Source organism: Anthonomus grandis, chromosome 1, assembly GCF_022605725.1.
Source record: "Anthonomus grandis grandis chromosome 1, icAntGran1.3, whole genome shotgun sequence".
Classification (NCBI taxonomy): Eukaryota; Metazoa; Arthropoda; class Insecta; order Coleoptera; family Curculionidae; genus Anthonomus; species Anthonomus grandis.
Genome location: NC_065546.1, coordinates 51,885,325 through 52,003,697, shown reverse-complemented (window position 1 = coordinate 52,003,697; position 118,373 = coordinate 51,885,325). Strand labels below are relative to the sequence as shown.

The following is a 118,373-nucleotide window of genomic DNA, read 5'->3' as shown; positions in this document are numbered from 1 at the left end:
CAATAAATTTATGAAGAACGTATTAAAATTTTTAAAAGAAAATTTTTGACTGTTTTATAAGGTGGAAAATTAACGAATAAATTTCCTCAAGTTTTCAGAAATTTTGAACTATCCGTGATTTCATGTAAATGTGAATTTAGCGAATAAATCCACAAGAAACTTTTGAGACAAATTTTAAAATTTTGTAAAGAAAGTGTTTGACTGTTTTAAAATATGGAAATTTAACGAATAAATTTCCTTAAGTTTTCAGAAATTTTGAACTAACCGTGATTTCATGTGAATGTGAATTTAGCGAATAAATCCACAAGAAACTTTTGAGAAAAATTTTAAAATTTTGTAAAGAAAGTGTTTGACTGTTTTAAAAGATGGAAATTTAACGAATAAATTTCCTCAAGTTTTCAGAAATTTTGAATTTACCGTGATTTCATGTGAATGTGAATTTAGCGAATAAATCCACAAAAAACTTTTGAGAAAAATTTTAAAATTTTGTAAAGAAAGTGTTTGACTGTTTTAAAATATGGAAATTTAACGAATAACTTTCCTTAAGTTTTCAGAAATTTTGAACTAACCGCGATTTCATGTGAGTGCTTTTCAAGAAAGTGTTTGACTGTTTTAAAATATGGAAATTTAACGAATAAATTTCCTTAAGTTTTTAGAAATTTTGAACTAACCGTGATTTCATGTGAATGTGAATTTAGCGAATAAATCCACAAGAAACTTTTGAGAAAAATTTTAAAATTTTGTAAAGAAAGTGTTTGACTGTTTTAAAAGATGGAAATTTAACGAATAAATTTCCTCAAGTTTTCAGAAATTTTGAATTTACCGGGATTTCATGTGAAAGTGAATTTAGCGAATAAATCCACAAAAAACTTTTCAGAAAAATTTTAAAATTTTGTTAAGAAAGTGTTTGACTGTTTTAACAAAAGGAAATTTAACGAATAAATTTCTTCAAGTTTTCAGAAATTTTGAACTAACCGTGATTTCATGTGAATGTGAATTTAGCGAATAAATCCACAAGAAACTTTTGAGAAAAATTTTAAAATTTTGTAAAGAAAGTGTTTGACTGTTTTAAAAGATGGAAATTTAACGAATAAATTTCCTCAAGTTTTTAGAAATTTTGAACTAACTGTGATTTCATGTGAATGTGAATTTAGCGAATAAATCCACAAGAAACTTTTGAGAAAAATTTTAAAAATTTTTGAAGAAAGTGTTTGACTGTTTTAAAATATGGAAATTTAACGAATAAATTTCCTTAAGTTTTCAGAAATTTTGAACTAACCGTAATTTCATGTGAATGTGAATTTAGCGAATAAATCCACAAAAAACTTTTGAGAAAAATTTTAAAATTTTGTAAAGAAAGTGTTTGACTGTTTTAAAAGATGGAAATTTAACGAATAAATTTCCTTAAGTTTTCAGAAATTTTGAACTAACCGTGATTTCATGTGAATGTGAATTTAGCGAATAAATCCACAAGAAACTTTTGAGAAAAATTTTAAAATTTTGTAAAGAAAGTGTTTGACTGTTTTAAAAGATGGAAATTTAACGAATAAATTTCCTCAAGTTTTCAGAAATTTTGAACTAACCGTGATTTCATGTGAGTGTTTTTCAAGAAAGTGTTTGACTGTTTTAAAATGTGGAAATTTAACGAATAAATTTCCTCAAGTTTTCAGAAATTTTGAACTAACCGTGATTTCATGTGAATGTGAATTTAGCGAATAAATCCACAAGAAACTTTTGAGAAAAATTTTAAAATTTTGTAAAGAAAGTGTTTGACTGTTTTAAAAGATGGAAATTTATCGAATAAATTTCCTCAAGTTTTTAGAAATTTTGAACTAACTGTGATTTCATGTGAATGTGAATTTAGCGAATAAATCCACAAGAAACTTTTGAGAAAAATTTTAAAAATTTTTGAAGAAAGTGTTTGACTGTTTTAAAATATGGAAATTTAACGAATAAATTTCCTTAAGTTTTCAGAAATTTTGAACTAACCGTAATTTCATGTGAATGTGAATTTAGCGAATAAATCCACAAGAAACTTTTGAGAAAAATTTTAAAATTTTGTAAAGAAAGTGTTTGACTGTTTTAAAAGATGGAAATTTAACGAATAAATTTCCTCAAGTTTTTAGAAATTTTGAACTAACTGTGATTTCATGTGAATGTGAATTTAGCGAATAAATCCACAAGAAACTTTTGAGAAAAATTTTAAAAATTTTTGAAGAAAGTGTTTGACTGTTTTAAAATATGGAAATTTAACGAATAAATTTCCTTAAGTTTTCAGAAATTTTGAACTAACCGTAATTTCATGTGAATGTGAATTTAGCGAATAAATCCACAAAAAACTTTTGAGAAAAATTTTAAAATTTTGTAAAGAAAGTGTTTGACTGTTTTAAAAGATGGAAATTTAACGAATAAATTTCCTTAAGTTTTCAGAAATTTTGAACTAACCGTGATTTCATGTGAATGTGAATTTAGCGAATAAATCCACAAGAAACTTTTGAGAAAAATTTTAAAATTTTGTAAAGAAAGTGTTTGACTGTTTTAAAAGATGGAAATTTAACGAATAAATTTCCTCAAGTTTTCAGAAATTTTGAACTAACCGTGATTTCATGTGAGTGTTTTTCAAGAAAGTGTTTGACTGTTTTAAAATGTGGAAATTTAACGAATAAATTTCCTCAAGTTTTCAGAAATTTTGAACTTACCGTGATTTCATGTGAATGTGAATTTAGCGAATAAATCCACAAGAAACTTTTGAGAACAACTTTAAAATTTTGTAAAAAAAGTGTTTGGCTGTTTTAAAAGATGAAAATTTAACGAATAAATTTCCTCAAGTTTTCAGAAATTTTGAATTTACCGTGATTTCATGTGAATATGAATTTAGCGAATAAATCCACAAAAAACTTTTGAGAAAAATTTTAAAATTTTGTAAAGAAAGTGTTTGACTGTTTTAAAAGATGGAAATTTAACGAATAAATTTCCTTAAGTTTTCAGAAATTTTGAACTAACCGTGATTTCATGTGAATGTGAATTTAGCGAATAAATCCACAAGAAACTTTTGAGAAAAATTTTAAAATTTTGTAAAGAAAGTGTTTGACTGTTTTAAAAGATGGAAATTTAACGAATAAATTTCCTCAAGTTTTCAGAAATTTTGAACTAACCGTGATTTCATGTGAGTGTTTTTCAAGAAAGTGTTTGACTGTTTTAAAATGTGGAAATTTAACGAATAAATTTCCTCAAGTTTTCAGAAATTTTGAACTTACCGTGATTTCATGTGAATGTGAATTTAGCGAATAAATCCACAAGAAACTTTTGAGAACAACTTTAAAATTTTGTAAAAAAAGTGTTTGGCTGTTTTAAAAGATGAAAATTTAACGAATAAATTTCCTCAAGTTTTCAGAAATTTTAAATTTACCGTGATTTCATGTGAATATGAATTTAGCGAATAAATCCACAAAAAACTTTTGAGAAAAATGTTGCAAAGAAAGTGTTTGATTGTTTTAAAAGATGAAAATTTAACGAATAAATTTCCTTAAGTTTCAAAAAATTTTGAACAAATATAAGAATTAATTAAAATCCCTGTTTGTCTTATAACCCCTAAATGGTTTCATGTAAAGGTGAATTTAGCGAATAAATTTCCTTAAGTTTTCAGAAAAACTTACAAATTAAGGCGAATCTAATATCCAATCGTAAATAAACATGCATCAACAGCAACAAGAATTATTCAAAATTTCTGAAGTCGTATTTTTTTTATTGAAAATGCTATATTTAAAATAAAATAGTAATTCAAATTTAAAACATTTAAAAAAAGCAAATATATCCACAATAAATTTAATGCTAAAATATTAACTAATAATTACATTCTTATTTTCATGTAAATTTAGCGAATAAATTTACTCAGGAATTGCTACTAATACAAAATGCATTTTTCAAAATTGTGCTTCGATGTTAAATATTTATAATACATATTAAATTGCATGCAACTATAAAAAAAAATCAGTACTTACCTTTACTCCGATAACAGTACAGGAACCACAATAACAAAACACCACATTAAAAAAAATATTACATTAAAAACACACACTCATAAACTACTGACACTGTACCAGCCCAGGAACCGCAAAGGAAAAATCTTCTTCCGACTTACTTCTACCACTGCACGCTCAAGACTGAGGTACCTTCCAAGTGACGCGAAATTTTCTTTCCCCATCTCCCCTTCCACTCGTCCGATGTCACCCGAACTTGTCCGAACCCCTCTTAAAGACTCCACGCTGTCAGTAAAGGATGCGTGCGTCTTTACTTTCACTTTTCGTGTGCATTATAAGCTAGTTTACTTCTTAGTCCGGTGAAATTACAAATTGAATTCGAAATGATTCGGATACACAATTACCGAGATTTCCAACTAAAATGTTCTGAGCAAAAATCTAAATTGTTAACTTATTTGTTTTAATTTAAGTTAAATATTTACTATAACTAAAATTAGGTGAGTAACTTTTGAAAGAGTGCCTTTATATAGGAACGTTAAAATACCTTTTTTGTAGTGCATTAAATTCCCCTTAAGAATCTATATTATCTTTTTTTATATATTTGTTTGTTTGTTAGTTACAAAATTTTTTAATAAAAAAGGAAGATCTAAAATATAGGTCACTGTTTAAAGCTTGATTATTTGGAAACGGCTCCTTTGCAGAAAATGTTCAAAAAAGGATTTTTTTGTAGGGAATTTAATTTCTTAAATGTATGGGCAGATAAATGTTAGCTCGATAGTTTAGCAGTTTTGACGCAAAAATGAAAGTACGAATAAAAAAAAAAAAATATAAGATGATAGATCTCAAACCATCACGATTTTTTTTTGTCACCTTGCACATAATTTTCGATTTTTCAAAAAAAATTAATCGATTTCTTTGTTCTATTTTAGTGTTTAACCATACAGTTTTTCATTGTAAGAATCTGCTAAATTTTTGCTTACGTTCTAATAAAAGTTGTAGATTATGAAATGTATATTATTGGGTTGGCGCTAAATAGTGGGTTAGGTAGTCGTTTGAGCTCTATTTAGGGACTGGGATAATAGTTAGGAAAAGAGGAATTATCGGCACAAACCGTGTTTGTGCCTGCGTATACACAATTAGAGGTGTGCTTGTATATGCGTGTGTACATACAAAAAAAAACGATCAAAACACGATTTTTTTAAAAATCGTACTCGTACAGCAGCCACTCTTAATAAATAATAAAATGATATTTTTATGACGTGACGTGAATTTTGAACAAATATAAGAATTAATTAAAATCCCTGTTTGTCTTATAACCCCTAAATGGTTTCATGTAAAGGTGAATTTAGCGAATAAATTTCCTTAAGTTTTCAGAAAAACTTACAAATTAAGGCGAATCTAATATCCAATCGTAAATAAACATGCATCAACAGCAACAAGAATTATTCAAAATTTCTGAAGTCGTATTTTTTTTATTGAAAATGCTATATTTAAAATAAAATAGTAATTCAAATTTAAAACATTTAAAAAAAGCAAATATATCCACAATAAATTTAATGCTAAAATATTAACTAATAATTACATTCTTATTTTCATGTAAATTTAGCGAATAAATTTACTCAGGAATTGCTACTAATACAAAATGCATTTTTCAAAATTGTGCTTCGATGTTAAATATTTATAATACATATTAAATTGCATGCAACTATAAAAAAAAATCAGTACTTACCTTTACTCCGATAACAGTACAGGAACCACAATAACAAAACACCACATTAAAAAAAATATTACATTAAAAACACACACTCATAAACTACTGACACTGTACCAGCCCAGGAACCGCAAAGGAAAAATCTTCTTCCGACTTACTTCTACCACTGCACGCTCAAGACTGAGGTACCTTCCAAGTGACGCGAAATTTTCTTTCCCCATCTCCCCTTCCACTCGTCCGATGTCACCCGAACTTGTCCGAACCCCTCTTAAAGACTCCACGCTGTCAGTAAAGGATGCGTGCGTCTTTACTTTCACTTTTCGTGTGCATTATAAGCTAGTTTACTTCTTAGTCCGGTGAAATTACAAATTGAATTCGAAATGATTCGGATACACAATTACCGAGATTTCCAACTAAAATGTTCTGAGCAAAAATCTAAATTGTTAACTTATTTGTTTTAATTTAAGTTAAATATTTACTATAACTAAAATTAGGTGAGTAACTTTTGAAAGAGTGCCTTTATATAGGAACGTTAAAATACCTTTTTTGTAGTGCATTAAATTCCCCTTAAGAATCTATATTATCTTTTTTTATATATTTGTTTGTTTGTTAGTTACAAAATTTTTTAATAAAAAAGGAAGATCTAAAATATAGGTCACTGTTTAAAGCTTGATTATTTGGAAACGGCTCCTTTGCAGAAAATGTTCAAAAAAGGATTTTTTTGTAGGGAATTTAATTTCTTAAATGTATGGGCAGATAAATGTTAGCTCGATAGTTTAGCAGTTTTGACGCAAAAATGAAAGTACGAATAAAAAAAAAAAAATATAAGATGATAGATCTCAAACCATCACGATTTTTTTTTGTCACCTTGCACATAATTTTCGATTTTTCAAAAAAAATTAATCGATTTCTTTGTTCTATTTTAGTGTTTAACCATACAGTTTTTCATTGTAAGAATCTGCTAAATTTTTGCTTACGTTCTAATAAAAGTTGTAGATTATGAAATGTATATTATTGGGTTGGCGCTAAATAGTGGGTTAGGTAGTCGTTTGAGCTCTATTTAGGGACTGGGATAATAGTTAGGAAAAGAGGAATTATCGGCACAAACCGTGTTTGTGCCTGCGTATACACAATTAGAGGTGTGCTTGTATATGCGTGTGTACATACAAAAAAAAACGATCAAAACACGATTTTTTTAAAAATCGTACTCGTACAGCAGCCACTCTTAATAAATAATAAAATGATATTTTTATGACGTGACATTTGACTATATATTTGTGTTCTGTGTTTGACAGTCTTTGTTTATTTATGAATTAATCCGTATTTACATATTTGATATTTCTAATTCGCCTGTAGAAATTTGTGTTTATGACCTAAAGAAATGATGTAAATTCTTCTAAGTTATAGAATTTGGTTAATTAAGGCTTTAAATTTGAATTAATAGCGTATATAATGATTAGTCGCTAATAGAGTGCAGTTAAGCGCGCTGAAATTGTGCATTATACGTAAGTAGAAAATCCTTTATAATTTTTAAAATTTTGCATTTTTTTACTTCATCCTCACTTTTTTATCAATAAAACGTTCAAACTCAACATTCTATGTAAAAATTTTCAAAAAAAAATCATTTTTTAGACGTCCCTTTAACTTTACCGAACCCGGAATACCCATAGTATTAGTAAGTATAGGTAAATCTATTAGCTTTATTTATATATACGAATTCATTGAAGATTTTTTTTGCCTTTTGAAACAAGTCCCTGCTGTGTTCCCGGATGTAAATCTAATTACAAAAGTAGTTAAGAGCAGGGGAGGCAAGTATTTCTGTTTTTGGCTTCCCCAAAGATGAACAACTTAAAATTATATGGCTATATAAAAGCCATGCCTAGAGATAATTGGGCTCCTACTCAATATTCTGTGGTTTATCCAAAAATCTCATCCATTATTCTCTAAGAGACCAACATACAAAATTGACGAAAAACAAATAAAAACACAAAGTCACGGTCTCACAACATGTAATTAAACGGGCTAAACGTGTTTCGCTCTAGTTAGAGTATCATCAGGCCTAAAATAAAAATACTACTTAAACAAAACTAAAAACTTACATAAAACAATAAAAAACCTTTAGAAGCCATCCACACACTTCACAGTACATAAATAAACAATAATTTTAAGGTTATAAACTGTACAAAGCAGAAAATAAAAAATAAAAAGTGGAACGCAACAACATAGACTCAACGAGAATCGAACCCGGTACAACAAGGTTATAAGTGTAAAACCTATCGGCTATACGGACCTAATGCTAAAACAACTTAACACGTTATCCAATGTAAATTGAAGAAAGTGACTACAAGGAAAATGTTAAACGATACTTTATTAAATTGTTAAAAAAGCTAAATTAAATTGTTAAAAATTAATTAGGTTCAAAAGTAGACACGTCATTCACACACACGAGAACAGGACTCTTTTTAGCTTTTGTAATTTCCATTTTCTCCAGAAGGTCAAGCTTCTCACCTTTAGGGCATTCATGCATAGAAGCATTTCAGCTCCCACCCCCGGAGAAAAATTATGAGTAGAGGCCAGCAAATGATTCGCAAACGCTGATTTGGTATCACTGACATTGGTATTTTTGAATTTTTCAAAAAGCGCTACGCTAGATTTTTCTTCCAGACTGGCCAATGTATACTGCATTGCAATCGTCACATTTTAAAGAGTAAACTCCCGATTTAGAAAGGATGCCTGCCTTGTCCAATCTAGTGACTAATTGGTTCTTTAACTTATTGACTGTCTTAAACGCGATTTTTACATTTAAGGATTTAAAGAATCTTACTAAATTTACGGAGATAGAACCCAAAAAGGTCAAGGATCTAAAGGAACTTATTGAGTAGTTATTATGAATAATATTGTAGGTCAATTTATATTTATTTAAAAATTTGTAATAAATTTTGTCTATTAAATGAAGGGGAAATCCGTTGTTGAGAGCAATATGTTTTATAATATTCAATTCTTTAGCGAAAGCTTCTTTTGACAAGGGGATATTAAACAATCTTTAGAAAAATTAATTAAAGGAGGCAAATTTATATGAGTAGAGAGAATTTGAAGAGTACTGAATTACATTATCGGTAGTAGTGGGCTTACGATATATTTCAAAAATAAGTTTATTGTTGCATTTCTTAACTAGAAGGTCAAGAAAAGACAAACAACCATCTTTTTCTTCTTCGATTGTGAATGAAATGTTAGGGTGTAAGGAAGTTACGAAGCTAAGAAAATTTGGTAGGTCTTCCTCCCTGCCATTCCAGATTATAAAAATGTCATCCACATACCTCTTATATATCGTGAGGCAATCTCTAAACCTACCCTCAACTATTTCTCTTTCTAGATGACTCATAAAAATCTCGCTTAGCAGAGGGAAAGACAAGAACCCATAGCCAAACCTGAGACCTGCCTGAAAATTTTATTGTCAAACTGGAAAAAATTAATTTTTTGACATTTTCGTCAATTCTGTGGTTTATGCCAAGCATTTTGACCTGAATGATATTATCCGTGACGATGATTATCTTTTACCTGATGGCACACTCACTAAGATTAGAGTTAAGCAAGATTAGTTTGCTCAGTAGTGCCTCAAATTTTTCCAAATTTACCTGCATATTTAACAAAAACAGTACCTCTTCCTAGAAAAAGTCCAGACGAAAGGAATAGTAAATAACAAAAACATAATGAACTTGCCAATGAAGCCTATGACTATGAGCAACTTGATTTCCTAAAAACTTATTCCCAAAAAATTCTAATATCTGACCTGTGGAATGTAAAAGTTGTTGGGGATAAAAAACTATATTTCTATACTTTAAACTTGAATGATGCCTGTATAAATATTATTAATCAAATATCAATAGATAGCGACCTACAAGTTAAAGTCTTTTTAAAAAAACAATGGGTTGTCCCAAAATGACCTAAAATGGATTTTACCTTTCGAATTGAAATTAAGGAGGTGGTCTCAATTCGAAAATCTATTAACTAAGTATAAGTCTTCTGATTATTGTGAGCTTAATAAACCATACTTTTCATCTCTAGAGAACTTTCATGACTTCATTAACCAAAGTTCAGATTTCTTAAAACAGGCGTTATATTTATTGGAAAGTTCTGATTCACACAACTTAGAGGATTAAAAGATAGTGATATTTGTAATCGAATAATACTTCTAATAGACGAAATAACTTTACTTACTTTAAAGCGAAAACGTTATTGTCCATCAACTATAGTGATGTCTTTTATGTTATATATTATATCCCCTTGCGCATATGAATTGCTTAGAGATTATTTTAATCTAGCCACCAAGAGGTACCTACAGTATCTTTCTTCTAGCTTTGATGTGTCACCAAATTCTGACTTAAATTTTACTAACGATAATGATAACACCACTAATTATTTAAACATTTTATCCACTTCTTTAGGATTTACTGAAAAAGCTGTTAATTTATATAAAAACTAAAAGACTAGACTATAGGGAAAAAAGTCTAATAATGCATTTATTTCATTATTAACGGCGCCTATACATATTTGAAACAATAAATCAATCATAGAAATAAAATATTCCCATTTGTAAATAAATCAAAATTGAACGTCCATCTCAGCAGAGCTGCTCTTTCAAAGCGTAAACGGATCCACCAAAAAGGATCCGAATCTCCATATATGTATAAATACCGGTAATTTAAATAGGTAATAAAATAGGTAATTTATACATATATGCGAATCTCCCACGAGGTGCGAGGTTGCCAACCGCTATTTCGCGGCTTGTGTAAAGTCGGCTTAAGTCGCCAAGACCCATATATTATCGTCGTTTATATATTGTAACAATTTTCTTTTTTTTTTAAATTGGTTAAGCCGGCGCCAGACGATGTGTCGAATACCTTCCAACGTTGGACGCACAGCGATTTATCGCATCGTGTAGCCGTGCGCTGGTGACAAACATGTGTCCAACGTTGGTCACACGCAACGTTCGGGCCGAAGTCGGTAAATTTGTCCCGTTTCAAAGGCTGCTTCCAACATTCGGCACACGACTTGCCATACGGCCACACGAGATGTTTAGTTATCTACTGATTTTCGCACCAGGTCAGTGTTGTGCAGTTTTCAAGAAGTATTATTATTTGTTTAATTGTTTTATTTGAGCGAAAAAAATAAAAAGGTAACTAGTGTAGGTTTATAATAATTGCAGTGCTTTTTGCTTTTAAAATAAACAATTAGAGTTTATATACATAATACATATAGATTTTTAGTATGTATAACTATATATATTTAAATAATATGAAAAATAAAAAAAGTAGGTAAGAAAAACAATTGAGGGGTCTAGAATTAAATCCGGCAATCTCCACTTTGTAAAATTTTGCAGGGTAGAGAATTTTTTAATACAATGTGATTTATGGTTTTTTTTTAAATCATTTAAAATTCAGGGGTGTGTTCGAAAAAAAAACGCTCGGACACGTCAATTGAGATTGTAAGTTGCGCATTTTTTCCAATAAAAAAAAATTATACAGAGTATGTATTAATATGTTATTTTGTTTTTATTTTAGAACGAATATTAGTTTTATTATTTTGTAATCTTTTTTTATTATTAAATAAAATCAGTACTTAAATAATATTTACTTTTATTTCATCCTTAAATGCTTCATTGATGGCCTTACACACTTCAGGTACAATAAGGCTAATCACCTGGTGTGATATTTTGAATAAATAACCAAGACTCGTATAGCTGTCTCCACTGGCCAAAAATCGAAGAGTTATCGCTAAACGTTCTTGTATAGGAATAGCTTTTCGCATATTTGTATCTTTTTTTATAATTTTTGGTCCTATTTTATTTAATATTATTTCAAAGTCTTCGGCTGACATTCGACAAAAGTTTTTTTTCAATTTCGTGTTTGTGACCCAATATCTTCAATATTGCGGAGGGTTGTTGGGTGGGGTCAAAAATAAAACAGAAACCTGTTTACCTAAATGTCGACGTTTCGACTTATATTAAGTCATCCTCAGGACACTGAAATGGATTCAAGTAATTACAGAGATAAAACAAAGTAATTTCAAGTACATAAAAAACACTATTAAAATAGATGTTCTTTAAGTTACAAAAATTAAAACAACAAAAACCACGACACAGTTAAAATTACATTCAGGTACAATCCGTTAAAAAAATTTTTTATAAAAAAAAACAGTATAAAATTATTTTTTTTTTATATACATTACACCTCTTACCTAAGTCTAGGTTTATTAAGTTATAATTAAAACACATTTATAATAGGAGCGTAGAATTATTTTTAACATGGGTTAAATTATAGGTGTTATTGTGGGCAAACTAGAATCAACAATAAGCCAAGAAACAAATGTTTTTATTCTTCCGAGCGTTTATTTATTTAATTTTTATGATTCAATGTTAGGTTGATAAGTTAAGGATTAGTAGATAAGGAAGATGTATGTATCTATACGTTCAAAACCAGAAACTTCATTTGTTAATACACTGTGTGACCTAAATTTGGGACATACACTCTTTGACAAAAATAAATTTTATGTTTTAGTTTTTATCTTTTTGGTAGTAAATTAATTAAATTATAATAACTTGCATTTAGATCATCGGTGTCTTGTTTTTTTATTAATGCTTTCTTTATACTTTTTTATATTAACCATTTCTAGTAAAATTCTTTTTTTATAATTTGATTCTCTGCCAATGATCCGAGTGCTGTTAAAATCAAATTGGTTTTGTTGATTGAAGGAGTGTTCTGCTAGAGCAGTCTTCCCAGATGCTGCATAGTTCGTTGGTTTTACGCTTCTTTCGTGTTCGCTAATTCTGGTTTTTAAGTACCTGCCCGTTTGACCCACATATAGACCTTGACAATCAGAACAGGGTATTTTATAAACCACGCCACTTTGTAACTCATTTGGTGTTTTATCTTTGAGTTTTGAGAAGTATTTGTTGATGGTATTTTCATTTTTGAACGCTATTCTGACTTCATCATCAGAAACAACTCTGGGTAATTGTCTATCAAATTGTAACAAAATGGGTAACTGTCTATCACCTATATGTTCTGATCTGATTATGTCAGAATTACAGAAATATTGTATGGGGAAAATAAAATTTAGGTTACCATTTTTTAAAGGATTCGTTGACGACATTGCCACGTGTATTCCAAAAACTGAAATAGAAAACATAAAAAGTACATTTAACAGTTTCCACCCTAAATTACAGTTCACTATAGAGTGTGAAACAAATAACAAACTTCCATTTCTAGACATTCTATTAATCAGAACAGAAGATAATACAATCATCACTGATTGGTATCACAAATTCACTTTCTCTGAGAGATTTCTTAACTACCAATCAAATCACTCATTTAAACAAAAATTAAACATAATTAGCAACCTAAAATCCCGCGCAATAGCCTTATCTCACTCCAGTTTTCATAAAAAAAAATGTTAACAAAATTAAAGATATTTTACTAAAAAACAATTTTCCTCATAAACTATTAAACAAAATCCTAAACAACAACCCTACACCTATTAAAGTCAAAGAAAACCAAAACCATAAATTTGCAAAAATTCCTTATGTCAAAGGTTTGTCTGAAAGGCTATCAGGAGTTGTTTCTGATGATGAAGTCAGAATAGCGTTCAAAAATGAAAATACCATCAACAAATACTTCTCAAAACTGAAAGATAAAACACCAAATGAGTTACAAAGTGGCGTGGTTTATAAAATACCCTGTTCTGATTGTCAAGGTCTATATGTGGGTCAAACGGGCAGGTACTTAAAAACCAGAATTAGCGAACACGAAAGAAGCGTAAAACCAACGAACTACGCAGCATCTGGGAAGACTGCTCTAGCAGAACACTGCTTCAATCAACAACACCAATTTGATTTTAACAGCACTCGGATCATTGGCAGAGAATCAAATTATAAAAAAAGAATTTTACTAGAAATGGTTAATATAAAAAAGTATAAAGAAAGCATTAATAAAAAACAAGACACCGATGATCTAAATGCAAGTTACTATAATTTAATTAATTTACTACCAAAAAGATAAAACTAAAACATAAAATTTATTTTTGTCAAAGAGTGTATGTCCCAAATTTAGATCACACAGTGTATTAACAAATTAAGTTTCTGGTTTTGAACGTATAGATACATACATCTTCCTTATCTACTAATCCTTAACTTATCAACATAACATTGAATCATAAAAATTAAATAAATAAACGCTCGGAAGAATAAAAACATTTGTTTCTTGGCTTATTGTTGATTCTAGTTTGCCCACAATAACACCTATAATTTAACCCATGTTAAAAATAATTCTACGCTCCTATTATAAATGTGTTTTAATTATAACTTAAGAAACCTAGACTTAGGTAAGAGGTGTAATGTATATAAAAAAAAAACTAATTTTATACTGTTTTATTTTTATAAAAAATTTTTTTAACGTATTGTACCTGAATGTAATTTTAACTGTGTCGTGGTTTTTGTTTTTTGTTGTTTTAATTTTTGTAACTTAAAGAACATCTATTTTAATAGTGTTTTTTATGTACGTGAAATTACTTTGTTTTATCTCTGTAATTACTTGAATCCATTTCAGTGTCCTGAGGATGACTTAATATAAGTCAAAACGTCGACATTTAGGTAAACAGGTTTCTGTTTTATTTTTGACCCCACCCAACAACCCTCCGCAATATTCGACAAGAGTTTTCAAATTTTCCAGAAGATTCTCTTTTTAAATCCGCAAGCATGTTTAAGCCATTATATCTACAATATATTACAATTCAATATCTGGTGCAAAATGTAACTTATTATTATTCACAATATTATTACCTTTCTCTGCTTCTATTTAAAGATAACATCCACCACCTCCTAGTACGCCTTTTTTGTTTTTTCTGTTGCAATAATTTTGCACTACATAAAACTACTGTGGAAGCAGCAACGACTGCTGTTGTTACGTCTTCGTTATCCATTTTAAAAATTTTAATGAAAAGAAGTGAAATGAAACAGCACTGCACTGACGGCGATACACAAATCTTTGATACAATGTTGGTTCCAATCTTGAAAAGGACGTTACCTATCGTGTAGCAGATACATTTGCCAAATGCTTTAAGTGCAAAAAATTGTATCGAACGTTGGATCCAACGTTGGGTCCAATGGTTGGACGCATCGTGTGGCGCCGGCTTTAGTCGAAGGAGTTGTTTGTTTCGAGAAAAGTTTTAAAAAATATTATAAAATATCTAAAAATCGTTGGGTCTCAAATTGATCAATCATTAAATTTATTTAGGTATCCACAAAATTTAAAATAGTTGTAGACCCAACCTAAAATCGGCAGTTCACTTTGGACCCTTAAACGCTGGCAACCTCGGTATTACCTGGTTGTTTTATTGTTTCCTGCGCAACTACAAAATCGACGCGGCGTCATCTCGACAATCGATTCCATCTTTCTTTCAATTTGCGCCGTTGTTCGGTTTTATTCTGTCGTTTCCATTCGTCGGCCATTTTGTGTTCCCTTCCAGCGTCGGCATCATAAGCGTCTGGTGAGAAATCGCATTTAAAGCGTATTTTCTGTAGTTTTCTCCAGGTTTTCATAAAAAAAACAACCGGTAAGTACTTATTTACATCTGTAATAGTAAAATATGAATCGGACTGTACGTTAATAGGGAAAAAATGAGCCAAGATAGAGAACGCTCTCGTGAACGTATCGGGCGTCGCGACCGACCGAACAGGATGTCGGAAGCAAGCAGAGACCGGAGCACCGACAGGGGCGGCAGAGACCATGGAGGATCCAAGACCTCCTCGAACAGAGTGTATGTATCAAATATACCCTACGAATTTCGTTGGCAAGATATGAAAGATCTATTCCGTGAGCAAGTTGGGGACGTTGCTTTCGTTGAAATGTATGTCGACGAGAATGATAAACCCAAGGGTTGTGGTATCGTCGAGTTCACTGATAACTCTTCGGTTAGAAAATGTCTTGATGTCATGCAAAGGTATGAGGTGAAAAAGCGTAAGTTGGTCATCAAGGAGGATAGCGGTAACATGAGAGATAAGCATGGAAATGTCATTGGACGAGGAGGTGGTGGTGATAGGAAGTCTCGTAGAGATGATGGACCTAGGTACAGGGATGACAGAGATCGTCGGAATGGCAGTTCTATTAACTTGTCGGGTTTAGGAGGCGATGACGGCAAGTGGGGTCAAACCTACGGTTTGAGTCCACAATTTCTTGAGTCTCTTGGTATTGATCCGCCTCTATCTAACAAGGTTTTTGTCGCTAATGTAAGTACTGCTTTATTTCTTTGTTCTTTTATGGGGTGTTGTAGTGTTGGATACAGTTTTCAATTTCTCCTGATTTTGCTCAAGGTGTTTTCATAGATTGAGACAGAATTTTTTTCATTGTTTTGTGTTATTTAGGTACTTGTAATATTCAAAGAATGAGCATTTTCTAGTAATTTCTTAGGTTTTACTTTACAGTTCATCACCTCAGAGGTAAAGTATATTAAGGCCATAATCAGGCAGTATCTTCAATTCACAACTTTATGTGGTATCAGGTGAAATAATCAGAAACCTGTTTACGGAATGGTCTTTTTATGTATTTCAGAACAACAGTTAAAAAATGAAATATTTTATAGCTGTTTTACATGGCAAACACTTATTCTGAAAATTACTCTGAAATTTGCTTTTTTTTTTATATAGTCAAGTTGTTAAGGAACATTTTTAAGTAAAAATATAAAATTGTTCAAAAGATATTTTTGAATTTGGGTAAGAATGAGATGAAAATGCATAACATAGCTATCTGACAAATATCTAAACTAAGTGCTAAGAAGTTGTAAAATTATGTAAATAAAAAGTTGTAGTCTTGCACCTATATATTGATGCTACACAAGAAAACTGGCACAACTCAAAAATTGATAATTCTGCAGGAGAGCTTTGTTAAAAGTAAAATTTAGCATGTAGGTAAAAGTTCAATAAAGGAGCCAAAGTGTTAGGAATTATCTCTGCTAGTTTTCAAAATATTTTAGGTTTTCAATTATGAGTATTTTAGAGGTTTTTGATAAACTTTTGTATTATGTCACTTTTCTAGAAAATATAACTTTTTCTTCTGTGAACATTTTCTCTAACATAACAGTAAGAAGACACCATTTTTATATTACAGTTAATATTAAAGCAAATATTTAATACTAAACTCTATAAGTTCAGTCTCAAGAAAATCTTATTGGTAATACAAAGATGAGTATCTTAGCCTAGAAAATGGTTAACACTACAAACACTTTAACCTTCTTTTTTGTATTACTTATTAGATTATAAGACTAATAATTATTCTTGAAAATGCCAATATACTTAAATACTACAAGTTACTGTAAAAAGTGAAGTAATAATTTGGCACAATATTTTTTTTAAATAAACTTTTATTTTTTATTTCTTGACTCTTTAAGTACAGCCAAGTGGTAATTAAAAGCCACATGCAATAAATTATTTTGAAATGTCACTTTTCAAACATAAACAAATTTCATACATTCCTCGTACCTCTTTTCAGGAAAGGCAAGGCACAACTGTTATCTACTAACCGACATAAGAGAACTCTGATGGTTATTTTAAAAGTTTTATAAATGCCGCTTTTACTGATAAAAGGATAAATTTTTTCGGTGACAGATCTGTATACAGTAGACACTCAATACCATGAACTCAAAAAAACAAAGGCTGTTCACATTATTGATTTATTCACGTTAACGAAGGTTACACTTTATGTGTACTAAACATTTGTAATTACCAAAAGTAACAGAAACAAAACGTAATTAACATAACATAAAGTTCATATTCTTACTTAAAAATATTATTTACTGTAAAGAAAAAAAGATACAACAAATTTCAAACTTTAAGAAATTAGTTTATCTTAAAGAAGAGTGAAATTTTTGTTTGTTTTTTAGGTTGTTTTACTTTTAACATCGCAGCTTTCTCTCTTAATTTTTTTAAGACTACAAGGTTATTTATGTCAATTTCATTTTCCTTTGCTGCCCACAGAATCGCTATATTAAAGGCATTAATTGCCCTATCTAATGAAATTTTATTTGAGGGTTCCTGCTCAACCTCATTTAATACTTCTGCTTCATCCGATTGACATTCTTCAATGTCGTCCTCTGCAAAATTATTGTCTCTGACACTGATTCCACTCTACAAAGTCAAAATCTTCAAAAGTTCCCTAAAAAAAAATTGTACAAAATTTACCTGAGGTGTCAATGTATGTAAAAGACCAAGAGATTCAGATATGGGTTTCTGAGCAGTGCTGTCCCATTGGTGTTTTAGGAGAGAAAGAGGTACATTTTCATCATCACTGTCACAATCATGTGTAGAGGGCACCACATTTCAAATTTTTTTACAACATTTTACATTAGAAACACAGTAACATTTTTTGATAACTTGAGAATCAAGGTGTTTCCAAGCAGACATTAAATTGATTACTGCATCTTTTATTGTCAGGTTTTTTAGGGCAATGACATTCGTATTGTTGGCCACTATGGATGATAGAAGACCTTTTCTGTAGTAAAATTTTGTTAGCCTAATAACATTTTGATCCATAGGCTGTATGAGTGGGGTGACATTAGGTGGCAGGTACATGGTTATAATTTGTCCATCTTCACTTTTTAATTCTTCTTGAGTTGGATGCAATGGTGCATTATACAGAAAAAGTAGAGCTTTCAATGGCAGACCTTTATTTTTTAAGAACCTCTTAACCTTCAAAAAAATTAATATGGTTGTACTAATCATAAAACAAAACTATAGATAAGGAAAACTTACCTGTGGTACAAACAAATAATGAAACCATTTTTTAAAAATTGCGGCAGTCATCCAAGCTGATTTAGAATGTTCACCAATGGTTTAATTTTATGGAGCCCAGTAGCATTAGTGCAAGCCAAAAATGTTATTCTTTGTTTCTCCAATTTTCTATCAGGAGCTGTTTTTTTCTGTTGACGAGACAAATGTTTTTTCTGGTAATAATTTCCAGTAAAGTCCTGTCTCATCAGCATTGTAAACTTGATCCAATGAGATTCCAAGCTCTGCTATTTTATTTTTTAGAGCCATTTTAAATGGGTCTACAAGCTCTGGTTGAGATGACAGTTTTTCCCCAGAAATTTTTAAAAAACGAATTCCAAATCTTTTTTGAATCTTTGTAACCATCCCTCACTAGCGGTAAATGATTTAGCCCTTTCATTGAGCTGGGAATAAATGGATTTTGCTTTTTCTTTAATCATGTCCCCACTTACCATTAAATGTTTATTCCGTTAGTCAAGAAACCACTTGTACAGTCTTTTTTCCATTCTTGGAAACTGGGAACCCTTTAGGGTTTGTCTTTTACCTGGTCCAACATACGTGTTTCTAACAGCACTAGAAATCAGTTCCTTTATCTTTTTTATTTTGCAAATTGTAGATTTTGCTACACCATACTTTTTTGCTAAATATGTTACACCTTGCCATTATTTAAGTCTTGAATTACAAGAGATTTTTCATAGAGGGTTAAACACTTTGGTTTTTTAAGCGAAATTTTGTTTAATTTATAAACGATCTAACACCAACACAATTTAAGTCACACTAATAAAAATCACTAAACTTCAAAACCACACTAACAGACAACAAATGATAACAACCTGCCTTGCTTAACACACAATAGATTCACGGCGCCTATCGATTCGAAGAACGCCAAAAACAGCATATCGAGGAAGCACCGGCTGCTTTCGCCTACGAATTATCGATCCAATTACATTTGTTTCCATTAACGGGGGATCGTTTGTTCACGGTATACAGTGGTCAATGCATAAAATAGTGCTGTTTCCGTTATGCGGGGTTTCCGCTATCCGATTTTCACACTATCGAGTGTCTACTGTATTACTGAAAAAAGATAAATTTTGAGTTGTACCAGTTTTCTTGTGTACTGTCTATATATTTTTATTAATCAAAATTACTTGGTGTTAAACAGCCAACATGTTTTAAAATAGTTTATCATCAGCAGAAAGGAAGTTATATTGATAATGTTATAATGGGTGATAAGAGGTTTTATAAATTACAATAAATTTGTATTTATTGAATAAATAAGTCTTAATGAAAGTTATAGTTAAAACTTATAATTATAGGGAGCTGGAATTAATCATCGTATAAAAGCTAATAGCAAAATAAATCAGTTAATTTGCAAAATTTAAAGGTAAAAGAAAACAGGAGAGGGATTCAAATCTTTTTAAACAAAAAATGTACTGTAACAAGTTAAAGTATTTTTCTTTATAATGGACTGGCTAAGAGATAAAGAGTTTAACTGCCAGTTTAAACTAGATTATTCATAAAGGCAACATAACTCACATGATTTTTAAAAGTTTAAAAAATATTTACCTTGGTACCAGAATACCTAATTTTTTTCATTGCAATATAAGAGAGAGTTTCTTTTCAACTTTTAATTAAAGTGTTCTGTTTTTGAACCAACTATAACTTTATAAAGGCAAATCTTGGTGAGATAATAATAACTCTTCTCTATGAAGCAGGTAACTTCTTTTAAGAACCCTGATGATAAACATGAAATATGTTTGGTGCTTATTTCATGTAATTTTAATTAAAGGTATTAGTAGAGGGAGGCTTTACAATTTTTATTTCTCTCATAACCTAAATTCATAAATACCATTATGAAAAACTAAATATAGTTTAACATGAATGTAATTGAACAATAATTGCCTTATGATGGTATGTCTCATAAAATGCTATTGATTTTGGATCATGTAAATTACTACGTTATTTCTTGTAATAAAGCTTTTAGTAAATAATTGTAAATTTTCTGAATATTTCTTTGCTGTTTAAAAAAAGCTTCAATGTATCATGCAGATTGTTACTAGACCATTTTAGTATTTAAACAGGTTTCCAAATATAAAAGGTGATGAAGGAGGCTGTATTGAGCATAAGAACTGCTATTTATTTGAAGTTTTGTCATATTGGAAAGATGTACTTAAAAAATATCTTGCTTTGAGTACCTGCATTTTTATCCATATTTGGTTACACATCTAGTTTTTTGAATGAATATCTTTGTACATTTTTTACATTCAGAGCGGCCTAGATCTTTTTAAAAAGGGTTGTCAATGTTCACTTTGAAGTGACTTTAAAGGAAAAAAATGTTCTTAAATGTGTTTTTTCATTGCAAATATGAAATTCAAAACAGAATGAATATATAATGTAAAATTCTCTCTGCAATTTTTAATATGAAGCTATAATTTTACTGGCAGCTGAAAAAGATGATAAAGTCTACATCAGTTTGGTTATGGGTTTATTGTCATGTGGACTGATAAGGATGGAAGGAGCTTTTGAAATTGTAATTGGTTAAATAGTTGTATTTGCTGAACAGCTAATTTTAATTCGATGAATTTGGGATTGTTTGATATTTTAATATGTTTAACTGCATTTCTAGTAAGTTTGAAAGCTTTGGAAGATTTTATGGGTCCTATTTCTTTATTTGCTCTTTCTCAGTAATAGCCTTATAGAAAATAAGCTATAAGAAAAGACTATATATGACCATACATTTTTCCAGCTCCAGGGAATGTAAAAAAAATACAGAGAATGTGTCATTTAAAATACTTAAAAGTGTTTCTAAGTCTGGATAATGCAGCAACACCAAATTGCGCTTTCCTTATTTTTAAAAGATTATATTTATTAATAATCCATTCACCAGAATCACCAACTTTGTGACCAGAACATTCATTGGTTTATACTGCAAGTTTATTGAACTGATAAGAAATAAGTTAGAAGAGAAATTTTGAAGAACTGTTACTGTTTACTCCCTAAATCAGTTTGTGGACTCATAGTAAATTGTTTACCTCGCAGTGCCAACATATTTTTTACTTTTATATATTTGGGTTAATTTTTTAAGATCTAGTCAGATGACTTATGCCTGAATTACAATACTAAAGACTATTAAGATAAAATCTTGGTATACAGCAGAATTACTCATGTTTGAGTCCTGGGTACTCATTGATTTATTGGAAACAAGTACTGGAAGAAAAATAGAGTGGATCTTAATTGTTAAATGATACTTTTAAAATATTCAGTCAGGCATGGGTTTTTAGGTTTTGATTTATGTTGTTGATTTTTATACATGGTTACCTGCAATTTGGATGAGTAGGGTAAACATTTAGGTGTTATAGACCAGTTTTTGATGGTGTTTAGAGATACATTTTGTTGCAGGTGAGTTTTTTCTTTGAATATCACTGGAAATTTTAATATCAGGGTATTTTATAAATTCAGGAAAAATGTCTTTGATATTCATAAAAATTGTTAATGCACAATTTTAAATAATGATTTAGTCACAATTGTTGTCATTGGGTACCAAAGTTAAACATCACATGGTCATAAATGTAGAGATACTACATTTGCATTGCTTCCACATGAGAATGTTTAAACTAAAATGAAGTACTTGTTAAAGAAATGTATTTTTTTGATCCTAGTAGTGAATTGAAAATCTTGTCTACTTGTATATTAGTCTTTTTCTCTGTGAAGAAGTTATGTCGGTTGATAAACATGATTTGATTTAGCTTATGTTATGTAAAAAAAATGGTATTCTCTGATTGCAGCAACAACTGTGAGTAAGTACTGTATCACATGGTAAAAAATTTACCATGTCAAATATATGTAATTGAAAGTTAACTTTATTGTCATTCATTTTGGCCTTCTATGGTTTTGGTCACTTAATACAGTTTAGTTCTGAGGTGCTGAGTTGATTTTATTAGTATATATATTTTCTTGAATACCTTTTGTTTATTGCTGTGGACAATGCGCATTTATCTTACCTTATATGATATATGAATGAAGGTTTACCATAATCTAATGATTAATATTGCTTAGTACCTGCAGAGGAGGATTTGTTTTCATTAAAGGATGTAATTTTTACAGTTTGAGAGGCAAAAATACATCTAAGTGAAAGTCACCACAAAAATCTTAATCAGTCTTATAAAAATGTAAAATTCATTGCATATTTGCTCAATCCTTATTTATTTAGGAGACAGTCAAGCCAAAAACGAGAGATGGTCTTTAAGGAGCTTGAAATGCATATTTAAGAAAAATATATTTTTTTAAATTATAAATTGTAAATAATGAGATGAAATCTAGATTTTATTGACTGATATGCAGGTGTTTAAATTTGAGCTAAAACAGTTCCATTCACAAATGTACTGCAGTTTTCAGCTAAGAATTTCAAATGCGTTGAACTATGTTATTTAATAGTTTTTGATTATATACTTATAGTTAAGGAAGTGGAGCAATAAATTAAGAGCAATAAACTAAAGATACAAACTCAAATTAATAAGCTTCTAGATGTTAAGGAATATCTATATAATATGATGTTTGATTAAGGCAATGTACCATATCTCAGCTATAAATAGTCTGGAAGCTTTGAATTGAAAAAATTGGTCGGAAGAATTCAATTGTCTTAGTAGTATGACTTTAATTGTACATCTTTTTTTATTTGATTCATCACCTATAAAATGTTAAAAAGTGTGCTTGAAAAATTAACTGCGATTAAAGTTTGATTAAATAATATAAATATGAAATCAAATCTTTGATATTATTTATTGCAAATTCTACTTTTTAATTACAATAACATAGAAATTATATCTTGAATAAAATGCTTTGAATAATGTCATCTAGTAAGAAGCACTGAAATCATTGTGGCCTAGGAATAATTTCTTTTTACTTACCATAAATTTTTTGCTTAACTGAGATTAAAGAGTAAACTAGAACTATATAATATTAAAAGGACTAATGAAATATCCCAAAAGGTTTAAGTGAGGCAATATGAAAAAGTGCCAAATATTATTTTTTATCAAAATCATCTAAAAATCTTAGAATATTTAATTTTATATAAATGAATCAGTATTTTTAATGAAATACCTCTATAATAAACCATATACATAGTAAATATACTATAGTTTTATTGGTATAATATAACCTTCATATTATTTTATTAAAAATATGGGTTTCATCTGTTAACAAGCTTTTTGACCATGCTATTTTATTCATATATTGTGTAATTTTCTATTCATATTAGGACACTTATTTTTTTTTTTAAGGAATGTCCTCTAAATAAATACATGTAATTTATCTTGGTACAAATTATGTTTAATATACAGGGTCTTACTTCAATGTGGGGCAAAATTTCAAGGGATGATTCTTTAAGTAATTTAACATAAGAACCTTATATAAATATTCGTCTGGTAATAACTTCCAAGATACAGTGTGTCAATTTTTTCATGTTTATTGTAAAAAGCTTTAAAATAATTTGTTTTATTATTAACATTCTATTCTAATCTTATAAATTAACAAATTGTTAATTTATAAGAACTAGTTGAACATTAAAATGTTTGGATTTTAATATTTTTTTCTTGACTCTTGGACAAAAAAAGGAACAAAGTCTCAAAAATGTTCCAGTTGTTTCATTTTAATTAACCATTATTCTGTTATGATTTTAGTTTAGTTATATAATTGGTTAGTTAGTTGAACCAATGTGATTGAAATTTTATTTTTAAGATATTTTTCTTTATTAATGATTTACTCTGCATCATTAAAATTAATGCTAGCTATAAAAAGTGGATTCATTATTTGAATTTTAGATGTTCTTGTTTTAGTTGTTTTCCATAAAAAGAAAATATATCTCCTGGAATACCACCTGACTTAGTAAATTCAATTTAGTTCCAAAGAAGTTTCTTTCTATTGCAAGTAACATTGTCAATTTAAAAAAAGTCTAAACAATTATTTAGATTTTGGAGATAAATTATTATTTAGAAATAACTGGACACCCTTTATCTTGGAAACAAAGCATTACCTTACCTGTATACACTTTTTGTATTAAAAACATTCACTTGAACTCTGGCCACATACTATCTGTATATTTAGAGATATTACTAAATGGACAAGTGGAAATACGTTTATTTGGTTTTTTATCTTTAAGATTTTATCTATAAGATTGGTTTTTTATCTATAAGATTTTTAGATTATTATATATATAGATATCTTAAGTAATAACTTGCTTATTTATTGCTCCATAAGCTAAACTCACAGGCTGAGATATAGAAGAACTGATGAAACAATGTACACTAATTTTTAGCTTGACTACACAGTTGACAAGCAGAAGTTGAAAGACGTTTTCAGGCTAGCTGGAAGAGTCATAGATGTGGAACTTTCAGTGGATAAAGATGGAAGAAGTAGAGGATTTGCTGTTGTCGAATTTGACCATCCTGTAGAAGCAGTTCAGGCCATTTCTATGTTCCACAATCAGGTAGTTTAGTCAATTGTTGGTATTTAGAAATGGTGAATCTTCAAACCATGTTTGTTTGTTGTAGTTCCTGTTTGATAGACAGATGACAGTAAGGCTGGACAGAGTCAGTGATAATTCCAGATTGCCAGAAGGATTAAAATCTGTTGGAATGGGATTGGGACAAAATGGAGAACCGTTGAAGAATGTGGCACACAATCTACCCAATCAAGGTTCTCAAACTACAGGTTCAGGAATCTTGGGGGCAGTGCCCGGAGCGAATGCTTTGCAAGTTGCGAGTGCATTGTCGGGGCTTGGAAATGTTTCGGCTCTCGGCAATTTGAACCCAGCAGTTCTAGGAGCAGCTGGTTTGGGTGCTGGACTTACCAACAACCTTCTTCAGAATGGTTTGGGCAATGCTGGAGATTTACAAGCTTTGATGGGTCAGAACACTAACCTTTTGGCTCAAAGTCAGCAATTGTCTGCTATTCAGGGAGCAGGTAAGACAAGGAACCATACTCCATTTCGCTATTAGATTGTAAGTTTCATTTTTCAAGTTTTTAACATGTTTTTGTAATCAATGCTGTGTAGAAGTGTTATTTAAAGACATTACTTAATCAACAATAATTGTGTAAATTATGTTTTGTGTATGTGGCAATGGTCTCAAATAAAGCCCATTTATAGAGCTTGGTTTTGTTTATATTTTAGCAGACTAAGTCCAAACAAAAAAAAATATAAAAATTGGTATTAACCTTCTTGCTTTTAAATACATAATTAAAATAATATCAAATGCCAACAGTTTAATTTAGGAGGAAATGCTAAGAAAACAAGGTATTAATGCAATTGCCTTATTGGAAGTTTTTTTTTTAATGGTGGGTGTAATGATTCTTTTATGGGAAAAATTAGGGTAACTTTAAATGTAAACTTAAAAAAACTTTTTTACTTACTTTTTATATTAATTTATATACAGGGTGGCCTATCGAAAAGAATCGAGCAAAATTAGTTGCTTTAAATGTGAAATAAAAAAATATATCATCCGACCCATGCAGATTTTCATAAGGCATTCAGCCTTATTTTTTCAAATGGCAAATTTTTATTACATATGATTTGTTAAAGTCAAAGGAGATTTATTGTAAAGAAACAAAATAAGTCCTATTTATGAAACAAATTCGGCCGAAAACTTTTTACAGTAGTAGGTAAAGTTCTAAAATTACTTAAATATATAATTTGTGTATGTTGTAAGTAAAGAAAATGTTACAGACAAAAAATACAATAAACCAGTAAAAGCAACCAAAAGTATACAATTTAAAATTTATACAAAGTATTGCCTGCAAGAGATACTTCTATTAATGTTGGGAATGAACCCAATAGCATTCTTTTTAAATAGTTAAAATATGATATTGAGCACCATTTTTAGCAAGCACCCCTACTCGAAGTCCTATAAGGCTAAAACTTAAAAATTTTCTTGCATGGCGACGCATAGCCGAAATTTAAAGCAGAGTCATTTAAAAAAATTGCTTTCCTATCAAATGGTGTATCACAGGCCTTCCCATTTGAAATGCGTGTGAATACCCTTCTCTATTTATGAAATTTATCCGTAAAAAAAAATTATACTGGTTCGATGATTTTTTAAAATTTTTGCTGTAATCAGTTGTTATGGAAGAACGCACCCTACGAATAACATTTTTTGTATGTTAATGATATGTGCAATAATTTTTTTTTCTTTTTTTTTTTTGTAAATCTCCACATTCAAGTGTTACCGTTATCTTGCTGGATTATTTTTGATGGACCATCCTGTATTTAGATTAGTGTGCCCAATCAGTACTTCTGTCTTCAATAAACACTCTATTTTAAAAAAAAAATAGAGTGTTAGTGGCATTTTTTTTAAACTGATTACTTTTTTCTTCTAAAATCAAGACTCCGTCATATTTCCCAATGTTCTTTTTTTATTATAATTATTACCTAAATAAGTGTCAATTAAGTTCATTAAACAAGAGATTTTAAGAGACATTATTTAGTCTAAAGATTTTATTTCCAAACAAAATTTGTGGTGCAATTTCTGTTGCCCTGTCTTTATCATATTAGTGGTAATTATATAAATGTCTTATATTTAAATTTGGTAGGAAATTGAATAATTACAGCTAGCTTAATAATAATAATAAATCTCTTTATTTTAAAATTGCTGTAAATGAATAAAACAAATTGCGTTAACACAACGGTTAAATAAGCATTCGGCACTAATGTTTGAACAAATTAACGGCAATTGCTATTTTCTGTAAAATACACATAATACAATAACTGAGGATTCAACACAAAGAAAATTATAAATGGAATTTCTTATTTAACAAGAAACCACTAAATAGTCATCTAAATTATACTGCTTTCTTTGAATAATTATATTTTCAATTTCTTAATACCTGTTTTACGAGACCACCTAAAATTTTGTTTCTTGAGAAATTTTTAATTTAATTTTTTTCTAAAGTTTATAGAGTTTAATAGCAAATTATTCTAATAATTAATCTTACGTGGCGTTTTACAATTGCCGACTCAATTTAAATGTAATATTGAAATACAAAATAGCCTTTTTAACATCAAATGATTTTTAATTGTTAGGTTTTTGGTCTTATACATTACTATATTACAAACTAAGGAGCTCTCAGAATTATTTTGAGAAAAGTTTACATACAGTACCGAGCAAACGTAAAGAAACTTAATTTTTTTTATTTTTAAATTTATTTTATTAAAGTTGACTAAAATTTTTTATATTTCCTATAATACTACACCAAACTAGATAATAAAAATAAAACATAAACAATATAATTCTACTTATTATAAAGCCACATGTAAATTAATAAAAAAAAAAACAGGGAGCAAAAATAGAGAAACACATATTTAAAGAAAATATATAATAACAACAAATTAATATTTTGTTGCATATCCCTTATTTTTAATAACTGCAAGGCATCTCCTTTTCATAGATCCAATCAGATTCCCTAAGGTCTCCTTGGGTACAGAATGCAGCTTCAACTGCTTCAAACAACTCGTCTCCATTTTTAAATTTTTCGGGATATTTCTTACGATTTTTTTTGTCTACTAAATCCCATAGATTCTCTATGGGATTAAGATCAGGACTCTGAGCTGGCCACTTAACAACAGTTATTTTTTTGTCCTCAAAAAATTGTTTTATAGTTTTAGCTGTATGCTTCGGATCATTGTCGTGTTGAAATCTCCATTTCAATAACATGTTTTCCTCTGCGTAGGGCAACAGATTATCAGTTAATATTTCTAAATATTTAAACCGATCCATAATCCCATCAATTTTGACAATGGGGCCCATTTCCATACCAGAGAAACAACCCCACATATCCCCCTCCATGCATAATAGTGCCCAAAGTATACTTTGGATCAACTCTTTTATTTTTAGGACGCCTGACCCATAAAATACCATCAGAAGAAAATAAATGAAACTTACTTTCATCCGAAAATAATACTGTATTCCATCTTGCTTCTGACCAGTTTAAATGGTCATGTGCAAATTGAAGTCGGGCGGTTCGATTCTTCTTCGAAATGAAGGGTTTCTTGGATGGTTTTCTTGCCGGCAAACCACTGTCCCTTAAACGTCTTCGAACTGTATGGACACTAATATTTACATCGTCTAGTTGAGATTTTATATCCACTGCTGTGTTAAATGGATTTTTAAGAGCTAAGGATTTAATCTTCTCGTCAACTCTAGGCGTCGTTTTTCTAGGCCTACCAGTTTTAGGTGGACTTATTAATGAGTTCCTAATGCGGTGTAACTTTATGGTTTTGGAAACGACTGAGCGGTTTAATCCTAACTGCTTAGCAATGATTGCTTGCTTAACACCCGATTGATATTTTGATATTATCAACTGTTTTATACATAACGCCAAAGTAATACCTCGAGGCATATTTACAGGTTATTCTTTATTAATTAACAAAATATTATTGTGTATTGCTTTCAATAAGCAAACATAAACTAAGAACTTTAAAAATATTTCTCTACTTTTGCTCCTCATAAAATAAAGATAAGCAAATAGATTGTTTTTGTTGCAAGAATTTATAAATACCAAATATGTTTTTGCATTCCTTTGAACCTAAAGAAATAATGTGAGTATTTGTTTATTGGCAATAGTCGATTACTCTGGCTTTATATTTTTTAAATAAAATGTTTCTCCACTTTTGCTCGGACTGTATATATTTAATTATACAAACATTTATAAGCAAGTCACAGTACTTCTTCATGTAATTTTTAATAAATATTTTGAAAAATACCAGGCAGTCCTCTAGGAAATGCTTTTGTGGATTATAAAACTAAAAATAGGAATATATTCGCAATTTGGCAACATGGCTGATTCATTTGTTTCAATAAAAATATTTTGACAGTTTTGGCGCTTCTAGTTATACTGAAATATAAGTAGATTTCGACTTGAGTAACTTGAATAAACCTGCCTGTAACAGATGTCATCTATATTAGTAGGAAAGCGATATCAAATGACATTTTTGATAATTAATAAAAAAAATAGTATAATTTTTTATGATTAAAAGGTGGCTATAATAATATAATATATAATATTTTGACAAGCAATTTAATCTATTTAATTATATACCACTTCATCATATCAACTTGCTTTTATTAATGGAATGTTATGCAGCAGCCACTAATTATATGAAATCAAACCCAAATTTAATACATAAAATATTTAATATCTCCAAAACCATTTGACTTAAGTGTAGGACATTGTAGATAAAATGTGTCCCAACTTTTTAGTAAAAATTGTAAAAGTAGTAATAAATATGTGGGTATTATGAGAGAAGTGGTAATTCAGTCAGCAAGAATTTGAATAATTTTGAAATTCTGTAATGTTTTGTGGTTCAGGGTCTATATAAGGCATATTTTTAGTTTCTTGAATTTCTCGAACAAATCTAAGTAAAAGAGAATCTATGTTTTCTAAATAACTGCAATAGTTTACCAGATTATGTTTATTAACTTATACTTTATTTTTCACTAATTGTCACTTTGCTTCAATGGCGAATATCTCACAAAGTATAAGAAGATAATATGTTTTATAAAAAATGGTTTGTAATTAAACGGAAAATATTAATATTAAACGGTTTGTATTAGTTTGCATAGAAAATTTTTCAGGAAAACGGCCTTAAATATCGATTTTCAATGTATTGGTTATAGTGGAGTAAGATTTTGTATACAGTTATCAAATATTTTTAACAAAAAAAAAATTTGATTTATTTTACCATCCAAAATATGATTTTTTTAATTGATTAGTGGAAAATCATAAAATTAAAATTTCTCTTTCTTTTTTTACTTATATTTGTTTGAGGAATTCAAGAACCGAAAAACACACTCAGTTAATGTTATACGTTATTCAATTGTTTGGTATATCTCACCTCTTCTGTACATCACTAAATTTTAAAATTATTCAACATTTTTTAACTGAATTATCACTTAATTAATAATACTGGTAAACAATTCTGTTTATACAGAATATACAAATTGTATACTCAATGACTGTGTCACGTTGCATAATTTTCAATAACTTTCTATTTAGAATTTTACTATAACAAGTCTGCAGTTCATAAAGAGCCATCCTGTACATCTATTTTTACCATATTATGTAATTAGAATTCTCTGTAATTAAAAGGAATAAAAGAAATTTTTAAATCCTTTTCTCCAGATAAAAAGTACTACATTCTTATTGATCTTAGAATTAAAAAAAATAAAGAATTACAAAAAAAAGTACAATATCAGATTTTAAGATAAAATTTTTGTGCATGTTCTGGCTAGATTAATGCTATTTTAATGCGTTTTGAAAACTCCAAAATTGCACGATAGCAGCCTATTAAAATGTACCCTAGCACATTTTGCCAATGACTATTGGTTGTGGATTTATTTACTTACGATTATGGTGCGCTGTTAAACAACCAAAATATTCAATTTATGACGGATGCAAAAACGAGTTCGTTTGCTCGGTTCCAACATCGCTAGACCTTACTTTTTTGGTATTTGTGGAAACATATCTGGCAAAATTTTTGTGTGATGGCTGCAAAAACGAGTTTGTGGTGTGGCTATGTGAGAATTTATATTTTATATGTGTCTGTTGAATGAAAATCTCAAAACAGAACTTTATTTTTGTTGAGTTTCAGTTTACATTAAACCAAGTGTTAGATTATATTAAAGGCGATTTTATCAAAGTTTTAGACATACTCCTGCCAAAGAAACTAAGACATGTGCAAATAATTAATTTCATATACTTCTAGGAAGGCATTCAATTTGTTGTGGATGTATCACTTCAATATTTCGTATGTTATTAAACTTGTTAATATGGTTTGTCAATCTCACCTCTCTGGTTCCCTAAGTAGTAGAGTTACAAAATTTGACGTTTAAGTGGTGATTTGTATTTATCGTATTCTTTATTTAGCCGTAATCACAAAATTATTAATTTCATGTTTTTCCAATGGATGATTTGAATATTTAAGTCCCCTTAGGAAGTCTCGTTAACATTCAGTGTTTCCTGATTTCCAGAAGATGTTTACTTTTTTGAGTTTAATCCTGCATTTGTTGATTGGTTTGTATTTTTTTTAAATTGGAATCTCTTCGTGAAATATAAAATAATTCTGGGGAATAATTTGGTTTTTCTGGTTATATTCATTGTGAGTTGATGGTTTGCATTTCTTTTAAGTTGGGATCTCTTCGTGAAATATAAAACAATTCTTGGGGCTAATTTTATTCTTCTGGTTATACTCATTGTGATTTTGACTTCTATTGAACCTGTTTTACTAAATCATTTATAGGAAGGATAAATGAATGTGTTTTTTTTTTTACAATACCGCTGGCAATATTGGAATCATATACTTTGAGTTCAAACGAGGAAGCATCACACAGCAAATGCCAAAGCATTTGTTGCACCTGGTTAGTTACACTATAGTATGTAACATGCATTTTAATATTATTGCAAAACCCAGCAGAAATTTATTTTTTTATTTTATCGTTTAGGAAACTCGAACATTGGGAATCCTTCCAGTGGATTACAATCAAACTTGTCTAATATGGGACAAAATTCGTCCAATCAAAGTGGTCAATCAAGTTTTGGTGGAAGAGTTTCTGATTCGTACAACCCTAACCAGCCGATAACATATCCGACAAACTACGGAGGCTCCTCAAGGTAAGTTAATTTTTTATTATAATTATATATTAAATATTTGGAATTAGTTTAATAGAATATTTAGTACAATCTATATTGTTACGACGCTTTCATAATAAGTTACGTATATTAATGGCTATTGCGCTCCCATTTAAATAAATAGAAAACATATTTAGAAAATGCATCCTATTGAAAATAAAATAGACTTGTTTACAACCAAGTATACTAAATACAATAATTTACTTCAAGTATAATAGTTTTTTATATACATATATTTTTCAGTTTTATTTATTGATTCCTGAGGTTGTTTTTACTTTTCAATATATCGATGGTTTAAAGTACAAATATTGTATGTCCGCTTTTTGTCCATTTCGGGGTAAAGGTATAGTTTGAACCCAGTAGGGCGGATCTATAATCTGTACAAATATTGTATGTCCAGAATGACGAGTAAGGTGGGGATCAACACTTCACTCATATTGTAAAACCACAGACTAATAAGTTCTGTCTAAGCACAAAAATAGTAAGTCCGGACATACAATATTTGTGTTTTTTTAGAACAATTAACAAGAGCTCAAATATTGTATATCCGGACATAACATAAATGTGCGCTGTAGTATTATTGACAACATTATTGCAACTTTTAGCATAAGTTTCCAAATTATTGACCTTGCTTTGAAAAAACGTGGTCCAGGTGGAGCTTATATTGGTACTGATGGACGAAAAGGAAAAATTCCTGCCAATATTACATCCGAAAAAGCAACAAATCATGTTAAAAAACATATAGACAGCTTTCCTCGTATGGAAAGTCACTACAGTCGGCGCGATACGAAAAAATTGTATTTGGCAGCTCATTTGAATTTATCTGTTATGTATCGTTTGTATGTTGAAATTTATTGTACAAGTGAATCAATCCCTCCTGTTTCTATTAATGTTTACCGAAAAATATTTAATAGTTATGATCCACAACTGTCGTTCCATGTCCCTAAAAAGGACCAATGTTCCACATGGAATGTGTATTATAGCACTACAGACAAAACCAATTTGGAAGAAAGCTGGCAACTTCACAAAAAGAAGGAGAAAGAAGCAATGGAGATGAAAGATGCAGATAAAAAAAGATCATTAGAAGACTCAATCTACCGAGCAATTTCTTTTGATTTAGAAGCTATTTTGTTAGTCCCCTTTTCCGCTGATTCTCAAATCTATTACAAGCGTAAGCTCTCTGTTTTTAATTTCACCATATTTGATTCTTTTGATCACAGTGGTCACTGTTTCCTTTGGGATGAAACTCATGGCTCTAAAGGAGCTTCAGAAATTGGTACGTCCCTACTAAAGTATTTGTACAACTTACCTCAGACTGTGTCACATGTTTCTAGTTTTTCTGATATTTCCGGAGGGCAAAATCGGAATCAATTTGTTACTGCAGCGATGTTGTTTGCTGTCAATAAAGTTGAACACTTACAAATTGTAGATCTAAAGTTCATGGAATCCGGCCATTCCTATCTAGAGGCAGATTCAATACACGCCACTTATGAACGAGCACGTAAACATCGAAAAATTTTCACAACCGAAGAATGGGGGTTGTTAATAGAAATGGTAAGAAAAAAACCATGTCCGTATAAGGTCTATAAAGTTGCTTTTCCAGATTTTTATGACTTACAGGAACTGGCGTCACTTGTAATGCAAAATACCAAAGTAAATACTTCTAAGGAACAAATAAAATGGCTTCACATTAAATGGCTAAGATTTGATAAATCTAAACCATTCATCATTCAATATAAATATTCACTGGCTGATAATGAATTCTTAGAATTTGATGTTTTGCAAGGAAGAAAAAAGAAAACTGTATCATGGGAAACTCTGGACTGCACAAAAATATAAACAAAGATTGCCAATTTCAGAAAAAAAAGACTTACTTTATTTGCTTGGTAAGCAAATTATTCCCATGGCATACAAAAGTTACTTTGAAAGTTTACCAAGTTCAAAGAAAGCCAAAGATCTTGTTCCATATAAAACAAATCCTAACGTCGACGATGAAGAGGATTAAAATGCCGATAATACGATAAGCTTTGTTCTACCTTTAATTTGTCACCGAATATGTTTTTCTCAATAAAATCTTGAAATTGTAATAATAAATAAATTGTTTTTTTATTAAGCCTATTTGTAGTATGTCCACTCGAGGAAATTTAATATATTGTATGTCCAGCATATTTCGAATTATAACTATTTTTATTAAAAATGATGATAGCAATTTGTAATATCATAATATATTGGTATTACAAATACCTGAACTCACTTAAAATACCAAATATTTTGTTATTTTATCACGAAATTTACTTGAATGCGAAAGAAAATCTATTTTTCGTATTTCTGCAAAATTTATAAATTTGGCCATACAATATTTGCGCTTTAAACCATCGATATTATCTAATTTTATTGTTTTAAATATTAAAAGAAGAAGAATCCAAACTTAAACGATTCAATGTACTGTAGCAAATAAATTACAATTGTAATGGTTTTGGTTTTTAGTATTTTTAAGAATCTGAAACATTAAAAGTTTTAATATTAGAATATTAATCTGAACTTTCATCACCACAGTGTGTGATCGTGTTTTTTTTTAAATATTTGTTTTATTTTGGTTACAAACATTAGAACTGTATCCTGCTAAAATGATCAGTTACACAAAAATATATTTCTGTTTTATATTAGGGATATTCTCACGGCAATATGTTACATTAAATTGTCTATAATTGGGAGAATCTATGTGATCTTGTCTTTTGCAACTATCTCATTATTGGACCTCAACTCTCTCGCATTTTCGACAATTAAATTAAATTTTAACTAAACGGATTCAAAACATTATTTATGTAATCACATATACAGTTTTTGCATAATTAAAAACTTAATAATAAAGCAAATACAGAAATAGGGCTTTTTCAAATTAAAATTTCATGTATTAAGTTTTTATAGTACAAAAGTTTATATATTATCAACTTAAACTTTAACCAAGTATCAATAAACTGTTTTGCACTATTTAGATATTTAGGAAAAATAGATAAACAGATAAAAGCTAGAGATATAAGCACTCTAAATAGATAATAGGTAAATGTAGTATTTAGATAAACATTTAAAATCAAAAATAGTAATTTTTGCCACTTTAATTTTAAATGAATTTGTTCCTTTCATCTTGAATGCACTGTATATCTTTTTATTATTATTATTATTTTTAGCTGATATATTTATCAGCTTCAGTTTATAACCATAAAATTGAGGTATAATTGGTTAACAAAGTAAATAATTTATTAAAAGAAAGAAAAGTAGGAGGCTATAGTAGTAATAAGGGAGCATTGAGGGACTTTCTCTGTCTATCTGACAGATCATTTTTCATTTTATTTCCGATTTGTTAAGTAGACTTTATCTAGTTTATAGCAATATCGCTGAAACTCTAATGTGTAAGTTTCTGCAGCAGTATTCCTCCAATCGAACAATCATGCTTTTATTATGCTCGGGCATTGTTTTGAAAAATTTTAAGGTTTTCTCTCTTTGAATTAAATTTCGTGAAATGTGTCATGTGGCAGTTCCGGTTACTTGTATTACGGTACTCATAGGGCTACAATTACAGTGACAGGTCAATCATGACTGAATATTGCTCTAATAATTGCAATTAATTTTCTTTTTTTTTTTGTTTATCAATATTCATATTGCATTGTTCCAGATAGTGGTAATTTAATCATCTAACCGTATCAACTTGCTCCAATAGTTCTCCAGTTAATAATTTATTTATTTTTTTTGTATTATTAGATTCACAATTGATATGATACAATTCGTTCATACCATCTATTACCTAGCAATGTTCTAGCCTAGATACTCAAAACCTGCAAACAGATCAGGTTTGAATTTATAAAAATTTCTCTTAAGGCTAAGAACAAATAAAGATTAAATGTCATGTCTTATTTTTATATAGATAAGGATTATTATAATTTCACACTAGTTTATAATTAATTGTTATGTATTCCTTTATATCTTCTGGCAAAGAAAGATCGAAGATCAGGTTTATAGAAAGAACTGTAAACTTTATAGGTTTCTATACTTTTTTAAGTTTTCAGATGATATTGAAGTACTTCTATGTGTATTAATAAATTCATGAAAAAGCCTATTGCTTGATCTGTTCAACCAATGAATTGATTTAATGTTGTGAGAGATCTATCCTGTTGAAATTAAACAGCAATACATTGTGTATTATGAAGCTATATAGGAAATATATTATGTTGAGATAAAATAAGATACCAGACATACTTTTTAAAGATTTTACTGTCCCATGATCTCTGTTTATCTTATCCAATAAAAAATAAAAGTTATATTTCTTAATATCAAACTGCTGTTTAAGCATGTTTAAAATGTTTCTTCATTTTGAGATCCGGTAATATTGGCAATGATTAACTTATTTACTAATATTTTCTCTAAATTTAATTAAATCAACCATTTTCTAACCCAAGAATTATCAAGTATCGGTTTTTTATATCAATCAAATTAAGTGAGAAATTAGCAAAATTGAGGAGAAAAAGATAATGACAGTTGTCGGTGCTGCTGTAAGTCACTACCTTAGTTGATGTGCTTTTAAAAATAATTATCTGAACTTCTGTTTTTTTGTATAAAAAATATTTCATTTTAATTTTATGGCTTTTTCAGCCAATTTTAGTGTTTTTTTTTAATGAAATAAATGATGAGATTTAGCTACATTATTTTCGGTTGATACAGTATGTTCCCTTATTAATTTCAGGGGAACCAGCTCTTATGGCATCATTAAACCGCCTGCACCAGCATCAGACAACAAACAGTATTCTAGAAAAATCTTGCTTGCTAATGTAAGTACATCAAATTTTATATGATCTAGTTTTATTCAATCTGCTTCATTTATTCATTGGCATACTTAAAGATCACACCTGATTTTTCAAGTACGTCTATCCGAATTAATGAAGTTATATAATTATAAAAATAAATATTCACAAAGTTACATGAGGAAGCAAATTATACAAATATAGTTTAAAGTAAAGCAAAATCATAAGAATACAAGGATAGAGATTATGTAAGACTTGTTTCAAAAGAACCTAATTGGGAACTAAAATCTTTATAAGCGTCAAGTAATTAATCACAGGTGTAGGAGTTGCTTCTTCCCTTTTAGCTAAAACACTGTTGAGTTTTGGTTTTCTCTAATGATGTTTTACATTTTTTATAATGCCTCGACCTATAAGGTACAGGAAAAGCTATCATAACCGAACACTGATGGTTATGCAACTTTTGTCTGTAGTAATATCTTTCCATTTTACATAGCAAGTTTTTATGAAACTCTGAAACCACTTGGAGTTTTCGATTTGCCAATAACAATTTTATTTTTCCGCCCCTCGTGTTATTTTTAGTTATAATTAATATAATCTCTTTGTCATCATAACATTTTGGTTCTTTAAATGCGAAGATTTTATTCAGTATACATTTAAAGAAAAACCCAGCTTCATCTGAACTAAATTGGTAATTTTGGTCGTACTGGAGATCGAGAAAATAGAAGATTTTACGTGCTTTAGTAACACTTAAAAATTGTTTCGTTGCTTTTCCTCAAAGTTTATTCTTGTTTCTGAAAATCAAAAAATCAAAGATCTCAAAATGTTCCACAGTATTCTTTTTTTGCAGGTTTCTATCTCAGCAATTAGATTTAATTTCTCGCACAACGTTCAACACTTTAAACTTCGCACTTCTTAAATGTGTTGCCTTATTAAAATACCCAAGGTCTAAAAATAAGTCCTTTACACTTATATGTCAATTCAGGACATACTCAACTTCTTGCTTACCGTTTTCGACTTTTTATCGCACTTTCACCGCGTTTGTCCAAGAAATTCTACCACAACTTTAAAGAGAGTAGGTTTGTCGGAATGTTGTGTTAGAAAATGTATGTTATACATTTTCTATATTTATATATGTTGAAAATGCCTTTAAACGTAAAATTTTAAATAAAATTTAAAATAACTCAACTTTTAAAAAACAGATACCAGCATAGCATATGTCTTCAATATGCGTAGAAAGTATAAAGTAGTGTCCCTTAAATAAAAAGGAGCAAAAGAAGTTTTATTTCCTAATTTATTTACCGTAGTAATATAATAACCGCCTTTTGTTACCGCTGATCTTGAATAGTAAAATTTAATTTTTTTGGATCCATCATCAGTTTCTACAAAATTAAGTGTGCTTACCAAAGTAATTTAATAATGCCTTAGCAAAAAGTTTATTTTTTCTCTCGATAATAATAAACCGGGTTCGTCCTAGACATTGTACTAGTAAAAAAAGCATTTAATATCAAAGGCATTTAATATTATAGTAGAGAAGGCAAAATAAATCCATACATTTATTGTAAATGTCCTTAAAAGGTCACCTTTTTATTGGTAAGGTCCCCGAAAAATTAGTTGAAAGAAAATTGGTGAAAACAGAACTGTAGAAAAAATTTCTAATGTAATTAAAAAAGACCAGAAGTAATTAATTCGATTCCGATAAAGTATATGAAGACGCCAATGCAGAATTCAGTCCACACAACACTGGGTACTTCTAAATAAAAGAAAACATCAAAGCAATTTACGCCAAAGAAGCCTAGTGTATCTATCAGCAAGGCGGTAATTTAAATACTGTAGCTCTTGTTGAAAGTAAGTAACGGTTTGAGCGAAAAACTGTTATAAAATTGGAATAGCCTTCCGAAATCTCTGGATATTAACCTTGGAAGAAACTAAAACGAAGGCTTGCTGACAAAAAATAGCAAAAAAGTAAATGTTGCGGCAAGAAGAGTGCTTAAATCGATTTGTTTCCACGGGAGATATCTAATTGACGTCCTACTCGGATGATTTCAGTCAGTAAAAAAGAATAAAATTGATTTTCCAAATAATTGCGTTATTTTATAGGCGTAGTTGATTATGATATTAAACATTTTGGTTTTATTTATGATATTCGTTAAAATGACTTATTTTTTTGGCAACTGACGATGGATTGTTAAAAATAAGTATGAGTGAGTATTTTAAGAAGATAAGGCGATTGCAATATTCTACAATTAATGCTTATTTACTTAATATTAGCTGATCATTTCAAAAAATATATTTGGATTATTTTTTATACGAATTAAATTAGAAAGATATTTGTTTTTACTGTATTTTTTTGGGTGCCGTGTGCCTTTGAATTAACAAAAACGTGGCAGTTTTATAGAAAGGCGGTACCACCGTATTGCTACCACTATAAATTCTTGTAAATAACTACCAAATTTTAAACATTTTCTCGCCAAATTCAATGAATAGTTCAGACTATCTATCAAATTGAAATTGACTTATTTTAATATTTAAAAGCAAATTGGGTATATCGCAAAAATATCGTCTTTTACATTTTTCAGAAATTAATTTTCATTATTTCTTTCTAGCTCCCGCCTTCAGCACCTTTCAAACTCCTACAGGAGAAACTAAACGAATTCGGTGAGGTATCATACTGGGAGGAGAAGGGGGTAGGAAGCTACCTTGTTGTCTATGCCAGTGAGTGGCAAGCAGAAAGAGCTATTAAAAATCTGGACAAAGCCAGAATAGATGGCAGATATATTGAAGCTAGATATTATTTTTAACTAGTTTGTCTACATATTTATGTTTAAGATTGTATTCCACTTCCTGTTTTTAACACGTCAATTCGTGACGATCATTGTATTCGGAAACATTGAATGTATTTAAAATTATCCTCACATTTTTTAATGTGTTTATTTTTATGTTTTGTTTTTTAATTTAAGAATTAGACGTCCTTATTTGCAACAGGTAGGTTAGAGATAGTTCTTTGTACTGGAGGTCACATTTCCGTAATATCTAATAAATAAAACACTCGATATGTAAATTACTGGTTTTATTTTAATAATATAACAAATATTATATCTTCTGAATACTTTATATATTTCTATCTATCTTGCCTGAACGGGTATGTCTTGGATGGATTTTCTCTACTAGATCGTTCCGGCACGAAGACGAGCGTGATCAAATCTTGCGATGATTTACCAGTATACAAGACGCATTGTTATGCTTGCAGTATTCTTTCGACAACGACAATTCGATGGATTTTGTTAGGTGTTGATCAATTAGGCTTCCCATCGTTGTTAGCAGAAAACTGGTAAAGCTGATTGGCCGATAAGATTGGGGGTCCACGGAGGTAACCTATGTTAATGAAGGTGTGAATTTAACTCGTCGATGCATGAAGATTTGAAGCAGGGAATGATTTCAAGGGTGTGGCTAATAAGCGCTGCTCCTCTTTAATTTCTGGTTTTTATATTTTCAAAGGCCGTGCTGCGATTGGAATCAAAGTTTATGACAAAACGGAGGGGTGTAGTACGCTCCATATAATAATTGTATGTTCGGAACTGGTCGTGCAACTAATTGGTGGATCTATCTAGTGGAATATATATCCGACCGAAAAATGTTACTATTCACTGGATGAATAGTACCTCGACACATTCTAATTTTCCCTAAGTGTAAGTTTACAGTATTTGAATTTTATTTGATTTGTTTGTATGGTTTGAATTCTTTGCTGTCTTATACTTGAGGGGATAATTATGGAATTTAATGTACTTTTTATGTATTTTTTTTCTGCTGTTCTTATATATTGTTTTCTGATGTTTGTTTTGGAACTCGAGTGTGTATGGGGTGTAGTGGTTAAGTTTAGTGGTAGTAATTTAAGGTAGCTTTGTTTAGAACAATTTTTCTTTGTTAATAACAATAAAGCATGTTTTTTTTTATCCATCCTTCGCGTTTTTTTTTTGAAAACTAATATTGATTTTATGACTAGACAGTAAATCGCACAGAAAACAAAATAGATAATTTAATTCTATAATTTTCTTTTGGGGAGCGGTGCTATAACTAACAAGTAAATTAAATGGCGGTAAGATTACAAAAAAAATTCAATTTCAAAATATTAATCGACTAAATTTCCATATGTAAGGCCACTGGAAAAATGTAGTTTACTGTTTTGTTTAATGTGCCGATTAATACTGAAGATCAACTGCGGCAACGCATTATTATTTCAATGAAATTCGTACAGCACCAGGTATATCCCATAGGGGATCCAGATGGTGGAAGAAAAGAGCAGATGTCTACATTGAAATAAATGGTAGTCAATTTGAACTTTTACTATCATTGAATTAAAGAATCCATTATTTTAATAATTGGTTTATTTTTTTTTTTTTAAACAATAGGATGTTTTAGAAATAATGAAATTTTTATTTTTCATTTATTGCAACTACTACAGTTACTTTTGAAACGCCACAACTTTTATAAGTTTATGTTGATTAACCAGTTAGCAACCAATCTCTTTGCCTTTAATTTTCTCGAAAACCATCGTTCTGGGCGATGTGTAACAAGAGTTCCTTTTTGTAGGAAAAAGTATGCAGTTTTCAAAAAGTGAATCCACGTTACATTGTATTTTTTTTACACTATTTCAATGACATCCTGGATTAGGCCATCCCCAGAGCAATAAAAAGCTATTGTCCATCAAAAGACGTACAAACATTCAAAAAATATATAAACTATAGTCGTTCTGATTCTTAAACAGAACTAGCAACAACTTATGTAATTACAAGATTTAAAAAAAAATTAAATAAATATAGAAAATACTTTTTTCTACTTCCCAGGGTGTATAAAGTTTCACTTTTTACGCACTAGTACGTAAAAAGTAATTTGACATTTAATTTATAATTTGTCAACAAATGTTTTGACGTTTTTTACCGTAAAGTCGTTTAAGTGCATAAAGAAATTTGATATTTTTGATTTTTTTTAATGTTTTCTTCGGTAACAGAAAAAAATTTGTATGTTACACGTGTGTAAAATCCCCTTTTTTATTCATGGGACTTGTCGCATTCATCTACGGCTCAAGTAAAGATCTATAAAGTTGACTTTTTACGCATTAGTCCCTAAAAAAAGTCTTTTGCGTAGTAAGCGTAATTTAAAATTAATCATAAAAATACAGAATTAATTTTTAAGGTTTGAAGATAATTTATTATTAACATTTAAAAAGAGAAATACATTCCTGGACAGGTTCTATTAACGCCTTAAACTTTATTTATGAAAGGCACTACATAAATTTTCCAGAGATTAATTTTAAAAATAAAACGTATACCATTCGAAAAAACTAGTTTTAGTTCTTTGATGCTGTTTCTCAATTTTTAAAGTGTCTTTTGTTGGCATTAATTCTTACTCTATTTTATTACTTACCTTTTCATTTTAATTTTATTTTGTTTTATGAAAATAAGAAATAACTGTATATATATTTATAATGTGTAAATGATAATAACACTGAAAAATATGCTAATTTAAGAAACTGTCGGGTTCGAGGATTAACATTCGCATTGAATTTCGACTGTATTAGATTTAAATAATTAAACTGATAACTGCTCCCTTTGGTGGCATCAATGGAAACGCAGGTAATATGATTTTTATAATAGTGCAGAAAATAGTATCATTAATTTTAATATTATAGTATTCCTTCTGTAGTTTTTACTTCATTGTAAAAAAAATTAAATCCCCTTAGTAGAAAAGTTACAATTATGTCCAGAATTTTCCCGTAATTCGCATTAATCGGTGGTAATTCCTTTTTGTCCGGTGATTTCTGAGATATAACAGCCCATCTTCATGAAAGACTCTGTATAGGTGGGACTAACTCAACCAAACAGAGAAATGTTACGAAGCTAAACCTTAATTTCAAATTTTTACAAATGATCTTAAAAGGGAAAAATGAAATAAAAATATCCAGTACAACTCAGTGTTAATAATTTACTAAAATTAATTCTATCTAAATAGGACTAACATTATTTAAGTGTAATTTTTACTAAATGAGATACAACACTCATGCTATAATAGAAAGAATTAACTCCCTATTGTAACACAAACATATTTTTGTACGTATTTTAAATAGTTTAATTTTTCATAGACAAATTTTATTAACATATTCTAAGAGGATAAATAATTATGTTATAAATTTTTTCTTAAAAATTATTTTATCACATTTTCGTTCGTTAAAATGCTGGTGGCAAATTATAACGTGGATTTCCATCGCCATCGTGGAGTTTTTCCACAATAAAAAAAAATAAACCATGCGCAAAAAAAGACATAAAACTAAGCTAAAAACTAATAGGAAAAAAAGCTAAAAAATATTGGTTTATGTATTTTGATATTGATGCACCATTGATTGAAGGACATATACAGCTGAATGACATATATTGCGATTAAACTATAAAAAAAATATTTGTATGTGCTCAAATATACAGGGTGTCTAAAATACCTGTGTGACGTCTATCAGATGTAGTACAATTGAGAGTGAGTCGATTTAAGTTTATAATAAGTGATATACTAGATTGTAAATTAAATTACTTAAAAAGTTCGAAATTTGAGCTTAATCTGAGTGTTAGCAAGACAAAATTTATAATTATAACCATATTGTCGAACGTGTAATTTCATTCAAATGTTTCGGCTGCCAGCTCAGTGAAAATTGGGATAATATGCAAGAGTATGCAGGCTACGTGTTTAGTATTTTCTATAAAGGTATAGAGGCATGGACACTAACTGAAGCTATGTGTAAAAAGTTGGAAGCTTTCGAAATGTGGTGCTATCGCAGAATGCTCAGGAATACGTAATACAGACGTTCTACTTAGTATTGAGAAAGACCTTGAAATTTTATTCGATATTAAAAAACGTAAACTTCAGTATTCCACACATTCAGGCCACATTTTGAGAAACGAAGAATACGAGCTTTTAACTTATAATAGAAGACAAACGAGGCCCAGGTCGTAGGCGTACTTCATGGCTCAAAAATCTCAGACAATGACTTAAATTTAGTGCATAAGGTGCAAATAGCGCCAGCGATAGCCAACGTTTGAAGAGAACATGGTACTTGAAGAAGAAATGTGATTGTGGTTTTTTAATACCCTGTGGTCTAGTTATTATCAACTATTAATTTAAGACAACATCTTATTTTCAATTGTAGTGTGTCTAATAGATAAAGACAGAATCTTTTAAAGACACCCTGTAGATATAGTTTTTAACAAGTGATTTTAATATTTCTGACTCGCTTTATCATTCAATCATCAGCGTCTACTATACATAAAATCTTAAGATCACATTCGGGATTAGTTTGAATTACTGCTCTAAACATACAATAATATTTTGCTTAGATTAGAAACGACGATATAACAATCATATTAGATATTTCAGTTCTAGGAAATGACAATCAACAAATAAATGAAATTCTTACAAATAAATTGTTATTTTTTTATGAAATTTTGAATTATTTTGAACACAATACCAGCAATATTGTATACTGCGTACGGCGAAAATCTATAAGTCCTCGCTTAACTATATTAAATTTTTTTAAGTTCTTAAAAAAATTAGGAACGGCTTTAGCAGTCCAGGGTCTTAACATCGCATCATGTTAAGCAATTAACGATTTTGAAAACTACAAAAAAATTGTATATAAACAGCAAGTATTCGAAAAGGTCTCACTATACTATAAGAAGAAAACATATCAAGAGAAAGTAATTTTTTGAAGCAAAACATACAGAAAGAAATTTGATTAAAAGAAACAACTTCAGAACATAACATTTGATTTTCAGGCGTACAAATACGGTGCATGATTTGATGCCTTTGATTAAACAGTAATGAAAATTCACAAAGTGGTTTATTTGGCAAAAACCAACAGGAGTTGAACGCTCTTAGTTCTTCTAGAATATACTAAAAAAAACTACTGCCCTGATAATTTAAAGCTGGATTTCCAAAATTAAAAATTAATTTTTCAAAATTCTTTAAAACAGAGTTGAGTGGATTTTCGCCGTACGCTCACGATATGTTCTCTAAAACATCAGTAGTAAGTTATCCATACTATTCGATAAAACAGATATATATATCATGTGTCTCGACGATCACAGCTAGTGAATGAATATAAAGGGGGGAATATAAAGTGTTATATAAATCCGTAAACTATAAATATGCTTCATGTCAAAATATTATACTTTCTTTATGCCACTTTTTCTTTTAAGGTTTCTTTTCAAAATACGGTGTTGAAATTATCTTTCAAAAATATACTTCCTCTTCCAGGTACATAATTTTTGTACAGAATTGCACGTGGCTCTTTTTTTTATGATAAACTGCTATAGGACTACTACTTGAAAAACATGGGTGCCCGAAAAGGTACTAGATTCCTATTTTCTTACTTTGGACCAGTATTAAATATATTTCAAATCCCAAGTAGAGGTCTCAAAAGATAACGGAATAAAAGTTTGTTAAAATGTTAACTTTTGGTACCAGGTATATCGAAAGGAAAGCGACCAAATGAACGTGACATAAAGTAAGTGTCATACTGACCTAGTTTAATAACAATTAGCTGGAAAGGATGAAAGTTTGCTGCTTCTCAAGGACAGAGAAATAAATTAGTAATTTTCCGCTTCTTTCCACATAAATTTGCTGCTAATTGAGTTACTTTAAATGTGCCTATTATAAAAAATAGTATATATAGTTCGCGTCGAAAGATGTAATGCCTGACTTGTATAAATTTTACACTAGTCGGAACCTCACCGGCATTCAACTCTTGATATATAATAACATACTTTAAATATGCGTTAGAATTGTAAAATATTTTTAGAAAGTAAATCCCAATAAAAACATCCTCCAACACAATCGATGTCTATTACCGAGACACATAATATACATACATACATATGGGTGTCCTAAACACAGCGTTACTTTGAGGTCTGTTAATTTATAAAAAAGTTACTATGTTGGGAAATTCTCTGTAATTGTAGAAAAATTGTCAAAATTAGTTCCGTTGAACATTTAAAACTGTTAATTGTAGTGAGACGATTTAAATTGAAGTGCTTGGTATTTTTCCACTCTAATAACAAGGCATCTTTCATTTTAATTTTCGACGTTTTAAGTTTTTTTATACACTTACCTGTTTTTTTCATATTGTGAATATATTTAAAATGTTTACATTTTTACCATATTTCCAAATACTCCTTTTTCTGATGGAGTGTAGATATTACTGTGGAAGACAACTGAAATATTTTGATAGATTTGGAAAGTCTGATTTCAACAACAAACATTATTGTTTCAGATAGAACCCCTCTATTTTTATCCCAAAAAGGTCACGATTGCATAACATATAAACATATTATCAAAGCACTATGATAAAACATGATTTATTGTTGTGAAAGTTTGTCACTTAAAATATTGGTATAAAGTTTCGATCAAAATATGCTGTGTTTCTTCCTGCTAGAAAATCTGATTTTTTATTATAATAATTGTAAAAAAAAGTTAATTTTCCAATGTTATTATCTTTAAAACTAGCGCAGTTGGGGAGAGGGGGGTAAAATGATCCCTGCGGGTTGAAATGATCCCGCAATTTAAAAGTTCCCATTTTATGCAAAATAAGCGTAATATTGGCAACAATGTTCTAGGCGAAGAGGTTATATAAATAGACCACAATCGGAATTGCGATTCAGTTCGAATCTAACAAATGCTACGTGAGCTTGTATTTTTTACGTTTATAATATAAGGTAAGGTATTTGTTTTGTTTTATTTATTTTTTTAACAATGTGACTGATCCATCTTCTTCTTACGTTGTTTTGTTGAGGAAGGGATGCTGAGTTGATTTGTGGTTTTTGTTTTCAATTAATATATGTCAATTAATTTTCATTTAACAAATGGTACTGCATGTCACTTTGGGGTAAAACGATCCTCTAGGCGTGGGGCAAAACGATCCCGTTTTAAAAAGGGGATCATTTTACCCCCTAGTTCTTACCAAATTGTTGTAAATCCTAATTTTTATTTACAAACTCATTTTACGTCGTATTGTTACAGGATGCCACGAACATATAAGCGAATAACCAATAGGCAAAATTGGGATGCTGAGCACATGAAAAATGCCATAGCAGAAGTTAAGCAAGAAATGCCTGTGAAAACCGCTGCCCGAATCTTTAACGTACCAAGAATGTCGCTTAAACGGCGTGTAATGGACAAAAATAAGGTAGCAAAGCTAGAGATAAAGTCACTTAGGAGCTGCCACCCTGTATTTTCGCCGGAACAAGAGCAAGAGTTAGTAACTCATATCCTAGATTTTGAAAGCAGGATGTATGGACTTACAACTCGTGATTTGCGACAACTAGCTTATCAACTTGCTAAAAAGAACAAAATTCCCCACAAGTTTTCTCATGTAGAAAAAGCTGCTGGTAAAGATTGGTTAAGCGGTTTTAGAAGATGACATCCAGAGATTTCCTTGAGGTGTCCTGAAGCGACGTCAGCTGCTAGGGCAAGAGCCTTTAATAAACCAGTTGTGACAAAGTTCTTCAATTTGTTGAAAGAGATTTACTCTAAAAATAATTATGCGCCTCACCGAATTTTTAACGTAGACGAGACTTCGATTTCTACTGTTCCTGGGCGAAACTCAAGAATATTGGCACGAAAAGGTTCCAAACAAGTGGCAAGAATTTCGACAACAGCGGTGGTTTGTGTATCAGCTGCTGGAAATTTCCCACCGATGCTTATTTTTAGTAGAAAGCGAATGAAGGCCGAACTAACAGATGGAGCTCCTCCGGGTACCATTTTTGCGTGTAATGAAAGTGGTTGGATGCGTACCGAAGTTTTTAAGCAGTGGTTTACTCACTTCGTATCTTTCTTCAAGCCGAGTAAGGATGCGCCAGTGTTACTTATATTAGATGGACATTTATCGCACACAAGAAATCTCGATGTTATTTTAAGTGCCAGAGAAAACTTTGTAACCATCTTATGTTTACCTCCACACTGTACTCACAAGCTGCAGCCGTTGGACGTTGCTGTTATGGGTCCCCTTAGTGTTTATTTAGACCAAGCATTGGAAAAATGGTTAAACCATCCTGTTGATTAAATCATGGTTAAATCATCCTGGTAGAACCGTGACGGTGTTTCAAATAAGTCAAATATTTTGCGAAGGCTACTTAAAGGCTTGCATACCATCAAATGGGATAAACGGGTTTCGTAAAACTGGCATATTTATATTTGACTTAGAGGTTTTTTCAGATGTTGACTTTTTGGCCGCTGAAGTAACCGATCAAATACCTAGTGAGACTGATGAAAATGTGGCACCAGGTTCCAATCCATGTAACCCATTGACAGATATATCCAATATAGCTTCTGATAATGATGCTAGTGATTCAAACGATCCGTACTTATCCTGAGCCTGGGCCCAGCTCAAAACGAGATGAACAAATAAATTCATCTTTTACAGTGACACCACAAGAATGTCGACCATTTCCAAAAATTCAAGGCAAGAGAAACACAAGAAAGAGAAAGTCTTGTGGATGTGCAGTCTTGACCAGCACGCCATACAAAACTGCGCTTGAAGAAAGTATCAAGAAAAAGGAAGTAAAAGAAGACACAAAACAAAAAAGAGAAATGACAAGAAGACACCAAAGCAGAAGACGCCGAAAAATGGAAATAAAATAAAAGAAAGCCTTTCCAACTCTTCGGATTCGGAAGACGAGACAAATCCAACTTGTCTTTACTGCTGTGAAGAACATTTTACATCAGTTGATGGTTGGATTCAATGCAAAAAGTGTTTAGAATGGGCTCACGAATTGTGTGCGGGTGTTGAAGAAGATGAGGATGAATTTATTTGCGAACATTGCTCCGATGTTCCTTTAGCACTAGCAAAAGTTCAGAGAAAGCTTAGGTTTTAAATACAGTTTATCTCGGTATTATACTGTCAGAGTATTTCTTTTTAAGTTTTTTGTAGAAAGGATCGTTTTACCCCCAATGTCGTAAAATGATCCCTTTGCGACTTTTATGATTTTGTTAAATTTTTAAAAAGTAAATTTTTTTTTTTTTGTTAAAAGTGTGGTTTTATTAAGAGAAATTACTCTTTTATAGGCCTATTCTGTCAAACTGAAGTTTAAAGAAAATGTTTTCCCATTTTAAAGTATTTTTTTCTTAGGGGGATCATTTTACCCCCCTCTCCCCTAATTCAAAAAACGTAGACTTTTCTCTTGTTCGAAAAATTAAAAAAAAAATAAAATAACATTTAAAAAGGGTTGCTATCGCTTTCGGACAACGCGGAAACCGTAGTAAAATGCTTGATATGTCAAAATAAAGCCACCTCTCAACCATCATCGAATTTTAAAATTATCCTATTTTTTCATGAGTTGGCTAGTAATACCGTTGACACTCAATCTACTCCGTCCCAAGGTGCAAGGAACAGTTGAATCAACGTTGACGAAAAGTCGATTGACAAAGTAGACGTTTCTGCACCAAAAATCAACGGTGAATAGACATTATAAAAGCAATTAATTTCTGGAAGATAAATGTTGTGTGCAGACTTGCATTTTTAAAAAACATTAATTATTTTTTAGGTAGCAAATATATTATAATAAAGAATGATTAAATTCGAGTGGAGTGACTAAATTACTTGCATAATTTTCTATACTCAAACTGAGACTTACTATAGTGCAAGAGCAACTTTGCTTCAATTCATTCTTCAGACAACCTTACTATAGTTAACAAGAACAGAATGGCGATTGTTAACTATAGTAACTATATAAGAAAAAATTGAAACAGTCTGTATACGTAGATCATCTAAAATCAACGTTGAATTAGAGGTCGAGATCAACGTAAAATACGACGTTGATTTAACAAACAAAAACAACGTTCCCTCAAGTATGACATTGTGCCGTCTCGTCAACGTTGATTCAAGTGTTGCGACAACGTAAGTCAACGTCGATTCGAAGTTTCGGATATTCAACGTAGGTTCAACTACACGTTGCTTCCTGGGGTATAAGAGGAATTTTAATTAAAATTTTTTATTAAAATTTAATTTGACTTAAACCCTTTGCTTTAAGTATAGGATATATAGGCTAGTCTATTTAAATGAACGAAGTTGACATCAACTTCGAATTCGTCTATATTGTCAAATTTTTAATATTTCGTACTATAATAGTTAATTATATAGTAGTTTTAATAGTTATTATTTAGTAATTAATAGTTAATTATAATAGTTTTCTTGATTTAGGGGACTAAAGAACAACTTGTGTATATTTTTCCTAGTTGATGTATTTTTCTTAAGCTCTGATTTTCAAAATTTATCAAATTCAGACACAATACGAATGTGTTAATTATTAGCAAATTGAGTTTTTAAAGTTAACGGCAGTTAAAATATTCTGCGAAATTAATTTTGACATTTCTCACATATATGGTTGCATTCTCTTTCATCTTAAAGACTAATATGAATTTCGCAACACGGTAAAAGAATCTTAAATGATTATCAAAAACTGTAATTTTTTTCTAATATAGTGAGTTTGTAGCTTTTACTATTTTAAAGATAGCAATAGTAGCATGCATGTATTTAGGACATCCTGTATAGACTTTTGCTAAATATCAAATTTCATTTTCATAATTTCTAGAAGCGCATAATGAACAGAATGTAATTTATGAACCAATTGAACCAAAAGGTAAATCATTTTACAGCTCTGTTTTTAAAAATGTATAGCTCTGACGGAGCTATTTTGACTTATTCTCCAAATATGCCTCTCAAAATCAACTACTAAAAAAATTATAGCTAATAAAAGTCATTCCCTACCTGCATCTATATACAGTAAAATTAAGAGAAATTGACAAATGAACACAAAATGAAAATTATTTTTCGCTGATAAATCACAAAATATAGTATTTAGAGCCAGAATAGGTTTGCACCCGCGATTTTTACTTTGTGAGGTGCTTCAAACTATGGTCCCGGCATACCAACCACGGTTTGTGAGAAATCATTAAAATAACGTATAAAATATAAAGAAAATCGTAGAGCTCTGCTGAAGCAACAGTAATTAAAATCGCTTTTCTAAAAAGGAATTTAAAAGCCTCTTTTTTAACCATTTTAGTCCATAGTATAACTGGAGGGAATATCATAAATTTTAAAATTATCCAGCGAACATTCAGTGCAACTCGATAAAAGATTCCAGAGCTTTCGGCACGACCCTTTTATAAGGAATTTTAAATTGTTTTATAACATTCGCAGCGGCACACTTTAAACTAGAATACTTCATCACGTCTACGATTTGATGAGCTTGCTGACATTTCAATAAACTGGAAAAGGTTTCGCCGTTGTTGTTTACTTGGTCTAAGTGAGCGCCGCCCTCTAGTAAAAATCTGGCGACACGGTATGGGCATGGATTGGCCATGGCTGCTAGGTGGAGGGGAGTGTTGCCTTCTTCGTCTTTTACTGTCGGATCTGCTCCGGCTGCCAGAAGGGCTTTAATAAGGTGACAGGATGGAAATGCACAAACTGGATATCTGAAAGTATGCATAATTTATGTTATTTTTTTGGGATTCTAATAAGCCTCAATTAGAATCTGTGCCAAAGTTTACCAATTTGATTTTAATTTTTTAGTTTAATTACTTTAAACGCTGCGTAAGTACTGGAATATTGATAAAAATTTAAGTATAGAGCTTAAAAAAGATAGATTCTGAAAACTCAAATTAACTTAACAAAGAAAGAAAATATGGTGGCGTATACTAAAGTTATGTATCTCTTCGCAAAGGGCAAAACACACTACTTGATATATAGTCCTATGGTTGGAACCTTTAACACTCAAATTACGAGAAAGTTTTACCACTAACCAGAACTCTTTATTTTAGCATCTTCTGGAGCAGATTAAAACTAAACTAAAACTACTTACAAGTGGCAGGCATTATATACTAAAGATGTAACAAGTATGTAATGAAGCATGGCCGAACAAATCTTAAATACTAACTAAACTATACAAATGACTATAAGGGATTGGATCTTTGTCCCTATTAAGAATGTTTTTTTGATTTTTGAATATTGCTAAACTTTCGTATGCATCTAATTTTCTCTTGTTATTAACTAGTAATTTTAAGTTAAGACCAGAATTTAAAACATTTTCTCAAAAATAGGTCTCTTTTAAACAACCCATTTCACATGAGCACACTACATATTTTTTAAATCTGGCATTAATTGATCTTCTTTGTTGTCCTATGTACTTTTTATCACAATCGTCACAATTGATCTCATAGATCCTGGATTTTTCATTGGTCTTCATTTTATCTTTTGGGTTTCCTAAAAGATTTCGTAACTTGGCCGAACTTTGATAGACCATTCTAAGACCTAAGTTTTTGAAAACCCTATGAAAGTTTGCTTATTTTCAAATTTTTAAAACTTGGTAGAGTTTTTAAGATTAACTTTATAGGTTTAAATAAATAATAGTTTATAGGTGTTCTAATGAGTTAATCAATTACACAAGTGCTTAAAAATTTTCCATAATTTTGCATGAAAGCGTATTTTTCTAATAACAACATGAGTTCATTTTCATATTTTGGCTAAATAGCTCGACTCCGAAGGAGGAGGGCTATTTTACAATTACTTAAAAGTTCAATCAAATGTTCCGAAGTATAGGAATGCTAGGGAATAAAGAAGATACATCAAAAGAAACAAGAATTTCATTTTCACTTAGAATTAAATTATTGACTTTTGAAATAACCTGTTGGCTGTTTTTGACTGAAAAAGATTCGAAATGTAATTTTAATGTCTCAAATGGCTTTACTAAAAACTTTGATATGTTGTAAGTTGGAGATCCTAGTGGAGACAGTTGGTATCATTTTATTGCCAGGTTTATGGACTTTTGGTAAAGAATATAATTTTGTAATTGTAGGGTTGGAAAGCTGTAACTTGAATTTTTTCTGAAGAGGAAACAAGGTTTTTGCACTTATTTAATGCTATCTTAGCCTGTGAGATCATTTTTGATAAAGGGTTTTTTGTCAACATCCTTAGCGAAACACGTGTCGAGAGTAAAATAAAGAGTTTCGGTTAGTGGTAAATTTGTCTCATAGTTTACTTAATATATGTTTGAATGAATCTGACAATTCTTTTTCACGAAACTTAAGAGTGACTTACTACTGAACTAATATCTATTTTATACAGGGTATCAGATTTTTAAAATGAGGTATCATTCGACCCCCCTTTCCATTTAAGATTTTAGAAGTTATATCTTGCCAGAGGGCTGCTGCAGTTTGATTGTAAACTAAACTAAAAAATGTCCTCAAAAATAAATCTGACGTGTTTTTGGAAATTTTGACATTTTATACAAAGGCAGAAATATAGAGGGTGGTACCTTTTCAAATTGACACCCTGTATATTACATCTATCAGTAAATTATTCGAAATACAAAAATTTAATTTAACAATATACTAGATAAATTTTTGTTCGATTAATTCCGGCGGAAATTAAATTAATCAGGACCAGCTGCGAACAATTTGTATTGTATGAATATTATAGCCCTATATATTTAGCCTGTTAGGCAAAAGTCGGCTCGGGCGAATTGGAGTTTAGATTAAAAAATAAGTATTAGAACAATACATATTAAGCGCTCACTCCAAATTTGTTCATCAATATCATAATTATTCCTTGTAGAAAATCTAATGAGAAAACTATAAATATTTTTAGCAATTTAACAATATAATGTTGTTAAAATTATGTTTCTCTTACTATTAACAATAGTATCTTGTGGGTTTCACTATCCTGCGCTACTTTTTCTTCAAGCTTTTAATTCCGCAAACAAAAATGAGATACCTTCATTTGATTTTGAGGCACAGGGTACCTTTCACAAAAGAGGCAAAACATATTTTTTAATTGAGGCCAAGAAAAAAAAATTAAGAAATTTGAGAATTTTGGAAATAGTGGTATTTTTGGATAGTGGTATCATGGATAATGTTTTATTTGAAAGCGACCACTCGCTTAAAATTCTGATAATTAGTACAATTTTAATATAAAATTTGTTGACTTAGCACATAAGTATTTCCTTTAATTATCACAATTATTGCATTTAAATTGGAACATTTTAAAAATGTCGAAATTATGCGGGTTCTCTAACTACGCATAAGGTGCTTTAAGTACAACTTAAAAAATAGCCTTTAAGTACAGTAAGGTAAAAAAAGTTCGTAACATTTGACAAGATTAGGGTATATTTGAGGTTACATTGTTGGATGTTCTTATGGATGAAAATATGTTATGAAGTGAACTATGTGTTGTGAGTGTTCTAGTTTCTTCTTCAAATTCAATAACTGAGCGTATGATGTAGTATTTTCTAAATTTAGCTTTATTTAAATCATGATGTTAAATAAAGTTTTTTCGTAGACTTCTTATGTTTTAAACATTCTTTTAATTTTGTTTGGAATTTAATTTTGTTCAAGCTAAATACTAGGACATGTGTGGTAGATTTATTACTGCCAAAATACTAGGAATATTGTCTGTAACATTTATAAGGTACCAATAAACAAATCACGATAATAACGTTTTAATAGAGAATACCAAATATTTAGGATTAAGAACTTTCAAAATGAAAATGTATAAGCTATAGACTGAATTCTTCTGATGAATATTCTAATTTTCTACAGATGAACTAAAACACTGTATGTCGAAGGCCATTTTATTATTTAATTTGTTTTGTAAAAATTGCGTAGTATTTTAGGTACTTGTTTTAAATTTTATCTCTATTTTGTGTTCCAATTTTAATTTGACATTTTTATTAATATTTTATCTCTATACTATACTTATCTACTATACTTATCCATATTTCTGAAGAACAATAAAAATATTATTATTATTATAAATTGTACTGAAATTTCTTATATGCCTACCTCTTACACATAAAAGATAGCCGAACATTAAAATTACCCAAATTTGAGTCATCCCTTGGCTAGGAATATCGTTGTTACCTAATAAATGATGAAAGTTTAAGCTTCAAAGGAGACTAATTTGTCTTTAATCATTCTAAAATAAGAGCTTCTTAAGTTTTTCCAATGCTGAAGCTTTCCAAGTTTGAATAAAGTATCCAGAAAGATACGCGGATGATAAAATATTTGACCGTCAGATGCTTGAAAATAATCTGCCTACCTTATTAGAATTAATTTTATATTTGATTATATTGAAACGTTTCATTAGAGATTTAAAATTTAAATCATTAAATTATTATGAGAATGAGAAAACTTAAACATATATAAAGAAGGACCTCTTTTTTTCATTTTTAACAGCAACGTAAATAAGTAAAATATTGGCTTAAAAATATGCGATCAGATAAAAGGTAAAGTTAAGAGCTGTATTTAAAATAAATACATATTATAAACCTTGGCACTTACCTTACAACAAGCACATCTCTACAGCACGCCAAATGAAGAACAGATCGGCCCAAGCGCGTTTGAATTCCTATTTTATTCAAATTATATATAGATTGGTGTATTTCATGCTTCAGTTCCTCACTACTAAACCATCTCGTCAATAAAGATGCCAGATGAAGTGTGATAATTGTAACCTTTACGAAAATTAATAACTTAAAATTCGAGTGTAATAATATTAGTAATTTTTATTGACCTACCCTCGTTAAATATGTCATATCTTTATCTTGACTGGGTAACCTATTTAAAGTCTGATTTCCTAAATCTACTTCTTTAATAGCCTTTTTAAACACTCTTAAAATCTCGTTAGCGTCTACAGGCGGTACGAGTCGACCCCTGTTCGTGTTTTTTCCCTCCTCCCCCATCATAAATGAGAACAATTCCGTGAAGCTGAATAAACTGCTTTGAGTCATAGGATTTAGGCATTCTAACATACTCTGTTGCATGTCCAATGCGTAGTTCCATAGCTCGATACATCTAAAAATTATTTGTGAGTGTAATTAATAATAATTAATATTTATATACAAATGATAATATTGGGATTATGCAGGAGAGTAAATCGGTTTTAGTAGTTTTTTTATATTTCTTAAAAAATCATAGAATGTTAAATTATACAAGATGCCTCAAACAGCGAATGCCACAATTGTTACCTCGGTATCTATATACGATGCCTAGCAAAAGAAAACAAGGTTTCTATTTTTTAACAAAATTTCTACTTTATTATATTTAAAAAAAATCCTTGGATACTATACCTATAATAAAGTAGATAATAAAAATAAAACATAAAGATGCTCACAAAAAAGATGTCAAAGTCAAAATCTACTTTATTTACTAAGTTTACAAACTTGTGCTAAAAGCTTCCTAATCCTAGAATTTACAATACAGAATACAGAATCCATTTTGATTATACATAGGAGCAAATTTTATATCATCAAAAAAAAAATAAAAAAAGGAAGAAAAGAAACGGCAAGAACTAACATAAAACAAGAATAAAAAAAATCTGATCAACAGATTTTCTCGATGATATTCCGCTGGACATAAGGCAACATATGTATTTCATGCAAGACGGAGCGCCAGCACACTTCTCTAGAGCTGTCAGAGAGTACGTGGACAACCGTTTTCCTAATCGCTGGATAGGTCGTGGGAGCCAGAGGTCATGGCCGGCGCGAAGTCCCGATTTTAACCCGCTGGATTTTTGTGTATGGGGCTATATGAAGTCGCTCGTTTACAAAGAAATAGTGAATTCCAGAGAAGAACTATGGCAGAGAATTTTATATGCTGCACAAAAGCTACGAAACGAACAATTATTTTTTTAAATTAGGAGATCTTTCAGCAAAAGAACTGTTAAATGTATTGAAGTGAATGGTAGACATTTTGAACAGTTTTTGTCAAAAGCAGATCTATTTTTTTACTAAATCTCGTCACAGTTTCAAAATGGAAAAGTTATTAGTCGCATAGTTATGTTTGTTTTCGTTAATGTTATTTTCTTTCAATAGATTTTCTAGTGTCATAGTTATTTTAAATAAAGTTAATTAAATGATAATCCAATTTTTGTCTGCATTATTCTCAATGACTTATACTAAAACATTATTTATGATGTAAAAAATGATTGGTAAAGAGTAACAAGACATTATTGCTTACTTGAGCTGCTGTACTAAATAATTTGAAGGTAGATATCTCGAAAACGGCGACTCTGAGCGACCCGAAAGTAGTATACCTTTTTTACGTAAAAAATATGAAAAAAGTATTATTTTCAATAAAAACTTAAATACAGTTAAGCACAAAAAAGTTATGACCTTATGAAAGAGAAAAAGATGTCGCAGGCAGCGCCTCCTACATTGTACACTCAATTTCTTAAAAAAATGAATTTCTCGACCTAAAAAACCCCTAACTACAAATTTTTGTGAAAAAAAGTTAACTTTTGTTAAAATTATTGGGGAAAAACAAAAAAAAAGTTTTAAGTTTAACACCCTGTATCTCAGTTAATATCAACTTTTGGATATAGGTAAATATAGTTAAATCGTAATATTTTTACATCAGGAGTCTGTGGTTTTTCCATGTACCATTAATTAGCGGACACCCTGTATAAATCCAATTAAATTCCGTAAGGTCGTCTTCACTATAGAGTGCCAAGCCACTTCTACTGCTTTGAATCTGGCTTACATTTTTAATTTGTCCGATATTTACTACGATTTTTTTGTCTACGATTCTCTATGGGTTTAACGTCAGCACTCTGGGCTGTCCCCTTAAGAACAGTAATTTCTTTGGTGCTCAATTTTTTGTTAAAGGATTTTAGCAGTATGCTTTGGATCATGGTCATGGTGAAACTCCCGATCCATATTCCAGTCAATTTTGACAATAGAGGTCATTTCAATACCAAAGAAGCAACCCCAAACTTGTATATTTCCACCTTCATAGTCAACAGTGTCAAAAGTATACTTTAGATCAAGTCGTAATTCACTTTTATCGGAAAATAATACTGTATTACAAATCGGATGGTTCGATTTTTCTTCGAAATGAAGAGTTTCTTGGATGGTGCATCCCTATGGTCTGAGTACTAAGCAGGTCATCTAGTTTATAAGGTCTGATGAAGCTTTATTAGCGAAACATATAACCTTCGTGATATATATTAGGGATGTTTTGAGACCGAGACTTATAGTTTTTATTTTTTTCTCTACTTACGTAACTTATTTAAAACTTGTCTAGTGTTCTCATTGCGAGATATAAAATGCAAGTAGTCTGGATTCTTACACAGAGGCGTAACAGTGGATTTACTTGACAATTTACTTGAAGTGGCAGTGGCTTTCAAGTAAATTTGATTTACTTGCAACAATCTAAATCTAGCTTCTCTAAATAAAATATCCGAGGAATACAATTTTGGTTTGTTTAATATTTAAGTTTGTATAACATGACCTTCAGAACATATTTTTGGGAAATCATAAGAGGTTTCAGGATGGTCTTACTTGTTTAATAATTAATTCAACCGAACCATAACCAAACATGCGGCAAAATGAGAACCAGCAGAGCTGGATTGGTCGAGGTGAATCTTATGTATGTTCTGTTCGATCCCCGGACTTAAACTCCCTGGATTATTTCCTATAAAGACACCTAACGTCATTAGTTTATACTACTCCAGAGGGAGATGTAGAAGATTTGGGAAATCAAATAAGGACAAAATATCCTTAGAATAGTCCAAGGAATAATCTCTTAAATTTTTGCCGCATGTTTAGTAAAACCCTGTGTACTACGGACTTTACAAATGTTTCTCTACTTTTACTCCTCGCAAATACTTGTTTTTGTGGCAAGAACTTTAAAATCTTAAAGGTGTTTTTAAATTCCTCTTAATTTAAATAAAGAATGTGAAGATTTATTTATGGCCAATAGTCAATAGCATTGAAATAAAGCTAATTTCAATGATCATTATAAATCCGTTGTTTTATTACAGGGTAATTTGTAGAAATATTATAATATATAATATATTTTTAATCTTTAGGACTAGAATATTACATTGAAAAACATAGTTTAAATTGGAACATTTTATATATTTTTTTCATTTTTTAACTATTGACTTGGTATCTTATTAACAGCTGAACAGTTATTCCTATAGCATATTTTAAATCAATTATTATTTCCATTTAAATGATGGACCAAATTCAAACGTTTCTCAACAGTTTGACAATGGAATATCCATCATAAGAAATTTTATCTTAGAGGATTTAGTTGAAATAGAATTATTATTACTTTAATGCGCTGTTTTAGTGACCCAGTTCAATTGTGTTAAGACTTTTTTTCTTTTAATGCCAACATTTCGGCCTATATTGGCCCTTTATAGGGTCGAGCAGAAAATTAAGGCTCTTCATTAGACTATAAAAAGTGAAAACCACTTCTTTCTATCTATTGTAGAGCCCTGAAAATGAATTAAACATAATTCAAAACGTTGGCAAGAAACAAATAGTTTTTTTTTTAACAATTGACCAATACGTCCACAAAATACATTTTCTAATACACAATCTTTGGTCAAATATTAAATCAAACAAATTTAATACCTGTTAAATTTGCCCGCGTCCGCATACACTGCTCCCCTATATCTAATATAGTAACTCGTGTCTGGATGTGCGGGTCCTAAAATTCTTTCGCGCATTACTAGTGCCTGCATGCGCATCTCGTCCGGGTCAGCCATAAGATCATCCAGTCCTTGTAAATCTGATATTTCCGTTACGTAATCGTACGCTGCGACTTTTTTCGTTTTCGGCTTTGGCATGGGAATACCATCTCCGAAATACCTGTAAATAAAAAAAGTCCCGTTAAGTGTACTTTAAGATATACTAAACGTAATTTTTATTCAAAATTGAAGACCTATGAAAGGATAGAGTGTTAAGTACTAAAGGCCTTTGTTCTTATTAACTATACAGAATGATCCTCCGGGAATTGCATCAATTGATTATAGGAAAACCATGAACATGCTGAAGACTATACCAGTTGACTTGCAGCGATGCTATCAACAGTATGAAAAACGTCTCCATCGGTATGTATATATTATATATATTATATTATAGCTGCCCAAAGGAACTACTTTGAAAGGTATATTAAGAATAACATTAATGCTTGAAAAAAATAAAAACTCTGATCAAAAAATCTCTGTCACACATAGCAACATCTGAATTTTTCCATTTTTGAACCATAAGTTCTTCAACCAAAGAACTCAAATTAACCAACGCAAAACGGTAAAACGCATGCCTACGACCGATAATTCTAAAAGTTAACTAAATAAAATTCCCTTCCCTAACAATCTCTCTTATCACCTAAGGTACCGTTGGCCGAGCCTTCAGTGGAAAATAGAATAATGGTGGAACTCCCTAGACAAGGCGCTAGAAAACGCAAAAAAACAATAAAAGATACGTAAAATGGACAATAATAGTGCTCCAATTAGGTTGCAGTCCACGGACCGATCAAATTCGCTGCATGGCTGAGTGTCAGGTCGCGGATAATCAATAAATCGCGTAAAGTTATTGATATAAAAGTTTATACGGATTCAAAGGCTGTGCAAGTACCTAAGACAAAAGAACTACAAAATAGATTACTGGTGTTAGGAATTTTGTTACTATCTCAGATAAATAGATAGATGCCAGTTAAATGTTGGTGAAACATCGTAATATTACCGTCGATATCGACAGTGTATATCGAAAATATTACATTATAACAGTAATCCAGTTTTTTTGCTTTTATGCTATAAATAAACTATAAAGTTTTCCCAAATGAATACGAGTAGAAATAAGTAATTACAGAAAATTTTACAAAAATAATACAAAGCAACATCACTTCCTTTTAACAAAAGAGCCATGAATCAAATAGTTCAATCAATATCAAATCAATTTTAATATATTACTTGTACTAATTAAATTTTAACATATTAGGGCCAAGTGGTGTAAAAATGAGACACTTTTTAAATCTTTCATATTTTTCAGGTCTTAGACTACTTTGCAAGAATCGAAAAAAAAATTATAGGATGTAAGTGATAATCAGAAAACTATTGCAAAAATAAAAACATAGCAAGTTTACCTATATTATGAGAAAAAAAATTAAAGCTCTGTCTCATATTTATCCTTGGAAAAGTGCAAATATGAGACAGCCCAGGTGAAATATGAAACAGTAGTAAAATTCACCTGTGTCGGACCTGCCCTCTAAACCAAAAATAAGACACTCAGGGAAGAATTCAGACACGATTTTTTAAAATTTACAAAATAAACGAATCCGAAAATTCTTATTTATAGAAAAAACGTACAAAAATGTTTATTAAGTAGTAACCATTGATTCTTAAACTAAATATTGAGTCAAAACTTGAGCAAAGGATTCCAAACTAAAAAATATTCTTACATAAAAAAATAAGGGAAAAAAGTAAATAACCTAATAACATAGAGGAACAGGTTTACTATTAATGAAAATTAAACGAACTAAATATTTGTTGAAATCTATTGGAAAAAGATACATATCTGCCGTTCTAGAAGTTCCTGCAAGCGGATCTGGGGGTGGTAGTTTTAAAACAATATCTTCCTTTACATTATTGATTTCCCAAACTGGATTAACAAATTTATTTCTCTTCGTAAATAGTAAACACAAAATTAATTTTTGGGTAGCAATTTTTTTACAAAAGCCATGTAGTGCATGTTCTTATTTTTAGTTTTAAATTTAACCAAAACGAAATCGCCGGTAGTTACAATTTCTTCCGTCACTGATTTAGATTCAATAAGGTGTGATAATGGCACATCTTCTGTCTCACTTTCATATTCACTTTGAACTACATCCTCGTTAGTCCCATTTCTAACCAAAGTGTCATATTCTCGATATCGTTTTCGGCCTCGTATTGAACCTCCTCGTCTTGCTCAGATTCTGAACTACTTAAAGGTTGTTTTTTAATTTTCTTTGCTTTTTTATTCTTCTTAACTATATTTCTTTTCTTTATGTCCTTTTCTTTATCCATATTTTCAATTAGCTTTGCGTAGTCGCCACTAGTTAGTATTTAACTGCTGCTGAGTATTTTACGACGTTTCTATGCCATAAAGGGTGTCTTGTTAATTTTACTTAACAAAATGGATTCGAAAGAAGAATTTTTGCTCTCTGGTTTCCCAGATGTCGTAGACACTACATTGTCAGCTGACACCAAACTTTTGCTGCAACTATTTCTAGATTCTGAGCCTACTTGTTTATTAACAATATTTTCTTGGGTTTCATTAATTTCTAGCTGATCGCTCTGTATATCAAGAGTATATGATTGTATATAAATAACAAAAATATATGTCTCATATTTACACCTGCAGTGTCTGATTTTTACCTCAGTGCGTGTCTCAAATTGAACCCTCCAGAACCTACAGACCATAGTTTTCTACCTACCTCAAATAAAGCAACGGATTTTGTAATTTTAATTTTGAGCATAGGGTTACTGAAAAATAATAAATTGTAGTCAGGAGGTCCTTACAACTGCTGCTATCAGTTTATATAAAAAAATTGGTTAGTATTTTTAAAATTAGTATTTTTTATTTGTGTGTCTCATTTTTGCACCACTTGACCCTACTTGAAAATTTTAATACTTTAACTGTTTTAATTTTTATTAAAGTTACCTCTCTTGCATTGCCCGTTTCCACAGTTCCAACGCTCCAATCATATCCCTTTTCTTATCCACACAAGTTGTTCCTAATAATTCTAAAGCATCTATTCTTTCTCTTCTAGGAACAATGTGTGTCAGTTTAATTAAATATTCTACTATATGATTATGGCCTGTTACTGCAGCCGCTAATAAGGGAGTCATTCCTAAAAATACAAAAAAATTAGTCACACCGCAACTTATCTCTCCACGATTAAAAACCAAGAAAACCTTACCATAAGAATCTACATCCATTGTCGCGCCATGCTCAATAAGTAACTTTAAGATTTCTAAACTACCACTCTCCGCGCAGTCGTGTAATGCCGTATTTCCTTTGACACTTTTTCTATTAATACTGGCTTTAAGACTTAACAAGTACCTTACTATTTTAATGTTACCCTTATAGCAAGCAATCATCAAACAAGTATGTCCGTGTTTATTCGCTATCTGAAAAATAAATATTATAATAATTTAATTATTCATGCGGTTAACGTATGAATAATCAAATTAGCTTTTGCATGTTCCTTCAAATTACCTCAATATCTGCTCCATGCTGTACGAGATATTTGACTATTTCTAAATGGCCATCAAAACATGCCGCCCTCAAGGGAGTGGAGTTCGTCCTCGTGGTGGTATTCACTTTGGCCCCATGGCTTACCAACAGCTTCACTATGTCCACATGACCCGCAGCAGCTGCGCACCATAAAGGCGGAGCACCTTCTATCGTTTCGCCGTCAAAGTTAACTGAAAAAAAAATTGTTGTCGTAAAGGATAATTCGTTTAAAATATAAATTATTTATTTTAAGACAAATTTTAACAAAACTTTATCCAAAGACCCAAAGGGGTAGGAAAAAGCATTCTTGCTTAAAGAACCTTGGAGACTAGCCCAAGGATCCGTCGGATCTTCGCCTGGATTGTTCCTAACCTTCATTGTTCAATATGGCAGAAGAAAGACTCAATGCTAGAGACTTTTTTTTCAAATCAAGATTTGTCAGTTATAAGCATAACCTGTAAAATGTAGAATTTCAAATAGATCATGATTCAAGGAATTCTATAAATATTCCTCTACATCTAGTGGTGTTGACGTGATTTTTACTAAGGCACTATACAGATAAAACTTTGAGTGCGTTTTTAGTAGTCATTAAAAAATGGTGTTTAGGTGATCCTAAAGTTTTTAAAGACTAGTTCAATTCGAACCTTTCTTATTTTGACCTTACAGGTTTTCAGGATTGCGAAGGTTCTGGCTATTCTGATTAAGAGAGTGAGTTACATTTTCAAGACCACATTTAACTTTGGGAGAGAAAAGAATCCAGATTGTTTGCCATTGAAGCAACTAAAGATGAGTTGGGCAAGCAAATGACACCTTAGATGTTTTTTTTTTTTTTGGGATATGGCCAACCAAGGTTCTTTGAATGTACTTTTCATTATTAACCAAACGATTAGATTAGAGAGAGAATTTTGCTGACATCATTATTTAGTCTTAGAACTGCTAATTTTTTCTTAAGACTTTCCGCCACTGAAAAGAGATCTTTTTAGAACATCTTTAAGAAATTCTGCTTAATATATTCTGTAATATTTATATGGGTGTCCTTTTATCAAAAATTTTAATTTAGATTTGTCCTGAATCTATGCACTTATGATAATTGAATTTGTGCTGTGATATAATATGAATCTGTTACTTATTGACAATTTTTCTAATGTTCTTGTAAAAAACTGTTTGAAGAATTACCAACTACATAATCATTTAAATATTTTTTTATAATACTTAATTATTTTATTCAGCTTGTATTATCTATTTTAGTTATAAATACTGTACCTAGTGTCTTATTGTAATGTATAAATAATAAGAAATATGTCTAAACGGATTTTTAGGCATATCAAGCCTTTTTAGTTTTAAGTTCTAAGCCTTTCTTGCAAAAAAACATTTTTCCAGCTTTGCTTCTCCGCATCTCAAAGAACTGATATGACTTAATTAAAGGATAATATTTATACCAAAACGAAAAAACGCAAAGTCTTGGTGTCAAATAATAATATTATAAAGAATAACATGGTGGTATATAAAGGATTGAATAAACCGTTAAGTCTACTTAGTTAAATTATTATAGTATATAGTGGATCCACCTGCTAAGAGTTTTTGGGCTAATAATGGAATTCTCTGTATTTGTATGAAATATATGCTTCGTAGCACCATATATAGAGAAAAAAGATAGTTGCATTTTAGAGAAATTTTTATAAGGTTTTTGTTATTGTGTTTTTTATTGCTCAATTTATTGGTTGTGAAACCAATGGATTTTTGGGTGATATTTAATGATTTGCTGAACAATTTGGTTCATAATTTTCAGGAAGACTATAGGTATAGGCTTAATAAGGAAATAAAGATTTATTTAATTATAAGCTTGTATTAACTGGGCAAATATCTACATTAAGTTGTCTAGGTGCTAATTATAAAGGTCTTTGTAATTTACGATTAATCTTAAACTATTCATAAAAATGTATTGTTAATTTCAATATTTCATAATAATTGATTGATTGACTAATTAGGTTAGTCACCTTGGAACACAAAAACATAATGATCTCTGAAAAATCGCAATGCGTGTATCAAAACCATGCATGTTGTTCGAATATGTCTAGTGAATTTTGTTTAATTTTATTATATGTTATTGCACATTCACCCATTTTAAATCATTTAGCTCGTATCTTTTATAATCTGTATCTACTGGAAGCATTAAGACATAGTCCAGGGAACATTGAAGTAATTACAGTGTGACAAAATAAGAGAGTAACAATTCAGAGGTGGTAGTTTAGAAGAAGAGATTAATTAAAACAAATTATTTTATTATGAATAGCCTACTAAAATATCATTTGTTTATGCGAGTTCTCTGAAGCGACTCTTTGCTATTGATTGGTCAGCTTTGTTTTCTATATAAATTTTGATGAATACTTTCTGATTGTCCAGTTACATAATATCATAATCTGCGCCATCAATCTTTATAATCTCATAAGTAAATACATGGCTATGTTAAAGAAATTCAAGGTGATACATTTGGCACGTCAATAAAGCGCTTTTTTTTTATCTCTCGACACAATTTTTTTTAAACCTAACTCTACCTAAATAATTAATTTAAAGTCATGAGACAAAAAATTCAAGGCGGAACAATTAGTAAGAACCAAAAAAGCTTCAGGTAAAGAGTGCTCAGAAGAATACAGAGTTGCAGAGGGCAACAAAAGCCATACACTCAGTTAATGTATTGTAATCAAGCTGTGATTCAATCATTACTATAGAAAAGTATAAAGTAAAGATGAAGCTTTCTTTTGAATACTTGAACAATAATCCAACTAAGAAACTTGATTAAGAAAAAATATTTAAAAATGAAGATGCCGAATAGAGACAAAGAACGCCGACTTAGTTTCAAGTTTACCTAAATAAGAAATTCAAAAAAAAATATGGTTATTCCAGGAGTTTTTAGACTTTACTTCGGCTCATAGTCATTTGGATTAATAAATAACGTTTGCTGGCCTAAAGATAGACAGACCAGAGAAAAACTGAGTTATTTTAATATTTAGTAAGAAAATAATAAAAACGATAATAGGAATCAAACCATGATCAAATTGGGCGAAAAAGGAATATTAGAAGAGGACAAGAATTATGCAAGAAAGTAACAGAAATAACTACTTGAACCAACTAATTAAATGTTCAATATCTTTGAAGGATTTATTTAAAATATGGCACAAAAGAACTAAAAATCCAAATTTCTTCTTGGCACTCGCGTAGTAATCACGTATAGTAAAACTACTGAGGTCAAATAATAATATACATAAAATATATATAAATAATCTATCTCGCTTATCTCAAATGATTTACATAAAAATGCACTCGAGCAAAAACTTATTTATTTCTGAATTCGCCCCCTTGTTAATCAACCTTGATATTTTAATTACTGAGCTCATAATCTCCTCATTTTTAAAAACTCAAGCAAAATGAGGATTAAGAAAAAGAATATCACAAACATAAGTTTCGAGTTACATTAACGTAGGTCAACAATATAAAGCAAAGCTAGAGTTTGAATAAAGTGAACTATAATATTGCAACTTTTATCGCTATTCGTTTGATTAAAATAAATTATAAAATATATTATTATGAACTATATATTTACGGTTGCAAGATGAGCCGTGGAATGAGATTATGTCAATATAACCAAAACAAATAGAAGCCAAGCAAACAGATAACATAAGTTCGGAACCAGTAGGAGATGACAAAGCATAAATTTCCTGGTAGAGACGATTGGTCTCTTGCAGAATATACACATTTAAAACTTCTTCTTTAGAACTACTTTTTCTTTTTTTTTATTAAAACCATTATTTTTTCAGCTGGCAAATATTGTGTTTCTGTTAAGGTCTTCTTAAGCTTCCCCGATTGCTCTAGGTATATAAGTTTCTTATATAAGATCTTATTTGCTTTTTATTGTTCCAATTCACAAGACTGAAATTCTTGACAATATTTACTCTTTTATCTACACTGTCAAGATTTATTGAAAAACTTATTAAAACCTAATTTTCTGGAAAATCCAAGCACCAATAGGGTCCATATTTGCAATTTTTTATGACCTATATTATCAGATAAACGGTTATGGCCACAGTGTTTTTTGACTTGACAAAGGCGTTTAGTTATTACATACATGTGGGAAAAGTTCCTGCTTTAGAACATTTGTCACTATTATTTTAGCACCCAGCGACTGGTTATTGGTTCCTAATGTTTCGAATACTGGTCAGTAACCTGGGGAGTATCACAAATCTGTTTTAGGACTCTGTTCTATTATACTTTAACGACCTAACAATTAAACCCGATGGCTGATCTTGAGACTATAAATAATTTCTTCGAGAAAATCTTTAAATCCCTATAAGACAAAATTGGACCCATTAGTTCGTGTCCATATTCCAACAATATTAAATTATATAGTTCGGCGAGGCATTTTATAAATGGATAGTAATATAACATGGATTGTATAATTAGTTTTATATGTAGATACGATGGATTGTATTCTATAAAAAATATTGGTACATCCTAAATATATACAACATATAAACATGTGGGCTACTTCGCTGAGATCAAGAGAAATAGATCATCGTTGACGAGCGCTATGCCCGTATATAATTATTAATTATTAAGGTTCGAAACATTACCAATATTCTGTACATACATTAAGTCATACACTGATCGCTAATTAACTTTTTTTAGCACTTACCCGAACCAGGTTGTTCAATGTCAGCTTGACATTTCTCGATGAGATATTCTGCGACGTCATAATGTCCATTCCTGCAGGCAATGACTAGTGGAGTCGCACCGGAGGTTTTCGCCGCCACCAACATCGACACTTCGTCTTTACCCTTGTTGCAGTGTAAATATATCTAAAAAGAAAAACAACATAGTTAAATAACAATCTGGTTATTATTTTCCTTGTTGACTTTTTGGAATAATTGTAATATAAATTTATTAATGGGCGGAAATTTGTTATTATTAATGCTATACATAAACACATCTGCAGTGTGCCTGCTTAAGTTTGCATCATGTAAGAAATCTTTGTAATATTAAACTTAAAAATATAAATTCATGAAACACTCGATGTAAGTCTAGACTATAAAGGTTTAACCAACATAACCAGATTTTCTCCTTTATTCTAAATTCAGACGTAGTTAACCAACTGCATGGCTTTAGACCATTTTTTATCTACATTCCAGGTCATAATAAGATGTAGATAAAATAAATACCAAATTACTCCGAAATTTTTGAAAAATATGGACAATTATTTAAAATCCTTGGAAAAATAAAAAGTGATGTCAAATTCCTAGAATAAAATTAAACTTTATTCTCATTTACTCGAAATTCATAAAATACATAAAAGAGAATAAGACAAGACAAAATGTTTTAAATTCCTGAAATATACAAAAAAATTCCCTGACATTTCTGAATAAACTTACTAAAACCTAAGATATATGAACATTTTTTCAGATTTTTTATATTCAGATAACTTAAAAAAAAAAAACAAAAAATTAAATAAAATAAAAAATATTAAATACAGAACATGACTGTCTAACATTTCAATCAAAAAAAACTACAATTGTAACTACAATGTAAGTCTTAGCTCTCTTTATTCTACATGAGAGATGATTAAAAATTTTGAGAGATGTAATTTCTGGACCATCCTGTACTTGCGACAATCGGATAAAAGGGTTGTATAATTTATCTGCATTTTGAATTTTATAAAAATTAAGATCTCCAGATCTCATGCGGTTGGAAAGATTTTTATGTACTTTACATGCGCACTCCAAGATATAGATGTTAATTATAGTTAAGATTTTTTCTTTTTTAAAAGTACCACGGCAATTTTCTCTGAAGGAAAGTCTAAACATGGTAAGTACAATGCGCTTTTGACTTATTAGCACTCTCCCAATACTGGAGGAATTACTTCAAGCTAACAACGCATATAGGATAGAGTGGAATGCACTGAGGCATAATAAAAGCTTTAACAAGTCTCGAAGCTGCAAGATGGCATAATTGCTGTGTGACAATCGATTGCACACAGATTCCACCTGAGGATCCCTTGATAGATGTCTATCAATTACAAATTACAAGAACTTGGCGGAGTGTTCTTGGATGAGGCTACTTGATGACTCCTCTCTAAGGAGTAAGCTCCTGAATAGCTGGAATCAGAGTAAAAACAATGAAATTGGTTTTCAAACTATTCAAACAAAGAACATTTTTCTGGCACCACACTTGGTGCCTTTTGAGTGGATAGCCTGGTAGTCAGTACCCTAGACAACTTCTGATGTATCGTCGGCAAAAAGTGTTATATAACATTCATTAACCAGGAGAGGCAAGTCATTAATAAAAAGTAAAAACAAAATGGGCCCAAGAACAGTACCCTGTGGATGAACACTATCTAGATATGGTCACCTGACCACTAACCTTTAATATTAATTAACAGCCTCGGTTCTACCTTATTTAGTAGTAAAGCATGATTAATGGTATCAAATGCTTTAGTTAAATCAAAAAAGATACCAACAGATTTTAACTTTAATTAAAAATTATTCAATATATTACTATAAAGAGATATTATAGCGTCTGATGTAGAGAGTCCAGACCTGAATCCAAACTGATGACATGACAGTATACCAAAAGAATCTAAACATGCAATAAGTCTTCTTTTAAAGGATTTTTCGAGGATCGTTGAGAATACAGACAGGAGAGCAATAGGCCTATAGTTACTCACTTCTGCTATCTCCCCCTTTTTATGAAGAGGTACGACAACAGCTGTTTTTAGCTCTTTATGAAAATATCCAAACTGAAATTATAAATTCAGAAGATAGCTAAGTGGAGAGATAATATGCGAAGCCCATGCTAGCAATAAGTAGCAAGGTATCTCGTCTATACTGGATGACTTTTCCTGAAGGAACATTTTTATAATCTCAAGAGTTTCACCTTCGGTGAGAGGGAATAAAAAAAGTGATTGGGATAAAGAGATTGGCCTATGGGTGTCAGAAAATTATCTGTGATCCTTCGCACTGACTCCACAAAAAAATTATTAAAGTTATTAGCAATATTGAGGTTGCCAGTAGTAACCAAATTAGGAACACACTTTGTTCCGCAACTTAAGAAGTTCGTGATTGAGTTATTAATTTTAATGCACTAATTTTTAAATGCACTTGCCTTGCAATGAAGTTTCAAAATGCACTACTAATCTTGGATCTAGTAATCTTGATTACTTGAAAAATAAAAATCCTTTGCTATTTGAATCAATGACTTATCGGTACTGACCTTCACTGAACATATTTCCCAGTTATTGAAAATTATGGAAATCCTAGGTCAGACGAATACTTGCATACTGTTTATCAATTTGGTCACATTTTAAAGTCATTCATATAAATGCATTGGACAGAGAAAGTTTGTGGGCCTTTAAAGTAGGAATTCCCTTACCTGTTGATTACAATTATAACATTAATTCTCCGAGCCAGAAATGTAATTCACTTCATTAAATAAAAGACTTAATAACAGTGATATGATCATGAATCCGAAATTGCTTTTAAGAATGGATCTGAATATTTCCCCAAGACTTACAAGGTCTAGTGTTTCTCTTGATTACCATCAAACTAACTATGAACTTAGTAATTTCGTATTTTTGAGCTACCAAAAAGAATGATCAATCAACATTATTACTTTCAATAATTAGGTTTGTTCTAGCATCAATTTCAAACGGTTCAAAACTATCTGAAGCATGCGCATTTTCCTGATGGCGTTTAAGCACACAAATCGCTCGTTTGAAACTTCTAGTCGAGCGTACTAGCGAATGTAAATTTTGATTTGGAAACTGTGTGGAAAAACTGAACTGGAAAATGGTTTTTTTTTTCTTATTTGAGGTTATCATAAATTTGGGCTGTGTTTGCTATAAAAGGAACAAGCTTAAAAAAGGCTAGAAAATCAGTGACTATACAATATAGGTACGTTATGTTCGTTCAAGTGCAATTAATAAAAGGTTGAATAGAGAATTTTTTCATTAATGGTTAATAGAGTAACTCATCAAGTTCTGATTCGGATACGAACAACATTCATTTTGATTCCGACTTGGTAGATGATGATGATGATTATGAGTTTTTCTTCCATGATGCAAAGCGGTCCAAAATTAAGGTTATGTTGATGTTACTGACCCCTCTACAAAATATACATAATATAGAATTTATTAAGCATTTTAGACTTACTCGAGAAATAACTCATGTTAGTGCTCAAAAATCTTATCAGAGTATTTTATAACCTCAAAATTATAAAAACAAACAACAAGGCAGAAAAGCTTATTCGACAATTGATATGAAATTTTCTATTGATTTTCCTTCCTTCTAGCAAAAAACCGTTTGTTACCAGTTTGCGGATTGAACATGCGCACTAAAGCAGTACAATAAACTAGTGTTAAACCATTTAAAAATATACGCTAGAACAAACCTATTATGTCGTAAACAATAAAAAATGTTCTTTAAAAATGAAATTTTACAAGGTTTCTAAAGGTTTTCTATATCAGGTTTATAAAGGTAAACAATGAAAATACGAATAGGTATTATCATCTCGGGAGAAAAATGCATCAATGGAAACAATTCCTATCATCTGTGCTTAACTCTTCTAAACTTTGTGCTTAAATATATAGAATGATGTGATCCAAGCCTATATTTAAATATCAATTACACAATCCGTGTGAGTGCACTGGTCAAAGGCCAAAATAGCTGCTACACCTGCCAAGTAAACCTATATTAGTAAATTCGTTAAGATACGTAAATGATCTGAACTAAAAAAATAACTGTTTTTTCCTTACTACGATCGCTGCGACAAATAAATTATAAATCGTATCTTCAGGCCATTAGGAAATATTTCTAACCTTTAAAATAAAAAACATTAACCTTCAAACTTCAGAAAAATATGTATAATTTCGGTCGCGGACGGTATGATAATTATTTAAAATGAACATTTCGTAACTGTGCCACTTGGCGGTATTAAAAGACAAAAATAAGAATAGCCGTCAACGTTCTATGCGGCCGGCGTTGTTGTTTAAGCGTTGGTTGATGACCCTTGATAATGACCTCCTTTCGCCTTGCAAGGCTTAGAAAGTAGCCGAGAACAATAAAATGCAACTTGCTATAACGTTCGTTATAAGATAAGCGGGCGTATCTATCTTGGTGTAAGGTACCAAAAGACGTGGTAATGCTTCATTAAATTTTATCAACCTATCTAATGCCTCAACTTCCTTGGGTGTGAATGTAGTGGTAGAGGACCAGGCAGTTTGAGGCATTGTGTACGAGCCAAAATTAAAACAAGAAAAAATAGATGAGATCATCATTTTTTCTTGTTCCTAGGAATCTTATATGGAAAGTAATATTCAGGAATACATACAAGGAAATGATACCCTCAACGAATCCCACACGTCACAACTCGTAGGAAGAATATAGACGTTTCGAACAGGACATGCAGTTCAGAAGATAAAAGATTATCTGTGATCACAAAGATCGCAAGGATGGAGTGATGTTAGCTGCTAAGCGAATAAGATGGGTGCTAAGATAAAGTAGAACCAAATAATATCAAACCGGCAAAACGCCGGCAGTGGAAAAAAAGAGATCACTAAGTTTTACTAGCGCCTACCGGGGAATACCCGTATTATAGTCGGCCAATGTGTTCTAACTGAAGCTTATCATTTATGGAGGAATTCCTTGGTGGTTATTAGCCTACTGCATTACTACACAGCCATTACCTTTGAGTAAGCAAAGCTGTTCTTGAGGCCTTGAAAAACTAGTGACAATTCAATCTAATAATAATCATTGATCATAAAAAATTATTAGTAGGCAAGCGATATTAAAAACATGCATATTTAATATTTTCCTAATCATTTATATCCTATATTATTAACCATTAAACTAATAAATCAGAACCTACTGACATTTAAAAATTAAATAATTATATCAAATCATTATATGAAACGATCTAAATTAGACACAGATTTAATCCCTCTATATTTACACTGTTCAAAAAACAAATTATATATACTATAGGAGAAAATTAAAGAGGTGAATTGAATTGAATTAACCTATGGAATTCCAGATATCAGGATCAAATCCGACTTTACCAAAAGAAAGAGATATCTAGTAGAGATAAATAAGTTTGAAAATAAACGTGCTAACATGTTTTTTCGAGAGTTTCTTTGGTAATATGGATAAGGTTGAAGGAGAGTCTTTAGAAGATTCCCAATTTTCGTTTCATCACAAAGAATTTGATGTATCATGTGGTCTTTCACAATAAATAATGCTAAGATTTTCTCAGATCTTATCAACCATTTATGGTCTTTAATTCTAGCTCTACTTGTTTTTCTATCATATTTCGTATAGTAACTTCGAGGAATAAAGTAGACAACGGAAGTTTCGAAGAAAATTATATCTTTTTCCGTTCTTAGATATTCAATCAATGATTATGGACAAAGTGTATCTCTATGATACTAGTTATTTCCGATAAGCAACGATGTTAGTTGTTTTAGTTTGTAATCTACGAATTCCTCTTGAAGCAACGAACAGCTTTGAGAAGTGTTTTTCTGAACTGAGTAATATATATGAGAATATGGGTAATTATCACCAGGTATACACTTAATCTTTTATTATATTAAACAAGTCTTGGACAAAATAGTTTTGCCTTTTCTGGATAAATGCTTTAAAAAGTGCAAAACTCTAAATGACAGTTGAAGTGCACTTAAGCTACACAAACTTCAGTAGGGCTTTCGATTTAGGTAATCAAAGTATTTTATTGGACAAACTATATGGGATAAAGGGTGTTTTTTGGTATTTAGGTTAACTTCATACTTAAAAGGGTAAACCTTCCAAGTTTTTTGAAATACGGATCAATCTCTTGGTGTCCATTTTATGAAACCCACAAAAATTGACTTGGTTGTCAATACTGGGGTGCCAAGAGTAAATATGGATATAGTTCCTCTATGAAGCTGTTCTATATTGGCATCTTTAGAAGACCTAATTTTTTTTTCTAGATATGTGTTTTATATATAATATTTTAAAATGGTTCAATAATTTTTCCAGATTTGTTGGAGGCGGTGAATTTTTTTGTAAATCTTAGAAGTTTCAGAAGTTTTACAAGAAGAAGATATTTTCTTGTGGTTGGTTCAATACAAGACCTATTTAAAATATGCCTCTAAACAGATTGAACTTATTTCCTATGTAAACAATAATACTAGTTTATTTTTTGGGTGAGACAATTTGCAATTTCAGAACAAAACTGAGACATGTATAATATTTTGATTTATCTTTAACTTACTGCATCTACAATATATTAAAAACATACAGAATGAATGTTTTAGCATTTGGTGAGCAGTATTTGATTTTTTTTACTGAATTTTGGAAGGCATGATTTTGTAAAGAAAAGACTTCCTTTAGGAAAACATCTCATTGATTAATATATAAATTCTTATAAATAGTGCATTTAACTGTAAGAAACTTCTTAAGTATTAAAGGAGGTTCTACTCAAACTCGTTTGAAAAGATCTCTTAAACCTACTTTTTCCGCATTAGAATAACATACGATTTTAACCCACCTTAAAAGAATGTAATTCTAATACAGTTCAAAGGACCTTAATAATAATATTTATAGTTCTTCAGATTTGTTTAAAGCACGCGATATTTTTATCTCGTTTAATTTCACTTCAATTTTCTCCTGTTAAATGGCAGTACTGTTCTATAAATTACTGACACAGTTTACATTGTCCACTATACTCTTTTCAATTAACTCACTTTGTCTCCTAAACTTTCTCTAAACCTCACAAACATAGTTTCAAATTTGACAATGCTCCAAATATGTCATCGTGGCCAAGCTATTAAAAAAATATACACGAAACCGTTCACTTAAGAGCGTTCATCACCCCCTAATTTCTATTACATGGATAACTCTTTTGCTTTAAAAGATATTTTAATGAGATCTTCACTAGTATTTTTTAAATATTTAGCAGAAGAAGCGAAGTTATTTGTTTATTATTTTTTTTTTAATATTGATATTTTTCTTTTTAATAAAAAAAAAATATAAAAAAATAAATAAGTTCGCCTCTAGTAAATGCGTTTTTAAGAAATTAACCCTAATAACATTTTATGAAATTTTTAATAATAAACCTAGCAAACGTGTAATAGCAAAATATGGCAATTTTCATCAAATTTTAGAATATTTACTACGTCTCGGCATACTTGGCAGCATTGCTTTATGCTTTATCGATCCAAGATCTACTGGCGAGCGTCGTTCCCGTGTCACCCCAATGTTAAAAAATATTAATATATAGTAATGTAATAAATTATGTAGGTTGAATATTAACAAATACGAAAAGTTTGGACTACCTGATTTTAGTTATTTTTCGAACTTTTGCCCACAATCCTTTTTGGTTTGTGATGTAGCGTTGATGTGTTTATAAATTTGCCGTACGCTGCAATATTATTAATAATTGTTATTAGTAGGCAACTAATAACAATTAATAATATTAGGTACTTAGGTTAGATTAGTAGGATATTTAGTAAATTTTGTTTTTTTTTGTTTGAATTTTTAAGTCTGTCTGCAAGCGACTGTCGCCGCGCCATCGCATCGCCTCGGTGCCGCCTTACCCCATTGTTAAACAATAATGTTATATTATACACAGGTAGAATAATGAGAAAAACGAAAATTTTAGACTGGGTACCTGAATAACTGTAACTTTTTACGTACCCTAACACTTTTTAGTTTGTGATGTGCCGTTGCATGTATATGGAAGTCTGTCGTGTGCTATTTTTGTGAAAACTGTGAACTTTACTGTTATAGTGTTTTTGTTTTTATTGTGCAAGAGCAGTTATTTTTTGAAAAAATGGGAAAACGTAAAGACGGTAAATCCAAGGTTTACTATTCGCGCCGGAAATCAAGGAAACACAAAAAGAGTTATTATCTAACTAATACCAAAAAGTAAGTATGGATTTTAACAATTTTTTTTTTGAAAAAGTAGATTTATTAAAAACAATTAGATAAACAGTAGATAAATATTTCCAAAAATTATTTTATTATTTTGTCTCATTGTAAACATAAAAATATAATGTATTAGCATCTTACTGGAAATAAGATTTTAAAAATAGGTTCTTTTCAAAGATAAAATCTTACTATTTTTAAAAATTATCAAATGTCTTAAAATCTGTACATACATTAAACATTTTTTTTAATTTAATTTTTTTTTTGTATTATTGTATTAATCTCTATCCAAATCTATATTTTAGATTTGGCCATTGCAAAAACATACTAATTTTTTGTCATTTATTTTAGTACTTTCCGTACTTCTGCTACTGAAAGTATGCCAATTCATAACACATCTGAAGAGGAAATAGAAGTTGAAAGACAAAGGTTAGTGCTTTATAATTATCTATTATTTTATGCATCGTAACTGGAAAATTTAAACATAATATCTATTTTATTTTTTAACGTGTTTTTGGCGCTTTTTATTTCATACAGAGTGAGCCAAATGAAAAATGCATTTTTTGATAGCGTTTGAGGTTTAATAGTACGTCAACTAAAACTGATTTTAGTTCACGCTTTTAATTAATTTTATTAAGTTACCTATATTAAAAGTATTAATACATTAAATTCCTAAACCAACATATAATGCTATAAAATAATATAATGTATAAATTTCTTGGAATTTTATGTAAAATCTAAAAATCAAATAATATATAGGGTGTGTAATTTAAAATAAGAAAGTTGACATCTACTTCCGGTATAACCAGACGTGATATCGTAATGCGGTTTTCACCGGCTAGTAAGGCTTTGTTCCCTGCTTTAAATGACGTAAGAAAATATATATAGTTGTATTTGACTTTCTTTAAATAATCCATCAGAAAGGGTAAATCACAAGTAAACGCCCTCTAGTGTATTTTAGGGAAAGTAATTTGACAATTTTTTTTGGTAGAAAAAATAAAGCAACAAAGGACTTTTAAACAAAATTTGTTGAAAAAAAATCGGTTCAGTCAGTGCCGATTTTCAGCTGTTTTTATATTTCAAGATAAAAACTCCCCCCACCACTTTATTTGACATTTGACAGAAATTTTTGTAAAAACTTTTTTGTGAGAAAATTCTTCTAGAATAGTAATATAATATTTTGAGGTGTAGGTTGTTAGAGATTTTTTTGGCAAAAATGCAATTTTAAGATTCAAAGAAGCTGTAGCGCCCTCTAGCGGCCGACCAATGAACTTCAAAATAATTTCCGGCTTTTTTTTTGGGCCACTTTTATAACATTTTTTTTTCAAGGCAATACGATTATTAGGGCCTGAGATATAGCCGGTGAACATTCTTATTTGCCCACCCGGTACATAATATGTACCCAATTGGCCCATATTTCTTATTTTCTAATGATTTGTTTAAAAAATGAATATGGAATGGTTTGTAACAAATTATTTTTAAAAAATTCGATGAAAAGCGTAATACCTAAACTCGTGATAAAAACTAAACTTTCATTTTGGCCATATTTTTTTTTATTATTTTTTAATTAGTTGAGTTTTTTAATTATTTATTTTTTATTAGTTTTCATATCAAAATATTACTTTTAGAACATCTCCTGATACCATAACTGACTACGTTATAGAAGGAAGGAGAATCGTAGATATTCAGAAGCTTTTTAAAGAAATCCAGAATTTATCCAGACACCCTCCATTTAATTGCACAATTGCAGATATGAACATTTTGACGGAAAATAGAAAAGGCTTAAAAAGTTCAATTTTACTAAAGTGCAAAATGTGCAATTTAGAAAAATACCTCAATCTGTTTACTCAAGATGAGTCTGAAACATCCATGGACATAAATGCCGCAGCAGCCTTAGCAACCATTTCAACGGGTATTGGATTTACTGCCGCGGAAGAATTTATGGCCATACTGGATGTCCCTTTTATGTCTCCAAATACATATCAGCAGCACCATGAGTTTGTGGGAGAAAAGATAAGGGAAACGGCTTGGAAAGCAATGGAGGAAGCCGCACAAGAAGAGAGTTTATTGGCCAAAGAATTAGGAGAAGTAGACCAATATAATCGCCCCTGTATCACTGTTGTGGCTGATGGTGCTTGGAGCAAAAGGTCTTATAATGTTAATTATGATGCTGCTTCAGGAGTTGTAAGTTTACTATGATTTAGTTAAATACTTAATTTTGTTTGATTTTTTTTGTATTTTAGGCTTGTATAATTGGACAGAGGACCGGAAAACTTTTATTTCTTGGAATCCGAAATAAATACTGCAGCTTTTGTGCATACGCCAGTGCCAAAAACATGGAAGTCATTCCAGATCATACATGTTATAAGAACTGGTCAAATACATCCACAAGTATGGAATCCGACATAATTGTGGAAGGATTTCGAAAAAGTATTGACATGTATAATATTATTTATAAAAGACTTGTTGGGGATGGTGACAGTAGCGTATATAAAAAACTGATCGAGGCTCGCCCATATGGAAGTTTACATGTGGAGAAAATTGAGTGCAGGAATCATTTATTAAGAAATTTTTGCTCCAAATTGCGTGAAATATCTAGTAAGTTTATTCATCATTAGCATTAATTTTTGAAAAAGCTATTAATTGTTCTTTATTTATTTTAGGTAAAAAAAGAAGCAACAGTACAAATAATCCGGTTTCACCATACCTGCGCAAACATATTTTGAACAATATACGAAGGATGAGAACTGCTGTTGCAATGGCTGTTACTCAAAGAAATAAAGAAGATAAAAGCTTTAGTATTAAAATAGAAAATCTTACTAAAGATTTAAAAAATATACCATCCCACGTATTTGGAGAGCATCTAAACTGTACAGCCATAGGATATTTTAGATGTGAGAAAAAGTTTGGAGAAAAAAATTATATTGAAGAAATGAAGGCATGTGGGGTTTTGCAAGACATTGAAGTTTGTCTAAATAGACTCATATTGCATGCTTCCAGTTTGTTAAGAAATATGGACAATAATGTAGCTGAACATTATAACTCTGTGGTATGCAAGTTTATTGGCGGAAAGCGCATCAATTTTTCAAAAAGAGGGTCTTATCAAATACGGTGTGAAGCTGCAGCCCTATCTTATAATCTTGGAAGCGGAGAATACCACAGACAAATTTTTAAATCAATTGCTGAAAAAAGTCCTTCTGGTCATACAAAAAAATTTATTAATAGAGTTAAACAAAGACGTATTAATACTCTTAAAATAAGACCAAAAACCCTATTTAAAAAACGAAATAAATTAATTGCGCTTCCTGATAAAGATTATGGGAATCAGGAGGCAGATAATAGCATACAGCCAGACATGGAAGAAAATTTATTTGAAGAAAAAAAAAAGGAATTTTTAGAAGAACTCGAAAAAAATGAAAATGAGATTAAGGATTTAGAGATTAGTACCAGAGGACAAGGAGGAAATCCAAAGTGGTATCAAGAAAGGAGTTTAAGGCTTACAGCATCAAATTTTGGAAATATTTGCAAAATGCTAGAAAAAACAAATTGCAAAAATAAAGTAAAAGCAATTCTTTATTCCAAGTTTCGGGGCAATAAACACACTAAGTATGGCACCGAAAAAGAACCATTTGCTATTCAACAATTTGAGGAAACCTACAATTTAAAAGTTGAAATGTGTGGTCTTTTTATTGATTCCGAATGTTGTGCTTTGGCTGCTAGCCCTGATGGGCTAGTTGGCTCAAGAGGATTAGTAGAAGTAAAGTGCCCATCAACAGCTTCAGCAATCAGCCCTACAGAAGCTATCAATAAAAAAATAATCAAGTTTGCCACCCTTGATGAAAATGGACAGATGCATTTAAAACAGAACCATGATTATTTTTATCAAATCCAAGGCCAGCTTCATATCACAAAAAGAGATTTTTGTTATTTTATTTTATGGACACCTATGGGGATGCTGGTAGAACAGGTAAGCTTTTTGTTTTAAGTAGTAAGATATTTGGTATAACGAATTTATTATTTCAGATTTGGCGGCAGGACTCATTCTGGAATGACAAAATGATAGGAAAATTAAAAAGTTTCTATTACAATTGTTTATTACCGGAAATTATCGACCCGCGATATAGTAGAGGACTGGAAATAAGAAATCCATCGAGAAAATAACAACATTTTAATTTTAAAATAGGTATATTAATAGATTTTTGCAAATATAAAACTGTACTTTTTAAAATAAAATTTAAAATATAAGTATAATAATAATAAAATATAAGTATAATAATAAATATATATAATTGTTTTTTCAATAAGATTAGGGTAAAATGTAAAACAGTTCAAAAAAAATGTTTAAAAAAAAACAATTATACATATACAGATTTTGTATAATAAATGTATATTTTTTTAAAAATGCCTCTTAAAAACTCCCCCGTACATCATTAACAAAAAGTCTCGCAAAAAGTTTAATAATAATTGTAGCAAAAAAAAAATTATATGAAATAGGATCGAGCACCCCATTTCAAAGAAAAATTTTGCCAATAATCGACAATCGTAATGTCTCATTATTCAAGTTTCATAATTCCCTGCGCCATGCTATTCCAGCCTCACCAGATTTATATGACACGCGAGAACCTATCGGTTTGGTCGCCGCTTTGAAATGACCCCTTCCCTTCATCCTTCCGCTGAGTGTTGCCATATGTTGGGTGAGCCAAAAAATCGCCTATATTTTGAAATCCGAGTTGGTCACGTGCTGATGGATGCTCTTAACCACACCATCACCCGTTGTAGGCCAATGCCATTAATAACTATTAAAGATATTTGGCAATTTTTAACCTTTAGCTGAACTTGTTTACTGACTTAAGCCGGATTGTTTTTCAATACTTGAAATTTTCCATTAATAAGAAATATGAATACTTCTTTTGCGATGTATGAAAACAACTTTTTTCAATTTGCAAATCCTTTAAAAGTCATGGCTCGCATTTCTTACAGAGACAAGTTTATTTCCTGGTTTTAGATATGCTAATGTCCAAGCCTTTGGCCTTATATATCTGTTCGACTTGTTTGCATTTATGTTATTTTTTTATATGTACAACAGCTACAACATAGCTAAAAAAAGGATCATTTACTGTTTTATATTTATACCTTCTGTAAGATATATACGTTGAACCGTATAAATAACAGAATCTTTAAACTTGAGAAAAAAATCGAATTTAAAAGTGTAACTGTTTTAAAATCAGGCGTCCATTAAATTTACTTCCCTGGTTCAATAAACAGTGCATTGAACTCTGAGAAAGTACAATATATTTTTAAAATTTTAGGATTTACCGTGTTTAGGTCTGGATCTTAGATTTTCTTTGAAAATTAAAATAAAAGTTATTTTCATGCGAATTGGACTTTTGAACTACTTTATAATTCGAAATAGATGAAATGTTAAAGAACTACAATATTGTATTTGATTTACATTTGAGTCTAAAAAAGAATTTTAGAACTCGATCTCCGGCTTTTAGATTTAAGTAGTAAAAGACCCTTTATAAATATACTCTAATCTAAGTATAAGTAAATTCACGTAAATCAGATAATACATCTGAAGTTCACATTGCTGTTTATGTCTGGTCTTATTCTTGGAGAAGCCCAACCCAACTCAACTACAAGGGAGCATATCAAAAGCAGCTCCTTCTAAAAATTTAATTGTATTATAGAGAACATTACAGAAACGTGTGAAAAGTGAAAAAGAAATATTGTCTGTGTTTAACTGATGTGTACTCACCATGTATACCATGTACCATCCATTCTCATTCGATTATGAAAAATAAACATAGAGATACATAATATATAGAAAATGTTAACAAGACAAAAACCTAAATTAACTGTTAATTTAATACAGTCTAAATAGTAGATTGGGTTGTTTTCCCATATTATCGCTAAAAAAATACGATTTGATATCGGAAATGTAAAATTAATTTTAAAAAAATCACTCATAACCTTGACCGCTAATTAACTAGCAACTGGCAAAAAAATCGTTTAAAAACAGTATGTTTTGATATATTTAAATTTATATGCGTAAGCAAAAATGGTGATTTTGGAATTGTTTTTTTTTGATAGAAAATATAGCTGTTTGTTAGGATATTTTTATATAGTTATGTATTTATACGTTGAGTTACGTTTTTTAATACAGAGTGGTACATTCGGACTCGTTTATAGTTTTCTTTGATGTAAGCCGCAATAATCCGAATTCATATAAATCATACAAAGTACAGTATTAAGGAGATTTACATTCCAACAGTTTCTACCAAACACAGTCTTCCCTATCAATAAAACCCAATTCTTAAAAAAGAATGAACTTTTTACGAACATCAATAAATTAAATCGACAAGTAGATAGCCATTCATAGGCTCTGGTCTAAATAGTAAGCAAATTCAAAAAACCGTATAAATTACCGAACGCCAATTGTTTTCCTCAGTACATCTCTGTTTAGAGGACTTAGAGATAAGACAGATAAAAATGTACGTATGACAGTTCTCATCACGCATTGTATGTATTTCTTCTGGTATTTTTATCACTCTCGCATGAACATGTTTTTTAATTTACCTTAGCTTCGCCTCAAGCCATCAATCAGCAAGAGAAAAGAAACTGCAAAAAGTATATACTTTTTATCGTTTGATATTTTCAATATATAACAATAAAATCGTATACAAATAAGCAAGCAAGGTCTGAAAATTAGTCCGCTAGGAATTATTAAAAGTCTCCTGAAATATATTGCTCAGACTAGATGCGTTGCGTCGTGTCACAAAATTTTTTTTATCATTCGTTTTTGATTTAATTATACGCCATCTACGTATACGTACATTAAATTTCTTAAACATCCGGATGAGCGAAAATAGGTTATCATTTACGGAAACTATAACGCAAGGTGAAGGCTGAAACAGAAAAATAAGCTGAAATCAGTTGATAGAGACCAGTTATCGTACCAGGAGTCTCGTTGGATTCGGAAGGACGAAACTAACACAAAACCGTTGGAATTTTTCCTATAGTGCACATAGAAGCCGAGATATCGACTTTTAAAGTTTGGAATTTTTCATTTTTCGCATATATTCTCTGTATGGAATTTTTTCAGCAAAAATTGATTTTGCTTTCCAAATCGAACTAACTATACCAGCGGCTTGCCTAATTCCTACCGTATAGATCTCTCCTCATATTTTACAAAACGAGTGTTCGCCATTTAAAAGCCTATCGATCTTTTATTTTAGGATACATTTTTATTCTCTGAACAAAAACCCTCTAGCGGTTGTGAGACTCCTAAAATCTTAAATTGAAAGTGAGCTAGGGTGATGCCTAAGTTTGAAGGTATTTTTTATGTAAATTAAGACTCTCTAGTTTCACGTTGATACTGTAGCCATAATCTTTCAACGATTTTTATTTTCGTTGATGGTTATCAGTTAGTTACACTAAGCACTGGACTCACTGGAAGTCACTAATCCCTTCAATAGAAGAATTTTTGTTCAAAATGCTTCAGGATATTTTGAACCTTTGAAGTTACTTAATGACTTTCGTCAATTATTCACTGTTGCAGTAACTTTCAGTGACGCTGCCTGGGTTACATAAATTTAAATTTAAGTGACCCCATCAAAAAATCGAACGAGATAAGGTCTAAAGAGCCATTAAATATCCATCTATAATTTTCTTCTGATTCATTGACTTAAAAGCTTTTGATTAAAATACTGACGAAAAATACTAAACGCAGTCAGTACAAAATGGGTGGCGCAACATCTTGCTGTGTGAAGCCGCTATGTGGTGGTACTCGTTGAGGGAACGCGTGAGTCTTTAAGACTGACGTATTTTTTGCTGCGTTAATGCGGGTATACACGATTCGGTTTCAACAGATGCGGTAAAAACGCTGCGGCTTGCTGCGGTAGCAACGGACGACGGGATAGTCCTGGCCAACACACGTACTTAAGGTGCATCCAGACCAGGCGCATCGAACCGCGCCAAGCATTTGTGCACGTTGCAGCAACGTTAGCGAACATAATTTGGTCTTTGCGCGAGAAACGTCCAAGCCGGCTGCTCCGCTCTGCAACAAACAGTTGTTCGTCAGTGTTCCAACCCCTGCGATTAGTTGTTTGGTTTTGCCGTTGCTATTGAGAAGAAAATGGTCAATTTCGACCAGGCTCTTGGTGACAAGAGGAAGATTTAAAAAAATCGATTCTTCCTCTGCTTCGTTATTTTCGATGTGATAATATCGACATGCACATTAAGGCTATTAGCTACTTCTTGCCAAAAGCCATACTTTTTGTTTTTTAGGTGGTAATATTTATTAGTTGATCCCACAGTTCTGGCTTAGATTCATAAATATTTATTAACCACACGATTACCAAAAACGGTCAATGTGGATATAAGACAAAATCATTACACGCACGTGCACAAATAAAAAAAAAACGTGTTAACAGTTCACTGAAGATTCGCGCAAAGAAGATCGTTAGTGCGCACTTTCTCGTCCACACTGAATGCAATGCAACGTTGCAAATCGTTTTACGCTGTACGGCGCGCCCGGTCTGGACGCACCTTTATGGTGTTACACGTTTCGGTTATAAAGCGCATTTTTAAGCATTTTCATCAAGTTATTACATTAAATATTTTGTTTTAACACAGTTAACAATTCGCCAAATGATTTTTTAGACATTCTGTGATAATTGAAAAACTTATCATTATACTGCCGAATATTTTCCGAATGCCTTCAATGTTTACGTTATATTGGCTCTCGCAAAAGATTCAGCTTCTGCTTCAAGATTACAAATAATTCTTAGCAATGAAGACATATCTTTCTATGAAAGTCTCAAAGCGATTAAATTTTGGAATTTTTCTTAGTGCATATACGTTTGCAACGCAGTGTGTATCGCGTATATCCCATGCATCCGTTGAAACCGGATTGTGTTTAAAAAGCGAATAGGAAATTTGAAATCACTGAAGGAGGGTGCAGGGTAGAGTTTTTCTGGTGTCTGGACACTCAGGCAATCATAAATAATACGGTTTTAGATTCTTTTGCTACGCTAGGATTTGCGAAGCTGTCTATAGACCCCGAACCTATGAATGGCATAGCTTAATGTCTAGCTGTCGCTTTACTAAAGAGTCTGCTGTGAGTTGAAGCACATGAAGCATGAGACAGGCTAAGGCACACAGGTGGTTCCTTTACCTGGGTTCTTTCTATGCCTTAATGTCCATTTACCTCATTGGATAACCTTTTAAGGTAACTGCTCCGGATATATATTCAGATGTGATGATATAAGTAAAATTTGATCTAGATAATCGTGCAAGGCACATTTAAGGATACATAGGTCCTACACTTTCCGATACCCTTTTCAAATATGACATTAAAAGTTACGAATTTTCAATATCTTTATTAAGATAAAATTAAGTGATATTTTTTATTTTGAAAGAAAAAATACAAAGTAAAATACAGCAGGTATTCCTTAATTCAATTAACATGTTTCAAGTGTCTTATTTCAAAACGTGTTTGTCCGCACTCTCAGACCGTTAAATGCACGCAAGGTAGGTCTAAATCTGGTTTCGTGGTTTATGGACGTGATAAATTATTATCGATGTCTTATTTCGCAAATTGTTTTAATAAATAGTTGGTGAATGAATAAATACGATAATAATTAAAAATTACAAAATTACATTATGAACATTATACATGTTTTTATAGGCATGACGAATTTATAAGTTCATGTAACTCTCGTTTCTCGCAAAAAAATCAAAGACGTCAGTAATGCGGAAAAAGTCAAATGATTTTCCATATTTAGAACTTTGAAGGACGCCTTTGTGGTTAAAGAATAATTATTACGGACACAGACGCGTATAAAGAAAGAAAATTGATATTTTGCTTTCGCTTTGTGCAAGGATGAACTCTTTGTCTGGTAAAGTACGCACATAGGTTAGGTTTATTGACTTCGAGAGTATTCTTTGTCTATTTAAAATAACTTGTGAATTATTATATTATTTTTACAATTTTTTTATTTTTAATTAAATAAGAAGAATTATAGCTCTTATAACAACCATGCTAAGCTAATTAACAGTACGGGAAGTAAAACTATATATTATTTTATAAAATACATTTTTTATTTATTTTTTTACACCTTTTTATCTATAGATAAAAAAGGGGTCAGTCGGGGAGAAGAAACCAATTCCGTTAATTAAATAAAGCGAATAAGTTGGCCAGAGAAAAACTCAAGAGATACCAATAGGCTATACTAAAACGACACTGTTGGTTTCATCAGGAAGACAAAAAGTCCTGAATAACATAAAAATGTGTATAGTAAAAACCCCTTATTTATATTATCTCTTCCAGTTTGATTAATAGTTTTAGAATCTTCAGGAATTACACAAGAGATCAGACCTTTTAAGATTAGAAGAGGTAAAACCGACGGAATATTCAATTGCTTTTTATGGAAAATATGAGTTTTAGAGAGCCATAGAGGATATGGCTCTCTACCCTCTATAAATTTGACTTAAAACGAAAAATAAATAAATGACGCTTTGGACAATAATTTCGTTGACATCCGACATATTATCATGTTGTCGCATTATTACATAAAGATATTTTAAAGCGTATAATATTTATAAAGGGATTAAGATATCTAATACAGCAGAGTTGGTTCTTATCAAAAATACATCTATTATAACTTGAAGACATGACATAAAACTTTCCTTAAGGATGGAAATCCTAGAGATACTTGATTCTCATTTCTAGTTTAATTTTTAATTCTTAAGAAATGTTAAAAGTCGGCATACTTTCGTCTAGGTTTGGAATGACTTGTTGTTTTAATAAAATATAAAATATCAATCAATGAAATTAGGACTGACCTATGAATTTTTCATTGTAACATCAGCTAGACCTGTTTAGCAGTTTCTTCCTCAATCAACAATTTAAAAGCCAAATAAGGCAGTAAGTAGTACATCCATTATCCATTCGTTATATGCATTTATTAGTGCCAACATGGCTTTCTGATTATGAATGCAGCGAGTTAGATCATCACATTGGTTTTCAGATTCGGTCAAACCAATGGGATATAACTTGCCATTGAGTTCTTCTATTGAATCGAACATTGGATTCAAAGGGATGAAGTTCAATCAAATCATCGATGATAGAAACGGCTAGAAATTGACTAATGAAATGAGGATAATATTGACTTAAATAGCCGACAGACAGATTTGTCTATTCTGAGTTCAAGACGCAGACGATGTAACGTTTTTTTTAATACCAATATTTTATTGATTATTGGCCTGTGCTATCTAAATATAGAAATAAAAACATTCTTTTTAACTTTAGAGTAACAGATGAGAAACCTGCTGTTATTGCTGTTAACTGCATTATTTATAAAAGAAAGTATAATTCGCAATTGTCAAAGAAAAAATAATTAAAAGACAAAAATTTTCCACTAAGTCATAATTAATTAAATACCAAGAAATATTATCCCAAACAAATTGAAATGTTAATATTATTCAAAAGTAATGGAGTGAGTCTAAATAATAAATTTAAGTAACAACAGACAACATACGCTCGATATCAATAACCATACACACAAACAAACTACGTAATTCTATGTATGTACGTAAATCAAAGTCACATAAAAAAAATTATATCTCGCACTCGACGCGTACTATTGCGCCATATCACAATACAAATAAAATTTATTGTTTTGCACTTTATAAGCTTAAAAAAACTATAGGAATTCGTAATTAGGATGAGTCTTATTTAAAAGCAGACAAAACAATGTCAAAAATTTAATCTTAAAACGTCTACACGTGGTTCAGTAATCAGATTTCTCTAAAGCTTTTATATATATTAACCATTATACTGCTCGGGAAACCGGAGGTTGATGAAAGCAAAGAAGTATTTCACTTCGTTACTAAGTGATCAAGGATTTAGTGGTTCTGGTTACTATTAGGGGCCAAATGTGTAATTCCAAAGGCAGCTTTACTTGGGTGCTTACTCTTTCCATCGTCTTTTAAGAGTAATTATAGAAGATATTATTAGATTAGAATCAATATTTCAACTGTTCTTTTTATTTTTCACAAACACTCTCTATTCTTCAGGAAATCTGCCATCAATCGGAAAGTCAATAATCAATCCTCAACGAAGGTCTTTCAGCTTCCACGATATTTCTTCTGTGCATAAATGACCTAGTGCTACTGACTATAGATTTGATGATGATACATCAGTTGATGGAATCTCTTCCCTAATATAATAGTTAAAACTAAATTAAGTAAATATAGAAATAAAGTAATAGTTGAAAATATTTTCTGACTGGTATATAATAACATGTTTATTAAGGTAATTTCTAGTTCTGTGGGACTGATTTATGGTCATTACTAACATGGTTAGCCGATTTCAATCGAATAAAAATATGTTTTTTTATCTATGTTAAGGGTTAGTTTCAAAGTTTATAAGACTGGATCGCACTTAGTTTCATCAACCTTGACTATCTGCACTCTGTGTGTTACTTAAGTAAGTATAGAAAATACGCTTAAGGTGATCGCACGTCCTTTGTGACTGAATCACTATATGAAACTCTTAGCGAGGTCTACGAAAACAGCCGAACAGTTCGTTAGTTTTTTTGTCAATTCCGATAGTGCGTCAATTATACTCTGGATTTCACGAAAACTAAATTGATTATCTTATCTTAATCTTACTATATTTACTTATGTTATTATTCTTATTATTAAAAAAGCTATGCAGTCTATTTTTGGGATATTTTTGAAAGATTTTTGAGAAATTATTAATTACGTTTATTGGGGCGATAAATACTCACAATGATCAGAGAATTACTCACTGATCCATGGATCAGTGTTGATCAGATCATGAAAATTGGGGTGATTATGGACGTCTCAATTTTAGAACATCCAGATCCACTTTTAGGATATAAATTTATAACGTGTTTAAGTGGTTCAATAAAGTATAAGTAAATTTTTTAGAATTAACATCGAACTTACTTTATCAGTGCCTGCCGCGTAATTCTTGGGAACTGATACGTTGCATGAGCTGTTTATAATTTATCGGTGAAGAACTTAGATGACAAAGTGCTGTGTTGAAATGTTACTGTATTTTTTTGGCTTTTTACAAGCTGCCAGTTATACATCTGTCATATCAGTCACAATTCTCCAATCTACCCTAATCCGTAAGAAAATTTTCGGAATTATGTAAATTCTTCGGAATTATACTTTAGTCAATTTAGCTACTTTAGTTGCATGTTTAGACATAAAATTAGATATTTAATCATTATTTTCATTTATATTAAAGACTATTCGATAGTGATCTGTTAAATCAGCTTCCATTATATAGGTTTCTAAATAATTAGGTCTAAATCATTAGATAGGTGAATTTATAAAAGGTGCAAAAAACATACGAGTTCAAGAGGAGACATATAATAGTTCGCCCAGGGAATAGACGTGGACGGAAAGAATTTAAAGAATGCAGAAAACAAAAATCTGTGGCATTTCGAGATTGTCAGATTCGTTATTTATTATTTATGAATTTTTGTATTAAAAATGTCTTAAATTTCTTTCGAATAGGACTAATTCGCTAAAAATATCTAGATATTATTATAATTTCGGGGTCAAAGTGCGTGCTGCGTGGGACGTTACCGGCACTCGACGTACGCGATTTTTTAATTGGTCAGTAATCAAATATTTAATTATGGCGTCTTGCTCCCCCACTTTTTTTCTTCCATCTATTTTGAGAAATCGGCCACAGAAACTGTATTTGATGACAGATGTGTTTGACTGTGGAACTCGTATTTGAATCTGGTTTTGATCATAGGAATACAATATAATTTATAGTTTTTGACACTGTCTGCTCCGATATTTGTGTTGTGTTTAAATTCTTCTTGTTTCATTGACTTTATTACAACTTTTTTCTTGTGGTATATTTTGTTGGTGAAATTGTTTTGTTAATATTTTCAATTATTTCAGTGGCCACTATATAAAATATTGTGGAATTATTTGACATTTTTTTTGGTTAATATTAAAGAGCTGATATAGGGAAGTATTAGTAAATTATTATATCTTCATACAAATATTCTTAATAAGGTTTAGTGCATCAGATATTTCATATCTATATACCCATTCCCATATAGGTGTAATTTTTCTTAAGGGTGTTTATATTCGTCAAGAAATTATTGAATTTACAGATATATTAAGTACTTTTTAAAAAAAAGTTGAGGCAGAGAGTGGTCATTTGATTCTCACGAATATATCTTTTAATATCTTGAAGACTCAAATCTACATTATGGTCTATAAGTTTAAATTGAGGTGTTCTCATTTTTGTTAACTGAACTTTGTATGCGATGTTTCTCAACTTAGCGTTGGCGTCAGTGTATTTTTCAACACGCTATTTTAAGTGGCATTTCACAATTAATCCACCTTTTGACACGTCACAGGTATTTTTTTAATAGTTTTCGAGTTTTATTAACTAAAAGTACTGAGCTTGCTATATTGTTTGGGATAGAAATTGATCTTAGGTTCGTTGTGTTCCGGTTTTGCAGAACCGTGGAACTGTAAGATATGCCTAGAAAAATCTTGATTTTCGTATCAGCTAGTTGTTTCTTTAACAATGCACTAATTTCATCGTTACTTGAAATTATATTATTTTTATCTTTAAAAGAACGTATTTGCTTCAAATTAGGTACATACCATAGTACAGTCATATTTCATTACTTCACTGCTTTTTAAAACTTTAACTTCGGATAAAGTCAATTTTGCACATTTAATATATACTCTTAATGGAAATCCATCACATGAAGGATCTATCCTTCTTTTTTCCATGTATCAAATTCCATCCCTATGATTTATTTAAAATTTGCGTATTTGAAAAATAGCCGTCAACACGCGGCAACGTCGCACAACTGCGTTGCAATTAGAACAAAAATTACATCATAAAAATGTGTTCATTGATTAAAGAAACACTCGCCTTGTCGTGACATAAACTAGTGCTCCTAATCACTAATTCTTACGTATTTTTCCAAATTACTTTGCACAAAAAAAACATAATTTTACTATTTTTTCAAAACAAATTCAAAACAGAACAATCTTTTAAAAACAACCGTCAAATGGAAATCGGGCATTTACTAAAGGCTATACATTATTTACTATTGCTACTTGCTTTATTGGCCAAAGCTATTTGAGAAAAAAAAACTAAATACCCCTAAATCTAAAATTCATTAATGACTTTATTGACTTTAAAACATGTCACTTACCTATAGATAATTGACAGACTATTTTCGGTTTTTAAATTCGATTAATACCTTAATGTATCATCAGGTATTAATATCAATAACATGTAATAGTATTTGAATTTGTTGTAAACAAATCATGTGTCACCCTCCAGAAATTTTCCATGTCAAAATAAACATTGATAATGAAAAAACCACACAAGATAAATATATTTATCAAATAATACTAAAAAAATATTACACAATGAAAGTGCATTTATAGTATACCACAAGATTTATGAATTCTTATTTGAGGACTAAATCTGAATTTTTAAATATATCATGATTACCTTGCTTAGCGAAAGACCATGACAAACATTAAAATATACTATTTTTAAATTACCGGCAGAAAGATCTTCGTGTTTGATAATCTTTTTTTTGGAATCTTTCAGTTGTTTATTAATTTATTCGTGTTTTACATTTAAATTTAATCTTGAATTATGGTGTCAAGGAAACATACCTTTGCTTTGAAACACATGGACACTTTGACTATCTTGTCAAAACAAACAATATACATCTACGGTGGTTTTGTTATTGGCCAGATAACAGATCTAAAGAAAATTCAGTTTCATTTACACACGTATTTATTTATTGAAGCATAATTTAGGTATAAAAAGCAATTGCCAAACAACGTTAATCAGAGCATAAGCTATTGCTAAAAATAAAAATGTACTGACCCGAATATTTGTCTAACGTATTTATATACAATAATAGCCGCGTTTTCAGTGTTATCTTTCGCTTAGCATTTGGAACAGCAATAGATACAGGTCATAGGAAGACGATTTACGTAAGAATTAACAAGTTACTTGCGAAAATGCAACAACAGCCACTTGCAATTGCATTTTTCATACGAAAATGTCAGCTGGTCTTAGGTATTAGCCAATATTTGACTTTCACCGTAATTCCGCGAGTGGTAAAATAAATGCGGCATTAGATTAGGCAACCTCTAATAAAAATACGAATATTGGTAGAATAATCAGATAGCCCCAATTAAATTGTAAATGGCTTGGAAATGACATGATCTGCTGCACAATAATATATTTTACTTTACTGTGATTTTTCAACCGTAACCAAACTGCTTTGGGACATTATACTCTTGTAAGAAAAAAAGCAGTTTAAATTGACCATTTTTAATGTGAGAAAACGGTTCTTTACTTTTAATTCCGGTAGTGATTGAATGATCCACGGGGGGAAGTGGTGGCGAGTTTTCCCCCAAAAGTTCTGGCAATAGGTGCAAAAAATTGTTGAAAGCTGAACTTTTTTCATACCTATATTATAGTTACTTTAAGTAACTGGCTCAGAACTACAATGCTGCACAAAAAATTTGAATGGATTGGCTCTTCTAAAAATCAATTATGATATTGAGCTAACCTCAGAAGAAGTGATGGAAAGATTTTCTAAAATCAGACATGTATAATATTTCTGTTAATATGCATAAAATAAAACATTATTTTCTAATGACACTTTATTACCAATAAATGCAATTTATTTCCTAAGTTCTCCCTCTAAAATTTTACTCTGGATCCGCCTCTGTACTGGTTCATGCTGATTTTTAGTATTTCGCAGCATTTTCATGCAGCTCAATACTAATCTTGACGAAATTTTTGGGCCTGGACAGCTTTTATAGATGCTACTGTGAAGGTCGAAAATCTCTTAATTGAGGTTGGACTGTTCAAGTTTTATCAAGAATATCTGATATATATGCAATGCTTGTATTAGAAGAGAAAAATGCACTGTATTTAAATATTCATAGTAGAACAAAAATTAGTCACAATTCTCTGACCACACACAAAGATTTAAGGAAAATGAAATTTTACACTAAATATTGACCACGTAAGACCATTTTAGATGTAGTGCGGTATATAGAATACCGAAAAGAAGGAAAGAAAGAAATAAATATTCTATCTCTGAAAATTCCCAGTCGATAGCAGATCTATAAAGTGAGTACAGGTTGGTTAGAGAGCAATTAATTATTTAGGCAATAAAAAAATTATTACAATAGAGTTTTTCAAAATGAAACTAAAACCAACACCCCAACATTAGTTTCTTTAAATGCGTTTAATGGAGTTAATGTAGACATTATAGTCAGGAAGTTGATTTCTAAGGAACGAAATATAGACGGGTTAAAGGCCGATATATTTTGAGATGTCCCTTAGAATTTGAAAACTCTGAATATGATCAGCGATACAGAGCTTTTGGTTAAGAAGTACTGCCAAGTAACTACAACCTAACTTTATCCTGTATCGTCCTATATTGTGTCGTACTCATTGCATACATTTATGGTATCGGTAGTTCTTTGTTCCAGGCTTCAGTCTTACATAAATGATAGAAAGCAAATTAGAATTAAGAGATATTTTTCATCTTTTGTTGATGCCACCTCTGGTGCCTTTCCATCAGTAATATTTAGTCGTGTTTTCTACATTATCAATTACTTTTATATGCTAATAATTTAGGCATTTAGAAACCCATTGCGGCTAATTCTATCGGACTCACACATGTTCTAGTTGTCTCAATGAGATCCTTCTAAATATTAAAAAACACCTGCAAGTAAAGTGAATGAGTTTTTTATATGCCAAGAAAGGATAAATATAGGGATAAAAAAAACCTAGGTATATACAAGCAAAACTCTACTGACAAATTTGGTGGATGGTTGAAAACCACACTGGCCCAGATACAGTCCTTATTGCTCTATATTTCCCTTATTTTACTATATACATGAATAATTTAAGCTGGTCTATAATTTATTCTCTACCTCGTCCCTATCAAGACCCCTAAACAAAGGTGCCCGTTGAATTACCAAATTTCGTTTTATTATGACTTGCAATTTTCGGTTTTGCTTTACTTTCGTTTGAAGTAACCATATTATCACGATATGATTTATGGGTTTTTAGGTGCCGATTTATGGTGAAAACTCAATATATTTATGAGGTAAAAAATCAATTTATGTCTATCTCATAAAGTATGTTTACGTCATTTATGGCATCGCGGAAGGTTTTAGCGTGCGTCTAGACACACTAAAGGAAAATATCTATAGGCGTGTTATATGGTTCGCTCCGGTACATTCGCTTCATATGCAATTCCTGAATATGGTTGCATATTGTTTCTTGACAACAACAACTAGGAAATAAATAACTAAAATATATGTGTTTATGTATTAAAATCGAAGCGTTAAAAATTTACTTTTTTGTTCCGTTTACACAGTAATTAAGTTAACTTTATAACTTATTTAAAGACATGTGATTGTGTATAAACAACAGCATAAGTAATTTTATTATTCAATTGAATAGTTGTTATTGAAACCTTTTTTAATGTATAATGCAAGTCATGTTAGGGTATTGAAAAGTAGTATATAGAAATATATACTATAAGAAAGGTAAATCAGGGAACTGTAATTCCCAAGAGTGTGATTTCCCATAGCATAGTTGAAAAGATAATTCTATAATAATTTCAATTCTAGGAGCGGTGTGGTAGGCAATTACTTACATTATAAAAATTATTGATGATGCCTCAGTATAACAGAATAGCAAACAAAATCTTTCTTTTAGTTTATCCAATCATTTTAGATGGGATTAATTGAAATTTGAATAAACATACTTACTTAAATAAAGTAAATTTATGCACTGATGGAGCTCGAACTATGCTATACTGCTTAGGCTTTTATTTTCCTCTTAAGAGCCAAAAAAGTGACCTAGAAAATTATGGCAAGTTTTCAAAGTCATCATCGACTTTATGAATTCGTTTCTGATGTGATGTTTCCCAAGCTGCTATACTAGGAATAATGACTCTGATGATTACATACTATGCGAATTTACATAGACATAAAATAGATAAATACAAAGGCATAGTTGTGAATCTTGTTACTACATAGAGGAGCAGATTTATGTTCTTGTGACTAATAAAGGTTTTTATTGTTACATGACGTTCAGGAATCGTTTGATCGTACATTTTTTGAAAACAAAGACATAATCGGAGCAACTATTAATTTTATATAAATACAGATATATAATATATATAATAGAGAAATTGCCATCTTTGATGTTTCTAGGTTAAAATATTCCCCCTTCCAATACATGTTTTTCCTTGCCACTTTTCCTTTTTCAGTTCATACAGGATCTCTACATCTTTCTCCATCCTTCTTAAAACTTTCACTTCGGTTCTCTTAAATGTTTATTCCTGACTAAAAGCCTATGGAACCGATGTACTTTCTTTCGACTCATTCCAGTATACTGATGTTCACTGGTAACTACGTAATTGTAGAAAGAAATAATGTTTCATTATGTTTCTTAGATATCAGGCACTTGAACATATTTTATTTCTATCAACTGTCTGGAATAACTAAATAATATTTCCCTTCTAAGTAATTAAGAAAGAAATAATGTTTCATTATATTCATTACAAATTAGGCACTTAAACATATTTTGTTCCTATCAACTGCTTGAAATAACAAAATAATGTTTCTTTTTCAGGCAGTTAAAAAAAGAAACAATATTTTATAATGTCCCTTTGATATCACACAGTTGAACATATTTCATTTCTATCAACTGCCTGGAATAACAAAATAATGTTTCCCTTCTAGGTAGTTGAAGACAGAAATAATGTTTCATTATGTTTCTTAGTAATCACGCACTTAAACATATTTTGTTCCTATCAATAGTGTTGTAAAATGCTCGAGAATTTATTTTTCGAGAACGTCCCTCGAGCATGAACGAGCACGAACGAGAATTTTCAGCACATACGAGCATAAATGAAAAAAATGCAAAGGAAACATATTAGGAAAATATCGGAAATTAAAAATGTTTGTGTTTATTTATGTTCTATTTATTAAGTTAAACTTTCAAACAACCTATTTAGGAACTCTCCTCCGAACTATCCTGTCCCTTTTCGCGCTCGCTTGATTTTAAATCACTCAGAATTTCCGTTAAATCAAATTCAGACTCGTCAGACTCAGAAGAATCATCCTCAATGGTATTAATTTCAGCCCCAGATTTGGTAGTGAGTTTAATTTTTTTTGATTTCGGTTCTATTAAATTGGTAGAGGTGTTTGGCTGGCCGGTATTTGAGCTTATACTTTGACTCTTTAACGCTATGGAAACGTTCACATTTTTGGGGAACGTTCGGATTCATGCTCATTCGTGCTCTTGAGAATAAACGTCACGAAAAAAGTCGTGAACGTTCGCGAACATTCTTCGAGAATAAACGGGAACGTTCCATTGCTCACAACACTACCTATCAACTGCCTGAAATAAGAAAAAAATGTGTCTCTTCCAGGCAGTTGAAGAAATAAATAATATTCCATTATGCTTCTATGATATCATACACTTGAACATATTGTTACACTATATTCTCGATTAGCTGTGATGAGATTTTCTGAAAGTCTTTCATTTTTGCTGAGAAGTATTGTAACATCTGCATAACACAAATTGTTCAGCCGGATGTTAACTGTCTTGCTCATGCAACTAACTATGTTTACGAACGAAGTTCATCGTGGATTTTATGATAGTTTTGATGATTCAGAAGCCCCAATGCTGGAGATGAAGTCAAAATTCCAAAATTCATAAATAACCAGAAATAGAATATTAAAGGCCAACGTTCTTCGTCTCTACTCCCGCGCTTAGAATTTCATACCAACAGTATACTGTGATTTTAAAGATACACACTTTTCCTAGAAGTTGTGCAGATAAATACAAAGATATAGTTATAAAAAGTGCAGTAAATGGCAAATATTATTCTAAATAGTTCATGAAGAAGTTAATTTAACTTATCGATTAAAAACAAATGATTAAAAAATTTTCAAATGGAAAACCTTCACAAATTTAACTATCTTATGATCATCAGTGTCATATACCAAAAACCAAGGTACAGAAACCTTAAAGCACTTCGTACAACGAGGGTTCCTTCCCCTACACTAATGCAAATCATAAAATCATACCTAAAAAAAATAGACGATCATTGGTATGCAAAGTTCTTCGGTAAAACTTACTTTAGCATGTAAACTTCGTGAATTTATTGACTATATATATGCTTTATATGAAAAACAACCCTTTGTCCTTCTCCCTATGAAAAACCAAGCAATATCCTCCACAACAGCTTGCAGAATTTACTGAATACATATGAGGCGTTATTCACTAAGCCTTGTTCTCATATTTAATTATAATTATAAAACCTTTGCTTAGACTAGAAAAATTAAATACAGCACTTGCCTTCCAGGGTTAAATAAAAACTCATTTCTTACAAAATCTAATTATATATTGAGATATGTAATTTTCATAGCACATCAGTATTAAAAAATAATTTACTGGTAACCGTTAAGACAAAGCAACAAAAAGTAGGAAGAACTTAGTGTAAATGCAATATTAACATAATATGATTGTTATACAAAACAAACTGACCTAGGAAACAATTCACGATTTAGTTGATTAATATTGATATGCACAATAATACGTTAATTATTATAATAAGTAATACCATATGAAACGAGAACGGTAAAGAATGCATGTTATCATGAACGAGTAATTGGCGGATTTCCTTGAATAAAGATAATCGGATTTATGCTTTATATTAAGCCTACCCCTTATAAAACAAAAATATAGGATTTTCTTGTAATCAGAAGACTTTTAAAGCTAATTTCATTAATTAATAGTAATCGAGAATTCAATTTAAGACGTTATTATGCATCTAGCCTAATTGTCTTACTACTAAATATGTGGTAATCAACTGAGAACTGTTTTGTGTTCATATATAATGTTATTACCAGCACAGATACTCAACAAATAAAAGATAAGATACGTGTTTACAGAATGATGTGCTTTGAATTAAAAATGCGCAGTAGGAACTTTACTGCGATCAAATAATGTTTACGGTTGATTTTTTGAAGTCAAGGAAATGTAGATGTATATTGTAAGTCGATTAAGTAGTTTGAATAGGTATACAGATTTATCCACATATTTTGTATAAAATACAACAATAGCGGAATCTTTTTCATAATACAGATTGATTATTTGTCTTGACAGATTTCTGAGAAAAAGCTTTTTGAAAATGCTGTTTTAATGCAAACGGTTAGGTCAATGCATACCTTCTCTTAGAAGCAATTTCTTATAGAATTAGATACACTTTTACTTCACTTATTAAGCAGAATAAAAACGTGTTTATAAATCCATCCAATTTGGGTTCAAAAAAGTATTGAGTAGCAAAGAAGGAATCCTTGAGTCTCTTACATCCAGAAAAGAGAGGCTACATTAATCTCATTATACATACTCTTTGATTGTGTGTTCCATGATATTCTTTCTGCCAAATTGATAACTTTTCACCTCTTTTCATCAGGAAAAATTTGATATTTTTTAGACGGTGTTTGCAGAGAAAGTAACCACTGTAACCTACATTCTTGCTCATGATAAAGGTTTTGTTAAATCCTTTGGGGAGTCACTGTCAAGAGTCAAATCATATTTTTTCATCTCCAATTAAATTACTTTATTGACCATCGTAATAAAGTGTCCAAGGTTGCTAACAGGAAATCTACCATATTTAGTAAAGATGCAGTGGTAGACGAATTCCTTAAAAAACTTAAAGTGAAAAAATGTGTCAAGATTTGTGGTTGAAAAAGCTGTTGAAAGAAAAATAAAATTTTAATAATACTAGCTCCTCATATAATATAAATTTATCAATCCCTACATCTTCCTTAACCAAAAAATAATTTTTTTACGAAAGTAAAAAAATATCTTCCATATGGCCGCTTCGTAAGACTGTTCCCATTGTTATTTAGCAGAAAGGTAAGAAAGAATGTTAGTTGTAAAAGGCTACTACACTATACAAGAATACTTCTGGGGCCATTTTTAAGTTAATTTGACTTTGTCTTTATTGCCTTTCTATAGGAGGTTCAGATTTGGTGCAAAAAAAAGTTGATATAAGGTGGTCTTTACAGTATTGCATGATGAATAATTACGACACAGATTTTGACCAATTTTAGTTACTACTATTTTAAAGGTTTTTATTATGCTTTCTTATGTGATACAGTAAAAGCTGTTTATTCGCGATTCCTTTATTCGCGTTTTCACTATTCGCGGATTAAAAAAATGCGACCCAATTCCTATATTCGCGGCTAAAAATTTCTTTATTCGCGGATCGAATCAGTACGTCGGTGCATATACAGTGACCGCCTAAAGTTCCGCATAAATTCGATAAAAATTGAGACATGATTTTTTGAAAAAACGCTCGGACCCGTCGATTTTTATTTTAAGTTGCGCATTATTTCATATAAATTTTTGTATGGATGGAACAAAAAAAAAGAACAGTTGAGTTTTGAGATAAGGTGTGTTATACGAAACTTGCTTGGAATTTCGCCTATATTTCATAAATGCAATAAAAAATATAACATTCCATTTAAAAAAATGACCGATGACGTCATATCTTTTTTTGCTTCATATATTACTCCACCCTGTATACAAAAACTTATGTGAAATAATGCGCAACTTAAAATAAAAATCGACGGGTCCGAGCGTTTTCTCAAAAAATCATGTCTTTAATTTTTATCGAATTTATGCGGAACTTTAGGCGGTCACTGTATATTAATAAAAAACATTCAACGGAATATCCTTAAACGCATCGTCAAATGGACCAATAAAAAGGTAAAATTGACCTTATTACAACTACCCAATGTATATTGTTAAATGATATCGCCGCCGTATTGGTTCCTTTGACACAGGCCGCTCTGACTTCAGGAGATGACGAAGAATCTGTGCAAATTCAAACTTTGACTGCAAACATAGCCGAAATTGCGAATGAAATAGGACAAGATGGCTTCGAACACATAGAATCAAGTGACATTCAGACGTTGTTTGAATCGCAAGATGAAGATTTGACTAAAACGGACTTGGAGGAAATGTTAAATTCGCCGCCTATTGAAGAAGAGGCTTCAACAAGCACTAGAAACGTGACACTTAATTCAAAAAATCTTAGCGAAAGTTTAAGAATGGCAAATGAACTTTGTGATTTTTTTATGAAAATTGATCCATCTATGGAACGAAGTCTTATTTTTAAGAGGCAAATTGCTAATGCCACTGCTGAATAACAGTATATGAATTGAAGAAGCTTTTAAAAAATGCCAAGCAAGAAAAAAGCCTGAAGGTAATAATTAATCAATATGGTCAAAAACTCCAATTAAATTCATTTTTTATATATGTATGTATGTACTTGTTTGATATTTTGTCACCTAGGAACGTATCCCCTATAATCCCATATAAATTACCATTCCATATTCACGGTTTATTTATTCGCGGCATATTTACGGAACGTATACCCCGCGAATAAAGAGCTTTTAGTGTATATAAAAGTTTTATAAATTCTGATATTTTAATTTTATTGATCAATTTATTGTTTATGTGTTCCCATTTGTTTCTTTTATTGTATGTTTGTTTACTCTATATTTAAGTCAGCTTTGTCAACAAAATTTTTATGTTATGTGAAAATAAAGCATATTTGATTTGATTTATTAGGGAGAAGGCTATTTTGAGAGCAAAATCATTCTTAAAAGTGACTATGTTGATGAGTCTAAAAAAATATATATGTATATATTTTAAAAGGGAATCCCGGAATCTAATATATAAGACTTACGTGTTGTTGTCAGTTTACACTGTATTTTCATATTTAAGTGCTGATAAAGAAAGTGAGATTTAAGTTCTCAACTAACTAACTCCATAAAGTTATTAGTTTCATCACATATCATTAGTCATCAAAGTCAACTGTTGTCAATACTTTTCTAGAAGGAATGCAATGCTACCCTTTTCAGGAAGCAAACTCCACGGTTTATATTTTTATAAAAAAATATGTTTTATTAATTACCTCGTCTTTCATAAAAAGTATTTTCGATAGCACTAGTATAATATACTGAACAGCTTTTCTTTTTGAACAATAGAGAAATATCTAAAAAATCAATAACTTACTCTCTTTTAGAAAAAAAATCTATCTGGTATGTGTTAAAAAAAGGTTATATTAGCTCCTTACATATCAAGAAATCTGAATAATTACACAGAACAAACTTATATTAATTTTGACTATTATATAATTAAATATTATAAATATCACCAATTACTTTATTGCATTCAGTTCCTTGTGTCTATATGCCTATGCTTTTGTATTCCACATTTTCAAAAACAAACAAAAATTACATCTTCTTTCTCTGCAGTGTGTCCTATTGAAAGTTGAAAATACGATGGATAGGAGAGTGTTGAGTTTTACTCAGTGCCTTTCCTTTTACTATTTGAAAACAATATTTAATTTATCGACTTGATTTGGTTTTATCTAGTCCGATTATTAAAAATGAGACTACACCAAAGCAGATTTTGGCAATGGATGTTTATGTGCCTCAGTCTATTGTTTTTAATTCTAAACGTTTTCTTCTTAGAACTCTCCGATTCAATCTAATTAAGATACTCAAAATTAAGAACATACTTTACTATGAAAATGTAACTATCAATGGTAATTATAATTTACATTCCAAAATAAAAACTAATTAACAAAGAAACATTGCACGCCTAAAAATCACCTAAAAGCAAAAGTATTTTTAGATAAACGAAGGACAGCTGCCGACTAACATACGGCGCATTAGAAGCATATGGCTACTGCGGAATTTTGGAAAAGGTACAGATTGTACACATTTTGCAAAAATTAAAGTTAGGCATTGTCGTGTTTCTAAGACCAAACCAAAAAAGATTCCTTTACTATTGTGCCACATTAATATACTTCATCATTAGTTTGTTCACGATTTTAGCTGAAAACAAATTTACTATTATAATGCATTTTATAAATAATGATTAGGATAGCCTTGGTGCAATGAACCTGGAATCTTCTGAAAAAGACAAAAGATTTCTAATTATAACTGGGATTAATTCTTGCGAGTTATATTTGAACTTTCTTTGAGTTGACCGAGGTTAAATGAGTTTGACTAGCAGATGCATTGGTACAATGACTTACACCTGCCGATTTTTTTAATCTCCACAAATAAAAAAAATCTGCGTAATCTAAATCCAGACTAAATTGAAGAAAATAAAGAAGCGTTCTATTAATAAAGCTTATGCATTGGTAAGCTTTAGAATCGGAGTTTTTCTTATACTTAATACAGCGAACGTTAGTCATGTTTCTGTGACTGAAGGCAATGACGGGGTTAGCTAAGAAAGATTTTTGTATAGCTGAACCTTAAGAGTGAGTATTAATGATAACAGAAGAAGGCAAGACAATTTCTTTGGAACAAAAGATTCTGAGGATATTTCACTGTTTTTATTTACTAAATATTTGTACTTTATAAAGTCAAGATATAAGAACGACAAACTATACATTTTGTTAGAAAGTGTCATATTTTTTTACTTTGGGGTGTAATGCTTTGTATATCCAAAGAAGATATATATTAAATGAAAGATCCTTATGGGGTAACTTTCAGTGGTTCTATATTTGGTCCTATATTAAAATTAAATAAAAATGCAATTAAACGACTTGTGGATTAAGAGAATCATGCAGCTGTGACTTCTTGGACAATGAAATCATATCATTTATTATTGATAGTAAATACATATTTGTTTTTTTAAATTATACTGATCAATAACAAAAAACTTTCTTACCCACGCCCACAAATAGTCTGAAAAGGTTATTTATTTATAAGGCAAATAAATGATCACATATCCTTATACTTCCCAAACTTAGACATTATGAGGAATTTAAATGGAAGACACTAATTTACTAGTGTGTTATCACTATCATTTAGTAGCATATAACTATGCTTTATACAATATTTGCTTTTATGTGACTTTAAATTAAAATTTCAGTTTTTCTCAATGATTTTTGTCTGATCATTTGATGATAAGGCATGTTTTGATTTGAAATTGATTTTAAATAATCCAATGTATCAAATAGAGTTAATTAAATACCCAAGAACTAAATATCCAAAGGTACTAAATATGTCAATTGTATTTTTATTTTTGTTTTATTAGCCAAATGTGTTTAGATTAGGAGACAAAGATTTAGGAGATTTAGGTGGAGTTGTGCAAAATAAAGGGTATATTGTAATATGGTTGTTAATTATTTCTCTACGTTATTTTTTTAGTTCCCCCACTTAACATAATGTCTATCAATTTGGTACACATTATATTACCATAAGTAATAATATTCCCAATATATTCACTTAAGAGACCCTCATTATTACAGCCTGTTTGCCCTGCATGTGTGACAGAGAAAACTGTCTATGGTACCACAAGTCCAAAGTCCCGGCTGATATTACTTGAATATTAATAATGATTAATATAAACTAGACAACAAGAAATTATTCTGGTTAATGTTTTTTTTCAGGTATTTTATATTTAAATTGCAAATCACAATAATCACGCGATTGTTGAATTCCGAGATCTTAATCTGTTTTACGTGCGTATGCCGGATTCAAGAAAATAAAAAAAAGATAAAGTTTAGTTCAGAGGAGATCTATTAGAATCTTTGATGTGACGCAGATGCCGCACTAAATAGTCCGTGCGCCCATGTCGTATTTATCGTCGCATGATATATATGTTTAAATGGCAAAATTTAATATAATTTATCTATGAAATCATTTTAAATATACGTAAAAGCCCATGTTTTACACAATTTTTTATTTTTCTATTTTTCTTTCGAAAATGTCCATTTTAGGAAGGAAATAATATCACAAGAAAGCAATATCAAAAAATTGACCGCGGACTAAAATCCAAGCATTTCACAAAACATTTAAAACACTCCCAGCACTCACAGACTTCGCGCCTCTTTTTAACCAGTCCTACTTTAGGCTGTGCAAGTGATTGTGTATCTCTCTCTAACCCACTGATTTTGAGGATTACGGGGCCGTACCCAGATATTAGTATTCGCCTAATTTTTTTGCAGTTTTTACTGTGAGGAAGTGTGTTTTTTTTATTTGTGTGATTGGATTTGTTTTGGTATTATACCTAAAGACCTTAAAATGTTTCGACCCTGGGAAAATAGGCAGGAAAATTTGGCAAAAGAAGATATTGCCAAATTGCAAAGGGAAATTGTGTATTCTAAATACAAAAACAATGAGGTTGTGACCATAGAGATGGTTAAGGACACCTTATCAGCAAGGGACAAACATTTCTCAGTTTCAACCTTGCGGAGATACCCGATAAAACTTGGATTTAAGTTTAAGATGGTTAACAAAAGGGCTGCTGTAATGGAAAGTACTCGAATTGCCAGGTGGCATATAGAATATTTGGAGAAAATTTAAAAAAATTGGGAGGGAGAAATATCCATATATTATTTAGACGAAACATGGTATGATACACATGACACGGCAAAAAAGGGTTGGACTGATAGTTCTAACAAATATGTGCTAAAAGATGTTCCACCAAACGGGGGATCTCGGATTATCATTATTCATTGTGGTTCAAAAGAAGGTTGGGTGAAAGATGGACTGAAATTGTGCGGCAAAAAAATAGAAGAGTGCAATGTGGACTATCATAAAAACATGCATGAATATATTTGAAACCTGGTTTGAGAAAACATTAATTCCAAATTTAAAGGAAAACAGTGCAATTGTTATGGATAATGCATCATACCATTCAAGGCTTTCTGAAAAAATCCCAAACACATCTTCAAATAAATTGGAAATTGAGACATTTTGATTAAAACATGATCTCTATTTTCACGAATCTAATACAAAGAAACAATTATTGAAAGTTGTAAATACCAAATAATGGGAAAAGTAGTATGTAGTAGATAACATAGCTAAAAAGTATGGTCATACATCCCCAGACATCCTCCGTATTATTGTATATTTAATCCTATCGAGTTGATTTGGGGACAACTACAAAGGAGAACTTGCAGGAAAAATAAGTATCCAAAATTTGATTAAGGAGGAAGTTAGGAGAGGAATAGTGGAGAAAATTTGAAGATGTTGAGTGGAGAAAAATTAGGATTTTATATGTAAGGGTAGAGATAACATAGGGTGAAAAATTTCTTATCAGCTAGTTTCAAAGGGGAATTTGTCTAATTAGACAGTACATTTTGAGAGTAAATTTAAAGGCAAATATTTAAAAAACACAGGCGAATTCTAGAAATTCTATTCTTCTTCTCTTAATACTACTATAAAAGATAAAAACTTAAATTACAAAAACAATTATAAATTAGTAGATATATATAAACGTTGCTCTTTCCAATCCGTTGAGGTGTGAAAGTGTTTTTGGAATAGCCACAAAGTGAAATTTAGAGTTTCCTAAAAAACGGCAAAGGCTAAAGATCAAACCTTTCTTTATAGACTACTCAGAGCAACAGAAAACAATAGTTTTTTATTTATATATATATATATATATATATATCCCATTGCATTTTTACACAAAATAATTCCTTTACTTTTGTAATTTTTTGCTAAATAAAATTCTTCTTGTGAAACCAAGAATTTCCAGCAGGTTTAGTAATAACACTTTTTAACTGGCCAATGTTGCATTGTTTCAAATTTTCATAAAATGGTGTATCAGTTACTTGGGATTTGAGTGACACCAATAAGTGTGGGAAAAATTGTTATGAGCAGCTAGGCTCAACATATGTAAATGTTATAATATTTTGTATAGAGTTAAAAGTTATGTAAGATTTATTATTGTGTGTTACAATGTCCACATTATCCCTATAAATAATAAAAGCCCGACCGTCCAATAGGACCGGTTACGTAACAATTAAGAAAGGCCTTGCGCGGAATTTTATCTAATATAAACGATTATATTCTAAGATAATTACTGACTATAGCCCTTCTTACCTTAAGAAAGTGTGGATTTATGTATTAATATTACACAGATAAACTCATCAAATTTATTCAACGAAAACAGATTAAAATCACAATGGCACTGCATTTACCAAAAACACCTACAGTTAATTCGCCCGACAATCATGTACTATCGAAGAAAGTAAATCTCTTACTGGCTGGACATTACTTCCTGTATTCTGTAATAGTACATATGGGGTCATTACGTAAACAATAATAAATGTATTAGGAGACACTTAGTGGCATAATCGAACCCACTGGAACTACAATCAGGTTTTACTGCTTTTAAGAATTCTACTTACCAGAGCTACACCATAACTGCGGGTTTAAATTAGGGTATGCATACTTTGTTCCGATTGTTTTATTGAATAATACAGTATTCAAGAAAAATGCAATTTTATTCAACCTGGTTTATATACTTGAATGTGACACAAACAATAGATTTTTTTATTACCTAATCCTATACAACTAGGTTCCGAATTATGGTAAGCTATAAATATTCAAAAGGCAAAGATGACTAATATGGTTATTCATAAATACTATTGTTTTATGAACAAGTGTCCTGAGCAAAAATTAACATAAATACACTAATTTAGGGCAAATATATTATGTAAATTTGTGGGTTAATAACTAGCATTAATATTTTGGCTAAGCACATTATTTTTTTATGGCCCTGATTAGTCACATTCAACAGTGGAAAGTTAATTTTTCAGTTTAAGGATAGGCTTTTTTGAAATTTATAATTTGTCGGTATAGTATGGCCAAAAATCTGATAAACCTCACAAATTTCCTTTAAACTTATTAAATTCCAAAAAGCTTAATTTATCTTAATTTACCACTATGCAGGTTAAAGAAACCTTAATTTTAAGCAATTTACAGTGGAAAATTGATTGATTTTTGTCATAACAAATTATGCTTGGTCCTTTATCAAGTTGTACGCAACATTTTTATCAGATATCTAGCTGATGCATGCAAATGCATATTAATATTAGTGGATAACTTCTAAAAGTTAACCTAAAGAAGTCAAGTGAAAGTACAATATGAAAGACATTTTAAATTCAGATGCATCTTTATTATTGCAACATTTTAACAACAATAAGAAAACAAACAAAAATACATCAAGACAGCCTTAAGTCAAATAATTATATTAAGTCAAAAGCAATCGGTTGTGATAATTTAAACTTGGAGTTTATATTGCTCTGTTGTCCATTTATAATACCACATATTACTCATTTGATAAATTCATGCATAACATCAAATATATTTCCGACCAGTTGGAAACTAGCTAATATATTTCCATTGCCCAAAGTAAAAAATCCAAAATAATTTAGCAACTTTCGACAATTTCTGCCTATATTATCGAAGGTTCTAGAGAGATGTCTTGAGCAGCAAATTACATTGTTTTTAAACAGCAATTCCATCATTCCTTTGAAGCAGTCTGGATTCCGTTCTCATCATAGCTCTGCGACCGCTCTATGCGATGTGACGAATAATATTATTCGATCTTTAGATGAAAACGAATCCGTTGTACTAGTGATGCTAGATTATAGCCAAAGCTTTCGATATGCTTAACCACGAGCTTTTATTGTCGATACTTGGCTTTGTAGGATTTTCTAATGCTGCAATGAAACTCGTGGAAAACTTTATCACGCATCGAAAGCAAAGAGTTTGTTTAAATGACAATTTTTCAGAAGACTGTAATGGCTGTAGTTATGGGAGTTCCTCAGGGCAGTGTTCCTATTTTTTTTATTTATACGTGCGTTTTGTTTAAATATTTAATGTATACTAAACATCATAGTTATGCTGATGATACTCAGTGACTGTTTAAATGAAGACTTGTGAAGTCTATATAATTTATCTGTAAAACATGGCTTACAGTTAAACCCTAAGAAATCTGTTGCGATGTTGTTTACCAAACAAAATTTAAGGCAGCACCTATTGGAAAATTTAAAGATACAAATTAATAACGAGCCTATCGTATTTCAAAATATTTGCAAAAATCTCGGTTTGTACATTGATGTAGGATTAAGATTCTCATATCATGTGACATCAAAATTGCAGAAAGCCTATTCAATGTTGAAAACTTTATATCCGCAGTGCCATAAGTTAAATGTGGATACTAAGCGAATGCTGTGCGACTCTCTCATTCTTTCTCATTTTAACGTTTGTGATACTGTGTATGGCCCTTGTTTAGACAACAGAGATAAAAATCGTATACAAAAGTTGTCATCAAGTGTGAGTAATATCTTGCCAGGAAGAAAGTCAGAATATATTCTAGCACATTAACATACTACTTGATCTAATAATATAACTCTGGAACTTTATTTCATAATTGATCCTGAGATCCAAAAAGATCTAGATTTAGGAATATTAAAGGTAACTATAATAATAAAAGGTAATAGATGCGAACAAACCTGTCTTTATTGGCTCTAAACATAACCTGTTAAATAGGGTCAGAATTAGCATAAAGATGAGCTTCTGAGTCTAAAACAGAGCACTGCTACATCTCCTTCACCTGAGTAAAGTTAGCCATAGAGCAATTGAGGAATGTCAAAATGCAATAACCAAAAAAACCCTAATACAAAAAGCATAATATTAATAAAATTGTTTAACATACTTAACTTTCAAAAGAGTAAAAGAAAATTATACATCATAAGTTGCATAAAAAAATTAATATAAAATGACTGGCCCAACCACTTCGTATAAACTGAAAGCGAAATGAGCACAAGGGCCTCTAATACATACATCGCCAATAAAGATATACAGTAACTTGTTTTGTAGGGAGTTATTGCAATACTTGGCTATGATAACAATTGCTTATCATAAACAGTTGTATTAAAATACGACGAATTTAATATAGTCAAATGCAAAAATAATCAAATGTACAGGTTAATTTTAATAGTTACCCTAAGAACCAGACAAATCAAAAAATACACTTAAAATTTTTAGTCAATCTGTGAGATTCATATTCTGTTACATAATAATATCAGATCTGAATCTCCTGATCTCAACCTGCAGTTTAATCAGTAAATCGCTGACATTATTTTTATACAGGGCTTCTGTTATAATGTTCTTATATCTGTATATATTACATCAACTTGTTTTTTCTCATTAAACACTTTGTAAACAAACTGGAATATCATTATTACATTGGTTAATGTCGATTTATTCGGTAAAAGCCCATGCTGGCATTTAGGTATATTAAGCTTAAATTATTCATATAATCTATCAAAAAATGACATCTCCAACAAAATCTTTAAAAACAGAGTTTAAGATTGTAACAACTCTATAGTTACTTACATCATGCATTGGTTAAAAGGATAACCTGAATCAATAATGCTATAACCTTGCTTTTCTGCCAAACTGTAGGATAGCTTGAAGTTTCTAAACTGATGTTGACTATGTAATGGCTAATGAAGAGGCTCCACTAGTAAATATCATACATTTAGTTTTATTTACATTTAACACTTAAACTATTATTGCACAATTATCTAAAGATCCTTTTCAGATCATTAGGTATGTTAAAATTATTCCTTCTGTAAAAACAATATCATCTGCAAACAGCTGTATTCAACAGTAATATAAAAGATAAATAAATATGATCTGAAACTGTGCCTTGTGAAACACCAGGGTCGTTCACTTTAACTGAAAAGAATGTATTTATATGTTTTGTCCTTTGCAACCTTATTTGTAAGTAATTTGATAACTAATTTAGTACATTTCACCAAAATTCATATTTATACCATATTTAAAAATTGTCTCATTTGCATCTTATATATTTCAACAGCTCTATGAATGCCCAATAAAAATTATTTCCTCACTTCCTCTAATAGGAATTATTGTTGAACTCTGTTTCCAAGAACCTCAAATGCCAATTATATTTGTGACTTTTTTGGCTACTATGTGATGGTATGATGAGATCAACCGTTTTCATTAAAGATTTTACCAATATATTGGATTTACTATCCAAGTTTATTAATTGAAAACATTGAAACTGCATTTAATTATTTATATATCTTCATGAGACAAATCAAGCTTAAATACACAATAATGTAAAAGGGAGACAAAGTACCTTTGAAATATTAACTAAACCCTAAGATAACCCAAGATTTTATTAGCATCAATTTCATGTCAAATAAGCAAGACCAACTTTACTTCTTGTGTGTCCAAAATAAACAAACTCGTTTTTATTGGTCACCTTTATTGGAATAAAACCATTTATAAATATTTAATGACTATTTGATATATATATATATATAATTTGGAAATAATTTACTTGCTGAAAGATTGCTACAGAGGTAAATTCATTAATGTTTGCTGGTAAGTGATTGCAGAAAATTTCTAATAAATTATTATTTAAGTGATTGGTCTAAAAGCTGCTTACTGTTTGATAATTTAATGAATGAGATTAAAATCAAACATAAAAGTGAATAATCTCTTTTGTATATGAGAAAAACATATTATGTGTCAACAAACAATCACAACTAAATATGTATTCAAAAATATACCGCAATCAAATACTATACATGTATAACTATAGGTACTATGTATAATCTTTTTACAACTGACAAACAATTTTCTTTTTAACCTGCAAAATGCTAATTTTTTCAGGTGGATATTATCAATTTAATTTTGTATTGAATATTTATATTGTACCTAAATCCTCATTAAACTTCTGAATAATGCCCTGGTTCATACAAATTAAATAGTTTATGTACAACTTCTATATTTATAAATCCTCTGGGCCTTAAGACTTAATCAGCTGAAAAGGAGGCAAATCCTCCAATTTCCAGATTCCAGAGGCAATAGAATATACAAGAAAATGAATATATGAAAGAATGGTCCGAGTTTCCATTTTATGATAGGGTATTGTCAATTTACTTTAATTCTGAATATTTATATTATGGCAAAATTACTATATTTTAAGAATAATTATTAATTGCTAAATTTTTCATAGTGAGCACTCAACTTTTTAATTTAATATTTTAATAAATGGGTATTACTCACAATACATTTTTGATTTTCTCCTTGATAAAGTAAATACCCAAAAGCATTTAGTCACAGAGAAAATTGAACTTTAATACAAAAAAAGGCATTATTTATTTTCTGCAGTAGTTCTTGCATTCAATTTCTGCTAAATGTAAAATGGAATTTTTGTTTTATTCAAATGTAAATCTTTTTCCATAAGGCATGAACCTTAATTTGCATGCTTCCTGTGTCATTCTGAAGGAATGGAATGTCAGTGGATATAATTCAAAAACAAAATGTTCCAGAGCCACCTTTAATGATAAAAGAATCCTAAAAATAGATTATCCCTGACAGCAACTTTACCATTTACAGTGTGCAAAATACTTGTAAGTTTGTTTTTGACCTTAGAAATCTTAGTAATGTTTCCAAGTGTATATTTTGGATTGAATAGTTCAATCTGCCATATCTATATAAAATGTTTTATTTTATATTTCCTTACCAACTAAATAAAACTAGAAATCCAGAATCTTTTCACAAAATTAATAAGATGAAACCAGATACACAATTGAAATATCAGATTTAATAACCGTCTCATCACTCCATGACTCTGCTTGAGAGCTCTTTTCTTACACCCCTGTCAAGTTTTTGACTATATCCAGTTTTTGAGAAATCTTTGAATGTTAATAAGCAACACTATTCTTTTTATGACTTTTTATGGCATGTCAAAATTGGCATATATGGATACTGGACATTTTTTTAATTAGATATTTGAATCACTATGGATGGTGAAGAGTTAAAGTGTAGCCTAACCTTTGCCTTTATGCCCTTTCTTAAAGAAACTGTAGTAATAAGAATTATTACATTGCAAACACATATTATTATAAATATTTTTAAATGTTTATTATTGCCAGGTTTATGCAGCATTCACAATCAAACTCATAAATATAACTATAGCCTTCAGTAACTTAAGGTCAAGCTTTAATATCTGTGAAAAAAAATTATACATGTGTAATCTTTAAGAGTAAAAATAAATACTATTATTTGTGGTATTTCTTAATTTTGTTGGCTTTATTAATGTTTTTTTATTTCAATTTCTGAGAATTGTTGGGAACAAATTGCATGGATTTTGTTCTCTGAAAGGTTTTTTATTATCAATTTTATTAATTAGAAAATTCATCCCCAAAGGTTACTAAATTCTAGGAATTGGTGAAAAGCATGAAAAGAGAACATTTTCTATTTTAGAATATAATGGAGCTGACCAGTTTATCATGTGAACTTCAAAAATTGCTGCTACTTGGTTAGAGCCCCAAAATCTATGAGGCATATTTCATTGCTAGAAATAGGCTAGTGTCTTAATTTTCCTTAAAAATCATGATATTGTCAAGTGTGTGCTCCTTCTTATAAGGCAAAATGTATTAACTGTACCATAAACATAGTTATTTTCTGTCAAGATTATTAAGATGTATTAAGATATCATTAGCTACCTTTACAAGGCGTGTACTAAATATTTGGTATGGATTAAATGACATCAGGAAGACTATTTTTTCAGTGTAAATGGCAGCGCACTAAAATTTGATAGGCAAATTTGATGCTTTCCAAACAGGGTAGATTAAATTAATTTTTTTCCCTGTGAACACCTAGGACCTATCTTGAAGTTCCAAAATGACAAGTTTGACATTTTATTGGATGTTAACCCTTTGCACTAGAGGGCTCCGGAGCAGCACCATTTAAAATTTATCTTCAAACTTGAGGGCTCCCTAGCGGGGCCCTCAAGAGCAAATGGTTAACTTAGATGATTTTTATTTTTGTACAAAAAATAAAGAAGAGAAAGACAAGGACAAGCCTAAGCCTTAAAAAAAATTTATTAGTTTATTTTTATTTTTTTTTAACCACAATAATACTTTTAAAGATTAAGAGATTATGTCCTATAATTCTTCATCTAAACTGAATCCCTTCAACTGACATTTTGATCTTAGAGATAATCCCCCACTAATTTAACCCTCAAAATGAATCCTTGTAAACAGGGCTGTACTAAATAAAAATAGTGATTTGATCATTTGATCCATGGACCTAATAGATCTGCGCGTTGTAAACGTAGCTATTATGTCTTAATGAAAAAGAGTGAATTTATTTTCGCAAAAAACTTTGGCTAATTTTAATTTCACAAGGGAAAGTCCCCTTTCTTAAATTAAAAGGGTCACTATGTATGTATGGTAAACATTTGTAAATCCGGTGTTCCAATTACAAAGAAATATTACCATGATAAATGAAAACCCTTAAAATAACACCAGCCTAAAAAGATACCTATATAATATAAACAAAACAACTCCTTACCTTTAGCCTATTGAGGTTTCCATCTCTGGCAGCATTGTACACAACACTTTTATAATCCATCTTTTGATGCAACAAACAGTTTTTCCTAAAGATTATCCCTGATGCTGAATAAAATACAGATTAACCACGGAACCGGCAGACTAGAATCCCATAGTTGTCTCGAAAGAACTCGGCTATTCTCTGGTCTGGTTGCTGGCAAGCAGTTCGCGAAAGACTGAACCGCAAACCACAATGCAAATTGAGCAAAAGCAAGATCGCAGCAATTCACCGTCCCGCTTTACGACGAGATTGTTTTACCACAAGACACGAGTAAAATAAAAATTATACCATCGGTGTCCCCGAGCTGAAGCGGTTCAACGGAATCAAAGTTGATTGTTTTTCGTTATTTAAGTTCGTCTCCTTGCGTTTTATGAATGGGGTATTTCGTTTAAACTTTAGTCAGCTGTCGCTTGTCAGTCTGATGACGTCAGAGTCAGTCGGATAGTCTGACAAAATACAGAGATATGCGGGTTGCCTGTAACGAGGAGAAATTGTGACGATAAATCTACTAAGGTGCATCACGAACTAATTCGCTTAAGGCCCCTACACACGAACCGATTTTAATGACTTTAATTAGGGCACAATAAATAAATCTGGTATTCTCATTACTTTATCTTAATATTCTTTTTTTTTATTTTTTTATTTTTTTTTCTTTATTGAAGAAATTTACAAATCAATACAGGTTTAAATTGCACCTAGGTAAGCATACCTGTGTGTGCAATAAATAAATATTGTATAACGAATTGGATCAAAATTGGCATCTATATAATATGTAAATATCGAAACAATTTAATTATTTTACACGAAAATAGCGTACTACATACTTATTGATGTATTAGAGAAACTTCAAAAAAAGACTTAAGTTATTACAAATGAATTGTTTGACATTTTTATTAAAAAGTTTTTTGTTTTTTAAATTCCTGATATCTAGTGGAATTAGGTTGTAAAATTTGGGTGCTAAATAGGTGGCAAATCTGAGATTGAGATTTCTTTTTGATGAAGGTATTTTTAAGTGTTTGTTAATGTTTTGCCTAGTGTTGTGTTTGTGTTGTATAAAATTTGTTTTAATCCAATCTTTTAAATAAGTAAATTTACAAAGAGACAATACGTACAGTGCACGAATACTGCAGGTTTCAGTAGAGTAAAGGTGAGTGGTTGGAAACAGTTTTGCTTTTTTAAAAATAACTTTAAGAATATAGTTTTGACTAGTCCTTAGCTGTTCTAGATTGCTAGAATACATACCGCCCCACACCAATATCCCATAGGCAAGTAATGGTTCAACAAATGCTTTGTATGTCATAATAGTTGTTTTTTTGTTCAATATTTCACGCAAAATATAAAATTTTGGAATTAAACTTCTTATTTTATTCCGCAAATATAGCACATGTTAATATTATTAAAATTTTAATTGGATCAGAACTTTTGCGATCCTAAATTTTCATTTTTTTGAAGATGACTGAGCTATATCATCAGAAACCTCAACTTCTTTCCCTAAATAGTTATATAATCATGTAATATGGAAGGTGTTCCCGATCTTAACAACACAGTCAGGACAAATTTTTGTTAATAATGTATTTAGAACATTGAAAGACTAGAATTAGAAAACAACCACTTTGTTCGAGTTCAACATGTGCTCAGGGGGTGTTTCGTTTACACACATTTTCAAAAGAGGAAATCTTATATATTAACACAACATTATTATATAATGTTATTTTAACTTATTAGTGTTAGATTTAGAATTAAAAATAAAAAGTGGAAATAGATATATCTTATTGCAATAACATCTTTAAAGCAAAAAAAACAATTATTAACATTTTTATTCCTTAAAACGGTTCTAAAAAATTTGGAATGGCAAGACCGCAAGCAAAAGTTCAGTGCGCGAAATGTCACGGCTTTGTGTTTACATTCGGCATTTATGAAGTTCTGTGTTTTTTCTTTAGTTTTTGGTTGAAAAAGAAAAAATGTCTCATTTAAGTCTTTTCGTGACATGTTTAATACTTAAAGGCGAGTACAGAGCTACACACGCATGCGGTGAGCAGCCACGAATACACATACGTGTGCAAGTGTAAACGGCGCTTTCGTAGCTTCTCGCCACATGCGTTGCTTCTCGCGAATGACTTGAGCACACATGCCGGGATCCAGAGTGGTGTTGGTTTTTTGGCGCGCATCAAAGAAACATACGTGTGCGTTCGCGCTCAGTTTAGACGGATAGCGTTGGGTTTTGCTGCACTCGCGAGACAAGTTCAGATTTATTGAGTTTTATTGATTTATGTGAAGAATGGAGTGGTCAAATGAGCAGTGTTTGTAATTAATAGATTTGTATGAAGAAAACCCTATATTATGGGATCCAAAAAATACGTTTTACTATTCAAAAACAAAAAAAAAAGATGCATGGGAGTTGATTTCAAAAAATCTTAATATCAAAGACTGTGTCTTTTTTCTTTATTGCGGGGCCTATATAATTTAGAAGGCGTTCAAAGTCTTCTACTACTAGTCTAACATACGTGTAAAATTTTGAAATTGTCTAGTATTGGGTTCTAATGCCAAATCTACTAACAAATCGGACTTCAGTTGAAGGGTTCTTCTTTTAAATAAATGCGTCGTCCACCATCGCCTATTTTTTGTTTTTTCTTTTTTAATGAACTAATAACCACAAACGTGGCACTAACCATAAGCAGCTCCTCAGACATTTTTTCACGAATGGATGGAGCGCCTTGAGCACGCATGCATATGCGGTGAATTTTATTTTCAACGAATGCTTTGAGCGCAAATGGTTTGAGTACGCACGCATATGCGTGGCTTCTCACCGCATGCGTGTGCTAGTCTGTACGCGCCTTAATACGGTAATAACTTGTGCCGTTTGTGCAGCACCATGGACAAAACCGCGATTCAAGCCAATCTTTTCACAAATAAATACGGATACTTTCTTAAAATTATATCAAGGGGGAACCGTCATCATAAACGTAGAATAGGGGATTATATAAATAGTCCTAAATAAAAGCTTATTCAGAAATCTATAATAATTATAAAGTATTTAATTTCCAAAAAAATGCTTATTAGATATAAGCACCTTTATTCTGATGAACTACGTTAAAAGAATTAATAAAGAATTCATAAACGGTAATACTCTTTATATTTAAACCATAATCTATTATTAATAAATATTTACCGTGCAAATATTTTTTGACTACTTCACTGGTAAAGATTCCTTGTGTCGGTAGAATCAACAATGCGATCGAGCAGTATTGCGATGTTGTTGCCTTTTGCTTTAATATATAGTGTTACAATATTGGGTGCAAATATTTCAAGAGCGTGTTGCTGGAGTACAAATAAGACTTTTTTTCCTATCAACATGTGTTCTAAAATGTACCCCCTCAGCGCTACAGCCCTCGCAAATTGCTCGAAGAAAATAAATAGAATATTTAGAACATTGACTTTATATAGTTAGACGTTTTAAAAATTTGTAAGTTTCAGTTTTTTTGGGTTCTCTTGCCATTTTTTCGTTCCAAAAATGGTCAAAACTCAGATTTAGTTGATTTGACCAGACAATTAATGTGATTTGACAAAAATTAGCAGTAATCGTATCAAAAAAATGCAAAGGATAAAAAATTAAGACTTTTCCATGGCTAACAAGATGAGGTTGCTAGATTTTTAAATTTATTATTGTAAACATAAAATAGAGGCCATCAGAAGGGTAAGCTCCCTGAATCTTCACATAAAATTGGATTTACACCCTTTTTGTCACGGAAAATGAAAAGAGCACTCGAAAAACGAGAACCTTTTAGAATATTTGACGCATAACTGTAGTCACGGTTCCGAATAATCGATTTACTTCAAGCAATTTGCACGGGCTATAGCTCTGAGAAGGTGCGTTTTAGGACACATGTTTATAGGAAAAAAAAGTCTTATTTTGACTCCAACCATATGCTCGTAAAATATTTGCACGGAATTTTGTAACATCCTGTACTTCTTTATAGAGTTTCTCATCATATTTTATATAAGAGAAACAGTAGTATTGTTTTGCGCCTGTGAAAATAAGTGACTATTAGGTGTTTTTTTGCCATTTGGCATCATTGCGTCAGAGATATTGCAAGCAAACAAACTGCCCATAGTTCCACGGCCATGCTAATTCTAGCCTTTCAATGTTCTAAGGATAGTATAAGCCAACAAATGAAAAATAAATTTTATTCCTTCTCGAGATTTCAGGAAAACCGAGTGATCGTACCAACAAACCCAAGACCTTTTCAATACAATATTTCAAGACCGCACACCAACTTTTAAATCTACAGTGATAAAAAGAGGCCAAAAATCGAAAGCAATGATAAAAAGTCTAAAAATACTACATTTTGTTGAAGACTTATATTTATCATTACGCAGAGTTGTCAACCAGTGAGATGCTTGTTTTATATCGGTTCAAAATATCCTTAAACGTAATACATTTTTAAAAAAGATCGTTTTTTCTGAAAAATCTATATAAATGCAGATATTGGTCAGATAAAAACGCACTGGATGCGTGAAACTGAAAAGGTAAATGTTTGGGCAGGTATATTTGATAATAGAATAATTAAATACCATAGAGGAAATTTAAATACCATCAACTGGACTGGATTTGCTAGGAAATCAAATAGTACCAGAAACAAGAAGTCATGCTAATGCTAATTTTTATCAAATATTAGCATTAGCATGACTTCGTTTCAGCTAGATGGCGCCCTCCTTAATTTTAGAATTAAATATTAATTAAGTTTTATTTCACAAATTGACAAGTGACTGTTATTTTTTTTATCGTTTTATATTATTTATTTAATAAAGGAATAATGTAAGAATATTTTAGATCTAATATAAAAGTGATTAGTTCGTGATAAATTTTCGTTAAAAAATGGCTTATGCAGGGATTTTTTGTCTTGATATAATAGACTACTTTAAATCAAGCTTCCTAAACATATCGAGAAAAAAGTAAAAATATTTTTTCTTGAAAAACAAA

The 118,373-nt window shown here is 30.6% G+C and overlaps 4 protein-coding genes across 8 annotated transcripts; 3 read left to right on the top strand and 1 right to left on the bottom strand.

Moving 5' to 3' along the window:
• Positions 1–15,132: 15,132 nt before the first annotated feature.
• LOC126743247 (myelin expression factor 2) lies at positions 15,133–40,036 on the top strand. 2 transcript variants are annotated; one of them, XM_050450247.1, is made up of 7 exons: positions 15,133–15,300; positions 15,358–15,973; positions 24,819–24,989; positions 25,054–25,465; positions 31,996–32,164; positions 36,921–37,005; positions 39,582–40,036. In XM_050450247.1, exons 2-7 carry the CDS (start codon positions 15,365–15,367, stop codon positions 39,774–39,776), a joined length of 1,641 nt encoding a protein of 546 aa, XP_050306204.1. In that variant the 5' UTR covers positions 15,133–15,300; positions 15,358–15,364; the 3' UTR covers positions 39,777–40,036. The 2 variants fall into 2 exon arrangements, with proteins under 2 accessions (XP_050306204.1, XP_050306212.1); XM_050450255.1 differs by lacking the exon at positions 36,921–37,005 and having other exon boundaries at positions 39,582–39,784.
• Positions 32,174–33,901, top strand: LOC126743262 (uncharacterized). The gene is made up of 2 exons (XM_050450266.1): positions 32,174–33,736; positions 33,786–33,901. Exons 1-2 carry the CDS (start codon positions 32,942–32,944, stop codon positions 33,819–33,821), a joined length of 831 nt encoding a protein of 276 aa, XP_050306223.1. The 5' UTR covers positions 32,174–32,941; the 3' UTR covers positions 33,822–33,901.
• A 2,907-nt stretch (positions 40,037–42,943) lies between the features above and the next one.
• LOC126743227 (protein fem-1 homolog CG6966) lies at positions 42,944–113,786 on the bottom strand. Of its 3 annotated transcripts, none has more exons than XM_050450223.1 (9): positions 113,354–113,786; positions 67,765–67,927; positions 63,057–63,265; positions 62,758–62,968; positions 62,499–62,688; positions 59,430–59,666; positions 55,584–55,860; positions 55,348–55,538; positions 42,944–51,486 (listed from the first exon to the last, which is right to left on the bottom strand). In XM_050450223.1, exons 1-9 carry the CDS (start codon positions 113,411–113,413, stop codon positions 51,129–51,131), a joined length of 1,896 nt encoding a protein of 631 aa, XP_050306180.1. In that variant the 5' UTR covers positions 113,414–113,786; the 3' UTR covers positions 42,944–51,128. The 3 variants fall into 3 exon arrangements, with proteins under 3 accessions (XP_050306180.1, XP_050306187.1, XP_050306194.1); XM_050450230.1 differs by having other exon boundaries at positions 55,348–55,520; positions 113,354–113,784; XM_050450237.1 differs by lacking the exon at positions 113,354–113,786 and adding an exon at positions 89,000–89,135.
• On the top strand, positions 75,101–80,233 carry LOC126743213 (uncharacterized). Of its 2 annotated transcripts, none has more exons than XM_050450211.1 (6): positions 75,101–76,021; positions 76,373–76,450; positions 77,650–78,205; positions 78,283–78,619; positions 78,685–79,988; positions 80,045–80,233. In XM_050450211.1, exons 1-6 carry the CDS (start codon positions 75,927–75,929, stop codon positions 80,180–80,182), a joined length of 2,508 nt encoding a protein of 835 aa, XP_050306168.1. In that variant the 5' UTR covers positions 75,101–75,926; the 3' UTR covers positions 80,183–80,233. The 2 variants fall into 2 exon arrangements, with proteins under 2 accessions (XP_050306168.1, XP_050306160.1); XM_050450203.1 differs by having other exon boundaries at positions 78,265–78,619.
• Positions 113,787–118,373: the final 4,587 nt, after the last annotated feature.

What these genes read in the sequence shown, in the direction of transcription:
- LOC126743262 (XM_050450266.1), top strand. Translation starts at nt 32,942, where the DNA reads ATGGAAAGTCACTACAGTCGGCGCGATACGAAAAAATTGTATTTGGCA. An exon ending in GGGGGTTGTTAATAGAAATG is followed by an intron (nt 33,737 to 33,785) that starts GTAAGAAAAAAA and finishes TTGCTTTTCCAG; the next exon opens with ATTTTTATGACTTACAGGAA.
- LOC126743213 (XM_050450203.1), top strand. Translation starts at nt 75,927, where the DNA reads ATGGGAAAACGTAAAGACGGTAAATCCAAGGTTTACTATTCGCGCCGG. An exon ending in CAAATTGCGTGAAATATCTA is followed by an intron (nt 78,620 to 78,684) that starts GTAAGTTTATTC and finishes TATTTATTTTAG; the next exon opens with GTAAAAAAAGAAGCAACAGT. An exon ending in TGGGGATGCTGGTAGAACAG is followed by an intron (nt 79,989 to 80,044) that starts GTAAGCTTTTTG and finishes TTATTATTTCAG; the next exon opens with ATTTGGCGGCAGGACTCATT.
- LOC126743247 (XM_050450247.1), top strand. Translation starts at nt 15,365, where the DNA reads ATGAGCCAAGATAGAGAACGCTCTCGTGAACGTATCGGGCGTCGCGAC. An exon ending in AACTACGGAGGCTCCTCAAG is followed by an intron (nt 32,165 to 36,920) that starts GTAAGTTAATTT and finishes TATTAATTTCAG; the next exon opens with GGGAACCAGCTCTTATGGCA. An exon ending in GAAAAATCTTGCTTGCTAAT is followed by an intron (nt 37,006 to 39,581) that starts GTAAGTACATCA and finishes ATTTCTTTCTAG; the next exon opens with CTCCCGCCTTCAGCACCTTT.
- LOC126743227 (XM_050450223.1), bottom strand. Translation starts at nt 113,413, where the DNA reads ATGGATTATAAAAGTGTTGTGTACAATGCTGCCAGAGATGGAAACCTC. An exon ending in AGCATGGAGCAGATATTGAG is followed by an intron (nt 62,969 to 63,056) that starts GTAATTTGAAGG and finishes TTTATTTTTCAG; the next exon opens with ATAGCGAATAAACACGGACA. An exon ending in AGAGATGTGCTTGTTGTAAG is followed by an intron (nt 51,487 to 55,347) that starts GTAAGTGCCAAG and finishes GCATACTTTCAG; the next exon opens with ATATCCAGTTTGTGCATTTC.